The 144,179-nt window shown below is 41.4% G+C and overlaps 11 protein-coding genes and 2 long non-coding RNA genes across 14 annotated transcripts; 10 read left to right on the plus strand and 3 right to left on the minus strand.

Annotated features, from left to right (window-relative positions):
• Positions 1 to 1,593: 1,593 nt before the first annotated feature.
• On the minus strand, positions 1,594 to 2,532 carry LOC310748513 (olfactory receptor 10G6-like; the record flags this gene model as incomplete). The annotated part of the gene is made up of 1 exon (XM_083584342.1): positions 1,594 to 2,532. One exon carries the CDS (start codon positions 2,530 to 2,532, stop codon positions 1,594 to 1,596), a length of 939 nt encoding a protein of 312 aa, XP_083440468.1.
• An 8,686-nt stretch (positions 2,533 to 11,218) lies between these two features.
• LOC310747152 (olfactory receptor 10G4-like) lies at positions 11,219 to 22,563 on the minus strand. Its single transcript, XM_083581504.1, has 2 exons — positions 22,490 to 22,563; positions 11,219 to 12,269 (listed from the first exon to the last, which is right to left on the minus strand). The coding sequence occupies exon 2, from the start codon at positions 12,227 to 12,229 to the stop codon at positions 11,303 to 11,305; it is 927 nt and encodes a 308-aa protein (XP_083437630.1). The 5' UTR covers positions 12,230 to 12,269; positions 22,490 to 22,563; the 3' UTR covers positions 11,219 to 11,302.
• On the minus strand, positions 15,944 to 16,873 carry LOC310747151 (olfactory receptor 10G7-like; the record flags this gene model as incomplete). The annotated part of the gene is made up of 1 exon (XM_083581503.1): positions 15,944 to 16,873. The coding sequence occupies one exon, from the start codon at positions 16,871 to 16,873 to the stop codon at positions 15,944 to 15,946; it is 930 nt and encodes a 309-aa protein (XP_083437629.1).
• On the plus strand, positions 19,929 to 25,269 carry LOC310748515 (vomeronasal type-2 receptor 26-like; the record flags this gene model as incomplete). The annotated part of the gene is made up of 5 exons (XM_083584346.1): positions 19,929 to 20,216; positions 21,315 to 22,196; positions 23,089 to 23,316; positions 23,795 to 23,921; positions 24,368 to 25,269. 5 exons carry the CDS (start codon positions 19,929 to 19,931, stop codon positions 25,267 to 25,269), a joined length of 2,427 nt encoding a protein of 808 aa, XP_083440472.1.
• An 8,618-nt stretch (positions 25,270 to 33,887) lies between these two features.
• LOC310747214 lies at positions 33,888 to 47,275 on the plus strand. Of its 2 annotated transcripts, none has more exons than XR_014540905.1 (3): positions 33,888 to 33,967; positions 46,309 to 46,435; positions 47,223 to 47,275. It is a non-coding gene; the product is annotated as an uncharacterized lncRNA (long non-coding RNA). The 2 variants fall into 2 exon arrangements; XR_014540906.1 differs by lacking the exon at positions 33,888 to 33,967 and adding an exon at positions 45,515 to 45,601.
• Positions 36,429 to 40,798, plus strand: LOC310748516 (vomeronasal type-2 receptor 26-like; the record flags this gene model as incomplete). Its single annotated transcript, XM_083584347.1, has 4 exons — positions 36,429 to 36,516; positions 37,277 to 38,172; positions 39,936 to 39,970; positions 40,489 to 40,798. The coding sequence occupies 4 exons, from the start codon at positions 36,429 to 36,431 to the stop codon at positions 40,796 to 40,798; spliced, it is 1,329 nt and encodes a 442-aa protein (XP_083440473.1).
• A 30-nt stretch (positions 47,276 to 47,305) lies between the features above and the next one.
• LOC310748517 (vomeronasal type-2 receptor 26-like) lies at positions 47,306 to 48,124 on the plus strand (the record flags this gene model as incomplete). The annotated part of the gene is made up of 1 exon (XM_083584348.1): positions 47,306 to 48,124. A coding segment is annotated over one exon (819 nt), but the record flags the coding sequence as incomplete, so codon positions are not given.
• Positions 48,125 to 53,389: 5,265 nt separating this feature from the next.
• LOC310748518 (vomeronasal type-2 receptor 26-like) lies at positions 53,390 to 63,003 on the plus strand (the record flags this gene model as incomplete). The annotated part of the gene is made up of 7 exons (XM_083584349.1): positions 53,390 to 53,598; positions 54,336 to 54,627; positions 56,063 to 56,209; positions 57,313 to 57,747; positions 58,868 to 59,095; positions 60,762 to 60,888; positions 61,468 to 63,003. 7 exons carry the CDS (start codon positions 53,390 to 53,392, stop codon positions 62,367 to 62,369), a joined length of 2,340 nt encoding a protein of 779 aa, XP_083440475.1. The 3' UTR covers positions 62,370 to 63,003.
• Positions 63,004 to 69,565: 6,562 nt separating this feature from the next.
• Positions 69,566 to 74,299, plus strand: LOC310748519 (vomeronasal type-2 receptor 26-like; the record flags this gene model as incomplete). The annotated part of the gene is made up of 4 exons (XM_083584350.1): positions 69,566 to 70,378; positions 71,855 to 72,082; positions 72,287 to 72,413; positions 73,298 to 74,299. The coding sequence occupies 4 exons, from the start codon at positions 69,566 to 69,568 to the stop codon at positions 74,197 to 74,199; spliced, it is 2,070 nt and encodes a 689-aa protein (XP_083440476.1). The 3' UTR covers positions 74,200 to 74,299.
• Positions 74,300 to 85,597: 11,298 nt separating this feature from the next.
• Positions 85,598 to 86,497, plus strand: LOC310747306 (vomeronasal type-2 receptor 26-like; the record flags this gene model as incomplete). The annotated part of the gene is made up of 1 exon (XM_083581672.1): positions 85,598 to 86,497. The coding sequence occupies one exon, from the start codon at positions 85,598 to 85,600 to the stop codon at positions 86,495 to 86,497; it is 900 nt and encodes a 299-aa protein (XP_083437798.1).
• A 6,508-nt stretch (positions 86,498 to 93,005) lies between these two features.
• LOC310747307 (vomeronasal type-2 receptor 26-like) lies at positions 93,006 to 101,867 on the plus strand (the record flags this gene model as incomplete). Its single annotated transcript, XM_083581673.1, has 5 exons — positions 93,006 to 93,085; positions 93,596 to 93,887; positions 99,023 to 99,250; positions 99,455 to 99,581; positions 100,476 to 101,867. 5 exons carry the CDS (start codon positions 93,006 to 93,008, stop codon positions 101,375 to 101,377), a joined length of 1,629 nt encoding a protein of 542 aa, XP_083437799.1. The 3' UTR covers positions 101,378 to 101,867.
• Positions 101,868 to 113,308: 11,441 nt separating this feature from the next.
• LOC310747308 (vomeronasal type-2 receptor 26-like) lies at positions 113,309 to 114,208 on the plus strand (the record flags this gene model as incomplete). Its single annotated transcript, XM_083581674.1, has 1 exon — positions 113,309 to 114,208. The coding sequence occupies one exon, from the start codon at positions 113,309 to 113,311 to the stop codon at positions 114,206 to 114,208; it is 900 nt and encodes a 299-aa protein (XP_083437800.1).
• Positions 114,209 to 116,808: 2,600 nt separating this feature from the next.
• LOC310747212 lies at positions 116,809 to 127,050 on the plus strand. The gene is made up of 3 exons (XR_014540903.1): positions 116,809 to 117,120; positions 126,150 to 126,377; positions 127,017 to 127,050. It is a non-coding gene; the product is annotated as an uncharacterized lncRNA (long non-coding RNA).
• Positions 127,051 to 144,179: the final 17,129 nt, after the last annotated feature.

Consider the following 144,179-nt stretch of genomic DNA (forward strand, 5'->3'; position numbering starts at 1 on the left):
ACTCCTTCGGGTAGTGATAAAGCGGGATATCAAATCCAAACTCTTCTTCTTCTTCTTCTTGTTCCAGAACTGAACTACCTGCAACACGATTGGTCAGTTCACAGAAGCTACACCTATCACTCAGTCAGGTTGCCAGTTGCATTGCTAGAATGCGCTACAATGTTACCCAAGTGACCCCAGTGAGCATCTCAGTTTCAAATATTCTGATTATTTCTACTTTTAGTTAAGTATTTTTATTTATTTACTTGATTTAAGGGGGCGGAGGATTGCATTTGGTCCCGGGACCCGAGGTTCCCACCCTACTATAACATTTACCAGGGAGTAAGTCCTGTACTTCTCTACCACCACCTCCACAAACCCCTTCATTTGTCCTGCTTTGCACATTGAGTTATTTGCCTAGTGGGAATGTCTCATCAGACTCTTATAGTCCCATCTTGCTTCTCTGGATGAATCCATTCATCTTGCTTCTCTGGACGGATAAAGAAGTCTCTCTGTGTGTGTATATACAAAACTTATTGTATAAGACTAAAATGTACATACGTTGCTCTGCTGACTCTGGCCAGTCACCCAAAGGAGTTGCAGCCAGGTTGGGGAAAGGGGCGATGAAGAAGCCAAAGCAAATTGGTTCAGCCTGCTTGAGGATTTTATATCTTCCTCCCACCCCAAGTTAAGAGCATGGATAGCCTTTGTGTTGCTGCAGTTGTACAGCTTGAGCAGGTGAGAACTTGGTGAGAAAAGTTTGCTGAGTTCTGCCATGGGTGGTGCTTATTCCCATCAGAAGCGTGAATCTTGGAAGGCCATCTCCCTGCCATGCAGCCCCTTTCCACTTGGCCTGGGAGCACAGGGCCCTGACTGACTTCAGCTACAGAACCTGAGGCTGCTAAATGGACTCTTGGGCTGGGGTATTGTTTATGGGTTTTGTTTGCTGTTATTGTTATACCAAAAAAAAAATCTTTACTTTAGATCTTATTATGTGGAAATTACAGATAGGTAGCCGTGTTGGTCTGCTATAGTCAAAACAAAACAAAAAAATTTTCTTCCAGTAGCACCTTAAAGACCAACTAAGTTAGTTCTTGGTATGAGCTTTCGTGTGCATGCACACTTCTTCAGATACACTGAAACAGAAGTTGCCAGATCCTTCTATATAGTGAGAAGGTGGGGAGGGGTATTACTCAGAAGGGTGGTGGGAATGGGTGGTTGGCAGATAGCTGTGATGAGCCTGTTGACGACTCTTAACGACTATTGCAGTCCTATTGTATGGGGAAGTTGATTCATCCCACATTCCCTTTGCCGTATGCCCACCTTTAAGAAAACTGATTAGCTAGAAACATTCTTTAGATCACCCAAGATTCTTGTTCCCATATGTATGGGAAGTTGATTCATCCCACATTCCCTTTGCCGTATGCCCACCTTTAAGAAAACTGATTAGCTAGAAACATTCTTTAGATCACCCAAGATTCTTGTTCACCACAGACACCATTGGAAAATGAACACATTTCTATTATGCACCAACATCGTACAAGATAGCATTCCCCATATTGTCTGAGTGAACACAGCTAATGGCCAGTGAAATCCTATTAGCTGCCCAGGTAATCATTCAATTGGTGAGGACATCTTCCTGCTCCACAGCTTTCTTAATGCACACTTCATCTCCTTGTTCCTCAATGTATAAATGACAGGATTCAGAAGTGGGGTTACAGTGGTGTAGAACACAGCCACCACTCCATCCAATGGGTCTTCAGACCCTGGCCTCAGATAGATGAACACCAGGGGAACATAGTAAGTTATGACAACTGTGATGTGAGCAGCGCAAGTGGAGAATGCTCGGCGGCGTCCCTCAGCACTACGGATCCTCAGGATTGCAGAGATGATGTACACGTAGGATGTGAGGATGAGGAAGAAGCAGGTCATGGCCAAGAAGCCAATGTCTACAAAGGTCACCATCTCGTTGAGTGCCGTGTCAGCACAGGCCAGCTTAAGCACAGCTGGGATGTCACAGAAGATATAGCCCACTTGGTCCCCGTGGCCATAGGGCAAGTGGAAGGTGAGAGTGGTCTGTATCATAGAGTGCAAGGAGCCCCCAAACCAGGTCCCAAAGGAGAGGCAGAGGCAAGCTTTATGGTTCATAATAGTGCCATAACGGAGTGGCTTGCAGATGGCCAGGAAGCGGTCATAGGCCATGACAGTATAGAGGAAACATTCAGTGCAGCCCAGGAAGTGGAAGAAGAAGAGTTGAGTCACACAACCACCAAAGGAGATGACCCCACCACCTTCAAGAAACCCAGCGACCACCTTGGGTACCACCACTGAGGAGACAGTCATATCCAAGAAGGACAAGTGGCAAAGGAACCAATACATGGGTTTGTGCAGCCGGGGCTCAAATGCCACTGCCAAGAGGATCATGAGGTTTCCTATGAAGGTGAGCAGGTAGATGAGCAAGAAGAAGAGGAACAAAGGGACTCGTAGTTCACGGGGATAAGGAAACCCGACAATGATGAAATGGTACTGTCCTGTTTGGTTTTCACACTCCATGTAACTTACTGTTCACCTTAGCGTTGTTAATGATTAGACTGCAAAATCCAAACAAGGGAGAGAAGGGGTTCGCATGCCACATCAACTGCTCAATTCTGGATAAAATTACTTGTAACCACTTAGGTTATTTCTAGGAGATAAAATGAAAGTACAGATAAAATTATTATTGCGGGTGGGTGGCAGATTCCAAACCGTAACCTCAATTTTCACATGGAATATCAAACATCTAGACCATTAGTTATATGAATTTCAAACTAGGTGTTCAAGTTTTTAGTTGGACTGCTATGCTCAGAGATTAATTTTGCTGAAAATCATAGTAAAGATAAAGGTAAAGGGACCTCTGACCATTAGGTCCAGTCGCGGACGACTCTGGGGGTACGGCGCTCATCTCGCTTTACTGGCCGAGGGAGCCGGCATACAGCTTCCAGGTCATGTGGCCAGCATGACTAAGACACTTCTGGTGAACCAGAGCAGCACACGGAAATGCTGTTTACCTTCCCACCGGAGCAGTTTCTATTTATCTACTTGCACTTTGACATGCTTTCAAACTGCTAGGTTGGCAGGAGCAGGGACCGAGCAACGGGAGCTCACCCCTCATTGCAGGGATTCGAACTGCTTACCTCCTGATCGGCAAGCCCTAGGCTCTGTGGTTTAGACCACAGCACCACCCGCATCCCCCACAGTGCCACCTGCATTCATAGTACTGATTGCCAAATAGATCATAGTACTGATTGCCAAATAAAGTTGTTTGAGCTGTAAGAGTAGGTTGTTTTGCTTTGTTTTTTTGTAAGGATTTCATTTTTCACTAGCAGGTTTTTGTAATATAGCTTTGTACAGTAGCCAAAACACAAGTTAATTTTTTTGTAACTCCGATTTCAGAAGACCTTGACTACAACTGAAAGCAGAAGTTGTCTCTGAAACTTAATACAGTGGTACCTCGGGTTAAGTACTTAATTTGTTCCGGAGGTTCGTTCTTAACCTGAAACTGTTCTTAACCTGAAGCACCACTTTAGCTAATGGAGCCTCCTGCTGCCGCCGCGCCGCTGGAGCACAATTTCTGTTCTCATCCTGAAGCAAAGTTCTTAACCCAAGGTACTATTTCTGGGTTAGCGGAGTCTGTAACCTGAAGCGTATGTAACCTGAAGCGTATGTAACCCGAGGTACCACTGTATCATCTCTGTTTACTCACTCCAGCTATTCTCCAGGAATTACATAAAACAGGTCTCATTTTCAATCCCAGGCATCTCTGGGTAGCTCTGGGAGAGACCTCCTGCCAAAAACCCCGGAAAGCCACCCAGGTCTGACACAGAATATAACAGCTCTGTATGATCCTAAGAAACAAAAATGACACTGGCTTGTGGTACAAATTGGCTTGGCACACCAATCTTACAAGCAATGCTGAAATTCAGTCTGGGAGGCAATTCTCAAACAAGTATTCTCAGATCCAGAATTTGCAAAACAATTTGAATTTGGAATGTGTCCATTTTGGTTCCATCTCTTTCTTAAAGATGGAAGGTGAATTAATATTCACTCAGAAACAGAATATATCCCTTGGTTCAGACCCTGAAATCTTCACCTGCAGAAATAATCTCAGGAAACAGAGATGGGGGAAATCAATACTGGCCTGAGACTCTGGGGAGCTGACGCTAGTCTTCATCATAGACAGTACTAGGCAAGAAAGGATGATAGTCTATCTCAGCAGAATGGCGTTTCCTAGGTTCTGAAGCTCAATAGTTCTAGATATTGACAGTTTTCAGAGACAACACCAAATTGTGGTATGGTGTTTCAAGAATGTACACACATCTTCCCTTTCTCTCCTCTGGTATAGGCATAAGGAGAAGATAAGATGCTTCAGGTTCTTTTAGGTTCTGATTTAGAGTAACCAATGTTTAGTGTGCCTTACATTCCTGTGCCATCCAAACTCCTTAACTGTGGTTAATGATAGTTAGGAAAAACCTAGTTGGTTATTAATTGATGCTTTTGTTGTTATTTAAATTTAATTAATAAATTATTATTTATTAAATTTGCATCAGCTGTGGTTTGTCATTGGCTTGTTTCTATTGATAGATAAGAGTAACTACAGTTTGCCCAGGTTTTGATGGCACAGCAAACTGCGGTTAATCAAAACTTCTCCTCACAGTGGCAAAAGAAAGAAGAGCATGCAGAACTGGAGAAAACTAGCAGGACTGGCCAAAGACATTCAGGTTAAACAGCAAATGGCACCCTAAGCAGCTGCTTGAGATGACTGTCCACTCCACCTGATAGCAGGGCTGGTCCTGGTGCTAGTTTATGTCTCATAATGCTTAACTATGTTGAACTCATCCCATCACGAAATCTTACCTTTCTGCTTGATGTAATGTCAGATGTTCTGTAGCCTGCTGAAATTGAATCTCTCTTTATTTTATGCCGCAGTCCTTTTCAGTGTTTCCTTAGTCTTCTTTCTCTGCATTTCAAGACAGTCACCACTCTTAAACATAAAGTCAATGCCAAGGTGAGAAAAGAACTCCAATCCTTTCTGAACTTAGGCTTGTTCACATGTTACACTGAACAGAGGTAGACATGTACAAGTTTCTATGTGAAAGAGTATACACTTGTTGATCTGTACAATTCTGCTGTTATGTACACATGTACACACTGTAGACTCATTGAACATTATATGTGAATAGCTGTATGAGCGTATAGTTCAACTATTTGGGTACACAGGTACACAGATTGTACTCTTTTTGACTGCGACATATCAGCAACCTGTGTATCTCTTTAACCTGAAACCATAGAAGACAAAAATATTCTCCTGTTACAGTAAAATAATCTCTAATCCAAAGTCACTCCAGAATGCATGCTGTGAGCATAACAATAACCCTCCCTTTGTCTTGGGTATTTCACCAATGGTTCTGGGATTCACCTAGTCCTAGATGGTAGCAACATGGCAATTTATGTCATCAGGCTTCATCACCACCAGTTCCCATAACATTAATCTCTTTCCCTCAGGAACTCAGCCAACTAGTGGGTGGGGATTTCATTTGTTTTCAAAATACAGTGGTACCTCTGGTTAAGAACTTAATTTGTTCCGGAGGTCCGTTCTTAACCTGAAACTGTTCTTAACCTGAGGTACCACTTTAGCTAATGGGGCCTCCCGCTGCCGCCACCACGCAATTTCTGTTCTCATCCTGAAGCAAAGTTCTTAACCCAACGTATGATTTCTGGGTTAGCGGAGTCTGTAACCCGAAGCGTCTGTAACCTGAAGTGTATGTAACCCGAGGTACCACTGTAAATCTATAATGATATCTCATGTTGGCAAACTATAATGAGAGGTATTGAAAAGGAGGAGGTGGTGGTATATTATTACTGTTACTTTATATATTGCATTTATGAATCACCTTTTCTCCAACCGAATCCAGGGATTGCATCAATGATTAAAACAAATACAAAAAATGAGGTTCATAAATAACGTAAGAAAAACTCATTTAAAACACACGGTCAGTTACATGATTCAGTAGATGTCAGGGACTGGACTCAAGAGGACGAGATGGAGGAGGAATGTTGGAGATCACACACACACACACACACCCATTCTCCTGATGCTGCAGGAGAAGAGGAATGCAGTCTTGATTTACAGCAGGGGTTTGAGGAAGGTCACAGCTCAGAGATAGACGAACAGAAGAGGGGAGAGACTCCACCAGGCAAGGCCTTCTTTCACCTGCCTTGCCCCACCCTCCAGTCTCTGTTTCTCAATTTGTATTGTATTATTTTATGTACTGTGGCTTGCCGTTGTTTTACTGATTGCAGTTTTGAAATTGTTTATTGTAATTGTTAAGTGGGTTTCTGTTTAATTTTTATATGCTGATATTATGCTATTCTAATTATTGTTGAATGTTACTTTATTTGATGTAGATTGCTAATTTTAAAGCTATGTTTTATTATCACTTTTTTGTATTGCATTAGATTGTTATAAGGTGTGCATTCTTTGTTTCTTCAGCTTAAATTAAAAGTGAGGATGAGGATGAGGATGAGGATGAGGATGAGGATGAGGATGAGGATGATGAGAATGATGAGTTGGGAAGTGTTAGGATAAGCCACCATAAAGGGAAATGCTGTTGCTAGGAAGGAGGGAGGAAGGGATGAGTTGGAGCAATGCCGTTGTTAGGGTTTGCTGCACTCTTTTGTCTCTCGCTATTATGAATGAAATAATAATAATAATAATAATAATAATAATAATAATAATAATAATAATTTATTTGTACCCTACCCATCTGGCTGGGTTTCCCCAGCCACTCTGGGTGGCTTCCAACAAAGATTAAAAATACATTAAAATGTCACACATTAAAAACGTCCCTAAACAGGGCTGCCTTCAGATGTCTTCTAAATGTCAGGTAGTTGTTTATCTCTTTGACATCTGGTGGGAGGGCATTCTACAGGGCAGGCGGCACTACCAAGAAGGCCCTCTGCCTGGTTCCGTGTAGCTTTGCTTCTCACAGTGAGGGAACTGCCAAAAGGCCATCGGCGCTGGACCTCAGTGTCTGGGCAGAACAATGGGGGTGGAGACGCTCCTTCAGGTATACTGGGCTAAGGCCGTTTAGGGCTTTAAAGGTCAACACCAACATATAACACTGGTCCTGAAAGACCTACATTGGCTCCCAGTACGTTTCTGAGCACAATTCAATGTAGGTCTTTCAGGACCGGTGTTATATGGTCTCGGTGGCCGCTCCCAATCACCAGTCTAGCTGCCACATTCTGGATTAGTGGACTCTACCTTGTTATCTTTACCTCTTGCTGTCACAAGGGGAGGAATAAACTTCCCAAGCCCTGACAGTAGAGAACTGGCAGCATTCACTCCACAAACTAATGATGTAATGGATTTGAAGTAGGGAAATCCTCAAATAGCTATCAGTTTTACATTCCCCCCAGCATATGACATGAAGTCCAATTCAATAGATTCCTCCTGCATTGGCGCAAGAGGCCTCCAGGGCAAAAAAGGTTCTCTCCATGACTAGACATGTCTCACCTACACAGATGGTTTTTCTCCCTCTGTCATAACACTAGAACTCATGGGCATCTAATGAAACTGAATGTTGGAAGATACAGGACAAAGAAAATGCAGTCATTGTTGAGACTTTGGTTTTCTAGCAGCTTTTGGAGTGAACAGTTAGTGGGTTGGCAACAGGCCAAGTTAAACGGAGTATGTGAGAAAGTCTGCTTGGAGATAAAGAAGCCTAGCAACAGGTGGTGATTGGCTAAGTTCTTCCTTATAAGGAGAATGACAAAGCAGTTTTCTTGTTGGAGTATTGGAGTGTTAAAGTTTGAAAAGAAGTTTGAATCTTCTGTGTATAGTCTGAATAGTTGAATAGTCTGTGTATATAGCAACTTGTACAAAGCTGTGCTTTACTCTGCTGTATATAATAAAACTAACTAAAAATCAAGTTACTAGTCAAGCAAGTTCTGTTCCTGTTCATCGTCCTGGAATTGTACGATTTGGCAGCTGGTAGCAAGAGTTTTGGTTGAGATCCATCAACCTTAGTACCTTAGTTCTCAAATGCCTTGGTACTCATACGTCTTGGCTCCTGAATGCTGCAAACCCAGAAGTAAGTGTTCCAGTTTGAGAATGTTTTTTGGAAGCTGAACATCTGACGCGGCTTCCTCAGCTTCCAATTGAGTGCAGGAAGCCGTGCCTTGGTTTTCGTACATTTTCAGAAGTCGATCGAACTTCCGGAATGGATTATTTTTGAGAACCAAGGTACGACTGTAAAGTGATTCTTCACACACCATGCAATTAAAGTGCTGCCATGATCAGAACAAGGGAAGTCACCCAATTTGTTTAATTTGGAATGTATAATTGGCTTTATAAATTGTATTATGATTTGGCATGATTTGATATTGTAATAATGTGGTCCAAATTGGAGTGTTATCAATGAAAAAATCATAAAAATGTATTTAAAAAAAAAAATAAAGTGCTGCCACCAGAGGCAGTGATGGCCAACAATTTGGAAGGCTTTGAGAGGATTAGACAAATTTACAGCATATAAGACTATCTATGATCTACTAGCCATCATAGCTATGCTCTTCCTCCATAGTCAGAGGCAGTCGTGCTTTTGAATACCAGTTGCCAGACACTGCAGCAGGGGACAGAGTGCTTGTGTGCTTGGATCCCATTTGCCGATTTCCTCTGAATGTCTGGTTAGTAGCAGCGAGAACAGGATGCTGGACTAGATGGGCCATGAACCTGATTCAGCAGGCTTTTATGTTCTTACCCACCAAACTACATGTAGACCTACTGCACTTTTGCCCCTTTATTCGGTTGAAAAGGTCTAGTGGCTTACATAAAGTCAATAATAAACAATATAATTATGGCCCACAGGCTTACAATCCATAAACAGGGGTGAGCAGAAGGCAAAGGAAGATCTTCTGGTAGATTGGCAAGAGTTCCTGACTCCTAATAGTTTTCCCATAGCAACAACCACAAGAAGTTGTTGTTATCTATCTATCTATCATCTATCTATCTATCTATCATCTATCTATCTATCTATCTATCTATCTGTATATATAAAAAAATAACAGCAGTTTACAACATTACCATTGTTATTATTATTTCAGTTTATTAGTTGCTACCCACATAAGGCAGCTCCAAGCAACTTGCAGAATTTGAGAGCATAAAGCATGACACAAAATAAAAAAGAATGGTACATTACAATAAAAGTCATACAATACAGTGGTACCTCAGGTTACATACGCTTCAGGTTACATACGCTTCAGGTTACAGACTCTGCTAACCCAGAAATAGTACCTCGGGTTAAGAATTTTGCTTCGGGATGAGAACAGAAATCGTGCAGTGGTGGCACAGTGGCAGCAGGAGACCCCATTAGCTAAAGTTGTGCTTCAAGTTAAGAACAGTTTCAGGTTAAGAACAGACCTCCAGAACGAATTAAGTTCTTAACCCGAGGTACCACTGTAATCTATAAACAGACCCATAAACAGCAGCAAGATGATAGGTGGTGAGCAGAGCAGAGCAGGATTTTTAGCACATATGATACTGTGCCAGGGGCAGCCAAGATACAATTAGATGTCTTAATGCAGAATTGGATTAATCAGGTTATTTATTTCTTATTTATACCACTTAACTGCAATTGTCTCTAAGCAGTGTACAATAAGCCGAAAAAACACAATAGAGACAAACTCCGTTACAAGCCAGCTATAAAATCAGAAATGTCCTTAAATTCTTATTGAAATAAAAAGTTACCGACTAGCCTCCAGAAGTTCCATCAGGGAGTGGCCCTGTCTCATCTCAGTTCCACAAAATTGAACCCACCATATTGAATGCATGATGCTTCATGAATATGAGCTGTGCCGCCAAATTATGGGAGACAAATGACCCTAACTCCCCTGAAGACCTCAGTGTTCAAGCAGGGATGTGTAGAAAGAGGCAGGTGGAAGATTCAGTTTCAAAAAAACAAAAAACGGTGGATGGGTGGGTGGAGGGGATGAAACATCCCACCACTGTTATTCTCACAGCAACCCATGAAGTAGGTCAGGTCAAGAGATTATGACTGAACCAGACAGAAACAGTTTGCTCCCCCTTTCATAGTACTAGAACCAGGGCCATGGAACAAAGCTGAAAGCAAAAAGATTCAAGATGGAAAAAGGATACAGTGGTGCCTCACAAGACGAAATTAATTCGTTCCGCAAGTTTTTTCTTCTTGCGAGTTTTTCGTCTTGCGAAGCACGGTTTCCTATAGGAATGCATTGAAAATCAATTAATGTGTTCCTATGGAGACTGCTTGCCAGGCTGGTGGTGAGGAGAAGGGCTTTTCTCCCCACTGCAAGCCTTCAGGACAGGTACGGGAACAGAGGGGAAGGCGCGCAGCGCTTCTCCTCTGTTCCCGGGGCTTGCGGTGAGAGGAGGGTTTTTCCTCCCCACCGCCAACATTCAGAACAGCATTCTGAATGTTGGCGGTGGGGAGGAAAGCCCTCCTCCCACCGCAAGCCTTCAGGACAGGTCCGGGAACAGAGGGGAAGGCACGCAGCGCTTCTCCTCTGTTCCCGGGGCTTGCGGTGGGAGGAGGGTTTTTCCTCCCCACCGCCAACATTCAGAAAAGCATTCTGAATGTTGGCGGTGGGAAGGAAAACCCTCCTCCCACCACAAGTCTTCAGGACAGCCATCCGAAGGCTGGCGGTGGGGCGGAGAGACCTTCTCCCGCCGCCAGCCTTCCGAGCAGCCTTCCGAAGGCTGGCGGTGGGGCGGAGAGACCTCCTCCCGCCGCCAGCCTTCCGAGCAGCCTTCCGAAGGCTGGCGGTGGGGCGGAGAGACCTCCTCCCGCCGCCAGCCTTCCGAGCAGCCTTCCGAAGGCTGGTGGCGGGAGGAGGTCTCTCCGCCCCACCGCCAGCCTTCGGAGGAGGTCCGAGGACAGTGGGGAAGACGCGCTGCGCTTCCCCGCTGTCCTGGAGATTTCCCTATGGGCTTTCGTCTTGCGAAGGAAGCCCAGAGGGAAATTCGTTTTGCGAAGCGCCTCCAAAACGGAAAAACCCTTTCGTCTAGCGGGTTTTTCATCTTGCGAGGCGTTCGTCTTGCGGGGCACCACTGTATTCATCATCCCATACACTCCATTAGACTGCGAAATTTGCTACCACAGGACATGGTGGGAGCCACCAACAAAGATGGTTTTAGAATAGGATTGGAGAAGTTGATGGAGGATACAGCAATTGGTGGCTACATTGTGACCAGTTTACTTGAACTCACCACTTGCCAAGCTCTCTCTCTCCTTCATTCCTTCCCTTTCATTCAGGAAGATACTTTCCTAAATACAAGTTTCTTCATTGCCCTTTTGATTTCTTCACTTCTCAAGGAATAGATGATGGGGTTTAGTGCAGGGGTGATAGCTGTGTAGAAAATGGACATCACCTTCTGAACCGAGTTGGTTGTGGCTGGCTGCAAGTATATGAGGACACAAGGGACGTAGAGAGTCAAGACCACGATGAGGTGGGCTGTGCAGGTAGAGAAAGCTTTTCTTTTTCCTTCTTCCGAGCGCATCTTCAGTATGGTGGCAACAATATGTGCATAGGAGCCCGCGATCAAGATGAAGCAACAGAGGGCAACCACGCCAACATTGATCATGATGACAACTTTGTTTATCGATGTGTCAGCACAGGCCACTTTGAGCAAAGGTGGGACATCACAGAAGTAGTGCTCAAGCTCATAAGGGCCACAGTAAGGGAGACGGAAAGTGAGGACGGTCTGAATAGTGGAATGGATGGTTCCAATGAGGCACGTTCCAGCCATGAACTGGGCACAAACCATCTTGCTCATAATGGAAGAGTAGCGAAGGGGGTTGCATATGGCCACATAACGATCAAAGGCCATGACAGTGAGGAGAAAGCCCTCTGTGCCCCCACAGAAGTGGAAGAAGTAAAGCTGAGCCACACAGCTCTGGTAAGAGATGCTTTGAGAGCCATTGATGAAGCCAGCCATCATCTTCGGAACGGTGGTAGTGGAGTAACACACATCTAGGAGGGACAGTTCAGAGAGGAAGTAGTACATAGGGGAGTGGAGCTGAGGACTGAGGCGGATTGTGAAGAGTATGACGGCATTCCCGAGCAACGTCAAGAGGTAAATGGCAAGAAAGAGAGTGAAAAAGATCTGAAGACCCTGGACTTCAGAGAAACCCAGGAGAGTGAATTTAATCACAAGAGTGAAGTTGTCTTTCTCCATCTACCTTCAATTGATTGTTGTGGTTGTTAATGGAACACACCTGAATGTGGGAAGAAAATGAGAATTTTGAGGAGGGAAAGAGGAGGAGGAGGAGGAGAAACTAATCAGTCCATTTTGATTTATCTCCATTTCATTTTTTCCAATCAGTTTGCCACATTTCCACATCAATTTACATTTTTAAAAAAAATCCTAATGGAAATTCACCAGCATTTCTCCCAATATAGTCAGAATTCTACATGCAATTTTGGCTAATAGACACATTTTGGCAAATAATTTTGCCTAACATAATGCATTCTGTATATTGATTTCACTAATATATGTATTTCTATGCACTCTTCCACCTAATATGTGCATTTTTGTACACAGCATTTGGTTAGAGAGCAGCATTGTGAAATACAGAGAATTGCCAATTTTGATGGATAGCTATGTTTTCCTTCACTTTTTATTTCAGGAAGCTGAAACTAGGCAGGTTTGCTTCTCTGTTCTTCCAACACCCACTTCCCACAGCCACTTCCCACAGCATAGTCTCCCTAATCAAATTAGGAGCAATATGCAGATCAGGTGTGTTCTCACCCTGAAATATCTGGGTTGAGGAGATAGCCCTCTTGAAGTCATACTGAGCTATGAGAACATCGATTCTTAACTATGGACCTTTTCAATCAGCAGTATTTGAACTTACCTGAACCACAAATAAGCCGGCAAAAATCAGTTGCATCGGCCTTCAAATGCAGAACATAGTTGTATCTCCCTGTCTTTATAAGAGCTCTAGGATGTCTCCAGACAATGACTCTTGCATCAAAGTCAATACGTGATCTACATGAACATGAGTCCCTAAACTATGGAAATTTCCAGTTGGAAGGATTTGAACTGTTGGTACAACTGAATGTCAGATTAGTTGTATTCAGGTGCACAATATTCCTGCATCTTGCAAATACTCTGACAAATAGATCTCCCTGTATTTTTAGAGAGGGGTGATCCAAGTCAATGACCCATGCAGCTTCCTTAGCTGCCTTGAGAAGGGGCCAGTGTTTGCATCTTCTTCAGAAGTTGCAAGACGCTTGAACGAGAAGCTCTAGAGTGTACAAGGACAAAACAAATGTCTTCCTCAGCCACATTTCAAGGTCGGTTTGAGTACACCAGCTGGGGGAATTATGAACCCTCTTCTCACCATATCTCTGGTTCTTATTCATCATGGGAGACGAGAATTCTCCCCAAGCATATTTTGACATCAGTTGGGTGACTCCAAGGAAAAGTGTCCTAAAGGATCTACACACCAAGTTTAATGAGCAATTACTGGTGTTTGCATCATTCGTGCAGAATAATAACTACTAGTGAGAAATGAGAGTTTTCAATGTAAGGAATGTTGTATTTGTTTCCAGGCAGTATTTTATCTCTCCAAAGGACTTCTAATTTCATCAGACACCTGGTCTTACTACATTTGGCCATAAAATACAACAAATAACATTTTAGAATGAGAACAGGTTTAATAACAGAAAAATAAAGTGGTGGGGTTTTTTTTTTGCATTTTCTATTTTTTGGATAATTTTATTGTTTGTTTAACATAATTGTTACAAAATATAAGCAAAATGTTACAAATACATACATACATATATATTTCAAATAAGCACATATATATGAAAAAAGGAACAAAAGAGAAGAAACGAAGAAAAGAAGAAAGAAGAAAAAATAAAGAGGGGGGGAGAAGAAGAAATGTTGGTTCCTGATGTTTGGGTTATTCCTTCAGAGAAGCTGAGTACGGCTGGCTTAAAATGGTTCTGTTATTTCTTTCTGTCAAGGTCATGCTGACTATAATAATAAGGCCAGAAGGAGCCCGGGTTTCACCTTTCTGTCTCTCTTTCCTTCTGGTATGTTGTTCTGTATATAGTATGCTTACTTAGTGTTAAGGTTTCAGTCTTATTATAAGTTACTGTAAGTTTAAGTTAAGTCTGCTGCAACTGGATTTCTTACGGACAGTGCCAATCCTGAATGTACAGTGGTACCTCGGGTTAAGAACTTAATTCGTTCTGGAGGTCTGTTCTTAACCTGAAACTGTTCTTAACCTGAAGCACCACTTTAGCTAATGGGGTCTCCTGCTGCCACTGTGCCACTGCTGTACGATTTCTGTTCTCATCCCGAAGCAAAGTTCTTAACTAGTGGGGTGCCACAGGGTTCTGTCTTGGGCCCGGTCTTATTCAACATCTTTATCAACGACTTGGATGATGGACTCAAGGGCATCCTGATCAAATTTGCAGATGACACCAAACTGGGAGGGGTGGCTAACACCCCAGAGGACAGGATCACACTTCAAAACGACCTTGACAGATTAGAGAACTGGGCCAAAACAAACAAGATGAATTTTAACAGGCAGAAATGTAAAGTATTGCACTTGGGCAAAAAAAGTGAGAGGCACAAATACAAGATGGGTGACACCTGGCTTGAGAGCAGTACATGTGAAAAGGATCTAGGAGTCTTGGTTGACCACAAACTTGACATGAGCCAACAGTGTGACGCGGCAGCTAAAAAAGTCAATGCAATTCTGGGCTGCATCAATAGGAGTATAGCATCTAGATCAAGGGAAGTAATAGTGCCACTGTATTCTGCTCTGGTCAGACCTCACCTGGAGTACTGTGTCCAGTTCTGGGCACCACAGTTCAAGAAGGACACTGACAAACTGGAACGTGTCCAGAGGAGGGCAACCAAAATGGTCAAAGGCCTGGAAACAATGCCTTATAAGGAATGGCTAAGGGAGCTGGGCATGTTTAGCCTGGAGAAGAGGAGGTTAAGGGGTGATATGATAGCCATGTTCAAATATATAAAAGGATGTCACATAGAGGAGGGAGAAAGGTTGTTTTCTGCTGCTCCAGAGAAGCGGACATGGAGCAATGGATCCAAACTACAAGAAAGAAGATTCCACCTAAACATTAGGAAGAACTTCCTGACAGTAAGAGCTGTTCGACAGTGGAATTTGCTGCCAAGGAATGTGGTGGAGTCTCCTTCTTTGGAGGTCTTTAAGCAGAGGCTTGACAACCATATGTCAGGAGTGCTCTGATGGTGTTTCCTGCTTGGCAGGGGGTTGGACTCGATGACCCTTGTGATCTCTTCCAACTCTATGATTCTATGATTCTACTATTTCTAGGTTAGTGGAGTCTGTAACCTGAAGCGTATGTAACCTGAAGCGTATGTAACCCGAGGTACCACTGTATTGGATTTGTGACCATTTGCCTTCAGTAGCCATAAAGCTCTGCTGAATGAAATATTAATTGCCTCTGGTCTATTTTTGGGGAATCCTGCAGCTAAGTTTTTACTCTGCTAACTATACGTTGGAGTTCTCCTCTGGATCAATATGAGTAGTATTCATTGCACGACTATCCCCCACAAATAGACATAGGAGTGTATCTAACAAAGTTATGCTCAGAATAGACCCATTGAAAATATTGGAGCAAATATAGTCATGTCCATTAAGAACATAACATCAGAAGACCACTACTGGATCATGCCCAAGGCCCAGCTAGCCCAACATCCTGTTCTCACAATGGCAAACCAATAACCCACAGGAAGATCTATGCGCAACAGCAACTCTCCCCACTTGTGATTCCCAGCAACTGGCATTCAGAGGATCTACTCTGAGCAAGATTAGCAGTGGCTACAACTCATAGAGGTACAATTCATCCCAACTCATGGTGCTTCTGTCTACAGAAGCTGCATTGCTGTCTTTCAAGAAAACACCTTCTTGAATGCCAGTTTCTTCACCATCTTCTTGATTTCTTCATTTCTCAAGGTGTAGATGATGGGGTTCAGGGCAGGTGTCACAGATGTGTAAAAGAGGGCCACAATGTTCAGGGCAGAGTGGTTGGTGGATGGTTGCATGTAAATGAATATGCAAGGGCCATAAAGGAGGAGGACTACAGTGAGGTGAGATGCGCAGGTGGAGAAGGCCTTCCTCTTCCCTTCCTCGGAGCGCATCTTGAGAATTGTGGTGGCAATGCGGATATAAGAACCAAGGATCAAAGCAAAGCTGCTCAGTGCCACAACACCAATGTTCACTGTGGCCACGGTCTCATTCAGAGAGGTTTCTGCACAGGCTACCTTCAGTAAGGGTGGGACATCACAGAAATAGTGGTCAAGTTTGTAAGGCCCACAGTAAGGGAGGCGAAACGTGAGCACAGTCTGAAGAGTCGAATGAAGTGCCCCCACCAGGCAGGTTGCAGTCACCAGTCTGATGCAAGACACATTGCTCATGATCCCAGAGTAGCGGAGAGGGTCACAGATGGCCACATAGCGGTCATATGCCATGACAGTGAGCAGGAAACACTCGGTGCCTCCAAAGAAGTGGAAGGCATAGAGCTGAGCCACACAGCCCTCAAAGGAAATGGCTTGGGAACCAGTCAGGAAGCTGGTCAGCATCTTGGGCACGGTGGTGCTGGAATAAAGCACATCCAGGATGGAAAGCTCGCCAAGAAAATAGTACATGGGGGAATGGAGCACAGGGCTGAACCAGATGGTGAGGAATATGAGGATGTTTCCGAGAAGAGTCAACATGTAGATGAAAAGGAAGAGCAGGAAAAAGAGGAGCTGGAGCTCCAGAACATCAGAAAACCCAGAGAGAGTGAACTGAATCCCCACAGTCAGGTTGGGTTTCTTCATCTAATCGTGGCTGTGTTCCAGATCATGGGAGCCTAAGTAAGAAGGTATAGCACCTAAGCAAGAAGATCAAACAAAAGCAGAAATTCTTCTCTTCCCCCACAGCTGCCATTAGAAAAAAATGGAGAAAGAAATGTTAAATACACATCACTATGTAATCCCTTTACTGGGCACTGGACAGAACACAATGAGCAGGATTTAATAAGCAGAAATACTGGATATACATTTGATGGATGAAATGGGGTGGAGGCAAGCATGAGGATGGAAGTGGATCGGGTGTTCGGTGATAGTAGAGGTGCTGGCAAATTGAGCACAGGCTACTTCTAGGAATGGAGGAGAAATTTGGTTCAGTTCACGTCTGAAGACAAACCTACCTAATTTACATTTCCCAGCACAACTCACAAACCAAAATGCAGCCATTCATTCAAAAGCCTCACTTCTCTGAATTTTGCAATGCAGTTAAAAATTCCTGACATGTCCTAGTTTTCGGGTGTAAAAAATGGTGTCAGGGGGGATTTTTGCAGAATTGGGAAAATGTCTGGGAAAGTGTTATGGAAAAAGCAGCGGAAACAGCTCCAAAAGCTAAAAATCACTATGGGGGGGTTCCCCAGCAATTTTGGCTTGTTCCCCCCAAAACATATCTGGCTTGCAGATATGTTTATACTGAGGGAAACTGCGATGGGTTTTTGCTAAAGGTGCTGAGAATTGTTAGGAGACCCTTGTTCCCCTCACAGAGCTACAATTCCCAGAGTTCCCTGGGATTGAGTGTTAAACCCCTCTGTGCAGATGGGGCCTCAGAGTAGATCATTCTGGGCTAGATGGATCAATGTGCATCTGACTCAGTAGAAGGCAGCATCATGTGTTCACATGAGTCCAAGCTATTTTTTTGCAAGTAAATCCAGATTTGAGTGAAGGCTCCAGCAATAGAATTCCCCAGCATTGTCACAGAAGGTAAACGGCGTTTCCGTGCGCTGCTCTGGTTCACCAGAAGCGGCTTAGTCATGCTGGCCACATGACCCGGAAGCTGTACACCGGCTCCCTCGGCCAATAAAGCGAGATGAGCGCCGCAACCCCAGAGTCGGCCACGACTGGACCTAATGGTCAGGGGTCCCTTTACCTTTATCTTATGCTTAAAATCCCTTTCAAACTATCTCTGATCCGCACTTGATGAACAAACATTAGTTTTGCACCCCTATGTTAACACAAAAACAAACTTGAATCTGATTTACAATACTCAGTTTGTCAGAGTAAAACAAAACAAAACAAAACAAATATGTTGAAGAGTCATCCAAGCTACCTTTCCTCCAAAGGGCTACAGAAATTCAACCATGGGTACATCTGATATCTAGGCCTTTGAAAGTCCATTCTACATTTTAATCCATTGCAGCTGATTGCTTTATCGTCATGAAGGAATTTATGGAGACTCTCCTGTTGTGCATCTTGAACATGGGCAGGATGGAAAGATAAAACATTTTATAAACATCCTGTAACCCCAGGGAGACAACCAAATAATTCCCCTAAGAGTGAAGGTGCTGAGACACAGGCAAACGTGTTCATAAAATATATTGATTTATTTCCCTTGCTATTTCCTAAGCAAGGGACAGGATTAATGCTGCAATAAGAGGGGGTTCATAGGGAGTGGACTGTAGGTTCATTCTTTATCTAAGATTCTATAGTGCAACAAATATGATTACATTGGCAGTTCCCCTTTTGCCAGTGCTTTTCTTCTAGAAAAACAGTGCCAGCACTCATCATGAAGTTGTTACACTAAGTGCCACATTTTTAACCAGTGCTTTTCACCCGGGAAAACAGGTGCTGGTGCTACATAACCTTGAGTACCATCAGAAAAAGAAAAAACAACAACCACTGCCTACTGCTTATACATCATAGACTCCAAAAGCACTGCACAATTGATATCCTCCCCTGTAATTATTAAAATTACAATAATCAATTCACCTGGCCAAGGCTCCAGAAGTCAGAGTGGGAAAAGGATCAACAGGCAAGTCTGAAATGATTATAAGCTCCCCAGTGCTTCATAGGCAGCTATGGTAAGGGAGGAGAGAGAGGCCGGGCTTTGTTACCTATCAGTTATGAGTTTCCCCCTTTCATAACAAATCACTGTATCTTGTTTGGCTTCCGAGGATTTCTGTTGTGACAGTCTTTAAGTTGACAATAAGGTGAATACGTGCCCCTTACAGTGCCAAATTGACAGAGTCAGCTGCCACCCAGTTTGTCTTGTTCAGCTCAGGTGGAGGAGAGGAATAATACTGTAGAGAGAAGCAGGGGAGTCCATGCACACAATTAGCCATCAGGATGTTGCTCCTGCTGCTTCTCCTGCTCCCCAATATGGTGTCCCAAGTACAAAGTGTACAAGGTGTTAAATGCACAACAAACCATCCTGTTCATGTTCCACATGAGTGGTATGAGCCAGGTGACCTGGTCATTGGTGCAATGGCATCTCATATCTGTTATATAGTCCCCAATTTATCCTTCGATATACACCCTTCCCAAGCCTTCATTTATAAGCCAATGTAAGTAACCAGTATTTTTTTGTATTTTCTTTTATTCCTTAAATGTTGTATCTGACTTAACTTAGATTGATTTGGAATGAAAGCTTTAGAACTTTGTTTTTTAGAAATCTCCAGGCACACACGCACTTTAGTATATTCTTCTGACACAGCTGTATAATACTACAGTGGTACCTCTGGTTGCGAACGGGATCTGTTCTGGAGGCCCGTTTGCAACATGAAAAGCCTGCAACCTGAAGCGCCGTATCTGTGCAGGTGCATGGCGCAATTTGGCGCTTGTGCGCATGTGCGAGCGGTGAAACCTGGAAGTAACCCTTTCCGGTATACTTCCAGGTCGCCGCAGGGCACAACCTGAAAAAACGCATCACGAAGCAAACGTAACATAAGGTATAACTGTATTGTCTAAAAAAGTATAAACATTTCTGATTGTGTCCTCTCTTTACAGAAAGGCAAATAGATAATCTCGTATCTAGATTATGCACACTCTGTAATTTCCCCACTAAACAGTAACTCAATTCATTTGCAGAGTGATGACAAAGTTTTACCAGCAAATCCTTGCTTTGGTGTTTGCCGTTGATGAGATCAACGAAAATCCCAGGATGTTGCCCAATGTCTCGCTGGGATTCCACATCTATGACATTTATTATGATTCAAAGATGACCTACCGAACCACCCTGGACCTGCTCTTTAAATCACGTCACTTTATTCCCAACTACAGGTGTGGCGTCCAGAAAAATGTAATAGGAGTCATTGGGGGACTTAGCTCTGATACCTCCTGGTGCATGGCAAACGTCTTAGGTCTTTTCAAGATTCCACAGGTAGAATATGGGTTTTGAACAGAAAAGGAAAAAACTATTCATGCCATAGTCACTGAAATAAAAACCCCACGCATACACTAAGTAAAAGAACATAAGGTTGACCACCCCACACCCTCTCTCCTCTCCCCGCCTATTTTCTTCCCAGTCCTATACTGCATATAACACCAATGTCTCACAACAAATGTAACTGATCTATAGAAAACACAACATGAAGAAAGAGACAATGCATGCTCTTTTGTAAATGAGGAATATCTTTAATAAAAAAATATTTTTAAAAAGACAAATGCTTTAATAATTCACAAGACGTTAACTAATAAAGTTCTTCCCGTTAAAAATCAAGATATTCCATTCCTAGGGAACTAGGATGTTATTCAGCATTATTAATTTTCAGAAGCTAATTGAAAACACTGTTTATTGTTATTGTTCCAGCATTTGGCCTTCTGCAGAGTTTTATAGTGGTGTCAGTTTTGGGCTGTTCTCCTGCATTGTTGGATTTCATTCTTTGTTGTTTTAACCTTGGCTGAAAGTGTTTGGTATGGCATTTCTGTATTTTACTGATATTTTATATGATGTGGTTGATTCTGCTCAGAGAAGAATAACATATACAATCGTATGGAAATCTTCAAGATTCCCCAAGATATCTTCCTGAGAGAGTTATAAGTAGATAGAGAATTAACCTTTCTCTACAATCGCTATAAAGGTTAGAGAGCAAAAGAGCATAATCAACAATTTCTATTGCTCCACCTCCACCTTGGAGTTTGTTGATTCATCCACCTAGCAGTATATTAACATGAGCCATGATAAATGCTCCCCTGTTCTTGGAGACAATCAATGTGTACAAGTATGAAGATCTGACAATACAATACAGTACAATACAATAATAATAATAATAATAATAATAATAATAATAATAATAATAATAATATATGCAGAAAACATTGAGCAAGATTGTCTTTGTTATCTATGCAAATTGAGGTTGGTGCTGTCCCCAAACTTTGTACAGTAGGGATTCAGAGGTTTTCTACTGATATTCAAAGAAATTTGATTAACATGAGTATTTTTTTGCACTTGGGTATGGTTGCCTTTTCCCTTCTCTAGATTTCATATGGTTCATTTGAAGAAGGCATAAATGATCAAACCAAGATCCCTTCTTTCTACCGCATGGTCCCCAATGAAGACCTTCAGTATCAGGGAATAATCCAGTTACTTCTGCATTTTGGATGGAAATGGGTTGGGCTCATGACTACAGCTGATGAAGCTGGCGAACATTTCTTACAGACAATTGAACCCATGTTTTTCAAGAATGGAATCTGTTCAGCATTCACAGAAAGAGTTGAACTCAATCTGCATTATAATGGTAACTTACTAAAAATGCTGTATGACTCAAGGATTTTGTTACCAACTTTCAAAACCAGCAAAGCCAGTGCAGTTCTTGTATATGGAGAAAGTAGATTTAATATATGGTTGTCAAGTGCTTTAAACATAATGGAGTTCACTCCACTATTTCCTCAAAAGAAGTCACGTGAAGGAAAAGTATGGATTACAACAGCCCAACTTGATTTCATATTATATAGCCTTCAAAAAAAATTAAATGTTAATATACAAGTGCTCCATGGTGCTATATCCTTTGCAATTCACTCCAAGGAAATTCACAACTTTAAAGACTTTCTTCGGAGTATACGTCCTCATTGGACAGAGGCAGATGGTTTTATCCAAGATTTCTGGGAAGATGCATTCAGTTGTTCACTTCCAAATTCCACTCTCTCAATATTCAACGATCACATGTGTACTGGAGAAGAAATGCTGGAGAGCCTCCCTGCACCATTTTTTGAAATGAGCTTGACCGGGCAAAGCTACAGTATCTATAATGCTGTCTATGCTTTGGCACATGCCTTAAATAGCAAGCAATTGGCTGGAGCGATCCACAAGAGTAGAGATGCTAAGGGGAAACTCTCTCCTCAATATGTAGAACCTTGGCAGGTAACATTCTCTCTTACAAAGCATTCACTTCATTGATCCATTATGTGAGTAAGCATTTAATTATCAGTAAAGAAATAACAGAAAAGTACTTGAGAAATTAGAAAGAGAATTAGAATATTTCCTATAATGATAGTAAACAGATTTTGGATGGCACAGACTTTCATAAGCAACAAACTTACAGACAACTCACATTTTACAGGGGGCAGTTGGACATACAAGCAAAATCATTTAAAGTCAGAATAACCTCTAGAAACCCATTTTTTAAAAAACATCTTAAGAATTGCTGTACTTACTGGCAAGGGACAAATGTGGCTCTTCATCTTCCTTCTCCCCCTCCTATCTCTCACTGAATGATGCTTCAGATGCTACCAGGACCAAAGAGTTTGAGAGATAGCCAGAAGAATGCTTTGCCTGTTGCACAGGGCACAATTGTGGAGCTTTGCATTCAGTGAGGCCACAGTCACACCCTTCTCCTTCTCATACATCTTGACTGCAGAAACTAATGAAAGGTCCAGTCAGATGTTCTCATGTTCCATTCCTATGCTCAGGGAACATGTTTGAGAACATGAACATGAGAGCATGAGCTCTTACTTGACTTCTCAAATTCCTTCCCTTTCTTGGATCTTGACAATGGCAGGTCCCAAGCAAGCAGGTCTATATACTTAACTCTTTCACATTTATTTATGGAATTCTGTCAACTGTTGAATTTACACTGATTCATGTTTTCCTAGTCTTCCCGTATGGGGAATTGAAACAAGGGTGCTCTGCATTGTAAACTGAAGTGTTTAACGCTTAGATGAAAGGGATTTAATACCATCTAGGAAAGCTCTTCAACAATCATAATGAGACTATTAGAATGCTGTATTGACCTTTTGATTCTATTTCCACCAAGCTACACTCATTCCTGCAGAGAATCTCGTTCAACAACAGTGCTGGAGATGAAATTCAATTCAATGAATATGGAGAGTTGGCAGCTGGCTTGGATATTACAAACTTGGTCACATTCCCAAATAGATCGTACATCAGAGTCAAAGTGGGAAGGTGGGACCCTCAGGCCCCTCCCGGCAAAGAGTTCACCATTAATGAGGACAGAATCAAATGGCACAGAGACTTCACTGAGGTACAGAAATAACTGCACAGGCCATGAAATTCCATAATTAAGACTCCAGTGATGAGATAGAATCAAGGAGTATCCCAGACTTAAGAAGCTCTTGCTGCAGAGGTCAAATATAGGAACCACCCATCCAAAGCATTTCTCTGCTATAAGGATTTGGCCCCCATCCCATCCATCACTGTCTTCAGACACCTGTCCAGTACCTTCACCACCTCCTCTCGTTCCAATGGAATGGAAAGGTAGAACTTCACATCATCGGCATCCAGATGATACCATGAGCCAGATTCTAGGATATTATTCCTAACAGTTTCATTGAGATAATAAATAGCACAGGAAACAGAATGGACCATATTGGGACACTACAACCCCAAAGCCGTGGGGTGGTTTCCTAGTACTAGTTTCTCAAATGACCGTACAAGAAGTAACAGAAATAATTCACCCAAACCTTGTCTTCATATTAAATTCTTCCTATATCTTTGAATAGGTGCCACCTCTTTCTATATGTAATGACAACTGCCATCCTGGATACGGGAAGAAAAAGAAGGAAGGAAGGAAGTTTTGCTGTTATGATTGTGATCCATGTCCAGAAGGAATGATCTCAAATGAGAAAGGTGGGAGATGTCATTTTAGGATATACCAATTTATTTTAATAAGCTCTGAACTCTTTGGCAACCTTGTTGTCATTAAACTGATGGAGGAGGGAAGGCTTAACTTAAATAGATGTGTTGTTCTCATTGTTTATAGTTAGTATCAATTTTCTCCTGTTAGACTTAGGTTGTTTGACAAAAGGTTGAAAGTCCCATTAATCTTGCCTTTCTGGGCTCCAAAGATTTCTGCAGTAATGTATTTTTCATTTTGCTATGCACTACAAGTCGTTACAACAAAAAAGGAAGGGGACTAGTAAAAAAGATGTCACCCATGTAGAAAATTCCAGATTTCATACAGAAGTTCTTAAACATTTTGACGTAGAAAACACTGCCCTAAAATTTCAATGAGGAAATCCTTAAGAATAGTATTGGATGCTTGAAATTGTTATGCATTCTTTCTTTGTTTTCAGACATGGAAACATGTGTCAGTTGCCCAGCAGATCAATTTCCAAAGAGCAGCCAGGATCTATGCATTCCTAAGATTCCAAACTTCCTAGCCTTTGATGAAACCTTGGCCATTGTTTCAACATCTTCTGCACTTTTATTCTCTCTGATCACAATTCTGGTGCTCAGCATCTTCATTAAGCATCGCAATACAGCCATAGTCAAAGCCAACAACCGAAGCCTCACCTATGGTCTCCTTATCTCCCTCCTCTTGTGTTTCCTCTCTTCTTTGTTGTTCATTGGAAAACCTAATAATGTGACTTGCTTTCTCCGGCAAAATGCTTTTGGCATTGTCTTCTCTGTGGCCCTCTCCAGCATCTTAGCCAAAACCATATTGGTGGTTTTGGCTTTCATGGCTACCAAACCAGGATCCAATATGAGGAAATGGGTAGGCAAAGAACTGGCTTATTCCATTGTCTTTTCCTGCTCCATTGTTCAGGTAGGAATCTGTGTCCTCTGGCTGGCAACCTCTCCCCCATTCCCAGATGTGGACATGCACTCAATGCCTGAAGAAATCATATTTCTTTGTAATGAAGGGTCAGTCACCATGTTCTATTGTGTTTTGGGCTACATGGGCTTCCTGGCCACTTTCAGCCTCACAGTCGCCTTCCTAGCCAGGAAGTTGCCTGACAGCTTCAATGAAGCCAAGTTCATCACCTTCAGCATGCTGGTCTTCTGCAGTGTTTGGCTCTCCTTCATTCCAACTTACCTGAGCACCAAAGGAAAATACATGGTGGCTGTGGAGATCTTCTCCATCTTTGCTTCTGGTGCTGGGTTACTGGTTTGCATTTTTTCCCCTAAATGTTACATAATTGTGGTGAGGCCTGACCTGAACAACAGAGAGCAGCTAACACAAAGAAAGGTTTAAATGACAGATGAATTTGTGGCTCTGCTGGTTCTTAGGCTAAATTGACTTTCTGGCAGGCATCACTTTCCCTGTCGTTTCCCCACCAAGACTTTACCAGAAAATTTACTTTGCCTTTCTACTCTTTTCCTTCATCCCCATGGGTGCCCACATTTCTGCTCAAGAGGCTCTGTGCCTTTCCTGAACAAATTTGGGGAGACCATTGGAAGCTGCAAAGTGTGTATTCCCAGGATAATGTAGGAGATTGAGTGCCTGATTCTCCTTCCTACCTGATGCCCCACCCCACAGATTCCTTGCCTTCACTCAACAGTTGCCTCGGGGCAGAGATCCTGCAGGGTGCTCAACTACATGCAGTTTCTCCACAAATAAGTTGTTTGCAAAAGAGAACCCTGTGGAATTGGACCCCTTCCCCAATCCTGAGTTTGGAGAAGATTCAACTTCATATCCTCCCACTCTGCTTCCAGCCATATATTTAATTAGAGTTTTTGACACTAATTAGACATTAGGCCAGCTCTTGAACTGCTTCGGAATGGATCTCAGATCATGCCAGAGGTCCCTGGCTTCATCAAGTGTGGCCTGGACTGTTTGGAGGGCCCTGGATTGCTTTTTACCCCTGTTTCCAACTTCACTCCATATCCATGCCAGCTCCCTGACCTTTTGTGAACCCCATCTTGCACAATAGCTACCTGTATGGATATCTGGTTTCACATGTAATGAGAACCAAAGACTGACAAAGAATAGCGATCTAGTAAGTGACTGCCAACTGTGTGAACTGTGTTCATTCAATAAAAAGAATATGTTACTTAACTATGGTCCTTGCCTTGTTTGCTCATGGAAATCTGCTGTATTCACATGTGGATACAATAGCATGGCACCCTCTCTCATTGATTTTGCTTTTGGAATAATGACCACTTTTCCCTTGAAACTCTTTAGCAGCTGCACAGGAAGGACAAAATTTCAAAAAAGAAACTTCAGATTTTGGGTAATGGGAATCTAAACAGAGTGCTACTGTGCTAAGAAGATTGGCTAAGAAGTGGAAAGAAACAATGTATGCAAATAAAGCTGTCAGCAGGGTTTTTCAGAGATCTTTGTGTTTGTCTTGGAAGGCTAATGAAGAACAAAATGAAGTAAGAATAGGAGACTCCAAGAACAGAAGAAGATGAAGTTTGTGAGGGCTGGAAGTTCTTGCTGACCTTAGTCTATTTGGATTTGAAATTGCTTCATTTTAAAGCTTTGTCCTCAGTAGTGAACACATCTAGCTGCTATTTAGCAGGAGGTGTTTTACTATTTTCATTCGGTTTTTGGTTTACTTGTTCAAACTGTTCTTATTTACCATATGCCTTAGTGCACTACCACTCAAACAAGTGCATACACTTGGCTTTGCCAATCTGGAAGTTCTTATATGTATAATTTTTATAACGAGTTTGCCCCTGCGGCGCATTAGAGGTGAAAACCATCTCTTATGCCCTGCTACGATGCTGTTTTTACAGGGATATATGCTCAGTTTTTATCACCCCTGTTATACAGAAAATTCCAAGTGGGCCCCAACCTCAATGTTTAAAATCTCTGATAGAGGACAAGGATCCAGAGATCACGTTAAAGGTGGCCAAATTTTGTGTGGTTGCCATAAAACCTAGGGAACAAGCTGTGTATTATAAAGACTAAGACCTTAGAAGCAAATTATAGATAATATTGTAGAGATTAAGACTTAAACTATATTTTAACTGCTGTCATAACTGTATTGTTTATCGTTATATTGATTGTTAATTTAAACTTAATTTGATTGTGTTTCTGATTTGTTTAATACGGTATGTGACTCTGGTCTGGGACCATAATAAATTCAATTCTATCCTATTGAAAAATTTCAACATGGAATGCAATAAAAATCAACCTAGTCTACAGAACAAGGTGAATAAAAAGAAGAAACCCAAAAATAAGGAGAGAAAGAGAGAAGATGGGCCCTTTATCATATTTATATCATATATATCTACTCATTTATTCACACACAGAGAAGTAGACCTTCCCATCTCCCCCCTGAGACCCTACTTCTTCTCCCAGTCTCTCCCCCTGGGAGACACTTTCTGCCATGCCTTTCATCCAGGGACCCTCTTGCTTCCTTCCCCACCTCCCAAGCATTTTTTTTTTAAAAAGAAAGATATATTTTTATTAAAATTTCTTGGTTTAATAAACTATGTGCAATGTCTCTTTTTTCAAGTTACATTTTCTACAGATCAGTTTCATTCGTTGAGACGTTAGGACTACATTAGGAAGAAAAGGGGGGATGGTGAGTGGGGTGGGGTCGGGTGGCAATGCTTCTATTCTACTTAGTGTATGTGTGGGGTTTTGTGTCAGCATCACTTGTGTGGGTTCTCTTTACTATTCGCTTGTATTCCTTTGGTGGTGAAAGAGATTGGGGGTGGCTAAGGGTGTGGCTGGTTGTCTTTGACTGGATATAGTGAAATTTATTTTCATGCGTGAGTGGTGTGTGTGTGTGTTTGGATCAGGTTAGCCAGACTGATTCATATGCTGTTGGCAGGTTCTTGTTGTTGCCTTGTTGGGCTATATGATCAAGGTTAACCATACAGGAGTGAAGGCATCATCTTCTGTTTGTCCCCTTGTCAGTTTCAGTTTATTGGTTGGTTTTCCCGTAAGGCTGTTCCCCATACTATTTGATACCATTGATCTACGCTTACTCCTGAGAAGTCTTTCCAGTGTCAGGCTATGATGCTTCTGGCTACTGAGAGTAGGTGGGTTATAAGCTCTTTGTGTTGTGAGTGGGCATTATTGTCTTGGAAGATGTTTAGTAGGGCCAGTTCTGGAGTGACTTCTAATATTGCTTAGTTATTTTGCATATTTCTTGTATGATCGAGGTCCAGAAGAGTTGGATTTTAGGACATTGCCATCACATGTGGAGGTATGTGCCTGTGGAGGTGTATCCTCTCCAGCATTTTGGTGAGGTTCCTGGGCGTAGTTTCCGTGGTGTTAGGTACCACCTGTAAGTAAGTTTCAGAGTGAGTTGTTTTCTTACTTCCAAAGCTTCTTATAAATGTTTCCAAATCTGAATGATAACGATACAAAAATAAAACAAGGAGAGAGAAAGAAAGAAACAGAAAGAACAAACAAAACAATGCAAAAAGATAAAAAGGAGGAAAAGCAAAGAAAGTAAAAACAAATGGGTACTTCCATATCACTATCTGCCAATTGTAAGTATTACAATTATTCAAAATTGTTGGCATATATGCTCAAGGATTACTTCTCGCTGTAGTTGGTTATCAGCTTTTCTCCCAAACTGCTAATGGTATCTTCCCTAGTTTCCTTCAATGTACTTCTGACACTCAGAAACTCTAAAAAAATACTTGATAGAGAAATTTTATGAAGAGTGTTGTTTCCTGCTTATCAGTGGATTTTAAAAAATAACAAAGGCTTGTGGGTATTCTGCATTGACAGGGTATGAACTGGATGACCTTCTAGGTACAATCCTAACCTATTATTCTGCAACATCACAAATATAATTACTTTGTTAGTTCCCCTACTGCTGATGCGCCATAGACTCCAAAAGCACTACAAAAGTGATTCTCTCCCCTGTAATTATTAAAATTACTATAATCAATTCCACAAGCTGAAGCTCGAGATGTCAGAGTGGAAAACACGCAACATGCAAGTCTGAAATGATTATTAGTTCCCCAGTTTTTCATAGGCAGCTATGGTAAAGGAGGAGAGAGAGGCTGGACTTTGTTACCTCTCAGTTTTCAGTTTCCCTCTTTCATATCAAATCACTGTATCTTATTCGGCATCCAAGGCATTCTGTTGTGACAGTGTTTAAGTTAACAATAGGTAGATACATGTCCCTTAAAATACCAAATTAACAGACAACGACCACCCAATCCCTCTTGTTCAAATCAAGTGGAGGACAGCAGTAATATTGTAGAGAGAAACAGGAGTCTCTATGCAGAGAAGGACATTTGCCACCAGGATGTTGCTTCTACTTCTGCTTCTCACCAACATGGGGTCCCAAGTACAAAGTGTCAAATGCACCACAAATAATCCTGTTCATGTTCCAAATGAGTGGTATGAACCTGGTGACCTTGTCATTGGTGCAACGGTATCTTATATGTATTACATATTACCCAGAGTTTCTTTCAATGAACACCCTTCCCAGGTCTTCATTAATACCCCACTGTAAGTAACTTGTACTTAATATTATTTTATTTATTCTTTACACGTCATGCTGACTGGAAAAAAACTTTTGATTGGTTTGGAGAAAAACGCTTTAGAATTTTTTTAAGAAAAAGAATGGAAAGATTTTCTACACACACACACACATTTTTATTAGAAATCTCCATGCACATAGACTATGCACAAAAGCTTAATGGCAATGAACATTAAGCTTTTTTATCTAAGTCTATAAAGGTAGAGAGAAAAGAGAGTAAGAGCAAGAGAAAAGGGATGGCATAAAAACATAAGAAGAAAAATGGGCAAGCAGTGAGGTACTTAACTTAGGTGATGATACCAAAATGTCCAGGGTGGAGAAAACAAACATGGGTTGCAAACAGCAACAAAATGATAAACTGAATGCATGGGCAGGAAAATGGGAAATGCAATTGACTGTAAGCAAGTGCAAAGTGATGAGCAAAAAAATTAATTTCACAGTCATGGGGTCTCAACTGGTTGTAAGAAATCATCAATAAGATGTTGTGGTCCTAGTAGATAGTTTGAAGCAGACGTCAATGAAGTTTGCAGCAGCTATGGAAAACACTTTAATGTATTTTTATTGACACAGTATTAAATAAATAAATATTGTCTAAATAAATAAGTAAACTTTGCTGGCTGTGCCTTCTCTTTATAGGCAGGTGGGTGAATCTCTCCTATATCTAGATAATATGCACTCTTTAATTTTCCCATTAAACATTAACTCATTTCATTTGCAGGGTGATGACAAAGTTCTACCAGCACATCCTTGCTTTGGTCTTTGCTGTTGATGAGATCAACAAAAATCCCAAGATGTTGCCCAATGTCTCTCTGGGATTCCACATCTATGATAGCTATTATGATTCAAAGATGGCCTACCGAACAATTCTGGACCTGATCTTTAATGCAAATCACTTTGTTCCCAACTACAGGTGTGGTATCCAGAAAAATGTCATAGGAGCCATTGGGGGACTTGACTCTGATACCTCCTGGTGCATGGCAAACATCTTAGGTCTTTTCAAGATTCCACAGGTAGAATATGGATTTTGAAAAATGGGTATTTCGTTCCATAATTCACTCTTCTTGTTTCCATGCAGCATAACATATATAATCTTATGGAGATCTTCCCAGGAGAGTTCTTAGCAGATGGAGAATCAGCCAATCTCTACAACCACTGTAAAGGTTACAGAGCAAAGGAACAGTTTCTATTGCTCTCTCTCCACCTCAATTATTCATTTATTAGTATATTAAAATAAGCAATGAAATTTTCTTCCCTCTACTTGGAAAGAATCAATGTGCAAAAGTATGAAACTGTGATATAACAATAATAGTAATAATAGTAATAATAATATCCACAGAAAGCAAAGAGCAAGATTGTCTATGTTTTTCTATGTAAATTGAGGTTGGTGCTGTCCCTAAGCTTCATATATTTGGGAAATATAGGATTTATATAGTTTTTTATTACACTTGGAAATGTTTGGCTTTTTCCTTTTCCAGATTTCATTTGGCTCATTTGAACCAGCCATAAATGATGGAACCAAGTTCCCTTCCTTTTACCGCATGGTCCCCAATGAAGATCATCAGTACAAGGGAATAATCCAGTTACTTCTGCATTTTGGATGGAAATGGGTCGGGCTGATCACTCCTGCTAATGAAGCTGGAGAACTTTTCTTACAGACAATAGAACCAATGCTGTTCAATAATGGACTCTGTTCAGCATTCACAGAAAAAGTTAAACCCAATGTGCATTATAACGGTAACATAGTAGGAACGCTGAGTGCATGGTTTTCATTTACACCTTTCACAACCAGCAAAGCCAATGCAGTTCTTGTATATGGAGAAGGTAGATTTATTATATGGTTAGCAAGTGCTATAAAGACAATGGAGATAACTCAGTTGCTACTTCCTTATAAGAAGTCACATGAAGGAAAAGTATGGATTACAACAGCCCAACTTGATTTCATATTATATAGCCTTCAAAAATTTACTGTTAATATACGAATGTTCCATGGTGCTATCTCCTTTGCGATTCACTCCAAAGAGATTCACAAATTTCAAGACTTTCTTCAGAATGTACATCCTTATTGGACAGACACAGATGGTTTTATCCAAGATTTCTGGGAAGATGCATTCAGTTGTTCACTTTCAAATGCCACTCTCTCACCAACCACGTGTACTGGAGAGGAGATGCTGGAGAGCCTCCCTGCACCATTTTTTGAAATGAGCATGACTGGCCACAGCTACAGTATCTATAATGCTGTCTATGCTTTGGCACATGCCTTAAATAGAATGCACTTGGCTGCAGTCATCCGCAAAAGGAGAGATGCTAAGGGAAAACTCTCTCCTCAGTATGTAGAACCTTGGCAGGTAATGTTCTCTCTTACAAAGCATTCACTGCATCGATCCATTATGTGAGTTGGCATTTAATTATCAGTAATGAAATAAAAGAATAGAAGTTAAGAAATTAAAGATAAACCTTAAGTAATTTTACTGTATCAAAGATGGGACTTAGAATATTTCCCATAGTGATACTGAACTGACTTTACATGACTCAAGCTTTCATATCTAACCAGGCAACAACTATGACAGTTAACTCACATTCCTGGCCATCACACATATAAGCAGACTCATGTAAAGCCAGAATAACTCCTAGAAAACCAATTTAAAGCTATTTTTAAAAAACTGCTTCACTTACCGGTGAGGGACAAATGTGGCTTTTCCTCTTCCTCTTCCTCCTCTTCCTCTTCTTCTCCCTCACTGAATGATTCTTCATATGATAAAAGCACCAGGGGGTCTGACTGACAGTCAGATGTTGTGTTCGGCTTGTTGTGCAGGGTTCATTTTGGAAGCCTCTTTTTCTGCATATGCAGCCTCCCCTGTCATTCAGACATTCTTCAGGTTTAAGCAAATCTTAAAGCTGTTAAGCAAACCTGGGCTGGCTTTAAATTCCATTGGCAAGCTGGTCCTCATCTGTGAATGATTGGGAGTGGTCTTAGAGGATCGGAGGATTTTGGTTTACGATGCTGCTATCCACAGAAACCAATGTCCAGTTCATATCTTCCACCCATAAGTTCCGTGCCATCTCTGCTTCACCAAAGCCTTGTCCCCATGGCTGGTCAAATTTGCAGTCAGTGCTGCCACAGTCCCATGTTTCTCCCTCTCATGAACATTGATGACTTGGATACTGGATTCGTTGCAGCCAAATTTGCATGCCTCAGCACTCACAGACGTCCTATCCTTCAAGAAGTCCAGCACCTCCAACTTCTTTTCCAGTGTGGAAACTGCCTTACACTTTTTGGTTTCTCAGCAGCTGATGATGGCAATGATAATGCCTTGTGTTTCGAGCTATTCTGCAGTCTGAGGCTCTGCCAACCACCTCTTCCTCCACACTCTGAAAATCTCTGTTACCTCTCCAAATCCTTCCGCAAATCTCTCTGTCTCTATGACCTTCTCCAATTACCCAGTGGTGTAGAATGGGGGAGGAGGGCAGAAGAGCAGCCCATTGGGAGAGGTCACCACCCAGGGACATCCTGGCAGTCCTCCTCCCCAAGTACCCAGTCCTTCCTTGCATGCATGCCTGCCACCAGTTTTCTATGGGGCCTGGAGCCTGGCCTGGCAACCATCTGTTCTCTGCCCCTTTGCCCCCTTCTCTCCAGCCTCCTCTTCTGCCTCGGAGACTGGATTGCTGTCTGTCACAACCTCTTTCTGCTCACATAACCCTGTTGTCTCTTCTGTTTCCAAAAACCCCTCCTCCCAGTCTGCTCCCTCTTCTGTCACTGACCACTCCTTGTCATCCCACCATCAATCCCTGGTTCTGAGCCTCCTTTCCTTGGGGTGTCCCTTGGGGGTTCCCCAGCTGCTGCTTCCTGCCACTCCTCTACATCCAGCAAGCCCATGACACTATGCTCAGCTCTGCTCTATAAAGTAAGGAAAGGTTCAGTCAGATGTTCTCATCTTGCATTCCTATCTTTGAGAACATGAGTTCCCATTGCTTCTCTTACATGACTTCTCAAATTCTGTCCCTGTCACGGATCATGACAAAGTCAGGTCCCAAGCAAGCAGGTCTAGGGGCTCAACTCTCCTTCATAATATCTTTATGGAAGTCTGTCAAATGCTGAATTGACACAGATTCATGATTTCCACCTCCTCCTGAATGTGCAACTGAAATATGGATGCTCTACATTGTGAACTGAAGTGTTTACCTCCTAGAGGAAAAGGAATTAATTCCATCTTGGAATTAGACTATTGGAATGCTTTATAGACCTTTTAATTCTCTTCCTCTTAGCTCCACTCATTCCTGCAGAGACTCTCATTCAACAACAGTGCTGGGGATGAAATCACATTAAATGAATATGGAGAGTTAGCGGCTGGCTTTGATATTACCAACTTGGTCACTTTCCCAAATAGATCATACATCAGAGTCAAAGTGGGAAGGTTGGATCCTCAGGCCCCTCCGGGCAAAGAGCTCACCATTAATGAGGACAGAATGAAATGGCACAGAGACTTCACTCAGGTATGCGAATAACGTCGCAATCTGTGAAATGCCAAAATTTGTGGTTATCCACAAAATGCATTGTAACAAAAGCAAATCATACGTTATTGATTTTGAAATTCACTATTAAATATGGCTTAAAATAAGTGCTTCATAGTGCTTTAATTGAGAGATACTCTATTTGAAAGAGTGACTTTTCTGTATGTTTCCACCTTCAGCCTCTGAGGCCATGCATGTTGGCCTTCAGTTTTGCTAATGGCACTTTTATTTGTACATAATATTACATTACATGGGATACTGACATTCCCTTTTTATTTATTCCATGCTAATAAGCCAGGGACGTGGGTGGCACAGTGGGTTAAATCACAGAGCCTAGGACTTGCTGATCAGAAGGTTGGCGGTTCGAATCCCCACAACGGGGTAAGCTCCTGTTGCTAGGTCCCAGCTCCTGCCAACCTAGAAGTTCGAAAGCACGTCAAAGTGCAAGTAGATAAATAGGTACCGCTCCGGCGGGAAGGTAAACAGCGTTTCTGTGCACTGCTCTGGTTCGCCAGAAGTGGCTTAGTCATGCTGGCCACATGACCTGGAAGCTGTACACCGGCTCCCTCGGCCAATAAAATGAGATGAGTGCCGCAACCCCGGAGTCGGCCACGACTGCACCTAATGGTCAGGGGTCCCTTTACCTTTACCTAATAACCCATCCAGGAGAAATATTGTCCTTTAAGAAATGCTGTAAGGTCTATCAGTACATAAACAAATGAGCCACAATACCAAATTGAGGAACCTGTGCAGAAGACATCTCCCACTAAGAAGGAACAATGGCTATCAGAGAGTTTCCAGGTGGAAAAATCTAAATTGGAAACAGAACTGTTAGAACCCAAAACTAAGACTTTGTCAAAAATGTATAACTTGCTGCTGAAATGGAATACTCAGGATGAGACGGTTAAATCTGTAATGATTAAGTGGGCACAAGACGTTGGACACAATATTATGTTTGCTGACTGGGAACAGTTGTGGACCACCGGGATTAAATTTACGGCATGTAATGCCTTAAGAGAGAATATTATGAAAATGATATATAGGTGGTACATGACCCCAGTCAAGCTTGCAAAAATCTATCATTTGCCCGATGATAAATGTTGGAAATGTAAGGGAACTGAAGGTACATTCTTTCACCTTTGGTGGGCGTGTCCTAGGATTAAGGCTTTCTGGGAAATGATATATAATGAATTGAAAAAGGTATTTAAATATACCTTCTTGAAGAAACCAGAGGCCTTTCTCTTGGGCATGGCCGGCCAAGTGGTGCCAAAGAAGGACAGAACTTTTTTTATGTATGCTACAACAGCAGCAAGAATACTCATCGCAAAGTATTGGAAGACGCAAGATATACCCGCTCTGGAAGAATGGCAGATGAAACTGATTGACTTGTATGGGATTGGCAGAAATGACTAGCAGAATCCATGACCAGGGAGAAGAGTCGGCAGAAGAAGATTGGAAAAAATTTAAGGACTACTTACAGAAATACTGTAAAATTAAGGAATGTTGAATGATGTTGGATTGAAATTGAGTGGTTTCTAGCTGCAATGATATAAAGGAACATGGGGGGGGAAAAGGTTTGGATAGAAAATAAGGCGATATTATAAGCTGTAATGCTTTAAGTTAAGGATTTGCTGAACAAATAATTTGAAATGGAATACAAGAAGGGGAGGTATGAGGAGGTCAGAGAAATATGTCAGTGAAAAGTTTGTATTATGAACTATATGTCTTTTTTAATCTTTTTGTTTGTTTTTTGTTTGTATAAAAAATTGAAAACCTTAATAAATATCTTATTAAAAAAATGGCTATCAGAGAGTCCAGCATCATCCACCATTCCTGTTTATGAAATCCATGAAACTATTCTCCAGTTAGTGGCACTAGATTGAAGACTACGCTAGCTGTATCACTACTTGGGTTGAGAATGAACATCATGAAATTTTAGTTTGTATGAAGCTAAGTTCAGAGTGCATGCATCTAGGACCAGTTGTAGCAGGTGAGTAGGTCTAAGGTGGGAGTGTTCCCAGACCTCTTGCTTCAAAGGGAATGCAACCCCCCCCCCCAGAACATGTGTGGCATAGGAACCACCCATCCAAAGCATTTCTCTCTCCCCATCCCTTCCATCACTGCCTCCAGACACCAAACCAGCACCTTCACCACCCCCTCTCATTCAAATGGAATGGAAAGGTAGAACTTCACATCATCAGCATACAGATGACACCATGTGCTAGATCCTAGGATGTTATTCCAAAGGATTTCCTATAGATGATAAATACTACAGGAGACAGAATGGGGTCTAACAGGGCACCACAATCCAAAGGTCATTCAATGATTTCATAGTGCTAGTTTCTTGTTGTGACCCTGCAGATAGGAGCAGAACCACTATAATGGGTTACCTTTAATTCCTTGAGCCACCACAAAAGAACACCATGTGAACTCCTTGAAGCAAATGCCATTAGGTGATGACTCCATCAAAAGGCAAAGCCAGGGTGAAATCACACCAAATTTTAACACAGCTGTAAGGTTGGATGGTCCAGGTATGAATACTGAAATAATTCCCCTAAACAATATTAACTGGATAATTCCCCTAAACAATATTAAACTCTTCCTGTCTCTTTGGATAGGTGCCACCCCTCTCTATATGCAATGCCCACTGTCTTCCTGGTTATGGGAAGAAAAAGAAGGAGGGAAAGAAGTTTTGCTGCTATGATTGTGATCCATGTCCAGACGGAATGATCTCAGATGAGAAAGGTTAGAGATGACATCTTCAGATATTACGAAAGCTCTGGGCTCTTGGCAATTTTGTTGAGGATAGGAGGCTTAAATTAATGGAGGTCCTGTTCTAATAGTTTATAGATAACATCAATATATTTTTATCTTTAAAACATCTTGAATATTTTTTATTATATATTAAACCTCCAACCTCTACAAACTTAGGGTGGAATACAAGTGGTGTTTTCCCCTCTAAGAATTAGGTTGTTTGACAAGAGGGTGAAAGTCTCATTAAACTTGCCTTTCTAGGCTCCTAAGATTTCAGCTGTAATTTCTTAATTTGCTGTACAGTTTATGTGGTTCTAAGACAAAGGAGGGGGGCTGTAAGAAAATATGTCCTCCAAGTAGAAAATTCCAGATTGGATTCATGAGGTTTACTTTTGATGCCACTAGGTTAAAAGAATTTGGGTTTGAAGTTCTTAAACCTTTTAAGGTAGAAATCACTATGCTAGATGGATTACTGATTAGGAAATTCTTAAGAATAGGTTTGATTGCTTCAAATTGTCATGCACCGTTTGTTTTCAGATATAGAAACATGTGTCAGTTGCCCAGCAGATCAGTATCCAAACAGCGGCCAGGATCTATGCATTCCTAAGATTCCAAACTTCCTAGCCTTTGATGAAACCTTGGCCATTGTTTCAACTTCCTCTGTGCTTCTATTCTCTCTGATCACAATTTTGGTGCTTGGCATCTTCATTAAGCATCGCAATACAGCCATAGTCAAAGCCAACAACCGAAGCCTCACCTATGGTCTCCTTATCTCCCTCCTCTTGTGTTTCCTCTCTTCTTTGTTGTTTATCGGAAAACCTAATATGGCGACTTGCCTTCTCCGACAAACTGCTTTTGGCATTGTCTTCTCTGTGGCCCTCTCCAGCATCTTAGCCAAAACCATACTGGTGGTTTTGGCATTCATGGCTACCAAACCAGGATCCAATATGAGGAAATGGGTAGGCAAAGAACTGGCTTATTCCATTGTCTTTTCCTGCTCCATTGTTCAAGTAGGAATCTGTGTCCTCTGGCTGGCAATCTCTCCCCCATTCCCAGATGTGGACATGCACTCAATGCCCGAAGAAATCATATTTCTTTGTAATGAAGGGTCAGTCTCCATGTTCTATTGTGTTTTGGGCTACATGGGCTTCCTGGCCGCTATGAGCTTCACGGTGGCCTTCCTAGCCAGGAAGTTGCCTGACACTTTCAACGAAGCCAAGTTCATCACCTTCAGCATGCTGGTCTTCTGCAGTGTTTGGCTCTCCTTCATTCCAACCTACCTGAGCACCAGAGGAAAATACATGGTGGCTGTGGAGGTCTTCTCCATCTTTGCTTCCGGTGCTGGGTTACTGGTTTGCATCTTCACCCCTAAATGCTACATAATTGTGGTGAGGCCTGACCTGAACAACAAAGAGCAGCTAACACAGAGAAAGGTATAAATGACAGTGGAATTTGTGGCTCTGTTGGGTCCTAAAATACATGGACTTGCTAGCTGGTATCGCTTTCTGGGTCCCTGCTCTGGATAAGTGTAGAGTTTGCTTCTTAACTTTTTTGTCTGCCAAAGATTTTCCTAAGGCAATGGGTACAGATTTTTCCTCAGGTTCTACACCCAAAGCCTTTTTCACAAATGAGTAATGCTCTAAAGCAATGGAGGTTTAGGTTCAAAGTTTTCTTCTCCTAGGTGGGCTCCCTTCTTAGGTTTACGAGACCCATCTGCCCCTCATTTCCCTCTACAGCACCTGCAGTAGCCACCTTTTTGAGCACTGTGCCCACTTTTGCTCTCATCTCCTATATCCTGTCTTTGCATGCAGATAAATTCCCTAACTCACTGAGGATTTGAGGCCCATTGGCTGCCCTCACCTAATTTAGGCAGTCAGTTGAATCTGTTTTGTGGAATGTGGCTGCTGTTGCATGCTGACAACGTCTAGGAGCCACAGGTGAGAACTGAGTGCAGGGTGGGGATCTGAGGTAGACAAACTACCTCAGGGGATCTGAGGTAGACAAACTACCCCAGAAGACTTGTTCCCCGCTAGAGTTACTACCCCTCCCAGTGAACACTGCTTTTTTACTGGAAGCCGAATCACAGGACAAAGTGATGCAGTGACTTTTGGAAACTGTGGGATAACTGCTTCTCCCAGGGCATGATGGGAAATATCAACAGTTGCAGGAATGAAGGATCCAGCACCATATATGGACGGAAAAACATCATGAGGGGAAATTGTCACACGCAGGAAAGAATAAGGACTACACTTAAAGTTCCTCACTTGAAAGTTTATAAATTACCTAATACAAATAGAAATCACAAGACTGTAGCCGTTATATAAGAGATTATTATATGTGCATGGAATGCAATGGAAATTATTAACATAGTGAAACACAGAAATAATGAAGAAGAATAAAGCCATCAAATCTAGCACCAAGGGGAAAAGTTTAATTAAATCATATAATTGACATTTGAATAATTGGCATTCATAATTGCATTACTTAGATAAAATTGGTATTATTATATTGAGGTCGCTATTGGAACAATATTGGTAAATCAATAAAAATATATATTTAAAAATTAATAATAGTTATATTTTGGCAGTTCCCCTACTGCTGATGCGCCATAGAATCCAAAAACACTGCACAAGTGATTCTCTCCCCTATCATTACTCAAATTACAATAATCAAACTACCTGACTGAACCGCCAAATGCCACAGTGGGGAAAAAAATCAACAAGCAAGCCTGAAATGATTATAAGCTCCTCTGTGCTCCATAGACAACTAGGCAGGGCTCTGTTACTTATCAGTTATCAGTTTCCCTCTTTCATATCAAACCACTGCATCTTGTTTGGTATCCAAGGCATTCTGTTGTGACAATGTTCAAGCTAACAATAAGGTGGATACCTGTCCTTTAAAGTGCCAAATTGACAGAGTCAGCTGCCACCCAATATGTCTTGTTCAGATCAGGTGGAGGAGAGGAATAATACTGTCGGGAGAAGCAGGGGAGTCCATGCAGATAAGTGTATTTGCCATCAGGATGTTGCTCCTGCTGCTTCTGCTGCTCCCCAATATAGTGTCCCAAGGACAAAGTGCTCAATGCACAACAAATAATCCTGTTCATGTTCCACACGAGTGGTATGAGCCAGGTAACCTGGTCATTGGTGCAATGGCATCTCATATCTATTACATAGTCCCCAAATTATCCTTCAAGAAACACCCTTCCCAGGACTTCATTGATGCCCCACTGTAAGTAACCGTTTATTAATATTATTTTAATTATTCTTATATGCTATACCTGACTAAAAAGAACTTTGATTGATTGGGGGGATAGCTTTAGAACTTTATTTTTTAAATGTGTTGAAAGATTTTATTAAACATCTCTGTGCAGATAGGCTGTGTTCATACTCTCAATGAACAATAAGCTTTTTTGAGTCTAATTGTTTAAAGAGAAATAGAAAAGAGAGTAGGAGAAAGAGAAAAGTGATGGCATAAAAAATAGGAAAGCACATAGCCAAGTAGTATGGTACTGAACTTTTTTGATGATACCCAAATTTTCAAGGTGGTGAAAACAAACACAGATTGCTAAAGATATGAAAAAATATGCAACAGCTTTTTTAATTACACAGTATTCTTAGATTGCCAAATAAGTAAATAAACTTTGCTTGTTTCATCCTCTCTTTATAGGCAGGCAGGTGAATCTCTCCTATCTAGATTCTGTGCACTGTTTAATTTTCCCATCAAACAAAACCTCCCTTCATTTGCAGGGTGTTGACAAAGTTCTACCAGCAAATCCTGGCCTTGGTGTTTGCTGTTGATGAGATCAACAAGAATCCCAGGATGTTGCCCAATGTCTCTCTCGGCTTCCACATCTATGATAGCTATTATGATTCAAAGATGACCTACAGAAACACTCTGGACCTGCTCTTTAAATCACATCACTTTGTTCCCAACTACAGGTGTGGCATCCAGAAAAATGTCATAGGAGTCATTGGGGGACTCAGCTCTGATACCTCCTGGTGCATGGCAAACGTCTTAGGTCTTTTCAAGATTCCACAGGTAGAATATGAGTTTTGAAAAACATACATTTCATGCTTTCCTTTCATTAGGAATCTACTGATTCATAAATATGGAGTGGGGAAATAGACAAAGTAAAAGGGCCGTAATATGTAAATCAACAATGTGTGTAAGAAGATCACTTTGTGTTTAATAGATGTAATAGAAGATTTCTGTAAAGCTGCCAGGTTTGTAAAGGAGGCACCTAGACTGGTTCATATATATCAATCCTGAATGCACTGCACTGGCTTCCTTTGAGCTACTGAATATATGACATTGACACTGGCTTCATAGGCAAAAATAACTGAGAACACATTAACTGAAAATATTCCTCCCCTCAAGATAGTCCTTTCCCAAAGTATGATGTTAATCAACATTGTTCACTTTCAGAGGCTAATTGAAAAAGTGTTTTCCTGGTTTGTTCTGGCATTTGTCACTTCAGAGCCTTATATAGTGGTGTCAGAATTGTGCTATTCTGCTGCATTGTTGCATTTCATTTTAGTTGTTTTAAATAGTGCAGGTACAGTATTTTACTGATATTTTATATGATTTGGTTTATTGTGCTCAGAGATGAATAGTATACACAATCTAATAGAGATCTTCAGGATTTCCCAGGAAATCTTCCTGAGAGAGTTCTTAGTAGATAGAGAATCAATGGCTTCCTACAAACATTGCAAAGGTTACAGATCAAAAGTACATGATCAACAATTTCTATCACTCCACTTACACCTTGGAGTTTTGCTTAATAATCCACTTAGTATATTAACATGAGCCATGATAAATGCTCCCCTATTCTTCTTTTTTTAAAAAAACAATATTTATTAAATTTTCTACTTTAACTATCCAATCAAATAATATTAAATATTCCAAATTATACATATTATTCAACAATCAAACAGTCCAAATATTATGCCAAATTGTAAAAAAAAATTGGAGGTATCTTCGCATGTTCTGAGGTCGGGGTGGTTCTGATCATCTCATACTTCTGCTGCTTTCATAATTTTCATGATAGTTCCCATAAATTATTCTGATGTTAATCCTCATTACATTTCACAACCTCTGAACAAGCGAGATAAAACAAAACAATATATTCTGTGTGGAATTTACATCCCGAGTTCCCTCTGTATGTTCATGATGTCTCTTCACAAAATGATGTTTCCGCCAAGCCAGTCCAAAAATCTTCTCATCTCGGGCAGCAGCCAAGTCAGTCCAGATAAAATCAAAGCAAGGAGAAGAGGAGGTTAAGGGGTGATATGATAGCCATGTTCAAATATATAAAAGGATGTCACATAGAGGAGGGAGAAAGGTTGTTTTCTGCTGCTCCAGAGAAGCGGACACGGAGCAATGGATCCAAACTACAAGAAAGAAGATTCCACCTAAACATTAGGAAGAACTTCCTGACAGTAAGAGCTGTTCGACAGTGGAATTTGCTGCCAAGGAGTGTGGTGGAGTCTCCTTCTTTGGAGGTCTTTAAGCAGAGGCTTGACAACCATATGTCAGGAGTGCTCTGATGGTGTTTCCTGCTTGGCAGGGGGTTGGACTCGATGACCCTTGTGGTCTCTTCCAACTCTATGATTCTATGATTCTAAGGCATCTGCCCAATGCTTTTAAGACCAGCTGTCCTTCAAATGGTTAACCTGTCCAGGGAAGGTTTTGCCGTATAAAACTGGGGATGCAAATATTAAGTAAGATATTAAAAGGCACCTATCCCCCTAAGGCTCCGCATTTAATTTGACAAGCTGATCTACTTTTGGTCATGGCCGCTCGTTTAATTGGAGCTGCATCATTCCGATTCCAATTCTATGCAAATTTCCTAAGTTTTTTTTTTTTTTTTGCGTCTCTCCAGTCATTCTCCAAATCAAAGTTGGGAAACTCTTTATCCTCTTCCAAATATATCTGCAGCCAATCCTTTTTAGCACCTCAGTGGATGAATTAATTAGCAGAGTAGTTTCTCCCCCTTCGCTAAAATCATGTCCAAAACTTAAATTTAACTTAAATTTAGCTTGCTGCTAAATGGAGGTGACTTTGGAGAGTTGCCAAGGAACGTTCCAGGCTTTCCATCCAGCGCCCCCAGCCCCTCCTTCTGAATTTGGGGCCAGGTGTTGGGCAATCTGTGGATGAGCTGCCACTCCCCAGCCTGAGGAGTGTAGGGTGGCTGATTACTCCCATCTCAGCCTCTGATTCCAGAACGTACGGAAGTCGTGGAATTCAGCAATCCTCCATCGCAGCTCGCTGGAAGCTCCTCTCCCAAATGCTCCCCTATTATTGGATACAATCAATATGTACAAGAATGAAGCTGTGATGATGCCATAATAATAATAAATAACAACAGAAAACATGGAGCAAGGTTATCTGTGTTTACCTATATAAGCTGGGGTTGGTGCTGTCTCTAAACTTGGTAAACTTGGGATATAGATTCAATATATATTCAATATTTTAGTTTGTGTGCATGTACGTGTTTATATCTGAATAAATTGGAATATCATGAGTTCTTGTTTCCACTTGGAAATGTTTGGCTTTTGCTTTTTCCAGATTTCATATGGTTCATTTGAACCAGCCATAAATTATGGAACCAAGTTCCCTTCCTTTTACCGCATGGTCCCCAATGAAGACCTTCAGTATCAGGGAATTATCCAGTTACTTCTGCATTTCAGATGGACATGGGTTGGGCTCATCACTCCAGCTAATGAAGCTGGGGAACGTTTCTTACAGACAATTGAGCCAATGCTTTTCAAGAATGGAATCTGTTCAGCATTTACAGAAAGAGTTAAATTCAATATGAATTATAACAGTAACAAACTAAAAATGGCAGAGGACTCAAGGATTTTATTACCAACTTTCACAACCAGCAGAGCCAATGCAGTTCTTGTATACGGAGAAAGTAGATTTATTATATGGTTGTCAGCTGCTTTAAGGATAATGGAGTTTACTCAGCTACTATTTCCTCAAAAGAAGTCACGTGAAGGAGCAGTATGGATCACAGCTAGCCAAATCAATTTCATATTATATAGCCTTCAAAAAAAAATTAATATTAATATACAAATGTTCCATGGTGCTATCTCATTTGCAATTCACTTCAAGGAGATTCACAACTTTAAAGATTTTCTTCTCAGTGTATATCCTCATTGGACAGAGGCAGATGGTTTTATCCAAGATTTCTGGGAAGATGCATTCAGTTGTTCACTTTCAAATTTCACTCTCTCAACATTCAGCGATAACATGTGTACTGGAGAGGAGATGCTGGAGAGCCTCCCTGCACCATATTTTGAAATGAGTATGACTGGCCACAGCTACAGTATTTATAATGCTGTCTATGCTTTGGCACATGCCTTAAATAGCATGCACTTGGCTGGAGCCATCCACAACAGAAGAGGTGCTAAGGGAAAACTGTCTCCTCAGTATGCAGATCCTTGGCAGGTATTGTTCCCTGTTACAAAGCATTCACTGCATTGGTACATTTTTTGAGTAGGCATTTACTTATCAATAAAGAAATAAAAGAATAAAACTTAAGAAATTAAAAAATAAACCTTTAGTAATTTTATCAAAGATGTGAATTAGAATATTTCCTATAATGATACTAAACAGACTTTAGGTGACACAGGCTTTCAGAAGCAACAAACTACAAAAAACTACATGTAACTGAAGCTGTGCCAACCACCTTCTCCACACTGCAAAACCCCTCAATTTTCTATCCACATCCCTCCGCCATTCTCTCTGTCTCTCTTACCTGTCCAGTTACCCAGTGGTGTAAGGTTTGGGGCCCCGGGCACATAAATCTAAGGGAGCACAACCAGGACCCCAAACCCAGGCACTGGCTTTTGCAGGGATCCACATATCCAAGAGAAAACAGAAGAGGAGCCCATCAGGGATCTGCCATTACCTGGACACGTCCTGGAAGGCCCCATCTCCAACTCCTCATCTTTCCCTGTATGCCCACCACCAGGGGTTTCCGGGCCCTGAAGCCTCAATCTTAGGTCCCCAGAAGACACTGGCAACTGTGTGATCACTGTCTGTAGACACTGCTTTTCTCTCTTCTCCTCTTCTGCCTCTGAGTTTGAATTTCAGTCTTCCACAGCCTCTTCCTGCTCCCTTAACCCTGCTACCTCTTCTGTATCTGAAAGCTCTTCCTCCCAGTCGGCTCCCTCTTCTCCCACTGACCACTCCTTGTCATCCCGCCACCAATCCCCTGGCTCTGAGCCTCCATTCCTTGGGGTGTCCCTTTGGGGTTCTCCAGCTGCTGCTTCCTACCACTCCACTGCATCCAAACTCCAACCATGCTCAAATCCACTCTATAAACTATGGAAAGCTCCAGTCCGATGTTCTCATGTTGCATGGCTCTCCGTTGAGAACATAAGCTTCCATCTCTTCTCTTACATGACTTCTCAAATTCCATTCCTTTCTTGGATTTTGACAAAGGCTGGTCTCAAGCAAGCAGGTCTATGGTCTCATCTCTCCATAATATCTTTATGCAAATCTGTTGAATGTTGAATTGGCACTGATTCATGATTTCCTACTCCTCCTGTTTGTGCAACTAAAATATGGATGCTCACCATTGTGAACACTGAAGTGTTTAACTTTGATTCTCTTTCTACTTAGCTCCACTCATTCCTGCAGAGAATCTCATTCAACAACAGTGCTGGGGATGAAATTACATTAAATGAATATGGAGAGTTAGAAGCTGGCTTTGATATTACCAACTTGGTCACTTTCCCAAATAATTCCTATATCAGGGTCAAGGTGGGAAGTTTGGATCCTCAGGCCCCTCCGGGCAAAGAGCTCACCATTAAGGAAGACAGAATCAAATGGCACAGACGCTTCACTAAGGTATGGAAATAATGGCACAGTCCCTGAAAACCCAGAATTTGCAATTATCCACAAAATGGGATGTAACAAAAGCACTTCATACATTATTCATTTTGAAATTCACTAGTACCTGAAACCACTTCAGACTAGTGATGAGTTAGAATAGAGGAGTGTTCCCAGACCTCTTGCTTCAAATAGAATGCAACTCCTCCCAGAACAGGTCAGGCATAGGAACCCAAAGCATTTTTCTCTGAGAACCCAAAGCATTTCTCTCTGAGACAGGATGTGGCCGAACAGGAAACCACAACCCAAAAGTCATGGAATGATTTCCTAGTCTTAGTTGCTTGTAATGAACCAGCAGGTAGGAGCAGAACCACTAGAATGGCTTACCTTTAATTCCTTGTGCCACCACAAAGGAACAGCATGTGAACTCCTTGAAGCAAATGCCATTAAGTGGTGACTCCATCAAAAGGCCAAGCCAGGGGTGAAATCACACCGAATTCTAACACAGCTATAAGGTTGGATGGTCCAGGCATGAATACTGACATCTTCTTAAGTTTGTATGATGCTTAGAACAGCAGCTTTTTACCACAATGTATGTGCCACTTGTGTACCTACGGATCATTTCATGCTGTTAGTCCTCCTATTTACTATTAAATCACCTGATATTGGAAATTTGATAAATTTCTCAAAACAAAATATTAAACTCTTCCTATCTCTTTGCATAGGTGCCACCGCTTTCTCTATGTAATGCCAACTGCCATCCTGGTTACGGGAAGAAAAAGAAGGAGGGGGAGAAGTTTTGCTGCTATGATTGTGATCCATGTCCAGAAGGAATGATTTCAAATGAGAAAGGTTAGAGATGACATCTTAAGATAATGCAGAACCTCTGGGCTCCTGGCAATTTTGTTGACATTGAACTGCTGCAGGAGAGAAGGCTTAAATTAACAGATGTGTTCTTCTCATTGTTTATAGATAACATCAATATATTTTAATCTTTAAAACGTCTTGAAGATTTCTTTTTTAAGTGGAAGCTAATATATTTTACTTCCAACTTCTTCAAAATTAGGGTGGAATAGAAGTGGTGTTTTCTTCTCTAAAAATTAGGTTGTTTGACAATAGGGTGAAACTCTAATCAAACTCACTTTTCTGAGATCCAAAGATTTCAGCTGTAATGCATTTCTCATTTTGTTGTACTGTTTATGTGGCTCTAAGAAAAAGCAGGGAGACAATAAAGAAAAAAAGGACGTTACCCATGTAGAATATTCCAGAATTGATACACAAGTTTTATTTTTGATACACCTAGTACAAAAGCATTTGGTCTTGAAGCTCATACATTCTGACGTAGAAAACACTATGCTAAATGTAATTTATGTAATTTATTTCTCATTTTGTTGTACTGTTTATGTGGCTCTAAGAAAAAGCAGGGAGACAATAAATTAAAAAAAGACGTTACCCATGTAGAAAATTCCAGAATTGATACACAAGTTTTATTTTTGATACATCTAGTACAAAAGCATTTGGTCTTGAAGCTCATACATTCTGACATAGAAAACACTATGCTAAATGGACTAGTGATGTGAAATTGTTAAGAATACTTTTGTTTACTTCAAAATGTCTTGCTTTGTTTGTGTATTTTCAGACATGGAAACATGTGTCAGTTGCCCAGCAGATCAGTATCCAAACAGCGGCCAGCATCTATGCATTCCTAAGATTCCAAACTTCCTAGCCTTTGATGAAACCTTGGCCATTGTTTCAACTTCCTCTGCACTTCTATTCTCTCTGATCACAGTTTTGGTGCTCGGCGTCTTCATTAAGCATCGCAACACAACCATAGTCAAAGCCAACAACCGAAGCCTTACCTATGGTCTCCTTATCTCTCTCCTCTTGTGTTTCCTCTCTTCTTTGTTGTTTCTCGGAAAACCTAATATGGTGACTTGCCTTCTCCGACAAACTGCTTTTGGCATTGTCTTCTCTGTGGCCCTCTCCAGCATCTTAGCCAAAACCATATTGGTGGTTCTGGCATTCATGGCTACCAAACCAGGATCCAATATGAGGAAATGGGTAGGCAAAGAACTGGCTTATTCCATTGTCTTTTCCTGCTCCATTGTTCAAGTAGGAATCTGTGTCCTCTGGCTGGCAACCTCGCCCCCATTCCCAGATGTGGACATGCACTCAATGCCTGAAGAAATCATATTTCTTTGTAATGAAGGGTCAGTCTCCATGTTCTATTGTGTTTTGGGCTACCTGGGCTTCCTGGCCGCTATCAGCTTCACGGTGGCCTTCCTAGCCAGGAAGTTGCCTGACACTTTCAACGAAGCCAAGTTCATCACCTTCAGCATGCTGGTCTTCTGCAGTGTTTGGCTCTCCTTCATTCCAACCTACCTGAGCACCAGAGGAAAATACATGGTGGCTGTGGAGATCTTCTCCATCTTTGCTTCTGGTGCTGGGTTACTGGCTTGCATCTTCACCCCTAAATGCTACATAATTGTGCTGAGGCCTGACCTGAACAACAAAGAGCAGCTAACACAGAGAAAGGTATAAATGACAGTGGGATTTGTGGTTCTGTTGGGTCTGAGAATACATGGGCTTGCTGGCTGGTATCACTTTCTGGGTCCCTGCTCTGGATAAGTGTAGAGTTTGCTTCTTAACTTTTTTGTCTGCCAAAGGTTTTCCTAAGGCAATGGGTACAGATTTTTCCTCAGGTTCTACACCCAAAGCCTTTTTCACAAATGAGTAATGCTCTAAAGCAATGGAGGTTTAGGTTCAAAGTTTTCTTCTCCTAGGTGGGCTCCCTTCTTAGGTTTACGAGACCCATCTGCCCCTCATTTCCCTCTACAGCACCTGCAGTAGCCACCTCTTTAAGCATTGAGCCCACTTTTGCTCTCATCTGCTATATCCTGTCTTTGCATGTAGAGAAATTCCCCAACTCACTGAGGATTTGAGGCCCATTGGCTGCCCTCACCTGGTTTAGGCAGTCAGTTGAATCTGTTTCGTGGAATGTGGCTGCTGTTGCATGCTGACAACGTCTAGGAGCCACAGGCGAGAACTGAGTGCAGGGTGGGGATCTGAGGTAGACAAACTACCATAGAAGGAGCACGACTTGTTCCCCGCTAGAGTTACTACCCCTCCCTAACACTCCATACACCCCTGTCATGTACTACTGTGTATTTAAAGCAAATGGAATCTTAATAGCAAAACTCTCAGCCTTTTTATTTAGAAATGGTTAATTTCAGTGGTTCAATGTTGTACATGTACTGTATGAATGATTGTTAATAAAAAGTCTCTTTTCAATTACTTCGTGTAATCTGCAAATTCATCTTGAAGACAGGGTACAAGAAACAAAAAACATTGTGAAATAGTTAAGGGCTCTACATTCTTTATCTCTCACCTACAAGGCAGCTGAGGAACAGAAGAAGGAGAAGTTTAAAACAGCCATTCCCCCCTTTTTTTTAAAAAAAATAGTTTTAACAAAGAAAAGTAGCAGAGATATGCAACCATATCTGGAGGAAAACACACTGGATATTACTAACACTAATAGGACAAGCCTTTTTTTCTGAATTATACTTCTAACCAGTTTGAAAGAGTGGTGGCAGAGAATATCTCAAATAAGCCAAATGGCTTCAGAAAATACAGATGTGTTGTTTCTAAAGTTGATTCTAAAGTCTAGTTATGCTATTTCTGTTATAATAATTTTTATTAATTTTAAATTACCATTCAATCATAGCCTCATTAAAACAATACCAAATTGTAATACTAATACTAATCACTTAAATACCAAAACAGATAATTTAGCTGCCCCCCATTGCTAGATGATTTCCTTTATTTCTGCATTCCAAAATCTTATTAATTTCTATTATATTCCAGTCAAAATAATAATCCCTTATACAACAACTGCAATGTTAATAACTTCTATTTGTGTTGACACATTAAATTATTTATAGAACTACAAATGAGGCACTCAAACTATATCCTTGTTCTTCCAGTGTGTGGCAGTTATTCTGTCTGTGGTGTCTCTTCCAATCATTGTAAAATGTTGTGCCTATTGTGACGGAAAAGTTGGTTCCACAAGTATTTCTTTTTACTTTTTTCTCCTGCCAGCAAATGCTTAAAGAACAGCAGCCTCTGATTGGCTGTGGTTCCAGGAGGGAGAGTTTGAAAGGAACACACTTCGAGGGAGATGGAGTTAGAGTGTGGTTAAGAAGGGGGTTGAGTTGAGGTGGTTGAGGAGGGAGGCTGGAGAGGCTAGAAGTTAGGGAGAGAGGATAGGAGTGTGGAGGAGGGAGAGTTGGTTCTGGAATAAAACATCCACCTTGAGTGTACTGTGAAGGACTGAGTGTATTGTCCTGCAGGAATAAAAGGACCAAATTTTGCTGGGAGACTGAGGGTGAGGCAGGAGAAGGAGGAGCTGAAATAGATGAGTCTGCTTATGTCTCAAACTAATCTGGAGGGGTGAGACTCTTCTGAGGAAAGAAGAGACTTCCAAATCCCAGTGAAGGAAGGGGGGGTGAGCCCTTAAGACTATTACTGAAAGTACCTCAGGAGCTGCATTTGTTAAAGGGGTGGGTAAATGAAGGAAAGTACTGTTACGAAAAAGGAGCAATGCAGAAGCGAGCTCCAGGTGGCTGGAATGGTAAACAGGAAGCTGATGTTATGAGACCGTACCGTGGGAACCAGGGACGGTCTGTTCAGTGCACTGAGCGCCGGATGTTAGCTCAGAGTGGCACATGACCCTGTACTGGAAGTACATGGGTGGAGTTATTCTCTCTCTGCAGTGGGGATGTGAGGGTACAGACATGTTTTCTCTGTACTGCTGGAACGACAGAAATAAAAGTATGTAAATATATTTCTGTCTGTCTCTTTCCCACCCCCCTGGTGATGGGAGGGGGAGGAATGGTGTGTTCTTCTTCACGTTGGGAAGAATCGCCGATTGGAGACCTCCCTTGATCTTGCCGGGAGGAAGACAGGAGGTCAACAAGAATTCAAGCCGGGCACCTGGAGGGTGGCCAAATTCCTCAGAGCTTCGCTGGCTCTGCTGGCTTGAATTCGACAAGTACCACCTTAGAAAGGAAACAAACTATAAAGTGAATTGAAGTGAACTAGTGTATTCTTATTGAAGTAACCTAAGTTTCTCCACTTGTATTATACTTCCTTGTTCTAAAAATAAATCTTTATTGTTTATTTAAAGAACACCTGCTCGAGACTCCAACTTCTTTTTCTTTTTTTAATATAATTTTTATTAACAAACCAATCAAATCACATTAATTCCAAATTACAGAGCCAAATTTTTAATTTTTTGTTGGGGGTACCCATGCTTCGAGCTCAGAAAGGGATCCAAACATCTCTACTGCTGCTGCTTTAATATTCACAGTTCTGTCCAAATAGTATTCACAGTTCTGTCCAATCTTCTCTTTATTGTTTTCCTCATCTTCTTGTTATCATATAATCCTTTCTTTGTGACCTCTGATAGTCTCCACAAGCGGGTTAAAAACAAACGTTGTTATAGTCCTGTGTAGATTTTCCATTCCTCCAAGAGCCATATTCAAATAGACAGACGCCATTTCATCACTGCGTACAAATCATTCTTAAAGTCTACCCGTTAATCCTTGCAGGCCTCTCACTCTCTCCTCAATCTTCTTAGGGAGTTCTGCCAGGTCAAACTCACAGTCCAATATGATAACAAAGCCATGATCTCCTCCCCCTCGATCGTAAATCCTGCAACCAGGCCTGCTTCCTAGCGAGTCTCTTTTTATAACTGCGTCATTCCAAAGGCCTTTCATTCCTTTCCAGATATTCCACAAACCATGTCTTTGATTAGTAATACATTTCCACACAGTTCTTAATCATCCCACTTATAATCAGTATTTGCAATGATTCTTCTTGGGGGGGGATTGTTATGTAATCATGTAAGATAAAAAAAGAAAAGTTTCCTCCCCCCATTCCGTCCCGTTCCGACATACTGACCCTTTGTTGTGTCTTCTTCTTGATATATTTTCCTGTTGAATCCAGCCCGTCGCTCGACTTCACAGAGGTCCCTTCACATAGCAGTCTCAACTCCCATTCTTCACTCGAAACATGTGCATTTGCTGCTCTCTAATTGTTTATTTTGAGCTGCTGCAACCAGGCGCACTATCGGAGACAGCGTCCGGGAGAGCCGAGAACCCACACAAGGGCTATGCGCCTAGTGCCCTCACCCCCTGCATCTTTCGAACTCAGGGGTGATTTATCGGCACCGCAGGCGAAGGCAGTGTCCCCCCATTCCCTGGGGTAACAAGGGAGGCTGCATACTCCCATATCAGCCTCTTAATTTCCTCGTGTGAGCCGGAGAGATGGTATTGCCGGCCATCTTCCAATGCGCCCCTAGCCGCCGCCCCCCCGAGACTCCAACTTCTTGGTTATCCCCCTCACAAAGATCCCCCTGGTATAGTGAGGTTTTGTTTTTAAGCCTTCGGGTCAAAGGTTGTTCGGTGAGGTGGGGGCAATATATTTAAGAGAGAGCGGACACATGGGCTTGAGTGGTAACTGAGGTGCCAAGTTTGTCGCATCCATCTTTTCCAAGTTGTTGTTGTTCTCCATCATGCTTTGTGTGGATCCGATATCCCATTGGTCTATTGATGCTATAATCCATTGTCCCCACTTCTTGATAAGACAAGGATGCTATTCAGAATTGCTGCCACCATTCAGTTAATATGATGGCAAACTATGTCTGATCAGTGTTATATAGGTGGGAGAGTGATGGATACCACAGTACTAACAAATTAGGAAGCGGGGAAAGGATGGGGCCAGCTCAATTCTAGACATCCTGCTGACCTTGTAGGTTCATTCCTTGCTTACGATTTTGTGATGTTACAAATATAATTACATTGGCAGATCCGGCTTCCTGTCTACCAGCTGCAGTAATAAATCCTTTTGGATTCAGTATCTGCAGTCTGGATTCAGACCGTTCCTCCTAGGCTGGAAAAAATGGTGAACACTGCTTTTTTACTGGAAGCCGAATCACAGGACAAAGCGATGCAGTGACTTTTGGAAAATGTGGGATAACCACTTCTCCCAGGGCATCTTGGGAACCATCAACAGTTGCAGGAATGAAGGATACAGCATCATATATGGACAGGAAAACATCATGAGGGGAAATTGTCACACTCAGGAAAGAATAAGGACTACACTTAAAGTTCCTCACTTGAAAGTTTATAAATTACCTAATACAAATAGAAATCACAAGACTGTAGCCGTTATATAAGAGATTATTATATGTGCATGGAATGCAATGGAAATTATTAACATAGTGGAACACAGAAATAATGAAGAAGAATGAAGCCATCAAATATAGCACCAAGGGGAAAAGTTTAATTAAATCATATAATTGATATTTGAATAATTGGCATTCATAATTGCATTAATTAGATAAAATTGGTATTGTTATAATGAGGTCGCTATCATTACTAAAATTACAATAATCAATCCACCTGACTGAACCTCCAGATGTCACAGTGCAAAAAAAGAATCAACAAGCAAGCCTGAAATGATTATAAGCTCCTCTCTGCTCCATAGACAACTAGGCTGGGCTCTGTTACTTATCAGTTATGTTTCCCTCATTCATATCAAACCACTGCATCTTATTTGGTATCCAAGGCATTCTGTTGTGACAATGTTCAAGCTAACAATAAGGTGGATACATGTCCTTTAAAGTGCCAAATTGACAGAGTCAGCTGCCACCCAATTTGTCTTGTTCAGATCAGGTGGAGGAGAGGAATAATACTGTCGGGAGAAGCAGGGGAGTCCATGCACACAAGTGTATTTGCCATCAGGATGTTGCTCCTGCTGCTTCTGCTGCTCCCCAATATAGTGTCCCAAGGACAAAGTACTAAATGCACCACAAATAATCCTGTTCATGTTCCACACGAGTGGTATGAGCCAGGTGACCTGGTCATTGGTGCAATGGCATCTCATATTTATTACATAGTCCCCAAATTATCCTTCAAGAAACACCCTTCCCAGGACTTCATTGATGCCCCACTGTAAGTAACCGTTAATTAATATTATTTTAATTATTCCTGATATGATTGATTGGGGGGGATAGCTTTTGAACTTTATTTTTTTAATGTGTCGAGAGATTTTATTAGAAATCTCTGTGCAGATAGGCTGTGTTCATACTCTCAATGAACTATAAGCGTTTTGGATTCTAATTGTGTAAAGAGAGATAGAAAAGAGAGTAGCAGAAAGAGAAAAGAGATGGAATAAAAAAATAGGAACGGTACTGAATTTTTTTGATGATACCCAAATTTTCAAGGTACTGAAAACAAACACAGTATTCTTAGATTGCCCAAATAAGTAAATAAACTTTGCTGGCTTCATCCTCTCTTTATAGGCAGGCAGGTGAATCTCTCCTATCTAGATTCTGAGCACTTTGTCACAAACAAAATCTCACTTCATTTGCAGGGTGTTGACAATGTTGACAGACGGAAAAGAGAGTAGGAGAAAGAGAAAAGGCATGAAAACCTAGGAGAAACATATAGCCAAAAGTGTTGTACTCAACTTTGTTGATGATACCCAAATTTTCAAGCTGGTGAAAACAAACACTGGTTGCTGAAGATATCGAAGAAATGTGCGACGGCTTTTTTAATGACACAGTATTATGAGACTGCCCAATAAGTAAATAAACTTTGCGGGCTTTGTCCTTTCTTTCGATAGGCAGGCAGGTGAGTCTCTCATACCTAGATTATGATTAATTTTCCCACTCTTATTTCATCTGCAGGGTGGTGACAAAGTTTTACCAGCAAATCCTAGCCTTGGTGTTTGCTGTTGATGAGATCAACGAGAATCCCAGGATGTTGCCCAATGTCTCTCTCGGCTTCCACATCTATGATAGCTATTATGATTCAAAGATGACCTACCGAAACACTCTGGACCTGCTCTTTAAATCACGTCACTTTGTTCCCAACTACAGGTGTGGCATCCAGAAAAATGTCATAGGAGTCATTGGGGGACTCAGCTCTGATACCTCCTGGTGCATGGCAAACGTCTTAGGTCTTTTCAAGATTCCACAGGTAGAATATGGATTTTGAAAAACAGAGATTTCATGCTGTCCTTGCTTTAGGAATCTACTGATTCATAAATATGGAGTGGGAGAATGAACAAAGTAAAAGGGGTATAATATGCATATCCAACAATGTGTGTAACATGGACCATTTGTGTGTAATAGATGTAATAGAATATTGCTGTAAAGCTGCCAGGTTTGTAAAGGAGGCATGGGACGCGGGGTGGTGCTGTGGGTTAAGCCACAGAGCCTAGGACTTGCCGATCAGAAGGTCGGCGCTTTGAATCCCCATGACGGGGTAAGTTCCCGTTGCTCGGTCCCTGCTCCTGCCAACCTAGCAGTTCAAAAGGTTGTCAAAGTGCAAGAAGATAAATAGGAACTGCTCCGACAGGAAGGTAAACAGTGTTTCAGTTCGCTGCTCTGGTTCACCAGAAGATGCTTAATCATGCTGGCCACATGACCCGGAAGCTGTACGTCGGCTCCCTTGGCCAATAAAGCGAGATGAGCACCGCAACCCCAGAGTCAGTCATGACTGGACCTGATGGTCAGGGATTCCTTTACCTTTTATGTAAAGCAGGCACCTAGACTGGTTCATATTCATCAATCCTGAAAGCACTGCACTGGCTTCCTGTGAGGTACTCAGTATTTGACATTGGCATTGGATTCATAGGCAAAAATAGCTGAGCACACATTAATTAAAAATGTTCCTGCCCGTAAAAATCAAGATAGTCCTTTCCCAAAGTATAATTTTAATCAACATTGTTCACTTTCAGAGGCTAATTGAAAAAGTGTTTTCTTGCTTTGTTCTGGCATTTGTCATCTGTCACTTCAGAGCATTATATAGTGGTGTCAGCATTGTGCTATTCTGCTACATTGTTGTGTTTCATTTTAGTTGTTTTAAATAGTGCTGGTACCGTATTTTGTATTTTACTGATATTTTATATGATTTGGTTTTGTGCTCAGAGATGAATAGTATACACAATCTAATGGAGATCTTCAGGATTTCCCAGGAAATCTTCCTGAGAGAGTTCTTAGTAGATAGAGAATCAACCGCTCCCTACAATCATTACAAAGGTTACAGATCAAAAGTACATGATCAACAATTTCTATCACTCCACTTACACCTTGGAGTTTTGCTTCATCATCCACTTAGTATATTAACATGAGCCATGATAAATGGTCCCCTATTCTTCTTTTTTAAAAAAAATACTATTTATTAAATTTTCCATTTTAACAATCCAACCAAATCATATTAAATATTCCAAATTTTACATATTATTCAAATATTATACATATTATGCCAAATTATATAAAAAAATTGAAGATATCTTCCCATGTTCTGAGGTCGGGGGTGGTTCTGATCATCTCATACTTCTGCTGCTTTCATAATTTTCATGATAGTTCCCATAAATCATTCCAATCTTAATACTCATTACATTTCACAGCCTCTGAACAAGCAATATAAAACAAAACAATATATTCTCTGTGTTATTTACATCCAGAGTTCCCTCTGTATGTTCACGGTGTCTCTTCACAAAATGATGTTTCCGCCAAGCCAGTCCAAAAAGCTTCTCACCTCTGGCAGCAGCCAAGTCAGTCCAGATAAAATCAAAGCAAGGCATCTGCCCAATGCTTTAAGACCAGCTGTCCTTCAAATGGTTAACCTGTCCAGGGAAGGTTTTGCCATATAAAACTGGGGATGCAAATATTAAGTAAGATATTAAAAGGCACCTATCCCCCTAAGGCTCCGCATTTAATTTGACAAGCTGATCTACCTCCGATCATGGCTGCTCGTTTAATTGGAGCTGCATCATTCCAATTCTAATTCTAGGCAAACTTCCTACTCTGAAAGAACCAACTCCCTGATTAAGAACTGTTGTAAAATTAATGAGTGCTAAAATGTCATGGGTAGTGTAAAACAGAATTGCAGCGACAAATGATTGGGTAAGAGAAAAAGGATCAATGAAATTGAATTATAAGTAATTGAAATTAGGGGTTGCTGAAAAAGTTTAAAACAGGGATGCAGAAAAGGGAGGTATGGGGAAGTCGTTGAAATAAGGTCTAAGAAAAAAAGGTTAAGAAATTATACGTGTTTATATGTTTGTCTGTTAATGTGTTATGTTGTGAATTGTTAGTTTTTGTGTGTTAATATATGTTGTAAAACCAATAAAAATTTATTAAAAAAACAACAACAAGAAACGTTCCAGGCTTTCCATCAAGCGTCCCCCAGCCTCCCCTTTTCCTTCTGAATTTGGGACCAGGTGTTGGGAGATCTGTGGATGAGCTGCCACTCCCCAGCCTGAGGAGTGTAGGGTGGCTGATTACTCCCTTCTCAGCCTCTGATTCCGGAACGTACGGCAGTGATGGAATTCAGCAATCCTCCATCGCAGCTAGCCGAAAGCTCCTCTCCCAAATGCTCCCCTATTCTTGGATACAATCAATATGTACAAGAATGAAGCTGTGATGATGCCATAATAATAATAAATATCAACAGAAAACATTGAGCAAGGTTATCTGTGTTTTCCTATATAAGCTGGGGTTGGTGCTCTCCCTAAACTTGGTAAACTTGGGATATAGATTCAATATATATTCAATATTTTAGTGTGTGTGTGCGCACGTGTTTATATACAAATGTTTTTGGGATATCATGATTTCTTGTTTCCACTTGGAAACATTTGGCTTTTGCTTTTTCCAGATTTCATACGGTTCATTTGAACCAGCCATAAATTATGGAAACAAGTTCTCTTCCTTTTACCGCATGGTCCCCAATGAATTTCTTCAGTTTCAGGGAATTATCCAGTTACTTCTGCATTTCAGATGGAAATGGGTTGGGGTCATGACTCCAGCTAATGAAGTTGGAGAACGTTTCTTGCAGAACATTGAGCCAATGCTTTTCAAGAATGGAATCTGTTCAGCATTCACAGAAAGATTTAAACACAATATACGTGATAATGCTAACTTACAAGAAATGGTGGACATAAAGATTTTGTTACCAACTTTCACAACCAGCAGAGCCAATGCAGTTCTTGTATACGGAGAAAGTAGATTTATTATATGGTTGTCAGTTGCTTTAAGCACAATGGAGTTATATCAGCTACTATTTCCTCAAAAGAAGTCACGTGAAGGAAAAGTATGGATCACAACTACCCAAATTGATTTCATATTATATAGCCTGCAAAAAAAATTTAATGTTAATATACAAATGCTCCATGGTGCTATCTCCTTTGCAATTCACGTCAAGGAGATTCACAACTTTAAAGACTTTCTTCAGAGTGTATATCCTCATTGGACAGAGACAGATGGTTTTATTCAAGATTTCTGGGAAGATGCATTCAGTTGTTCACTTTCAAATTCCACTCTCTCAAAAACTGTGTGTACTGGAGAGGAGATGCTGGAGAGCCTCCCTGCACCATTTTTTGAAATGAGCATGACTGGCCACAGCTACAGTATTTATAATGCTGTCTATGCTTTGGCACATGCCTTAAATAGCATGCACTTGGCTGGAACCATCCGCAACAGGAGAGATGCTAAGGGAAAACTATCTCCTCAGTATGCAGATCCTTGGCAGGTAATGTTCTCTCTTACAAAGCATTCGCTGCATTGATCCATTACGTGAGTTGGCATTTAATTATCAGTAAAGAAATAAAAGAATAAAACTTAAGAAATTAAAAAATAAACCTTTAGAAATTTTTATCAGAGATGGGAATTAGAATATTTCCTATAATGATACTGCACAGACTTTAGATGACACAGGCTTTCACAAGCAACACACTACCAAAAACTACATGTAACTGAAGCTGTGCCAACCACATCCCTCCGCGATTCTCTCTGTCTCTCTTACCTGTCCAGTTACCCAGTGGTGTAAGGATGGAGGCCAGGGGCCCGTGCCCCAGTTTACACAATTCTAAAGGAGCACAAACAGAACCCCCACACCAGGCACTGGCTTCCCCCACACCAGGCACTGGATCCTCATTTGGGCATGTCCTGGAAGACCCCATCTTTCCCTGTCTACCCAGGGGTTTCTGGCACCCTGAAGCCAAACCTATACTCACTGGTAGGTCCCCAGAAGAGGCTAGCAACAGTGTGATCACTGTCTCTAGACCCTGCTTTTCTCCCTCCTCCTCTCCATTGTGGACTGAAGTGTTCAACTTCTAGAGGAAAAGGAATTCATTCCGTCTAGGAAAGCTATTCAACAATCTTAATCAGACTATTCAAATGTTTTATAGACCTTTTTATGCTCTTCCTCTTAGCTCCACTCATTCCTGCAGAGAATCTCATTCAACAACAGTGCTGGGGATGAAATTACATTAAATGAATATGGAGAGTTAGCAGCTGGCCTTGATATTACAAACTTGGTCACTTTCCCAAATAGATCATACATCAGAGTCAAAGTGGGAAGGCTGGATCCTCAGGCCCCTCCTGGCAAAGAGCTCACCATTAAGGAGGACCAAATCAAATGGCACAGAGCCTTCACTCAGGTATGGAAAAAAATGGCACAGTCCCTGGTTTTCCACAGAATGGGATGTAACAAAAGCATTTCATGCATTAATAATTTTGAAATTTATTATTTAATATAGCTTATTTTTCATATATAGTTTTCATATCTAGATGGATAGTGCTTTAATGGAGAGATTCTCTTTTTGAAAGAGTGACTTGTCCTGTATGTTTGCACCTTCAGCCTCTGAGGCTGTGCTTGTTGGCCTTCAATTTTGCTATTGGCACTTTTCTTTGTACATAGTATTACATGACTGTCAGGGAACTGACATCGGAGCCCAGAGTGGAGATAGGGCTCTCCGATGATGCAGGAGAAGGGACCAGCAGGGAGAGGGAGAACACTTCCATCGGGGAAGGAAATCGGCGTGACACCAGGAAAGAAGGGGAGGAGGGAAGGTCTTCGGAGAGAGGGCTCCAAGACCCTTCCACAGGGTCCAGCGGGGAGAGCCCAGGTCCTCCGCTGGCCACGCCCACTCTGCGCAGGAGACTTCCGCGCAGGGAGGCTAGGAGGAGACTTGGCGTCAAACAGCTTTTATGTTGGAAGAGGTTTAGGGAACGCCCACTGACGGATTCTGCCAGTGACTGAGACAGTCGCCTTGTAAGGGCTGTCAAATCAGGGAAAGGTTTAGCTACCCCAACAGCTGGGAGCAGTTTGGAATTTACGCACAAGCAACCCCAATTCCCATTACACTGACATTCCCTTTTTGTTTATTGCATGTCAATAAGCCATCCAGGAGAAAATATTGTCCTTTAATAAACGCTGTAAGGTCTATCAGTACAAAAACAAATGAGCCACAATATCAAAATGAGCAACATGTGTAGAAGACATCTCCCACTAAGAAGGAGCAATGGCTATCAGGGAGTCCAGCATCATCCAGCATTCTTGTTTATGAAATCCATGAAGCAGTTCTCCAGTTAGTGGAATTAGATTAAACACTAAGCTGGCTGTATCAGTATTTGGGTTGAGAATGAACTTCATAATTTTCTTGATTTTGTATGAAGCAAGTTCAGGATATATATACCTAGGAGTGGTTGTAGCTGGTGAATAGGTCTAAGGTGGGTGGAGGACTCCTAGCTAGCACCAAAAAATACTTCAGACTCTAGTGATGAGTTAGAATCAAGGAGTGCTCCCAGATCTCTTGCTTCAAAGGGAATGCAACCCCTCACAGAACAAGGCAGGTGTAGGAACCACCCACCCAAAACACTTCTCTGTGATAAGGATTCAGCCCCCATCAGATCCATGACTCACTCCAGACACCTGTCAAATAACTTCAGTCCCTCCTTTCATTCTAATTAAATGGAAAGGTAGAACTGCATATCATCAGCATACAGATGATGCCATGTGCCAGATCTTATTATTCCAATAATAATAATAATAATAATATTCCTAAGAGTTTCATATAGATGATAAATACCATAGGAGGCAGAATGGGGCCTAACAGGACACCACAACCCAAAAGTCATGGGATAATTTGCTTGTAGTGACCCTGCAGGTGGGAGCAGAACTACTATAATGGGTTACCTTAAATTCCTTGAGCCACCACAAAAGGAACACCATGTGAACCCCTGTTCAATCACCTGATAATGGATATTTGAAAAATTCCCCAAAACAATATCTTAATATTAAACTTTCCCTATCTCTTTGCATAGGTGCCACCGCTTTCTGTATGTAATGCCAACTGCCATCCTGGTTACGGGAAGAAAAAGAAGGAGGGGAAGAAGTTTTGCTGCTATGATTGTGATCCATGTCCAGAAGGAATGATTTCAAATGAGAAAGGTTAGAGATGACATCTTAAGATAATGCAGAACCTCTGGGCTCCTGGAAATTTTGTTGACATTAAACTGCTGCAGGAGAAAAGGCTTAAATTAACAGATGTGTTCTTCTCATTGTTTATAGATAACATCAATATATTTTAATCTTTAAAACATCTTGAAGATTTCTTTTTTAAGTGGAAGCTAATATATTTTACTTCCAACTTCTTCAAAATTAGGGTGGAATAGAAGTGGTGTTTTCTCCTCTAAGAATGAGGTTGTTTGACAATAGGGTGAAAGTCTTATCAAACTCGCTTTTCTGAGATCCAAAGATTTCAGATGTAATTTATTTCTCATTTTGTTGTACTGTTTATGTGGCTCTAAGAAAAAGCAGGGGGACAGTGAAAACAGATGTCACACATGTAGAAAATTCCAGAATTGATACACAAGTTTTATTTTTGATACACCTAGTACAAAAGCATTTGGTCTTGAAGCTCATACATTCTGACGTAGAAAACACTATGCTAAATGGACTAGTGATGTGAAATTCTTAAGAATACTTTTGGTTACTTCAAATTGTCATGCTTTGTTTGTGTATTTTCAGACATGGAAACATGTGTCAGTTGCCCAGCAGATCAGTATCCAAACAGCGGCCAGGATCTATGCATTCCTAAGATTCCAAACTTCCTAGCCTTTGATGAAAACTTGGCCATTGTTTCAACTTCCTCTGCACTTCTATTCTCTCTGATCACAGTTTTGGTGCTCGGCGTCTTCATTAAGCATCGCAACACAACCATAGTCAAAGCCAACAACCGAAGCCTCACCTATGGTCTCCTTATCTCTCTCCTCTTGTGTTTCCTCTCTTCTTTGTTGTTTCTTGGAAAACCTAATATGGTGACTTGCCTTCTCCGACAAACTGCTTTTGGCATTGTCTTCTCTGTGGCCCTCTCCAGCATCTTAGCCAAAACCATACTGGTGGTTTTGGCATTCATGGCTACCAAACCAGGATCCAATATGAGGAAATGGGTAGGCAAAGAACTGGCTTATTCCATTGTCTTTTCCTGCTCCATTGTTCAAGTAGGAATCTGTGTCCTCTGGCTGGCAACCTCTCCCCCATTCCCAGATGTGGACATGCACGCAATGACTGAAGAAATCATATTTCTTTGTAATGAAGGGTCAGTTTCCATGTTCTATTGTGTTTTGGGCTACATGGGCTTCCTGGCCACTATCAGCTTCACGGTGGCCTTCCTAGCCAGGAAGTTGCCTGACACTTTCAACGAAGCCAAGTTCATCACCTTCAGCATGCTGGTCTTCTGCAGTGTTTGGCTCTCCTTCATTCCAACCTACCTGAGCACCAGAGGAAAATACATGGTGGCTGTGGAGATCTTCTCCATCTTTGCTTCTGGTGCTGGGTTGCTGGGTTGCATTTTCTCCCCTAAATGCTACATAATTGTGCTGAGGCCAGACCTGAACAACAAAGAGCAGCTAACCCAAAGAAAGGTATAAATGACAGTGGGATTTGTGGTTCTGTTGGGTCTGAGAATACATGGGCTTGCTGGCTGGTATCACTTTCTGGGTCCCTGCTCTGGATAAGTGTAGAGTTTGCTTCTTAACTTTTTTGTCTGCCAAAGATTTTCCTAAGGCAATGGGTACAGATTTTTCCTCAGGTTCCACACCCAAAGCCTTTTTCACAAATGAGTAATGCTGTAAAGCAATGGAGGTTTAGGTTCAAAGTTTTCTTCTCCTAGGTGAGCTCCCTTCTTAGGTTTACGAAACCCATCTGCCCCTCATTTCCCTCTACAGCACCTGCAGTAGCCACCTTTTTAAGCATTGGGCCCACTTTTCCTCTCATCTGCTATATCCTGTCTTTGCATGCAGAGAAATTCCCCAACTCACTGAAGATTTGAGGCCCATTGGCTGCCCTCACCTAATTTAGGCAGTGAGTTGAATCTGTTTTGTGGAATGTGACTGCTGTTGCAGGCTGACAACGTCTAGGAGCCACAGGTGAGAACTGAGTGCAGGGTGGGGATCTGAGGTAGACAAACTACCCCAGAAGGAGCACGACTTGTTCCCTTGCTAGAGTTACTACCCCTCCCTAACACTCCATACACCCCTGTCATGTATTAATGTATATTTAAAGCAAATGGAATCTTAATAGCAAAACTCTCAGCCTTTTTATTTAGAAATGGTTAATTTCAGTGGTTCAATGTTGTACATGTACTGTATGAATGATTGTTAATAAAATGTCTCTTATCAATTACTTCGTGTAATCTGCAAATTCATCTTGAAACAACACAGGGTACCAGAAACAAAAAACATTGTGAAATAGTTAAGGGCTCTACATTCTTTATCTCTCACCTACAAGACAGCTGAGGAACAGAAGAAGGACAAGTTTAAAACAGCCATTCCCCCCTTTTTTAAAATAAATAGTTTTAACAAAGAAAAGTAGCAGAGATATGCAACCATATCTGTAGGAAAACACTCTGGATATTACTAACACTAATAGGACAAGCCTTATTTTCTGAATTATACTTCTAACCTGTTTGAAAGAGTGGTGGCAGAGAATATCTCAAATAAGCCAAATGGCTTCAGAGAATACAGATGTGTTGTTTCTAAAGTTGATTCTAAAGTCTAGTTATGCTATTTCTGTTATAATAATTTTTATTAATTTTAAATTACCATTCAATAATAGCCTCATTAAAACAATACCAAATTGTAATACAAATACTAATCACTTAAATACCAAATCAGATAATTTAGGTGCCCCTCCCCATTGCTAGATGATTTCCTTTATTTCTGAATTCCAAAATCTTATTAATTTCTATTATATTCCAGTGAAAAGAATAATCCCTTATACAACTGCAATATTAATAACTTCTATTTGTGTTGACACATTAAATGATTTATAGAACTACAAATGAGGCACTCAAATTATATCTTTGTTCTTCCAGTGTGTGGCAGTTATTCTGTCTGTGGTGTCTCTTCCAATCCTTGTAAAATGTTGTGCCTATTGTGACGGAAAAGTTGGTTCCACAAGTATTTCTTTTTACTTTTTTCTCCTGCCAGCAAATGCTTAAAGAACAGCAGCCTCTGATTGGCTGTGGTTCCAGGAGGGAGAGTTTGAAAGGAACACACTTCGAGGGAGATGGAGTTAGAGTGTGGTTAAGAGGGGGGTTGAGTTGAGGTGGTTGAGGAGGGAGGCTGGAGAGATTGTGAGTTAGGGAGATAGGATAGGAGTGTGGAGGAGGGAGAGTTGGTTCTGGAATAAAACATCCACTCTGAGTGTACCGTGAAGGACTGAGTGTATTGTCCTGCAGGAGTAAAAGGACCAAATCTTTCTGGGAGACTGAGGGTGAGGCAGGAGAAGGAGGAGCTGAAAGAGATGAGTCTACTTAGGTCAGCTCAAACTAATCTGGAGGGGAGAGACTCTTCTGAGGAAAGAAGAGACTCCCAAATCCCAGTGAAGGAAGGGGGGGTGTGGTGAGCCCTTAAGACTATTACTGAAAGTACCTCAGGAGCTGCATTTGTTAAAGGGGTGGGTAAATGAAGGAAAGTACCACCTTAGAAAGGAACCCAACTATAAAGCCCAAACCTCAGAAACTAATTGAAGTGAACTAGCATATTATTATTGCTGAAGTAACCTTAGTTTCTCGACTTATATTATACTACCTTGCTTTAAAAAATAAATCGTTATTGTTTATTTAAAGAACACCTGCTTGAGACTCCAACTTCTTGGTTATCCCTCTCACAAAGATCCCTCACAGGATATGCTGGGATTTCTAGGGGGTTTTTTTTAAGCCTTCGGGTAAAAAGTTGTTTGGTGAGGTGGGAGCAATATATTAAAGAGAGAGCAGACACATGGACGTGAGCAGTAACTGAGGCGCCAAGCTTGGCGCATCCATCTTTTCCAAGTTTTTGTTGTTCTCCATCATGCCTTGTGTGCATCTGATATCCCATTGATGCTATAATCCAGTGCCCCCACTTCTTGATAAGGCAAGGATGCTATCCAGAATTGCTGCCACCATTCAGTTAATGTGATGGCAAACCATGTCTGATCAGTGTTACATAGGTGGGAGAGTGCAGGATGCCCCAGTACTAACAAATTTGGAAGTAGGGAAAGGATGGGGCCATTTCAACTCAATCCTGCTGACCTTGTAGGTTCATTCCTTGCCAATGATTTTGTGATATTACACATATAATTACATTGGCAGATCCAGCTTCCTGTCTACCAGCTGCAGTAATAGATGCTTTTGGATTCACTATCTGCGGTCTGGATTCAGACCTTTCCTGGTAGGCTGGAAAAAAAACGATGAACACAACTTTTTTACTGGAAGCTGAATCACAGGCCAAAGCGATGCAGTGACTTTTGGAAACTGTGGGATAACTGCTTCTCCCAGGGCATGATGGGAAATATGTACAGTTGCAGGAATGAAGGATCCAGCACCATATATGGACAGGAAAACATCATGGGGGGAAATTGTCACACGCAGGAAGAAATAAGGATTACACTTAGAGTTCCTCAATTGAAACTTTATAAATTACCAAATATACCAACACAAATAGAAATCAGAAGACTAGCTGTCACCTAGCATGCAAGGGGAAACGTTTAATTAAATCATATAATTGACATTTGAATAATTGGCATTCATAATTGCATTAGTTAGATAAAATTGGTATTGTTATATTGAGGTCGCTATTGGAACAATATTGGTAAATCAATAAAAATATATATTTAAAAATTAATAATAGTTATATTTTGGCAGTTCCCCTACTGCTGATGCGCCATAGAATCCAAAAACACTGCACAAGTGATTCTCTCCCCTATCATTACTCAAATTATAATAATCAAACTACCTGACTGAACCGCCAAATGCCACAGTAGGAAAAAAGAATCAACAAGCAAGCCTGAAATAATTATAAGCTCCTCTGTGCTCCATAGACAACAAGGCAGGGCTCTGTTACTTATCAGTTATCAGTTTCCCTCTTTCATATCAAACCACTGCATCTTATTTGGTATCCAAGGCATTCTGTTGTGACAATCTTCAAGCTAACAATAAGGTGGATACATGTCCCTGACAGTGCCAAATTGACAGAGTCAGCTGCCACCCAATTTGTCTTGTTGATATCAGGTGGAGGAGAGGACTAATACTGTCGAGAGCAGCAGGGGAGTCCATGCACACAAGGGTATTTGCCATCAGGATGTTGCTTCTGCTGCTTCTGCTGCTCCCCAATATAGTGTCCCAAGGACAAAGTGCTCAATGCACAACAAATAATCCTGTTCATGTTCCACACGAGTGGTATGAGCCAGGTGACCTGGTCATTGGTGCAATGGCATCTCATATCTGTTACATACACCCCAAATTATCCTTCAAGAAGCACCCTTCCCAGGACTTCATTGATGCCCCAATGTAAGTAACTGTTAATTAATATTATTATAATTATTCATTATATGCTATATCTGACAGAAAATAACTTTGATTGATTGCTATAGAACTTTATTTTTTAAATGTGTGGAGAGATTTTATTAGAAATCTGTACATAAAGGCTATGTACATATTGTCGATGAACAATAAGCTTTTTTGAGTCTAATTGTGTAAAGAGAGATAGAAAAGAGAGTAGGAGAAAGAGAAAAGAGATGGCATAAAAAAATAGGAAAAGTATATAGCAAAGTAGTATGGTACTGAAGTTTTTGGTGATACCTAAATTTTCAAGGTGGCAAAAACAAACACGGGTTGCTGAAGAAATGAAGAAATATGCAACAGCTTTTAAAATTACACAATATTCTTAGATTGCCCAAATAAGTAAATAAAGTTTGCTGGCTTCATCCTCTCCTTATAGGGAGGCAGGTGAATCTCTCCTATCTAGATTCTGTGCACTGTTTAATTTTCCCATTAAACAAAATCTCACTTCATTTGCAGGATGTTGACAAAGTTCTACCAGCAAATCCTGGCCTTGGTATTTGCTGTTGATGAGATCAATGAGAATCCCAGGATGTTGCCCAATGTCTCTCTCGGCTTCCACATCTATGACAGCTATTATGATTCAAAGATGACCTACCGAAACACCCTGGACCTGCTCTTTAAATCACGTCACTTTGTTCCCAACTACAGGTGTGGCATCCAGAAAAATATCATAGGAGTCATTGGGGGACTCAGCTCTGATACCTCTTGGTGCATGGCAAACGTCTTAGGTCTTTTCAAGATTCCACAGGTAGAATATGGATTTTGAAAAGCAGAGATTTCATGCTTTCCTTGCATTAGGAATCTACTGATTCATAAATATGGAGTGGGGAAATAGACAAAGTAAAAGGTCCATAATATGCATAACCAACAATGTGTGTAAGAAGGGCAATTTGTGTTTAATAGATGTAATAGGAGATTTCTGTAAAGCTACCAGGTTTGTAAAGGAGGCACCTAGACTGGTTCATATACATCAATCCTGAATGCACTGCACTGACTTCCTGTGAGCTACTGAATATAGGACATTGACATTGGCTTCATAGGCAAAAATAACTGAGAACACATTAACTAAAAATGTTCCTCCCCTTAAAAATCAAGACAGTCCTTTCCCAAAGTATGATGTTAATCAACATTGTTCATTTTCAGAGGCTAATTGAAAAAGTGTTTTCTTGCTTTGTTCTGGCATTTGTCATCTGTCACTTCAGAGCCTTATATAGTGGTGTCAGCATTGTGCTCTTCTTCTGCATTGTTGTATTTCATTTTAGTTGTTTTAAATAGTGCTGGTACAGTATTTTGTATTTTACTGATATTTTATATGATTTGGTTTTGTGCTCAGAGATGAATACTATATACAATCTAATGGAGATCTTCAGGATTTCCCAGGAAATCTTCCTGAGAGAGTTCTTAGTAAACAGAGAATAAACCGCTCCCTACAGTCATTACAAAGGTTACAGATCAAAAGTACATGATCAACAATTTCTATCACTCCACTTAAACCTTGGAGTTTTGGTTCATCATCCACTTAGTATATTAACATGAGCCATGATAAATGCTCCCCTATTCTTCTTTTTTTAAAAAATAATATTTATTAAATTTTCCACTTTAACAATCCAATCAAATCATATTAAATATTCCATATTATACATATTATTCAACCATGAAACAGTCCAAATATTAGGCCAAATTATAAAAAAAATTGGAGGTATCTTCCCATGTTCTCAGGCCGGGGTGGTTCTGATCATCTCATACTTCTGCTGCTTTCATAATTTTCACGATAGTTCCCATAAATCATTCCGATGTTAATACTTATTACATTTCACAGACTCTGAAGAAGCAAGATAAAACAAAACAATATATTCTGTGTGGAATTTACATCCAGAGTTCCCTCTGTATGTTCACGGTGTCTCTTCACAAAATGATGTTTCCACCAAGCCAGTCCAAAAATCTTCTCAACTTGGGCAGCAGCCAAGTCAGTCCAGATAAAATCAAAGCAAGGCATCTGCCCAATGCTTTAAGACCAGCTGTCCTTCAAATGGTTAACCTGTCCAGGGAAGGTTTTGCCATATAAAACTGGGAATGCAAATATTAAGTAAGATATTAAAAGGCTCTGCATTTAATTTGACAAGCTGATCTACTTTCGGTCATGGCCGCTCATTGGAGCTGCGTCATTCCGATTCTAATTCCAGGCAAACTTCCGAAGGTTATTTTTTGCATCTCTCCAGTCATTCTGCAAATCAAAGTTGGGAAACTCTTTATCCTCTTCCAAATATATCTGCAGCCGAATACTTTGAACTTGGTTTTCCACCTTTGAATAATTGTTCTTTCCACACAGTTAATGACTATTAGAATCATATTATATCACCAAATAAACCACCTCTCCAGTCTCGCTTGCTATAAATAATCAGGCAGTTGGTTCTTTCAGAGGAGGATTTTGCCATATAGCATAGCAAAACAAAATATTATAACAAAGGAGGCTCAACCCCCCCTTTCAGTTCCAACATACCAAGTCAACATAGATGTTTATCCTTTTTTGGTTCGAATCCTTTTTAGCACCTCAGTGGATGAATTAATTAGAAGAGTAGTTTCTTCCCTTTCGCTCAGATCATGTCCAAAACTTAAATCCAGTTTTTCATCTTAAGAACTGGAAGCTTGCTGCTAAATGGAGGTGACTTTGGAGAGTTGCCAAGAAAGGTTCCAGGCTTTCCACTCAGCTGCCCCCAGCCCCTCCTTCTGAATTTGGGGCCAGGTGTTGGGCGATCTGCGGCTGAGCTGCCACTCCCCAGCCTGAGGAGTGTACGGTGGATGATTATTCCCTTCTCAGCCTCTGATTCCGGAACGTACAGCAGTGATGGAATTCAGGAATCCTCCATCGCAGCTCGCCGGAAGCTCCTCCTCCAAATGCTCCCCTATTCTTCAATACAATCAATATGTACAAGAATGAAGCTGCGATGATGCCATAATCATAATAAATATCAACAGAAAACATGGAGCAAGGTTATCTGTGTTTTCCTATATAAGCTGGAGTTGGTGCTGTCCCTAAACTTGGTAAACTTGGCATACAGATTCAATATATATTCAATATTTTTAGTGTGCGTGCATGCACGTGTTTATATTTGAATAAATTGGAGTATCAGGAGTTCTTGTTTCCACTTGAAAACATTTGGCTTTTGCTTTTTCCAGATTTCATATGGTTCATTTGAACCAGCCATAAATTATGGAACCAAGTTCCCTTCCTTTTATCGCATGGTCCCCAATGAAGACCTTCAGTATCAGGGAATTATCCAGTTACTTCTGCATTTCAGATGGAAATGGATTGGGCTCATCACTCCAGCTAATGAAGCTGGGGAACGTTTCTTACAAACAATTGAGCCAATGCTTTTCAAGAATGGAATCTGTTCGGCATTCACAGAAAGCGTTAAACCCAATATACATTATAACAGTAACTTACTAGAAATGCTGGAGGACTCAAGGATTTTGTTACCAACTTTCACAACCAGCAAAGCCAATGCAATTCTTCTATATGGAGAAAGTAGATCTAGTATATGGTTGTCAACTGCTTTAATCACAATGGAGTTTACTCAGCTACTATTTTCTCAAAAGAAGTCACGTGAAGGAAAAGTATGGATTACAACTACCCAAATTGATTTCATATTATATAGCCTTCAAAAAAAAATTAATGTTAAAATACGAATGCTCCATGGTGCAATATCCTTTGCAATTCACTCCAAGGAGATTCACAACTTTCAATACTTTCTTCAGAGTGTATACCCTCATTGGACAGAGACAGATGGTTTTATCCAAGATTTCTGGGAAGATGCATTCAGTTGTTCACTACCAAATTCCACTCTCTCAGAAACCATGTGTACTGGAGAGGAGATGCTGGAGAGCCTTCCTGCACCATTTTTTGAAATGAGCATGACTGGCCACAGCTACAGTGTTTATAATGCTGTCTATGCTTTGGCACATGCCTTAAATAGCATGCACTTGGCGGCAGTCATCTGCAAATGGAGAGGTGCTAGGGGAAGACTCTCTCCTCAATATGTAGAACCTTGGCAGGTATTGTTCTCTGTTACAAAGCATTCACTGCATTGGTACATTATGATAGTTGGCATTTAATCATCAGTAAAGAAATAAAAGAATAAAACTTAAGAAATTAAAAATGAACCTTAAGTAAATTTATTGTATGAAAGATGGGAATTAGAATATTTCCTATAATGACACTAAACAGACTTTAGATGACACAGACTGTCAGAAGCAACAGACTACAAACAACTACCTCCTTCACGCTGCAAACCCCTCCGTTTTCTCCAAATATCCCTCCCCACTTCTCTCTGTCTCTCTTACCTCTCCAGTTACCCAGTGGTGTAAGATTGGGGGCCCCGGGCGCATAATTCTGAGCAAGTACAACCAGGACCCCAACCCCAGGCACTGGCTTTTGCAGGGATCTTCATATCCAAAAGAAAACAGAAGAGCAGCCCATCAGGGAGCTCCGACTCCTCATCTTTCGTCATCTCCCCATCAGGGAGCTCCCCAACTCCTCATCTTTCCCTGTCTGTCAACCACCAGGGGTTTCTGGGCCCTGAAGCCTTACTGGCTGATCCCCAGAAGAGGCTAGCAATTGTGTGATCACCATCTCAAGACCCTCCCCAATTCTCTCTGTCTCTCTTACCTGTCCAGTTACCCAGTGGTGTAAGGTTGGGGGCCTGGGGCCCATTGGCCCTGGGCACATAATTCTAAGGGAGAACAACCAGGACCCCAACACCAGCCACTGGCTATTGCAGGGATCCTCATATCCAAGAGAAAACAGAAGAGCAGCCCACCAGGGAGCTGCCACTACCTGGGCACATCTTGGAAGGCCCTGTCCCCAGCCCCTCATCTTTCCCTGTCTGCCAATCACCAGGGGTTTCAGGCCTCACTGGTAGGTCCCCAGAAGAGGCTAGCAACTGTTTGATCACTGTCTCTAGACCCTGCGTTTCTCCCTTCTCCTCTTCTGCCTTTGAGTCTGGATTTCAGTCTGCCACAGCCTCTTCCTGTTCCCTTAACCCTGTTGCCTTTTCTGCTTCTGACACCTCTTCCTCCCAGTCCGCTCCCTCTTCTGCCACTGACCACTCCTTGTTATCCCACCACCAATCCCCTGGCTCTGAGCCCCCTTTCCTTGGGGCGTCCCTTTCGGGTTCTCCAGCTGCTGCTTCCTACCACTCCTCTGCATCCAACATCCAATCATGCTCAAATCCACTCTATAAACTATGGAAAGGTCCAGTCCGATGTTCTCATGTTGCATTCCTATCTTTTGAGAACATAAGCTCCCATCTCTTCTCTTACATGACTTCTCAAATTCCATCCCTTTCTTGGATACAGACAAAGGCTGGTCTCAGGCAAGCAGGACTAAGGTCTCTCCATCTTGATGCAAGTCTGTTGAATGTTGAATTGGCACTGATTCATTATTTCCTACTCCTCCTGTATGTGCAACTAAAATATGGATGCTCTTCGTTGTGAACTGAAGTGTTCAACTTTGATTCTCTTTCCACTTAGCTCCACTCATTCCTGCAGAGAATCTCCTTCAACAACAGTGCTGGGGATGAAATTACATTAAATGAGTATGGAGAGTTAGCAGCTGGCTTTGATATTACCAACTTGGTCACTTTCCCAAATAATTCCTATGTCAGAATCAAAGTGGGCAGCTTGGATCCTCAGGCCCCTCCAGGGAAAGAGCTCACCATTAATGAAGACAGAATCAAATGGAACAGACGCTTCACTAAGGTATGGGAATACTGACATCTTCTTAAGTTTGTATGATGCTTAGAACAGCAGCTTTTTACCCCACTGTATGTGCCACTTGTGTACCTACGGATCATTTCACGCTATTAGTCCTCCTATTTACTATCAAATCACCTGATAGTGGATATTTGATAAATTCCTCAAAACAATATCATAGTATTAAACTATTCCTATCTCTTTGCATAGGTGCCACCGCTTTCTCTATGTAATGCCAACTGCCTTCCTGGTTACGGGAAGAAAAAGAAGGAGGGAGAGAAGTTTTGCTGCTATGATTGTCATCCATGTCCAGAAGGAATGATTTCAAATGAGAAAGGTTAGAGATGACATCTTAAGATAATGCAGAACGTCTGGGCTCCTGGCAATTTTGTTGACATTAAACTGCTGCAGGAGAGAAGGCTTAAATTAACAGAAGTGTTCTTCTCACTGTTTATAGATAACATCAATATATTTTAATCTTTAAAGCATCTTGAAGATTTCTTTTTTAAGTGGAAGCTAATATATTTTACCTCCAACTTCTACAAAATTTGGGTGGAATAGAAGTGGTGTTTTCTCCTCTAAGAATTAGGTTGTTTGACAATAGGGTGAAACTCTTATCAAACTCACTTTTCTGAGATGCAAAGATTTCAGCTGTAATGCATTTCTCATTTTGTTGTACTGTTTATGTGGCTCTAAGAAAAAGCAGGGAGACAATAAAGAAAAAAAAGACGTTACCCATGAAGAAAATTCCAGAATTGATACACAACTTTTATTTTTGATACACCTGGTACAAAAGCATTTTGACTTGAGGCCCGTATACATTCTGACGTAGAAAACACTATACAGTGGTGCCGCGCAAGACGAAATTAATCCGTTCCGCGAATCTCTTCGTCTTGCGGTTTTTTCGTCTTGCGAAGCACGGCTATTAGCGGCTTAGCGGCTTAGCGGCTATTAACGGCTTAGCAGCTTAGAGGCTTTAAGAAAAAGGAAACAAACTCGCAAGAACTCGCAAGACGTTTCTTCTTGCGAAGCAAGCCCATAGGGAAAATCGTCTAGCGAAGCGATGCAAAAACCGAAAAACCCTTTCGTCTTGCGCATTTTTCGTTTTGCGAGGCATTCGTCTTGCGGGGCACCACTGTACTAAATGGACTAGTGATGAGGGAATTCTTAAGAATACTTTTGGTTGCTTCAAATTGTCACACACTGTTTGTGTATTTTCAGACATGGATACATGTGTCAGTTGCCCAGCAGATCAGTATCCAAACAGCGGCCAGGATCTATGCATTCCTAAGATTCCAAACTTCCTAGCCTTTGATGAAACCTTGGCCATTCTTTCAACTTCCTCTGCACTTTTATTCTCTCTGATCACAATTCTAGTGCTAGGCATCTTCATTAAGCATCGCAATACAGCCATAGTCAAAGCCAACAACCGAAGCCTCACCTATGGTCTCCTTATCTCCCTCCTCTTGTGTTTCCTCTCTTCTTTGTTGTTTATCGGAAAACCTAACATGGTGACTTGCCTTCTCCGGCAAACTGCTTTTGGCATTGTCTTCTCTGTGGCCCTCTCCAGCATCTTAGCCAAAACCATATTGGTGGTTTTGGCATTCATGGCTACCAAACCAGGATCCAATATGAGGAAATGGGTAGGCAAAGAACTGGCTTATTCCATTGTCTTTTCCTGCTCCATTGTTCAAGTAGGAATCTGTGTCCTCTGGCTGGCAACCTCTCCCCCATTCCCAGATGTGGACATGCACTCAATGACGGAAGAAATCATATTTCTATGTAATGAAGGGTCAGTCTCCATGTTCTATTGTGTTTTGGGCTACATGGGCTTCCTGGCCACTTTCAGCTTCACGGTGGCCTTCTTAGCCAGGAAGTTGCCTGACAGCTTCAATGAAGCCAAGTTCATCACCTTCAGCATGCTGGTCTTCTGCAGTGTTTGGCTCTCCTTCATTCCAACTTATCTGAGCACCAGAGGAAAATACATGGTGGCTGTGGAGATCTTCTCCATCTTGGCTTCTGGTGCTGGGTTACTGGCTTGCATTTTTTCCCCTAAATGCTACATTATTGTGGTGAGGCCTGACCTGAACAACAAAGAGCAGCTAACACAAAGAAAGGTATAAATGACAGTGGAATTTGTGGTTCTGTTGAGTCTTATGGACTTGGTGGCGGGTATCACTTTCCGAGTTCCTGCTCTGGATCTTTGTAGAGTTTGCTCCTTAAATGTTTTGTCTGCCAAAGATGTCCCAAAGGCAATGGGTTCAAATTTTTCCTCAGGTTCTAGTCCCAAAGCCGTCTTCACAAATGAGTAATGCTGTAAAGCAGTGGAGGTTTAGGTTCAAAATTTCCATCTCCTAGGTGGGCTCCCTTCCTAGGTTTACGAGACCCATCTGCCCCTCATTTCCCTCTACAGCACCTGCAGTAGCCACCTTTTTAAGCATTGGGCCCACTTTTGCTCTTATCTGCTATGTCCTGTCTTTGCATGCAGAGAAATTCCCTAACAGACTAAGGATTTGAGGCCCATTGGCTGCCCTCACCTAGTTTAGGGAGCCAGCCAGTTGTATCTGATTCATGGGATGTGGCTGCTGTTGCAAGCTGACAATTTCTAGGAGCCACAGGTGAGAACTGAGTGAAGGGGGGGATCAGAGGTAGACAAACTACCCCAGAAGGAGCACGACTTGGTCCCCGCTAGAGTTACTACCCCTCCCTAACACTCCATACACCCCTGTCATGTATTAAAGGTAAAGGGACCCCTGACCATTAGATCCAGTCATGACTGACTCTGGGGTTGCGGCGCTCATCTTGCTTTACTGGCCGAGGGAGCCGGCATACAGCTTCCGGGTCATGTGACCAGCATGACTAACCGCTTCTGGCAAACCAGAGCAGTGCACGGAAACGGCATGAACCTTTCTGCCGGAGCAGTACCTATTTATCTACTGGCACTTTGACGTGCTTTCGAACTGCTAGGGTGGCAGGAGCTGGGACCGAGCAATGGGAACTCACCCCGTCGCAGGGATTCGAACCGCCGACCTTCTGATCAGCAAGCCCTAGACTCTGTGGTTTAACCCACAGCACCACCCGCGTCCCTTAAACATTGCTGCCTCTCCCCATCGGGGAATCGAACCCCGGTCTCCCGCGTGACAAGCGGGGATACTTACCACTATACTAACCTGTCATGTCTTACTGTATATTTAAAGCAAATGGAATCTTAAAAGCAAAACTCTCAGCCTTTTCATTTGGAAATGGTTAAGTTCAGTTGATCAATGTTCTACATGTACTGTATAAATGATTGTGAATAAAAAGTCTCTTATCAATTACTTCATGGTATCTACAAATTCATCTTGAAGACAAAAAAGTGTACCAGAAACAAAAAACATTGTGAAATAGTTAAGGGCTCTACATTCTTTATCTCTCACCCACAAAGCAGCTGAGGAATAGAAGAAGGAGAAGTTTAAAACAGCCATTTCCCTTGTTTTTTTAAATAGTTTTAAGAAAGAAAAGGAGCAGAGATATGCAACAATATCTGGAGGAAAACACATTGGATATTACTAACACTAATAGGACAAACCTTTTATTTCTGAATTATACTTCTAACCAGTTTGAAAGAGAGGTCTCAGAGAATATCTCAAGTCAGCCCATTTTTAATAATACAGATGTGTTGTTTCTAAAGTTGATTCTAAATTCTATTTCTGTTATAATAATTTTTATTAATTTTCAATTACCATCCAATAATAGCATCATTAAAACAATAACAAATTGTAATACTAATACTAAGCACTCAAATACTGAATCATATAATTTAGGTGCCCCTCCCCACATGCTAGATGATTTCCTTTATATCTGCATTCCAAAATCTTATTAACTTCTATTATATTCCAGTCAAAATAATAATCCCTTATACAACAACTGCAATATTAATATTTTCTATTTGTATTGACACATTGATTCATAGAACTGCAAATGAGGCACTCAAACTACATCCTTGTTCTTCCAATGTGTAGCAGATATGCTGTCCATAGTGTTTCTTCCAGTCCTTCTAAAATGTTGTGTCTATTGTGACAGAAATGTTAGTTCCACAAGTATTTCTTTTTACTTTTTTCTCCTGCCAGCAAATGGATAAATAACAGCTGCCTCTGACTGGCTGTGGTTCCAGGAGAGAGAGTTTAAAAGGAGCCAATTTCAAGGGAGATGGGGTTAGACTGTGGTTAAGAGTGGGGTTGAGTTGAGGTGGTTGAGGAGTGAGGTTGGGAGTTAGGTAGGGACATAGGATAGGAGTGTGGAGGAGGGAGAGTTGGTTCTGGAATAAAACATCCACTCTGAGTGTACAGTGAAGGACTGAGTGTATTGTCCTGCAGGAGTAATAGAACCAAATTTTGCTGGGAGACTGAGGGTGAGACAGGAGAAGGAGGAGCTGAAAGAGATGAGTCTACTTAGGTCTCAAACTAATCTGGAGGGGAGAGACTCTTCTGAGGAAAGAAGAGACTTCCAAATCCCAGTGAAGGAAGGGGGGGGTGAGCCCTTAAGACTATTACTGAAAGTACCTCAGGAGCTGCATTTGTTAAAGGGGTGGGTAAATGAAGGAAAGTACCGCCTTAGAAAGGAACCGAACTATAAAGCCCAAACCTCAGAAACTAATTGAAGTGAACTAGCATATTATTATTGCTGAAGTAACCTAAGTTTCTCGACTTATATTATACTACCTTGCTTTTAAAAAATAAATCGTTATTGTTTATTTAAAGAACACCTGCTTGAGACTCCAACTTTTTGGTTATCCCCCTCACAAAGAACCCTCACAGGATATGCTGGGATTGTTAGGGTGTTTTTTCTAAGCCTTCGGGTAAAAAGTTGTTCGGTGAGGTGGGAGCAATATATTAAAGAGAGAGCAGGCACATGGACATGAGCAGTAACTGAGGCGCCAAGCTTGGCGCATCCATCTTTTCCAAGTTCTTGCTGTTCTCCATCATGCCTTGTGTGCATCTGATATCCCATTGATGGTATAATCCAGTGCCGCCACTTCTTGATAAGGCAAGGATGCTATCCAGAATTGCTGCCACCATTCAGTTAATGTGATGGCAAACCATGTCTGATCAGTGTTACATAGGTGGGAGAGTGCAGGATGCCCCAGTACTAACAAATTTGGAAGTAGGGAAAGGATGGGGCCATTTCAACTCAATCCTGCTGACCTTGTAGGTTCATTCCTTGCCTATGATTTTGTGATATTACACATATAATTACATTGGAAGATCCAGCTTCCTGTCTACCAGCTGCAGTAATAGATGCTTTTGGATTCTCTATCTGCGGTCTGGATTCAGACCGTTCCTGCTAGGCTGGAAAAAAAACAGTGAACACAGCTTTTTTACTGGAAGCCGAATCACAGGCCAAAGCGATGCAGTGACTTTTGGAAACTGTGGGATAACTGGTTCTCCCAGGGCATGATGGGAAATATCAACAGTTGCAGGAATGAAGGATCCAGCACCATATATGGAAGAGGAAAACATCATGGGGGGAAATTGTCACACGCAGGAAGAAATAAGTATTACACTTAGAGTTCCTCAATTGAAACTTTATAAATTACCAAATATACCAACACAAATAGAAATCAGAAGATTAGCTGTTACCTAACAGATTGCTATATGTACATGGAATGCAATGGAAGTTATTAACATAGTGGAACACAGAAGTAATGAAGAAGAATGAAGCCATCAAATTTAGCATGCAAGGGGAAACGTTTAATTAAATCATATAATTGACATTTGAATAATTGGCATTCATAATTGCATTAATTAGATAAAATTGGTATTGTTATATTGAGGTCGCTATTGGAACAATATTGGTAAATCAATAAAACTATATATTTAAAAATTAATAATAGTAATATTTTGGCAGTTCCCCTACTGCTGATGCGCCATAGAATCCAAAAACACTGCACAACTGATTCTCTCCCCTATCATTACTCAAATTACAATAATCAAACAACCTGACAGAACAGCCAAATGCCAGAGTGTAAAAAAAGAATCAACAAGCAAGCCTGAAATGATTATAAGCTCCTCTGTGCTCCATAGACAACTAGGCAGGGCTCTGTTACTTATCAGTTATCAGTTTCCCTCTTTCATATCAAACCACTGCATCTTATTTGGTATCCAAGGCATTCTGTTGTGACAACAAGCTAACAGTAAGGTGGATACATGTCCTTTAAAGTGCCAAATTGACAGAATCAGCTGCCACCCAATTTGTCTTGTTCAGGTCAGGTGGAGGAGAGGAATAATACTGTCGAGAGAAGCAGGGGAGTCCATGCAGACAAGGGTATTTGCCATCAGGATGTTGCTTCTGCTGCTTCTGCTGCTCCCCAATATAGTGTCCCAAGGACAAAGTGCTCAATGCACAACAAATAATCCTGTTCATGTTCCACACGAGTGGTATGAGCCAGGTGACCTGGTCATTGGTGCAATGGCATCTCATATCTTTTACATAGTCCCCAAATTATCCTTCAAGAAGCACCCTTCCCAGGACTTCATTGATGCCCCAATGTAAGTAACTGTTAATTAATATTATAATTATTCCTTATATGCTATATCTGACAGAAAATAACTTTGATTGATTGCTATAGAACTTTATTTTTTAAATGTGTGGAGAGATTTTATTAGAAATCTGTACATAAAGGCTATGTGCATATTGTCGATGAACAATAAGCTTTTTTGAGTCTAATTGTGTAAAGAGAGATAGAAAAGAGAGTAGGAGAAAGAGAAAAGAGATGGCATAAAAAAAATAGGAAAAGTATATAGCAAAGTAGTATGGTACTGAAGTTTTTGATGATACCTAAATTTTCAAGGTGGCAAAAACAAACACGGGTTGCTGAAGAGATGAAGAAATATGCAACAGCTTTTAAAATTACACAGTATTCTTAGATTGCCCAAATAAGTAAATAAACTTTGCTGGCTTCATCCTCTCCTTATAGGGAGACAGGTGAATCTCTCCTATCTAGATTCTGTGCACTGTTTAATTTTCCCATTAAACAAAATCTCACTTCATTTGCAGGATGTTGACAAAGTTCTACCAGCAAATCCTGGCCTTGGTATTTGCTGTTGATGAGATCAATGAGAATCCAAGTATGTTGCCCAATGTCTCTCTCGGCTTCCACATCTATGATAGCTATTATGATTCAAAGATGACCTACCGAAACACCCTGGACCTGCTCTTTAAATCACGTCACTTTGTTCCCAACTACAGGTGTGGCATCCAGAAAAATGTCATAGGAGTCATTGGGGGACTCAGCTCTGATACCTCTTGGTGCATGGCAAACGTCTTAGGTCTTTTCAAGATTCCACAGGTAGAATATGGATTTTGAAAAACAGAGATTTCACGCTTTCCTTGCATTAGGAATCTACTGATTCATAAATATGGAGTGGGGAAATAGACAAAGTAAAAGGGCCATAATATGCATATCCAACAATGTGTGTAAGAAGGGCAGTTTGTGTTTAATAGATGTAATAGAAGATTTCTGTAAAGATGCTAGGTTTGTAAAGGAGGCACCTAGACTGGTTCATATACAACAATCCTGAACGCACTGCACTGGCTTCCTGTGAGCTACTGAATACAGGACATTGACATTGGCTTCATAGGCAAAAATAACTGAGAACACATTAACTAAAAATGTTCCTCCCCTTAAAAATCAAGACAGTCCTTTCCCAAAGTATGATGTTAATCAACATTGTTCATTTTCAGAGGCTAATTGAAAAAGTGTTTTCTTGCTTTGTTCTGGCATTTGTCATCTGTCACTTCGGAGCCTTATATAGTGGTGTCATCATTGTGTTATTCTTCTGCATTGTTGTATTTCATTTTAGTTGTTTTAAATAGTGCTGGTACAGTATTTTATATTTTACTGATATTTTATATGATTTGGTTTATAGTGTTCAGAGAAGAATAGAATGTACAATCTAATGGAGATCTTCAGGATTTCCCAGGAAATCTTCCTGAGAAAGTTCTTAATAGGTAGAGAATCAACCGCTCCCTACAATCATTACAAAGCTTACAGATCAAAAGTACATGGTCAACAATTTCTATCACTCCCACCTTGGAGTTTTGCTTAATCATCCACTTAGTATATTAACATGAGCCATTATAAATGCTCCCCTATTCTTCTTTTTTTTAAAAAATAATATTTATTAAATTTTCCACTTTAACAATCCAATAAAATCAAATTATACATATTATTCAACCATCAAACAGTCCAAATATTAGGCCAAATAATAAAAAGATATTGGAGGTATCTTCCCATGTTCTGAGGTCGGGGGTGGTTCTGATCATCTCATACTTCTGCTGCTTTCATAATTTTCATGATAGTTCCCATAAATCATTCCGATGTTAATACTTATTACATTTCACAGCCTCTGAACAAGCAAGATAAAACAAAACAATATATTCTGTGTGGAATTTACATCCCGAGTTCCCTCTGTATGTTCACGATGTCTCTTCACAAAATGATGTTTCCACCAAGCCAGTCCAAAAATCTTCTCAACTTGGGCAGCAGCCAAGTCAGTCCAGATAAAATCAAAGCAAGGCATCTGCCCAATGCTTTAAGACCAGCTGTCCTTCAAATGGTTAACCTGTCCAGGGAAGGTTTTGCCATATAAAACTGGGAATGCAAATATTAAGTAAGATATTAAAAGGCTCTGCATTTAATTTGACAAGCTGATCTACTTTCGGTCATGGCCGCTCGTTGGAGCTGCGTCATTCCGATTCTAATTCCAGGCAAACTTCCCAAGGTTATTTTTTGCATCTCTCCAGTCTTTCTGCAAATCAAAGTTGGGAAACTCTTTATCCTCTTCCAAATATATCTGCAGCTGAATACTTTGAACTTGGTTTTCCACCTTTGAATAATTGTTCTTTCCACACAGTTAATGCCTATTAGAATCATATTATATCACCAAATACACCACCTCTCCAGTCTCGCTTGCTATAAATAATCAGGCAGTTGGTTCTTTCAGAGGAGGATTTTGCCATATAACATAGCAAAACTAAATATAATAACAAAGGAGGCTCAACCCCCCCTTTCAGTTCCAACATACCAAGTCAACATAGATGTTTATCCTTTTTTGGTTCGAATCCTTTTTAGCACCTCAGTGGATGAATTAATTAGAAGAGTAGTTTCTTCCCCTTCGCTCAGATCATGTCCAAAACTTAAATCCAGTTTTTCATCTTAAGAACTGGAAGCTTGCTGCTAAATGGAGGCGACTTTGGAGAGTTGCCAAGAAAGGTTCCAGGCTTTCCACCCAGCTGCCCCCAGCCCCTCCTTCTGAATTTGGGGCCAGGTGTTGGGCGATCTGCGGATGAGCTGCCACTCCCCAGCCTGAGGTGTGTAGGGTGGCTGATTATTCCCTTCTCAGCCTCTGATTCCGGAACGTACGGCAGTGATGGAATTCAGCAATCCTCCATCGCAGCTCGCCGGAAGCTCCTCCTCCAAATGCTCCCCTATTCTTCAATACAATCAATATGTACAAGAATGAAGCTGCGATGATGCCATAATCATAATAAATATCAACAGAAAACATGGAGCAAGGTTATCTGTGTTTTCCTATATAAGCTGGAGTTGGTGCTGTCCCTAAACCTGGTAAACTTGGCATACAGATTCAATATATATTCAATATTTTTAGTGTGCATGCGTGCACGTGTTTATATTTGAATAAATTGGAGTATCAGGAGTTCTTGTTTCCACTTGGAAATGTTTGGCTTTTGCTTTTTCCAGATTTCATATGGTTCATTTGAACCAGCCATAAATGATGGAACCAAGTTCCCTTCCTTTTACCGCATGGTCCCCAATGAAGACCTTCAGTATCAGGGAATTATCCGGTTACTTGTGCATTTCAGATGGAAATGGGTTGGGCTCATCACTCCAGCTAATGAAGCTGGGGAACGTTTCTTACAGACAATTGAGCCAATGCTTTTCAAGAATGGAATCTGTTCGGCATTCACAGAAAGATTTAAACACAATATACATTATAACAGTAACTTACTAGAAATGCTGGAGGACTCAAGGATTTTGTTTCCAACTTTCACAACCAGCAGAGCCAAAGCAATTCTTCTATATGGAGAAAGTAGAACTAGTATATGGTTGTCAAGTGCTTTAAGCATGATGGAGTTTACTCAGCTACTATTTCCTCAAAAGAAGTCACGTGAAGGAAAAGTATGGATTACAACTACCCAAATTGATTTCATATTATATAGCCTTCAAAAAAAAATTAATGTTAAAATACGAATGCTCCATGGTGCAATATCCTTTGCAATTCACTCCAAGGAGATTCACAACTTTCAATACTTTCTTCAGAGTGTATACCCTCATTGGACAGAGACAGATGGTTTTATCCAAGATTTCTGGGAAGATGCATTCAGTTGTTCACTTCCAAATTCCACTCTCTCAGAAACCATGTGTACTGGAGAGGAGATGCTGGAGAGCCTTCCTGCACCATTTTTTGAAATGAGCATGACTGGCCACAGCTACAGTGTTTATAATGCTGTCTATGCTTTGGCACATGTCTTAAATAGCATGCACTTGGCAGCAGTCATCTGCAAATGGAGAGGTGCTAGGGGAAGACTCTCTCCTCAATATGTAGAACCTTGGCAGGTATTGTTCTCTGTTACAAAGCATTCACTGCATTGGTACATTATGATAGTTGGCATTTAATCATCAGTAAAGAAATAAAAGAATAAAACTTTTATTAAAAATGAACCTTAAGTAAATTTATTGTATGAAAGATGGGAATTAGAATATTTCCTATAATGATACTAAACAGACTTTAGATGACACAGACTTTCAGAAGCAACAGACTACAAACAAGTACCTCCTTCACACTGCAAACCCCTCCGTTTTCTCCAAATATCCCTCCTCACTTCTCTCTGTCTCTCTTACCTCTCCAGTTACCCAGTGGTGTAAGATTGGGGGCCCCGGGCGCATAATTCTGAGCAAGTAGAACCAGGACCCCAACCCCAGGCACTGGCTTTTTCAGGGATCTTCATATCCAAAAGAAAACAGAAGAGCAGCCCATCAGGGAGCTGCCACTGCCTGGGCACGTCCTGGAAGGCCCCATCCCCAACTCCTCATCTTTCCCTGTCTGTCAACCACCAGGGGTTTCTGGCCTCACTGGTAGGTCCCCAGAAGAGGCTAGCAATTGTGTGATCACCATCTCAAGACCCTCCCCAATTCTCTCTGTCTCTCTTACCTGTCCAGTTACCCAGTGGTGTAAGGTTGGGGGCCTGGGGCCCATTGGCTCTGGGCACATAATTCTAAGGGAGAACAACCAGGACCCCAACACCAGGCACTGGCTATTGCAGGGATCCTCATATCCAAGAGAAAACAGAAGAGCAGCCCACCAGGGAGCTGCCACTACCTGGGCACATCTTGGAAGGCCCTGTCCCCAGCTCATCATCTTTCCCTGTCTGCCAATCACCAGGGGTTTCTGGCCTCACTGGTAGGTCCCCAGAAGAGGCTAGCAACTGTTTGATCACTGTCTCTAGACCCTGAGTTTCTCCCTTCTCCTCTTCTGCCTTTGAGTCTGGATTTCAGTCTGCCACAGCCTCTTCCTGCTCCCTTAACCCTGTTGCCTTTTCTGCTTCTGACACCTCTTCCTCCCAGTCTGCTCCCTCTTCTGCCACTGACCACTCCTTTTTATCCCACCACCAATCCCCTGGCTCTGAGCCCCCTTTCCTTGGGGCGTCCCTTTCGGGTTCTCCAGCTGCTGCTTCCTACCACTCTTCTGCATCCAACATCCAATCATGCTCAAATCCACTCTATAAACTATGGAAAGGTCCAGTCCGATGTTCTCATGTTGCATTCCTATCTTTTGAGAACATAAGTTCCCATCTCTTCTCTTACATGACTTCTCAAATTCCATCCCTTTCTTGGATACAGACAAAGGCTGGTCTCAGGCAAGCAGGACTAAGGTCTCTCCATCTTGATGCAAGTCTGTTGAATGTTGAATTGGCACTGATTCATTATTTCCTACTCCTCCTGTATGCGCAACTAAAATATGGATGCTCTTCGTTGTGAACTGAAGTGTTCAACTTTGATTCTCTTTCCACTTAGCTCCACTCATTCCTGCAGAGAATCACATTCAACAACAGTGCTGGGGATGAAATTACATTAAATGAATATGGAGAGTTAGCAGCTGGCTTTGATATTACCAACTTGGTCACTTTCCCAAATAATTCCTATGTCAGAATCAAAGTGGGCAGGTTGGATCCTCAAGCCCCTCCAGGTGAAGAGCTCACCATTAATGAAGACAGAATCAAATGGAACAGACGCTTCACTAAGGTATGGGAATACTGACATCTTCTTAAGTTTGTATGATGCTTAGAACAGCAGCTTTTTACCCCACTGTATGTGCCACTTGTGTACCTACGGATCATTTCACGCTATTAGTCCTCCTATTTACTATTAAATCACCTGATATTGGATATTGGATAAATTCCTCAAAACAATATCATAGTATTAAACTATTCCTATCTCTTTGCATAGGTGCCACCGCTTTCTGTATGTAATGCCAAGTGCCATCCTGGTTACGGGAAGAAAAAGAAGGAGGGAGAGAAGTTTTGCTGCTATGATTGTGATCCATGTCCAGAAGGAATGATTTCAAATGAAAAAGGTTAGAGATGACATCTTAAGATAATGAAGAACCTCTGGGCTCCTGGCAATTTTCTTGACATTAAACTGCAGCAGGAGAGAAGGCTTAAATTAACAGATGTGTTCTTCTCATTGTTTATAGATAACATCAATATATTTTAATCTTTAAAACATCTTGAAGATTTCTTTTTTAAGCGGAAGCTAATATATTTTACCTCCAACTTCTACAAAATTTGGGTGGAATAGAAGTGGTGTTTTCTCCTCTAAGAATTAGGTTGTTTGACAATAGGGTGAAACTCTTATCAAACTCACTTTTCTGAGATCCAAAAATTTCAGCTGTAATGCATTTCTCATTTTGTTGTACTGTTTATGTGGCTCTAAGAAAAAGCAGGGAGACAATAAAGAAAAAAAAGACGTTACCCATGTAGAAAATTCCAGAATTGATACACAACTTTTATTTTTGATACACCTAGTACAAAAGCATTTTGACTTGAAGCTCGTATACATTCTGACGTAGAAAACACTATACAGTGGTGCCGCGCAAGACGAAATTAATCCGTTCCGCGAGTCTCTTCGTCTTGCGGTTTTTTCGTCTTGCGAAGCACGGCTATTAGCGGCTTAGCGGCTTAGCGGCTATTAGCGGCTTAGCGGCTTACAGGCTTTAAGAAAAAGGAAACAAACTCGCAAGAACTCACAAGACGTTTCGTCTTGCGAAGCAAGCCCATAGGGAAAACCGTTTAGCGAAGCGATGCAAAAACCGAAAAACCCTTTCGTCTTGCGTATTTTTCGTTTTGCGAGGCATTCGTCTTGCGGGGCACCACTGTACTAAATGGACTAGTGATGAGGGAATTCTTAAGAATACTTTTGGTTGCTTCAAATTGTCACACACTGTTTGTGTATTTTCAGACATGGATACATGTGTCAGTTGCCCAGCAGATCAGTATCCAAACAGCGGCCAGGATCTATGCATTCCTAAGATTCCAAACTTCCTAGCCTTTGATGAAATCTTGGCCATTCTTTCAACTTCCTCTGCACTTTTATTCTCTCTGATCACAATTCTAGTGCTAGGCATCTTCATTAAGCATCGCAATACAGCCATAGTCAAAGCCAACAACCGAAGTCTCACCTATGGTCTCCTTATCTCCCTCCTCTTGTGTTTCCTCTCTTCTTTGTTGTTCATTGGAAAACCTAATATGGTGACTTGCCTTCTCCGACAAACTGCTTTTGGCATTGTCTTCTCTGTGGCCCTCTCCAGCATCTTAGCCAAAACCATATTGGTGGTTTTGGCATTCATGGCTACCAAACCAGGATCCAATATGAGGAAATGGGTAGGCAAAGAACTGGCTTATTCCATTGTCTTTTCCTGCTCCATTGTTCAAGTAGGAATCTGTGTCCTCTGGCTGGCAACCTCTCCCCCATTTCCAGATGTGGACATGCACTCAATGCCTGAAGAAATCATATTTCTATGTAATGAAGGGTCAGTCTCCATGTTCTATTGTGTTTTGGGCTACATGGGCTTCCTGGCCACTTTCAGCTTCACGGTGGCCTTCTTAGCCAGGAAGTTGCCTGACAGCTTCAATGAAGCCAAATTCATCACCTTCAGCATGCTGGTCTTCTGCAGTGTTTGGCTCTCCTTCATTCCAACCTACCTGAGCACCAGAGGAAAATACATGGTGGCTGTGGAGATCTTCTCCATCTTGGCTTCTGGTGCTGGGTTACTGGCTTGCATTTTTCCCCCTAAATGCTACATTATTGTGTTGAGGCCTGACCTGAACAACAAAGAGCAGCTAACACAAAGAAAGGTATAAATGACAGTGGAATTTGTGGTTCTGTTGAGTCTTATGGACTTGGTGGCGGGTATCACTTTCCGAGTTCCTGCTCTGGATCTTTGTAGAGTTTGCTCCTTAACTGTTTTGACTGCCAAAGATGTCCCAAAGGCAATGGGTTCAGATTTTTCCTCAGGTTCTAGTCCCAAAGCATTTTTCACAAATGAGTAATGCTGTAAAGCAGTGGAGGTTTAGGTTCAAAATTTCCATCTGCTAGGTGGGCTCCCTTCCTAGGTTTACGAGACCCATCTGCCCCTCATTTCCCTCTACAGCACCTGCAGTAGCCACCTTTTTAAGCACTGGGCCCACTTTTGCTCTTATCTGCTATGTCCTGTCTTTGCATGCAGAGAAATTCCCTAACAGACTGAGGATTTGAGGCCCATTGGCTGCCCTCACCTAGTTTAGGGAGCCAGCCAGTTGTATCTGATTCATGGGATGTGGCTGATGTTGCAAGCTGACAATTTCTAGGAGCCACAGGTGAGAACTGAGTGAAGGTGGGGATCAGAGATAGACAAACTACCCCAGAAGGAGCACAACTTGGTCCCCGCTAGAGTTACTACCCCTCCCTAACACTCCATACACCCCTGTCATGTATTAAAGGTAAAGGGACCCCTGACCATGAGGTCCAGTCATGACTGACTCTGGGGTTGCGGCGCTCATCTTGCTTTACTGGCCGAGGGAGCCGGCGTACAGCTTCCGGGTCATGTGGCCAGCATGACTAACCGCTTCTGGCAAACCAGAGCAGTGCACGGAAACGGCATTTACCTTTCTGCCGGAGCAGTACCTATTTATCTACTGGCACTTTGACGTGCTTAGGAACTGCTAGGGTGGCAGGAGCTGGGACCGAGCAATGGGAGCTCACCCCGTCGCCGGAATTCGAACCGCCGACCTTCCAATCAGCAAGCCCTAGACTCTGTGGTTTAACCCACAGCACCACCCGCGTCCCTTAAACATTGCTGCCTCTCCGCGTCGGGGAATGGAACCCCGGTCTCCCGCGTGACAGGCGGGGATACTTACCACTATACTAACCTGTCATGTCTTACTGTATATTTAAAGCAAATGGAATCTTAATAGCAAAACTTTCAGCCTTTTCATTTGGAAATGGTTAAGTTCAGTTGATCAATGTTCTACATGTACTGTATAAATAATTGTGAATAAAAAGTCTCTTATCAATTACTTCATGGTATCTACAAATTCATTTGAAGACAAAAAAAGTGTACCAGAAACAAAAAACATTGTGAAATAGTTAAGGGCTCTACATTCTTTATCTCTCACCCAAAAAGCAGCAGAGTAATAGAAGAAGGAGAAGTTTAAAACAGCCATTTCCCTTGTTTTTTTAAATCGTTTTAAGAAAGAAAATGAGCAGAGATATGCAACAATATCTGGAGGAAAACACATTGGATATTACTAACACTAATAGGACAAACCTTTTATTTCTGAATTATACTTCTAACCAGTTTGAAAGAGAGGTCTCAGAGAATATCTCAAGTCAGCCCATTTTTAAGAATACAGATGTGTTGTTTCTAAAGTTGATTCTAAATTTCTGTTATAATAATTTTTATTAATTTTCAATTACCATCCAATAATAGCATCATTAAAACAATATCAAATTGTAATACTAATACCAAGCACTCAAATACTGAATCATATAATTTAGGTGCCCCTCCCCACATGCTAGATGATTTCCTTTATTTCTGAATTCCAAAATCTTATTAATTTCTATTATATTCCAGTCAAAAAAATAATCCCTTATACAACAACTGCAATATTAATATTTTCTATTTGTATTGACACATTGATTCATAGAACTGCAAATGAGGCACTCAAACTACATCCTTGTTCTTCCAATGTGTAGCAGATATGCTGTCCATAGTGTTTCTTCCAGTCCTTCTAAAATGTTGTGTCTATTGTGACAGAAATGTTAGTTCCACAAGTATTTCTTTTTACTTTTTTCTCCTGCCAGCAAATGGATAAATAACAGCTGCCTCTGACTGGCTGTGGTTCCAGGAGGGAGAGTTTAAAAGGAGCCGATTTCAAGGGAGATGGGGTTAGACTGTGGTTAAGAGTGGGGTTGAGTTGAGGTGGTTGAGGAGTGAGGTTGGGAGTTAGGTAGGGACATAGGATAGGAGTGTGGAGGAGGGAGAGTTGGTTCTGGAATAAAACATCCACTCCGAGTGTACAGTGAAGGACTGAGTGTATTGTCCTGCAGGAGTAATAGAACCAAATTTTGCTGGGAGACTGAGGGTGAGACAGGAGAAGGAGGAGCTGAAAGAGATGAGTCTACTTAGGTCTCAAACTAATCTGGAGGGGAGAGACTCTTCTGAGGAAAGAAGAGACTTCCAAATCCCAGTGAAGGAAGGGGGGATGAGCCCTTAAGACTATTACTGAAAGTACCTCAGGAGCTGCATTTGTTAAAGGGGTGGGTAAATGAAGGAGAGTACCGCCTTAGAAAGGAACCGAGCTATAAAGCCCAACCTCAGAAACTAATTGAAGTGAACTAGCATATTATTATTGCTGAAGTAACCTAAGTTTCTCGACTTATATTATACTACCTTGCTTTAAAAAATAAATCGTTATTGTTTATTTGAAGAACACCTGCTTGAGACTCCAACTTTTTGGTTATCCCCCTCACAAAGATCCCTCACAGGATATGCTGGGATTGTTAGGGGTTTTTTTTAAAGCCTTCGGGTAAAAAGTTGTTCGGTGAGGTGGGAGCAATATATTAAAGAGAGAGCAGGCACATGGACGTGAGCAGTAACTGAGGCGCCAAGCTTGGCGCATCCATCTTTTCCAAGTTCTTGCTGTTCCCCATCATGCCTTGTGTGCATCTGATATCCCATTGATGCTATAATCCAGTGCCCCCACTTCTTGATAAGGCAAGGATGCTATCCAGAATTGCTGCCACCCTTCAGTTAATGTGATGGCAAACCATGTCTGATCAGTGTTACATAGGTGGGAGAGTGCAGGATGCTCCAGTACTAACAAATTTGGAAGTAGGGAAAGGATGGGGCCATTTCAACTCAATCCTGCTGAGCTTGTAGGTTCATTCCTTGCCTATGATTTTGTGATATTACACATATAATTACATTGGCAGATCCAGCTTCCTGTCTACCAGCTGCAGTAATAGATGCTTTTGGATTCTCTATCTGTGGTCTGGATTCAGACCGTTCCTGCTAGGCTGGAAAAAAAACAGTGAACACAGCTTTTTTACTGGAAGCCGAATCACAGGCCAAAGCGATGCAGTGACTTTTGGAAACTGTGGGATAACTGCTTCTCCCAGGGCATGATGGGAAATATCAACAGTTGCAGGAATGAAGGATCCAGCACCATATATGGACAGGAAAACATCATGGGGGGAAATTGTCACATGCAGGAAGAAATAAGGATTACACTTAGAGTTCCTCAATTGAAACTTTATAAATTACCTAATATACTAACACAAATAGAAATCAGAAGACTAGCTGTTATCTAACAGATTGCTATATGTAGATGGAATGCAATGGAAGTTATTAACATAGTGGAACACAGAAGTAATGAAGAAGAATGAAGCCATCAAATTTAGCATGCAAGGGGAAACGTTTAATTAAATCATATAATTGACATTTGAATAATTGGCATTCATAATTGCATTAATTAGATAAAATTGGTATTGTTATATTGAGGTCGCTATTGGAACAATATTGGTAAATCAATAAAAATATATATTTAAAAATTAATAATAGTTATATTTTGGCAGTTCCCCTACTGCTGATGCGCCATAGAATCCAAAAACACTGGGGGACTTCCGGGTTGGCGCCTCCGGCAATGGCGGAGCTCCTCCGATCAGGAGAAACTTGCTCCGTGAAAAGCAGGGTCTGACTGCCATGGCGAAGGCGGAGACCCATAGAAATCACAAGCGGGAGAAGCTTGTGAACCTGGGATTCAGCTGGCACCTTTTGCGCCTCCCCTACTCGCGGGGAAACCCTGTTTTGGGGATCCGGAGCGATGTGGGGTGAGTGGCGAGGTGCTTTGAATCGACTGCTTTTTTCACGGAATGAAGCCGCTTTGCTGTTGCCGGAGAGTGCTGACTTTTTCCTGTGGACAATTGGATTTTAAACAACTACCCGTGAGTAAAACAGAAAATTGGATCTTTAAATACCTTAATACCTTAATTTGACACTGAAGCGGGAAGGTCATAAACAGGAAGTCCGCCTTCCGCTTTTTTAAATAGACTGAAGCAAAGACGCCACAAGCTAAAGTCTTTGAAAGTTTTTGGTAAAGGATTAAACTTCCATCTGTTTAAAATACAAAAACCCCCTTGGAAGCAAGCAGGAGAAGAGGGGGGAAATTTTGCACCTAGTGAGCCTGCAGGAGAAAGTGAGAAATCAAATTACCACTGCTCTGAACCTGGCAACGGGCTGCCAGAGGACGTTTGGGGAGAGTTCATTGACAGAACGGATTTGACAGCTAGCTTAATAAGAGCAAGATACTGTTTCCATTGTCCTTTTCTGCGTTTAAAAAGGAGGAAAAGTAACTCAAAACTGAAACTATCTTTAATGCTTGAGTTGTGCTTGAAAGAACTGATACAAGTGGAGACTGTTTCCCCCTAGAGGGGGCTTTTGAAACTGTTACAGGAGATCTCCAGCTGCAAGATAAGGATTCTGAGAACCAGAGATTGACCTTGGACCATTTAAAAATGTTGACAGGAGAAGCCATTGTGACTGTTTTATGTAAGATAAGCCGCTCGCTGGAACAGCTTCATAAATAGACGGATGACATGACTTTTAAAGTTGACAATTTGGAACAGAAAGTGACTAAAGTCAAAAAGCGAGCAACAACATAGAAATAATTCAGGATTTGGTACAGGAATCTACTTCGGCAGGACAAATGGTGGAGGAGAAGGAGGAGAAGGGGAAAGCTGCTGTTGTTGAACATAAAGTAATACAAGCGGGATCCTTAGCTTTACAGAAGCAAAGTGAGGACTATAAGTTGAGGCCTTTTATGAATGAATCTAGAAAAAGTCAGATTTTGAGGTTAGGACCCCGGCTTGGACTGAAGAAGGAAAGTTGGAAAGAACCCTCTATGCAGGGATTAACTGACTTTTGGGACTTGGACTTGGGTTGGGAGGAGATTGAAGTTTTGGGGGCCTTTGGATTTGGAAGGATTTTGAAATATGTCCTGAAATACTTTAGGGATCTTAGTTTCAACTATGGAAATTTGGCTGACCTGTCCAGAAGGAATAAAAGTATCGTTAGGTTGGAGTCTCCCCGAGATTTGATCTTTAGCATCAAAGAATATGAAGAAGACCTGCAGAAGGGACTTGGAAAAGAGTTAAGAGCCTCGGACATAAGATCTCCAGGTTGATGGACTATATGGAGTGGACGGAAAGGACTGGCAGAATCCGAAACCAGGGAGAGGAGATGGTGGAAGAAGATTGGAAAATTTAAAGTATATATATATAGAAATATGGTAAAACTAATGAGTGATAGAAAAACGGTGGAATGATATTCTATGGACTTAGCAGAAATGTTATAAGGAGTTAAGCATATATAAGTATTCTAGTTTTAACGGAAAATAAGGTTTTAAAAAAATATGTTATTTACAATATGATAGAAAATGGAGAAAGATGGAAAGGATTTGCTGAAAAAATTATTAGAAATGGAATACAAAAAGGGAGGTGAGAGGAGGTCGAGGAAACAAGGGAATGAAAGATAGAGAATGGAAAAGGGATGATGTATGTATGTTTTTAAATTGTTTTTGTTTTTGTTTTATTTAGGGTTAGGGTTAGGGAGTGGGTTTTGGTTAGTTTAATTTGATGTGTTTAGTTTAATGGGTTTGGGTTGTGTTTTGTGCTGTTTGTATATTGTTTTGTATTGTGTTTTTTCTCTTTTGTTTTTTTCTCTTGTCTTCTTTTCTTTTCTTTTCCTTTTTTGTAATCTTTAAAAGCAATAAATATTATTTTAAAAAAATAGAATCCAAAAACACTGCACAAGTGATTCTCTCCCATATCATTACTCAAATTATAATAATCAAACACCTCACTGAACCGCCAAATGCCACAGTGTAAAAAAAGAATCAACAAGCAAGCCTGAAATGATTATAAGCTCCTCTGTGCTCCATAGACAACTAGGCAGGGCTCTGTTACTTATCAGTTATCAGTTTCCCTCTTTCATATCAAACTACTGCATCTTATTTGGTATCCAAGGCATTCTGTTGTGACAATCTTCAAGCTAACAATAAGGTGGATACATGTCCTTTAAAGTGCCAAATTGACAGGGTCAGCTGCCACCCAATTTGTCTTGTTCAGATCAGGTGGAGGAGAGGACTAATACTGTCGAGAGCAGCAGGGGAGTCCATGCAGACAAGGGTGTTTGCCATCAGGATGTTCCTCCTGCTGCTTCTGCTGCTCCCCAATATAGTGTCCCAAGGACAAAGCGCTCAATGCGCAACAAATAAGCCTGTTCATGTTCCACACGAGTGGTATGAGCCAGGTGACCTGGTCATTGGTGCAATGGCATCTCATATCTGCTACATACACCCCAAATTATCCTTCAAGAAGCACCCTTCCCAGGACTTCATTGATGCCCCAATGTAAGTAACTGTTAATTAATATTATTATAATTATTCCTTATATGCTATATCTGACAGAAAATAACTTTGATTGACTGCTATAGAACTTTATTTTTTAAATGTGTGGAGAGATTTTATTAGAAATCTGTACATAAAGGCTATGTGCATATTGTCGATGAACAATAAGCTTTTTTGAGTCTAATTGTGTAAAGAGAGATAGAAAAGAGAGTAGGAGAAAGAGAAAAGAGATGGCATAAAAAAATAGGGAAAGTATATAGCAAAGTAGTATGGTACTGAAGTTTTTGATGATAACTAAATTTTCAAGGTGGCAAAAACAAACAAGGGTTGCTGAAGAGATGAAGAAATATGCAACAGCTTTTAAAATTACACAGTATTCTTAGATTGCCCAAATAAGTAAATAAACTTTGCTGGCTTCATCCTCTCCTTATAGGGAGGCAGGTGAATCTCTCCTATCTAGATTCTGTGCACTGTTTAATTTTCCCATTAAACAAAATCTCACTTCATTTGCAGGATGTTGACAAAGTTCTACCAGCAAATCCTGGCCTTGGTATTCGCTATTGATGAGATCAATGAGAATCCAAGTATGTTGCCCAATGTCTCTCTCGGCTTCCACATCTATGATAGCTATTATGATTCAAAGATGACCTACCGAAACACCCTGGACCTGCTCTTTAAATCACGTCACTTTGTTCCCAACTACAGGTGTGGCATCCAGAAAAATGTCATAGGAGTCATTGGGGGACTCAGCTCTGATACCTCTTGGTGCATGGCAAACATCTTAGGTCTTTTCAAGATTCCACAGGTAGAATATGGATTTTGAAAAACAGAGATTTCACGCTTTCCTTGCATTAGGAATCTACTGATTCATAAATATGGAGTGGGGAAATAGACAAAGTAAAAGGGCCATAATATGCATATCCAACAATGTGTGTAAGAAGGGCAGTTTGTGTTTAATAGATGTAATAGAAGATTTCTGTAAAGATGCTAGGTTTGTAAAGGAGGCACCTAGACTGGTTCATATACAACAATCCTGAACGCACTGCACTGGCTTCCTGTGAGCTACTGAATACAGGACATTGACATTGGCTTCATAGGCAAAAATAACTGAGAACACATTAACTAAAAATGTTCCTCCCCTTAAAAATCAAGACAGTTCTTTCCCAAAGTATGATGTTAATCAACATTGTTCATTTTCAGAGGCTAATTGAAAAAGTGTTTTCTTGCTTTGTTCTGGCATTTGTCATCTGTCACTTCGGAGCCTTATATAGTGGTGTCAGCATTGTGTTATTCTTCTGCATTGTTGTATTTCATTTTAGTTGTTTTAAATAGTGCTGGTACAGTATTTTGTATTTTACTGATATTTTATATGATTTGGTTTTGTGCTCAGAGATGAATACTATATACAATCTATTGGAGATATTCAGGATTTCCCAGGAAATCTTCCTGAGAGAGTTCTTAGTAAACAGAGAATCAACCGCTCCCTACAGTCATTACAAAGGTTACAGATCAAAAGTACATGATCAACAATTTCTATCACTCCACTTACACCTTGGAGTTTTGGTTCATCATCCATTTAGTATATTAACATGAGCCATGATAAATGCTCCCCTATTCTTCTTTTTTTAAAAAATAATATTTATTAAATTTTCCACTTTAACAATCCAATCAAATCATATTAAATATTCCAAATTATACATATTATTCAACCATCAAACAGTCCAAATATAGGCCAAATTATAAAAAAAATTGGAGGTATCTTCCCATGTTCTCAGGCCGGGGTGGTTCTGATCATCTCATACTTCTCCTGCTTTCATAATTTTCACGATAGTTCCCATAAATCATTCCGATGTTAATACTTATTACATTTCACAGCCTCTGAACAAGCAAGATAAAACAAAACAATATATTCTGTGTGGAATTTACATCCCGAGTTCCCTCTGTATGTTCACGATGTCTCTTCACAAAATGATGTTTCCACCAAGCCAGTCCAAAAATCTTCTCAACTTGGGCAGCAGCCAAGTCAGTCCAGATAAAATCAAAGCAAGGAGAAGAGGAGGTTAAGGGGTGATATGATAGCCATGTTCAAATATATAAAAGGATGTCACATAGAGGAGGGAGAAAGGTTGTTTTCTGCTGCTCCAGAGAAGCGGACACGGAGCAATGGATCCAAACTACAAGAAAGAAGATTCCACCTAAACATTAGGAAGAACTTCCTGACAGTAAGAGCTGTTCGACAGTGGAATTTGCTGCCAAGGAGTGTGGTGGAGTCTCCTTCTTTGGAGGTCTTTAAGCAGAGGCTTGACAACCATATGTCAGGAGTGCTCTGATGGTGTTTCCTGCTTGGCAGGGGGTTGGACTCGATGACCCTTGTGGTCTCTTCCAACTCTATGATTCTATGATTCTAAGGCATCTGCCCAATGCTTTTAAGACCAGCTGTCCTTCAAATGGTTAACCTGTCCAGGGAAGGTTTTGCCATATAAAACTGGGGATGCAAATATTAAGTAAGATATTAAAAGGCTCTGCATTTAATTTGACAAGCTGATCTACTTTCGGTCATGGCCGCTCGTTGGAGCTGCGTCATTCCGATTCTAATTCCAGGCAAACTTCCCAAGGTTATTTTTTGCATCTCTCCAGTCATTCTGCAAATCAAAGTTGGGAAACTCTTTATCCTCTTCCAAATATATCTGCAGCTGAATACTTTGAACTTGGTTTTCCACCTTTGAATAATTGTTCTTTCCACACAGTTAATGCCTATTAGACTCATATTATATCACCAAATACACCACCTCTCCAGTCTCGCTTGCTATAAATAATCAGGCAGTTGGTTCTTTCAGAGGAGGATTTTGCCATATAACATAGCAAAACTAAATATAATAACAAAGGAGGCTCAACCCCCCCTTTCAGTTCCAACATACCAAGTCAACATAGATGTTTATCCTTTTTTGGTTCGAATCCTTTTTAGCACCTCAGTGGATGAATTAATTAGAAGAGTAGTTTCTTCCCCTTCGCTCAGATCATGTCCAAAACTTAAATCCAGTTTTTCATCTTAAGAACTGGAAGCTTGCTGCTAAATGGAGGCGACTTTGGAGAGTTGCCAAGAAAGGTTCCAGGCTTTCCACCCAGCTGCCCCCAGCCCCTCCTTCTGAATTTGGGGCCAGGTGTTGGGCGATCTGCGGATGAGCTGCCACTCCCCAGCCTGAGGTGTGTAGGGTGGCTGATTATTCCCTTCTCAGCCTCTGATTCCGGAACGTACGGCAGTGATGGAATTCAGCAATCCTCCATCGCAGCTCGCCGGAAGCTCCTCCTCCAAATGCTCCCCTATTCTTCAATACAATCAATATGTACAAGAATGAAGCTGCGATGATGCCATAATCATAATAAATATCAACAGAAAACATGGAGCAAGGTTATCTGTGTTTTCCTATATAAGCTGGAGTTGGTGCTGTCCCTAAACCTGGTAAATTTGGCATACAGATTCAATATATATTCAATATTTTTAGTGTGCGTGCATGCACGTGTTTATATTTGAATAAATTGGAGTATCAGGAGTTCTTGTTTCCACTTGAAAACATTTGGCTTTTGCTTTTTCCAGATTTCATATGGTTCATTTGAACCAGCCATAAATTATGGAACCAAGTTCCCTTCCTTTTACCGCATGGTCCCCAATGAAGACCTTCAGTATCAGGGAATTATCCAGTTACTTCTGCATTTCAGATGGAAATGGGTTGGGCTCATCACTCCAGCTAATGAAGCTGGGGAACGTTTCTTACAGACAATTGAGCCAATGCTTTTCAAGAATGGAATCTGTTCGGCATTCACAGAAAGCGTTAAACCTAATATACATTATAACAGTAACTTACTAGAAATGCTGGAGGACTCTAGGATTTTGTTACCAACTTTCACAACCAGCAAAGCCAATGCAATTCTTCTATATGGAGAAAGTAGATCTAGTATATGGTTGTCAACTGCTTTAATCACAATGGAGTTTACTCAGCTACTATTTCCTCAAAAGAAGTCACGTGAAGGAAAAGTATGGATTACAACTACCCAAATTGATTTCATATTATATAGCCTTCAAAAAAAAATTAATGTTAAAATACGAATGCTCCATGGTGCAATATCCTTTGCAATTCACTCCAAGGAGATTCACAACTTTCAATACTTTCTTCAGAGTGTATACCCTCATTGGACAGAGACAGATGGTTTTATCCAAGATTTCTGGGAAGATGCATTCAGTTGTTCACTACCAAATTCCACTCTCTCAGAAACCATGTGTACTGGAGAGGAGATGCTGGAGAGCCTTCCTGCACCATTTTTTGAAATGAGCATGACTGGCCACAGCTACAGTGTTTATAATGCTGTCTATGCTTTGGCACATGCCTTAAATAGCATGCACTTGGCTGCAGTCATCCGCGAAAGGAGAGATGCTGGGGGAAGACTCTCTCCTCAATATGTAGAACCTTGGCAGGTATGTTCTCTGTTACAAAGCATTCACTGCATTGGTACATTATGATAGTTGGCATTTAATCATCAGTAAAGAAATAAAAGAATAAAACTTAAGAAATTAAAAATGAACCTTAAGTAAATTTATTGTATGAAAGATGGGAATTAGAATATTTCCTATAATGATAGTAAACAGACTTTAGATGACACAGACTGTCAGAAGCAACAGACTACAAACAACTACCTCCTTCACGCTGCAAACCCCTCCGTTTTCTCCAAATATCCCTCCCCACTTCTCTCTGTCTCTCTTACCTCTCCAGTTACACAGTGGTGTAAGATTGGGGGCCCCGGGCGCATAATTCTGAGCAAGTAGAACCAGGACCCCAACCCCAGGCACTGGCTTTTGCAGGGATCTTCATATCCAAAAGAAAACAGAAGAGCAGCCCATCAGGGAGCTGCCACTGCCTGGACACGTCCTGGAAGGCCCCATCCCCAACTCCTCATCTTTCCCTGTCTGTCAACCACCAGGGGTTTCTGGGCCCTGAAGCCTTGCTGGCTGATCCCCAGAAGAGGCTAGCAATTGTGTGATCACCATCTCAAGACCCTCCCCAATTCTCTCTGTCTCTCTTACCTGTCCTGTTACCCAGTGGTGTAAGGTTGGGGGCCTGGGGCCCATTGGCTCTGGGCACATAATTCTAAGGGAGAACAACCAGGACCCCAACACCAGCCACTGGCTATTGCAGGGATCCTCATATCCAAGAGAAAACAGAAGAGCAGCCCACCAGGGAGCTGCCACGACCTGGGCACATCTTGGAAGGCCCTGTCCCCAGCCCCTCATCTTTCCCTGTCTGCCAATCACCAGGGGTTTCTGGCCTCACTGGTAGGTCCCCAGAAGAGGCTAGCAACTGTTTGATCACTGTCTCTAGACCCTGCGTTTCTCCCTTCTCCTCTTCTGCCTTTGAGTCTGGATTTCAGTCTGCCACAGCCTCTTCCTGTTCCCTTAACCCTGTTGCCTTTTCTGCTTCTGACACCTCTTCCTCCCAGTCCGCTCCCTCTTCTGCCACTGACCACTCCTTGTTATCCCACCACCAATCCCCTGGCTCTGAGCCCCCTTTCCTTGGGGCGTCCCTTTCGGGTTCTCCAGCTGCTGCTTCCTACCACTCCTCTGCATCCAACATCCAATCATTCTCAAATCCACTCTATAAACTATGGAAAGGTCCAGTCCGATGTTCTCATGTTGCATTCCTATCTTTTGAGAACATAAGCTCCCATCTCTTCTCTTACATGACTTCTCAAATTCCATCCCTTTCTTGGATACAGACAAAGGCTGGTCTCAGGCAAGCAGGACTATGGTCTCTCCATCTTGATGCAAGTCTGTTGAATGTTGAATTGGCACTGATTCATGATTTCCTACTCCTCCTGTATGTGCAACTAAAATATGGATGCTCTTCGTTGTGAACTGAAGTGTTCAACTTTGATTCTCTTTCCACTTAGCTCCACTCATTCCTGCAGAGAATCTCCTTCAACAACAGTGCTGGAGATGAAATTACATTAAATGAATATGGAGAGTTAGCAGCTGGCTTTGATATTACCAACTTGGTCACTTTCCCAAATAATTCCTATGTCAGAATCAAAGTGGGCAGGTTGGATCCTCAAGCCCCTCCAGGTGAAGAGCTCACCATTAATGAAGACAGAATCAAATGGAACAGACGCTTCACTAAGGTATGGGAATACTGACATCTTCTTAAGTTTGTATGATGCTTAGAACAGCAGCTTTTTACCCCACTGTATGTGCCACTTGTGTACCTACGGATCATTTCACGCTATTAGTCCTCCTATTTACTATCAAATCACCTGATAGTGGATATTTGATAAATTCCTCAAAACAATATCATAGTATTAAACTATTCCTATCTCTTTGCATAGGTGCCACCGCTTTCTGTATGTAATGCCAAGTGCCATCCTGGTTACGGGAAGAAAAAGAAGGAGGGAGAGAAGTTTTGCTGCTATGATTGTGATCCATGTCCAGAAGGAATGATTTCAAATGAAAAAGGTTAGAGATGACATCTTAAGATAATGCAGAACGTCTGGGCTCCTGGCAATTTTGTTGACATTAAAGTGCTGCAGGAGAGAAGGCTTAAATTAACAGAAGTGTTCTTCTCACTGTTTATAGATAACATCAATATATTTTAATCTTTAAAGCATCTTGAAGATTTCTTTTTTAAGTGGAAGCTAATATATTTTACCTCCAACTTCTACAAAATTTGGGTGGAATAGAAGTGGTGTTTTCTCCTCTAAGAATTAGGTTGTTTGACAATAGGGTGAAACTCTTATCAAACTCACTTTTCTGAGATGCAAAGATTTCAGCTGTAATGCATTTCTCATTTTGTTGTACTGTTTATGTGGCTCTAAGAAAAAGCAGGGAGACAATAAAGAAAAAAAAGACGTTACCCATGAAGAAAATTCCAGAATTGATACACAACTTTTATTTTTGATACACCTGGTACAAAAGCATTTTGACTTGAGGCTCGTATACATTCTGACGTAGAAAACACTATACAGTGGTGCCGCGCAAGACGAAATTAATCCATTCCGCGAATCTCTTCGTCTTGCGGTTTTTTCGTCTTGCGAAGCACGGCTATTAGCGGCTTAGCGGCTATTAGCGGCTTAGCGGCTATTAACGGCTTAGCAGCTTAGAGGCTTTAAGAAAAAGGAAACAAACTCGCAAGAACTCGCAAGACGTTTCTTCTTGCGAAGCAAGCCCATAGGGAAAATCGTCTAGCGAAGCGATGCAAAAACCGAAAAACCCTTTCGTCTTGCGCATTTTTCGTTTTGCGAGGCATTCGTCTTGCGGGGCACCACTGTACTAAATGGACTAGTGATGAGGGAATTCTTAAGAATACTTTTGGTTGCTTCAAATTGTCACACACTGTTTGTGTATTTTCAGACATGGATACATGTGTCAGTTGCCCAGCAGATCAGTATCCAAACAGCGGCCAGGATCTATGCATTCCTAAGATTCCAAACTTCCTAGCCTTTGATGAAACCTTGGCCATTCTTTCAATTTCCTCTGCACTTTTATTCTCTCTGATCACAATTCTAGTGCTAGGCATCTTCATTAAGCATCGCAATACAGCCATAGTCAAAGCCAACAACCGAAGCCTCACCTATGGTCTCCTTATCTCCCTCCTCTTGTGTTTCCTCTCTTCTTTGTTGTTTATCGGAAAACCTAACATGGTGACTTGCCTTCTCCGGCAAACTGCTTTTGGCATTGTCTTCTCTGTGGCCCTCTCCAGCATCTTAGCCAAAACCATATTGGTGGTTTTGGCATTCATGGCTACCAAACCAGGATCCAATATGAGGAAATGGGTAGGCAAAGAACTGGCTTATTCCATTGTCTTTTCCTGCTCCATTGTTCAAGTAGGAATCTGTGTCCTCTGGCTGGCAACCTCTCCCCCATTCCCAGATGTGGACATGCACTCAATGACGGAAGAAATCATATTTCTATGTAATGAAGGGTCAGTCTCCATGTTCTATTGTGTTTTGGGCTACATGGGCTTCCTGGCCACTTTCAGCTTCACGGTGGCCTTCTTAGCCAGGAAGTTGCCTGACAGCTTCAATGAAGCCAAGTTCATCACCTTCAGCATGCTGGTCTTCTGCAGTGTTTGGCTCTCCTTCATTCCAACTTATCTGAGCACCAGAGGTAAATACATGGTGGCTGTGGAGATCTTCTCCATCTTTGCTTCTGGTGCTGGGTTACTGGCTTGCATTTTTTCCCCTAAATGCTACATTATTGTGGTGAGGCCTGACTTGAACAACAAAGAGCAGCTAACACAAAGAAAGGTATAAATGACAGTGGAATTTGTGGTTCTGTTGAGTCTTATGGACTTGGTGGCGGGTATCACTTTCCGAGTTCCTGCTCTGGATCTTTGTAGAGTTTGCTCCTTAACTGTTTTGTCTGCCAAAGATGTCCCAAAGGCAATGGGTTCAAATTTTTCCTCAGGTTCTAGTCCCAAAGCCTTTTTCACAAATGAGTAATGCTGTAAAGCAGTGGAGGTTTAGGTTCAAAATTTCCATCTCCTAGGTGGGCTCCCTTCCTAGGTTTACGAGACCCATCTGCCCCTCATTTCCCTCTACAGCACCTGCAGTAGCCACCTTTTTAAGCATTGGGCCCACTTTTGCTCTTATCTGCTATGTCCTGTCTTTGCATGCAGAGAAATTCCCTAACAGACTGAGGATTTGAGGCCCATTGGCTGCCCTCACCTAGTTTAGGGAGCCAGCCAGTTGTATCTGATTCATGGGATGTGGCTGCTGTTGCAAGCTGACAATTTCTAGGAGCCACAGGTGAGAACTGAGTGAAGGGGGGGATCAGAGGTAGACAAACTACCCCAGAAGGAGCACGACTTGGTCCCCGCTAGAGTTACTACCCCTCCCTAACACTCCATACACCCCTGTCATGTATTAAAGGTAAAGGGACCCCTGACCATTAGGTCCAGTCATGACTGACTCTGGGGTTGCGGCGCTCATCTTGCTTTACTGGCCGAGGGAGCCGGCATACAGCTTCCGGGTCATGTGACCAGCATGACTAACCGCTTCTGGCAAACCAGAGCAGTGCACGGAAACGGCATGAACCTTTCTGCCGGAGCAGTACCTATTTATCTACTGGCACTTTGACGTGCTTTCGAACTGCTAGGGTGGCAGGAGCTGGGACCGAGCAATGGGAGCTCACCCCGTCGCAGGGATTCGAACCGCCGACCTTCTGATCAGCAAGCCCTAGACTCTGTGGTTTAACCCACAGCACCACCCGCGTCCCTTAAACATTGCTGCCTCTCCCCATCGGGGAATGGAACCCCGGTCTCCCGCGTGACAAGCGGGGATACTTACCACTATACTAACCTGTCATGTCTTACTGTATATTTAAAGCAAATGGAATCTTAAAAGCAAAACTCTCAGCCTTTTCATTTAGAAATGGTTAAGTTCAGTTGATCAATGTTCTACATCTACAGTATAAATGATTGTTAATAAAAAGTCTCTTATCAATTACTTCATGGTATCTACAAATTCATCTGAAGACAAAAAAGTGTACCAGAAACAAAAAACATTGTGAAATAGTTAAGGGCTCTACATTCTTTATCTCTCACCCACAAAGCAGCTGAGGAATAGAAGAAGGAGAAGTTTAAAACAGCCATTTCCCTTGTTTTTTTAAATAGTTTTAAGAAAGAAAAGGAGCAGAGATATGCAACAATATCTGGAGGAAAACACATTGGATATTACTAACACTAATAGGACAAACCTTTTATTTCTGAATTATACTTCTAACCAGTTTGAAAGAGAGGTCTCAGAGAATATCTCAAGTCAGCCCATTTTTAATAATACAGATGTGTTGTTTCTAAAGTTGATTCTAAATTCTATTTCTGTTATAATAATTTTTATTAATTTTCAATTACCATCCAATAATAGCATCATTAAAACAATATCAAATTGTAATACTAATACTAAGCACTCAAATACTGAATCATATAATTTAGGTGCCCCTCCCCACATGCTAGATGATTTCCTTTATATCTGCATTCCAAAATCTTATTAACTTCTATTATATTCCAGTCAAAATAATAATCCCTTATACAACAACTGCAATATTAATATTTTCTATTTGTATTGACACATTGATTCATAGAACTGCAAATGAGGCACTCAAACTACATCCTTGTTCTTCCAATGTGTAGCAGATATGCTGTCCATAGTGTTTCTTCCAGTCCTTCTAAAATGTTGTGTCTATTGTGACAGAAATGTTAGTTCCACAAGTATTTCTTTTTACTTTTTTCTCCTGCCAGCAAATGGATAAATAACAGCTGCCTCTGACTGGCTGTGGTTCCAGGAGGGAGAGTTTAAAAGGAGCCAATTTCAAGGGAGATGGGGTTAGACTGTGGTTAAGAGTGGGGTTGAGTTGAGGTGGTTGAGGAGTGAGGTTGGGAGTTAGGTAGGGACATAGGATAGGAGTGTGGAGGAGGGAGAGTTGGTTCTGGAATAAAACATCCACTCCGAGTGTACAGTGAAGGACTGAGTGTATTGTCCTGCAGGAGTAATAGAACCAAATTTTGCTGGAAGACTGAGGGTGAGACAGGAGAAGGAGGAGCTGAAAGAGATGAGTCTGCTTAGGTCTCAAACTAATCTGGAGGGCCAGTTACAGATAGGTAGCCGTGTTGGTCTGCCATAGTCAAAACAAAAAAATTTTTTTTCTTCCAGTAGCACCTTAAAGACCAACTAAGTTAGTTCTTGGTATGAGCTTTCGTGTGCATGCACACTTCTTCATGCACACGAAAGCTCATACCAAGAACTAACTTAGTTGGTCTTTAAGGTGCTACTGGAAGAAAAAAATTTTTTTTGTTTAATCTGGAGGGGAGAGACTCTTCTGAGGAAAGAAGAGACTTCCAAATCCCAGTGAAGGAAGGGGGGGTGAGCCCTTAAGACTATTACTGAAAGTACCTCAGGAGCTGCATTTGTTAAAGGGGTGGGTAAATGAAGGAAAGTACCGCCTTAGAAAGGAACCGAACTATAAAGCCCAAACCTCAGAAACTAATTGAAGTGAACTAGCATATTATTATTGCTGAAGTAACCTAAGTTTCTCGACTTATATTATACTACCTTGCTTTAAAAAATAAATCATTATTGTTTATTTAAAGAACACCTGCTTGAGACTCCAACTTTTTGGTTATCCCCCTCACAAAGATCCCTCACAGGATATGCTGGGATTGTTAGGGGGTTTTTTTTAAGCCTTCAGGTAAAAAGTTGTTCGGTGAGGTGGGAGCAATATATTAAAGTGAGAGCAGGCACATGGACGTGAGCAGTAACTGAGGCGCCAAGCTTGGCGCGTCCATCTTTTCCAAGTTCTTGCTGTTCTCCATCATGCCTTGTGTGCATCTGATATCCCATTGATGCTATAATCCAGTGCCCCCACTTCTTCATAAGGCAAGGATGCTATCCAGAACTGCTGCCACCCTTCAGTTAATGTGATGGCAAACCATGTCTGATCAGTGTTACATAGGTGGGAGAGTGCAGGATGCCCCAGTACTAACAAATTTGGAAGTAGGGAAAGGATGGGGCCATTTCAACTCAATCCTGCTGACCTTGTAGGTTCATTCCTTGCCTATGATTTTGTGATATTACACATATAATTACATTGGCAGATCCAGCTTCCTGTCTACCAGCTGCAGTAATAGATGCTTTTGGATTCTCTATCTGTGGTCTGGATTCAGACCGTTCCTGCTAGGCTGAAAAAAAACCGGTGAACACAGCTTTTTTACTGGAAGCCGAATCACAGGCCAAAGCGATGCAGTGACTTTTGGAAACTGTGGGATAACTGCTTCTCCCAGGGCATGATGGGAAATATCAACAGTTGCAGGAATGAAGGATCCAGCACCATATATGGACATGAAAACATCATGGGGGGAAATTGTCACACGCAGGAAGAAATAAGGATTACACTTAGAGTTCCTCAATTGAAACTTTATAAATTACCAAATATACCAACACAAATAGAAATCAGAAGACTAGCTGTTATCTAACAGATTGCTATATGTACATGGAATGCAATGGAAGTTATTAACAAAGTGGAACACAGAAATAATGAAGAAGAATGAATCCATCAAATTTAGCATCCAAGGGGAAACGTTTAATTACATCACATAATTGACATTTGAATAATTGGCATTCATAATTACATAAATTAGATAAAATTGCTATTGTTCTATTGAGGTCGCTATTGGAACAATATTGGTAAATCAATAAAACTATATATTTAAAAATTAATAATAGTAATATTTTGGCAGTTCCCCTACTGCTGATGCGCCATAGAATCCAAAAACACTGCACAAGTGATTCTCTCCCCTATCATTACTCAAATTACAATAATCAAACTACCTGACTGAACCGCCAAATGTCACAGTGGGGAAAAAGAATCAACAAGCAAGCCTGAAATGATTATAAGCTCCTCTCTGCTCCATAGACAACTAGGCAGGGCTCTGTTACTTATCAGTTATCAGTTTCCCTCTTTCATATCAAACCACTCCATCTTATTTGGTATCCAAGGCATTCTGTTGTGACAATCTTCAAGCTAACAATAAGGTGGATACATGTCCCTTACAGTGCCAAATTGACAGAGTCAGCTGCCACCCAATTTGTCTTGTTGATATCAGGTGGAGGAGAGGACTAATACTGTCGAGAGCAGCAGGGGAGTCCATGCACACAAGGGTATTTGCCATCAGGATGTTGCTTCTACTGCTTCTGCTGCTCCCCAATATAGTGTCCCAAGGACAAAGTGCTCAATGCACAACAAATAATCCTGTTCATGTTCCACACGAGTGGTATGAGCCAGGTGACCTGGTCATTGGTGCAATGGCATCTCATATCTGCTACATACACCCCAAATTATCCTTCAAGAAGCACCCTTCCCAGGACTTCATTGATGCCCCAATGTAAGTAACTGTTAATTAATATTATTATAATTATTCCTTATATGCTGTATCTGACAGAAAATAACTTTGATTGATTGCTATAGAACTTTATTTTTTAAATGTGTGGAGAGATTTTATTAGAAATCTGTACATAAAGGCTATGTGCATATTGTCGATGAACAATAAGCTTTTTTGAGTCTAATTGTGTAAAGAGAGATAGAAAAGAGAGTAGGAGAAAGAGAAAAGAGATGGCATAAAAAAATAGGAAAAGTATATAGCAAAGTAGTATGGTACTGAAGTTTTTGATGATACCTAAATTTTCAAGGTAGCAAAAACAAACACGGGTTGCTGAAGAGATGAAGAAATATGCAACAGCTTTTAAAATTACACAGTATTCTTAGATGGCCCAAATAAGTAAATAAACTTTGCTGGCTTCATCCTCTCCTTATAGGGAGGCAGGTGAATCTCTCCTATCCAGATTCTGTGCACTGTTTAATTTTCCCATTAAACAAAATCTCACTTCATTTGCAGGATGTTGACAAAGTTCTACCAGCAAATCCTGGCCTTGGTATTTGCTGTTGATGAGATCAATGAGAATCCCAGGATGTTGCCCAATGTCTCTCTCGGCTTCCACATCTATGATAGCTATTATGATTCAAAGATGACCTACCGAAACACCCTGGACCTGCTCTTTAAATCACATCACTTTGTTCCCAACTACAGGTGTGGCATCCAGAAAAATGTCATAGGAGTCATTGGGGGACTCAGCTCTGATACCTCCTTGTGCATGGCAAACGTCTTAGGTCTTTTCAAGATTCCACAGGTAGAATATGGATTTTGAAAAACAGAGATTTCACGCTTTCCTTGCATTAGGAAACTACTGATTCATAAATATGGAGTGGGGAAATAGACAAAGTAAAAGGGCCATAATATGCATAACCAACAATGTGTGTAAGAAGGGCAATTTGTGTTTAATAGATGTAATAGGAGATTTCTGTAAAGCTACCAGGTTTGTAAAGGAGGCACCTAGACTGGTTCATATACATCAATCCTGAATGCACTGCACTGGCTTCCTGTGAGCTACTGAATATATGATATTGACATTGGCTTCATAGGCAAAAATAACTGAGAACACATTAACTAAAAATGTTCCCCCCCTTAAAAATCAAGACAGTCCTTTCCCAAAGTATGATTTTAATCAACATTGTTCATTTTTAGAGGCTAATTGAAAAAGTGTTTTCTTGCTTTCTTCTGGCATTTGTCATCTGTCACTTCAGAGCCTTATATAGTGGTGTCAGCATTGTGCTATTCTCCTGCATTGTTGTATTTCATTTTAGTTGTTTTAAATAGTGCTGGTACAGTATTTTGTATTTTACTGATATTTTATATGATTTGGTTTTGTGCTCAGAGATGAATAGTATACACAATTTAATGGAGATCTTCAGGGTTTCCCAGGAAATCTTCCTGAGAGAGTTCTTAGTAGATAGAGAATCAACTGCTCCCTACAATCATTACAAAGGTTACAGATCAAAAGTACATGATCAACAATTTCTATCACTCCACTTCCACCTTGGAGTTTTGGTTCATCATCCACTTAGTATATTAACATGAGCCATGATAAATGCTCCCCTCTTCTTCTTTTTTTAAAAAAATACTATTTATTAAATTTTCCATTTTAGCAATCCAACCAAATCATATTAAATATTCCAAATTTTACATATTATTCAAATATTATACATATTATGCCAAATATTATGCCAAATTATAAAAAAAATTGACGATATCTTCCCATGTTCTGAGGTCGGGGGTGGTTCTGATCATCTCATACTTCTGCTGCTTTCATAATTTTCATGATAGTTCCCATAAATCATTCCAATCTTAATCCTCATTACATTTCACAGCCTCTGAACAAGCAATATAAAACAAAACAATATATTCTCTGTGTTATTTACATCCAGAGTTCCCTCTGTATGTTCACGGTGTCTCTTCACAAAATGATGTTTCCACCAAGCCAGTCCAAAAATCTTCTCAACTTGGGCAGCAGCCAAGTCAGTCAAAATAAAATCAAAGCAAGGCATCTGCCCAATGCTTTAAGACCAGCTGTCCTTCAAATGGTTAACCTGTCCAGGGAAGGTTTTGCCATATAAAACTGGGAATGCAAATATTAAGTAAGATATTAAAAGGCACCTATCCCCCTAAGGCACCGCACTTAATTTGACAAGCTGATCTACCTGCGGTCATGGCCGCTCATTTAATTGGAGCTGCATCATTCCGATTCCAATTCTATGCAAATTTTCCTAAGTTTTTTTGGTGTCCCTCCAGTCATTATCCAAATCAAAGTTGGGAAAGTCTTTATCCTCTTCAAAATATATCTGCAGCCGAGTACTTTGAACTTGGTTTTCCACTTTTGAATAATTGTTATTTCCACAAAATTAATGACTATTAAGGTAAAGGTAAAGGTAAAGGGACCCCTGACCGTTAGGTCCAGTCACGACCGACTCTGGGGTTGCAGTGCTCATCTCGCTTTATTGTCTGAGGGAGCCGGCGTACAGCTTCCAGGTCATGTGGCCAGCATGACTAAGCCGCTTCTGGCGAACCAGAGCAGAGCACAGAAACACCGTTTACCTTCCCACCGGAGCGGTACCTATTTATCTACTTGCACTTTTGATGTGCTTTCAAACTGCTAGGTTGGCAGGAACTGGGACTGAGCAATGGGAGCTCACCCCGTCATGGGGATTCAAACTGCCGACTTTCTGATCGGCAAGTCCTAGGCTCTGTGGTTTAACCCACAGTGCCACCCAGGTCCCTTAATGACTATTAGACTCATATTATATCACCAAATACACCACCTCCCCAGTCTCGCTTGCTATAAATAATCAGGCAGTTGATTCTTTCAGAGGAGGATTTTGCCATATAGCATAGCAAAACAAAATATTATAACAAAGGAGGCTCACCTCCACACACACACTTTCAGTTCCAACATACCAAGTCTACATAGATGTTTATCCTTTTTCCGTTCAAATCCTTTTTAACACCTCAGTGGATGAATTAATTAGAAGAGTAGTTTCTTCCCCTTCACTCAGATCATGTCCAAAACTTAAATCCAGTTTTTCATCTTAAGAACTGGAAGCTTGCTGCTAAATGGAGGTGACTTTGGAGAGTTGCCAAGAAAGGTTCCAGGCTTTCCACTCAGCTGCCCCCAGCCCCTCCTTCTGAATTTGGGGCCAGGTGTTGGGCAATCTGCGGATGAGCTGCCACTCCCCAGCCTGAGGAGTGTAGGGTGGCTGATTACTCCCTTCTCAGCCTCTGATTCCGGAACGTACGGCAGTGATGGAATTCAGCAATCCTCCATCGCAGCTAGCCGAAAACTCCTCTCCCAAATGCTCCCCTATTATTGGATACAATCAATATGTACAAGAATGAAGCTGTGATGGTGCCATAATAATAATAAATATCAACAGAAAACATGGAGCAAGGTTATCTGTGTTTTCCTATATAAGCTGGAGTTGGTGCTGTCCCTAAACCTGGTAAACTTGGCATACAGATTCAATATATATTCAATATTTTTAGTGTGCGTGCATGCACGTGTTTATATTTGAATAATTGGAGTATCAGGAGTTCTTGTTTCCACTTGGAAACGTTTGGCTTTTGCTTTTTCCAGATTTCATATGGTTCATTTGAACCAGCCATAAATGATGGAACCAAGTTCCCTTCCTTTTACCGCATGGTCCCCAATGAAGACCTTCAGTATCAGGGAATTATCCAGTTACTGCTGCATTTCAGATGGAAATGGATTGGGCTCATCACTCCAGCTAATGAAGCTGGAGAACGTTTCTTACAGACAATTGAGCCAATGCTTTTCAAGAATGGAATCTGTTCAGCATTCACAGAAAGAGTTAAACCCAATATACATTATAACAGTAACTTACTAGAAATGGTGGACATGAAGAGTTTGTCACCAAGTTTCACAACAAGCAAAGCTAATGCAATTCTTCTACATGGAGGAAGTAGATTTAGTATATGGTTGTCAAGTGCTTTAATCATAATGGAGTTAACTCAGCTACTATTTCCTCAAAAGAAGTCACATGAAGGAAAAGTATGGATTACAACTACCCAAATTGATTTCATATTATATAGCCTTCAAAAAAAAATTAATGTTAATATACGAATGCTCCATGGTGCAATATCCTTTGCAATTCACTCCAAGGAGATTCACAACTTTCAAGACTTTCTTCGGAGTGTATACCCTCATTGGACAGAGACAGATGGTTTTATCCAAGATTTCTGGGAAGATGCATTCAGTTGTTCACTTCCAAATGCAACTCTCTCAACATCCAACGATCACATGTGTACTGGAGAGGAGATGCTGGAAAGCCTTCCCGCACCATTTTTTGAAATGAGCATGACTGGCCACAGCTACAGTATCTATAATGCTGTCTATGCTTTGGCACATGCCTTAAATAGAATGCACTTGGCTGCAGTCATCCGCGAAAGGAGAGATGCTGGGGGAAGACTCTCTCCTCAATATGTAGAACCTTGGCAGGTAATGTTCTCTGTTACAAAGCATTCACTTCATTGATACATTATGTGAGATAGCAATTAATCATCAGTAAAGAAATAAAAAATAAAACTTAAGAAATTAAAAATAAACCTTAAGTAAATTTATTGTTTGAAAGATGGGAATTAGAATACTTCCTATAATGATACTAAACAGACTTTAAATGACACAGACTTTCAGAAGCAACAGACTACCAACAACTACCTCCTTCACGCTGCAAACCCCTCCGTTTTCTCCAAATATCCCTCCCCAGTTCTCTCTGTCTCTCTTACCTGTCCAGTTACCCAGTGGTTTAAGGTTTGGGGCCCGGGGCCCATAGCCCCGGGTGCATAATTCTGACGGAGAATAACCAGGACCCCAACCCCAGGCACTGGCTTTTGCAGGGATCTTCATATCCAAGAGAAAACAGAAGAGCAGCCGATCAGGAAGCTGCCACTACCTGGGCACGTCTTGGAAGGCCTCGTCCCCAACTCCTCATCTTTCCCTGTCTGTCAAGCACCAGGGTTCTCTGGGGCCTGAAGCCTCACTGGTAGATCCCCAGAAGAGGCTAGCAATTGTGTGATCACTGTCTCTAGACCCTGCTTTTCTCCCTTCTCCTCTTCTGGATTTCAGTCTGGCACATCCTCTTCCTGCTCCCTTAACCCTGTTGCCCCTTCTGCTTCTGACACCTCTTCCTCCCAGTCGGCTCCCTCTTCTCCCACTGACCACTCCTTGTCATCCCACCACCAATCCCCTGGCTCTGAGCCTCCTTTCCTTGGGGTGTCCCTTTGGGATTCTCCAGATGCAGCTCCCTATCACTTCTCTGCATCCAACATCCAACCATGGTCAAATCCACTCTATAAACTATGGTAAGGTCCAGTCCAATATTCTCATGTTGCATTCCTATCCTTTGAGAACATGAGCTCCCATCTCTTCTCATACATGACTTCTTAAATTCCTCCCCTTTCTTGGATACAGACAAAGGCTGGTCTCAAGCAAGCAGGTGTATGGTCTCATCTCTCCATAATATCTTGATGCAAGTCTGTTGAATGTTGAATTGGCACTGATTCATGATTCCCTACTCCTTCTGTATGTGCAACTAAAATATGGATGTTCTCTATGGATGTCTGAAGTGTTTAACTTTGATTCTCTTTCCACTTAGCTCCACTCATTCCTGCAGAGAATCTCATTCAACAATAGTGCTGGGGATGAAATTACATTAAATGAGTATGGAGAGTTAGCAGCTGGCTTTGATATTACCAACTTGGTCACTTTCCCAAATAATTCCTATGTCAGAGTCAAAGTGGGAAGTTTGGATCCTCAGGCCCCTCCGGGCAAAGAGCTCACCATTAATGAAGACAGAATCAAATGGAACAGATACTTCACTAAGGTATGGAAATAATGGCACAGTCCCTGAAAACCCAGAATTAGTGGCTATCCACAAAATGGGATGTAACAAAAGCACTTCATACATTATTCATTTTGAAATTCACTAGCACCTGAAACCACTTCAGACTAGTGATGAGTTAGAATCGAGGAGTTCTCCCAGACCTCTTGCTTCAAACGGAATGCAACTCCTCCCAGAACAGGTCAGGCATAGGAACCCAAAGCATTTCTCTCTGAGACAGGATGTGGCCTAACAGGAAACCACTACCCAAAAGTCATGGAATGATTTCCTAGTCTTAGTTGCTTGTAATGAACCAGCAGGTAGGAGCAGAACCACTAGAATGGCTTACCTTTAATTCCTTGTGCCACCACAAAGGAACACTATGTGAACTCCTTGAAGCAAATGCCATTAAGTGGTGACTCCATCAAAAGGCCAAGCCAGGGGTGAAATCACACCGAATTCTAACACAGCTATAAGGTTGGATGGTCCAGGCATGAATACTGACAGCTTCTTAAGTTTGTATGATGCTTAGAACAGCAGCTTTTTACCCCACTATATGTGCCACTTGTGTACCTACGGATCATTTCACGCTGTTAGTCTTCCTATTTACTATTAAATCACCTGATATTGGATATTCGATAAATTTCTCAAAACAGTATCATAATATTAAACTCTTCCTATCTCTTTGCATAGGTGCCACCGCTTTCTCTATGTAATGCCAACTGCCATCCTGGTTATGGGAAGAAAAAGAAGGAGGGGGAGAAGTTTTGCTGCTATGATTGTGATCCATGTCCAGAAGGAATGATTTCAAATGAGAAAGGTTAGAGATGACATCTTAAGATAAGGCAGAACGTCTGGGCTCCTGGCAATTTAGTTGACATTAAACTGCTGCAGGAGAGAAGGCTTAAATTAACAGATGTGTTCTTCTTATTGTTTATAGATAACATCAATATATTTAAATCTTTAAAACATCTTAAAGATTTATTTTTTAAGTGGAAGCTAATATGTTTTTCCTCTAACTTCTACAAAATTAGGGTGGAATAGAAGTGGTGTTTTCTTCTCTAAGAATTAGGTTGTTTGCCAAGGGGGTGAAAGTCTCATTAAACTCAATTTTCTGAGATCCAAAGATTTCAGCAGTAATGCATTTCTCATTTTGTTGTACTGTTTATGTGGCTCTAAGAAAAAGCAGGGGGACAGTGAAAACAGATGTCACACATGTGGAAAATTCCAGAATTGATACACAAGTTTTATTTTTGATACACCTAGTACAAAAGCATTGGGGCTTGAAGCTCTTATACATTCTGACGTAGAAAACACTATGCTAAATGGACTAGTGATGTGAAATTCTTAAGAATACTTTTGGTTACTTCAAATTGCCACACATTACTTCTGTATTTTCAGACATGGAAACATGTGTCAGTTGCCCAGCAGATCAGTATCCAAACAGCGGCCAGGATCTATGCATTCCTAAGATTCCAAACTTCCTAGCCTTTGATGAAACCTTGGCCATTCTTTCAACTTCCTCTGCACTTCTATTCTCTCTGATTACGATTCTAGTGCTAGGCATCTTCATTAAGCATCGCGATACAGCCATAGTCAAAGCCAACAACCGAAGCCTCACCTATGGTCTCCTTATCTCCCTCCTCTTGTGTTTCCTCTCTTCATTGTTGTTCATTGGAAGACCTAATAATGTGACGTGCCTTTTCCGACAAACTGCTTTTGGCATTGTCTTCTCTGTGGCCCTCTCCAGCATCTTAGCCAAAACCATATTGGTGGTTTTGGCATTCATGGCTACCAAACCAGGATCCAATATAAGGAAATGGGTAGGCAAAGAACTGGCATATTCCATTGTCTTTTCCTGCTCCATTGTTCAAGTAGGAATCTGTGTCCTCTGGCTGGCAACCTCTCCCCCATTCCCAGATGTGGACATGCACTCAGTGATGGAAGAAATCATATTTCTATGTAATGAAGGGTCAGTCTCCATGTTCTATTGTGTTTTGGGCTACATGGGCTTCCTGGCCACTATCAGCTTCACGGTGGCCTTCCTAGCCAGGAAGTTGCCTGACACTTTCAACGAAGCCAAGTTCATCACTTTCAGCATGCTGGTCTTCTGCAGTGTTTGGCTCTCCTTCATTCCAACCTACCTGAGCACCAGAGGAAAATACATGGTGGCTGTGGAGATCTTCTCCATCTTTGCTTCTGGTGCTTGGTTACTGGTTTGCATTTTCTCCCCTAAATGCTACATAATTGTGCTGAGGCCAGACCTGAACAACAAAGAGCAGCTAACACAAAGAAAGGTATAAATGATAGTGGAATTTGTGGCTCTGTTGGGTCTTAGAATACATGGACTTGGTGGCGGGTATCACTTTCCAGGTCCCTGCTCTGGATCTGTGTAGAGTTAGCTCCTTAAGTGTTTTGTCTGCCAAAGATTTCCCAAAGGCAATGGGTACAGATTTTTCCTCAGGTTCTACTCCCTAAGCCTTTTTCACCAAAGAGTAATGCTGTAAAGCAGTGGAGGTTTATGTTCAAAGATTCCTTCTCCTAGGTGGGCTCCCTTCCTAGGTTTATGAGACCCATCTGCCCCTCATTTCCCTCTACAGCACCTTCAGTAGCCACCTTTTTGAGCACTGGGCCCACTTTTGTTCTCATCTGCTATATCCTGTCTTTGCATGCAGAGAAATTCCCTAACTCACTGAGGATTTGAGGCCCATTGGCTGCCCTCACCTGGTTTAGGGAGCCAGTTGAATCTGATTTGTGGGATGTGGCTGCTGTTGCAAGCTGACAACTTCTAGGAGCCACAGGTGAGAACTGAGTGCAGGGTGGGGATCAGAGGAAGGCAAACTACCATAGAAGGAGCACGACTTGTTCCCCGCTAGAGTTACTACCCCTCCCTAACACTCCATTCCCCCTGTCATGTATTACTGTATATTTAAAGCAAATGGAATCTTAACAGCAAAACTCTCAGCCTTTTCATTTAGAAATGGTTAAGTTCAGTTGATCAACGTTGTACATGTACTGTATGAATGATTGTTAATAAAAAGTCTCTTATCAATTTCTTCATGGAATCTGCAAACTCATCTTGAAGACAAAAAAAGAATACCAGAAACAAAAAACAATGTGAAATGGTTCAGGGCTCTACATTCTTTATCTCTAACCCACAAGGCAGCTGAGGAATAGAAGGAGAAGTTTAAAACAGTCATTTCCCTTTTTAAAAAAAAAAATAGTTTTAAGAAAGAAAAGTAGCAGAGATATGCAACAATATTTGGAGGAAAACACACTGGATATTACTAATAGGACAAACCTTTTATTTCTGAATTATACTTCTAACCAGTTTGAAAGAGAGGCGGCAGCGAATATCTCAAGTAAGCCAAATGGCTTCAGAGAATACAGATGTGTTGCTTGTAAAGTTGATTCTAAAGTCTATTTCTGTTATAATTTTCAATTACTATCCAAGAATGGCATCATTAAAACAATATCAAATTGTAATACTAATACTAAGCACTCAAATACTGAATCATATAATTTAGGTGCCCCCCCACATGCTAGATGATTTCCTTTATTTCTGCATTCCAAAATCTTATTAATTTCTATTATATTCCAGTCAAAATAATAATCCCTTATACAACAACTGCAATATTAATAACTTCTATTCATGTTGACACATTAAATGATTCATAGAACTACAAATGTGGCACTCAAACTACATTCTTGTTCTTCCTGTCTGTGGCAGTTATTCTGTCCGTGGTGTTTCTTCCAATCCTTGTAAAATGTTGTGTCTGTTGTGACGGAAAAGTTGGTTCCCCAAGTATTTCTTTTTACTTTTTTTCTCCTGCCAGCAAATGGTTAAAGAGCGGCAGCCTCTGATTGGCCTTGTTTCCAGGAGGGAGAGTTTAAAAGGAGCGGATTTCGAGGGAGATAGAGTTAGACTGTGGTTAAGAGGGGAGCTGAGTTGAGGTAGTTGAGGTGGGAGGTTGGGAGGTAGGTAGGGAGATAGGATAGGAGTCAGGCTGAAATATAAAGATTGCGGAGGAGGGAGAGTTGGTTCTGGAATAAAACATCCACTCTGAGTGTACAGTGAAGGACTGAGGGTATTGTCCTACAGGAGTAATAGGACTAATTCTTCCTGGGAGAGTGAGGGTGAGACAGGAGAAGTAGGATCTGAAAGAGATGAGTCTACTTAGGTCTCAAACTAATCTGGAGGGGAGAGACTCTTCTGAGGAAAGAAGAGACTCCCAAATCCCAGTGAAGGAAGTGGGGAGGTGGTGAGCCCTTAAGACTTTTACTGAAAGCACCTCAGGAGCTGCATTTTTGAAAGGGGCGCGTAACTGAAGGAAAGTACCACCTTAGAAAGGAACCGAACTATAAAGCCGAAACCTCTGAAAGCGAATTGAAGTGAACTAGCGTATTCTTATTGAAGTAACCTATGTTTCTCCACTTTTATTATACTACGTTGTTTTTAAAAATAAATCTTTATTGTTTATTTAAAGAACAGCTGCTTGAGACTCCAGCTTCTTGGTTATCCCCTCACAAAGATCGTCCACAGGATAAGCTGGGATAGTTAGGTTTTGTTTTTAAGCCTTCCGGTCAAAGGTTGTTCAGTGTGTTGGGGGCAAAATATTAAAGTGAAGCAGGCACATTGTCAGGGAACTGGGGGCTGAGAAAGGGGAAACGCTGGGGAAATATAGAGAGCAGCCTCCGATAATGAGCAGCTGCACCTCATCAGAGAGGGAAGATGAGGAGGGGCTATCAGGAAGCAATGAATCAGGGAGGGAGAAACAACTTCTGGGGCTTCGCTCTTTACGTAAGGGAGGAAGGAAAGGGGGAGGCTTCAGGAAGTTGTTATGCTGAAGGGAGGGGGCAGTTTCGGCAACTGACACCAACTGAGAAGGGCATGCTTTTAAGAGCTCCGGATTGTAAATAGTATAATGGACTTAATAAATCTTGTAAAGCTGGCTGGAGTCCCGGGCTCTTATCTCTTCTAGCACCCACTAATCATCTTGACAGCTTGCCGAAACTCATATGCCGGGTGCTAGCAAGAAAGGACAGATAACAGCGATGGAAGAGGCAGCAAGGAAAGAATTTGCTGAGTTGAAGCAATGTCATTTGCAATTGGAAGAGCACGCGCAGGAGCTGCGAATTAGTCTGGAGGAGAGTCGTTCGCAAAATAAGGAACCAAGGGGTGACCTGCTGGGAAGGAAAATGCGTTCATTGGTTGGTAGGTTCGATGGGGACCCTCAGGAATATTTGAGCTTTAAGACTGAAATAAAATATGCATTGGAGCTCCAGGGGAGTGAATTTTCTAACAATCAGTAGAGAGTGGCATTTGTAATCAGTCATCTATCTGGGATGGCTAGGGAATGGGTGAGGCCCCTAATTGCCACCGGTAACAATGCACTCCGGTACTTGGGGAAGTTTTATGAGGCGATGGATGCCATGTTTACAAATGAGAGCCAAGTTGATATGACTCAGCAGCAACTACTTTTTTTGAGGCAAGGGAAACTGACTGTCCGCAGTTACTGGTCTCAATTTGCCATGCTGGTCCACAAACTGGGCTGGGATTTGAGTTCTTAACCAGTGCAGGCCCTTTTTAAGGCAGGGCTAAATTCAGACGTGAAAGATGAGCTTTCAAGAGGCCCCTGGCCCAAAGATATGGACTCGTTAACCAAGGCTGCCTTAGCTGTTAGACAGGAAGCCCGTTTGCTGGAGAGGCGGGAGAACAGAGGGGAGGGTTTCCATGGCAATCGCATTCCTGAGATGCTGGCAGGGGCTACTCAAGGTCGGAGTCAGCCAGAGCCCATGGAAATCGACTCAGCCCACGCATGGGAGCATTCAAAAGTCCAGCCACAGGGCAAAAAGGAGGGAAAGGACTGGCAGGCTGCCAAGAAGTGTTTTCTGTGCCAGAAACCAGGCAACTTTGCCAGAGTGTGTCCTGAACGTAGTAACTGGCAGGGAATGGTGGGGGCCACTCCACAGGGAGAAGAAGTGCCCCAGATGCAGGGAAACGGGAAAGCCTGGCTGGTGGGAAACTGGGGCAGCAACCAGGCAGGAGCAGCAGCGAAGAGCCCCGACCAGGCCACCCCAAAGCAGGCATAGTGGTTAGGGTGCTGCAGGAGCTCCCAAATGGCCACACAATGGAGGTCCACGCCTTAGTGGATTCGGGGACCAGTGCTAACTTCTTCAGCAGGGACTTTGCTGCACAGCACCAGCTGCATCTCCTGCCCCTTGATTTTCCTCTGCAAGTTACCACGATTGATGGAAGGGAACTTTTGGGAGGGGAAGTCATGCATCAGACTCCTCCCATGTGAATGCGGATTTCCACGCACTCCGAGACCATCGCTTTTCACGTAGCCACCTTGGCTGGGCCACCCATTATTCTGGGAATGAGTTGGTTGGCCTTGCATGACCCGGTGGTTTCTTGGCACCAGCGATCCCTGTCTTTCGGGTCGACTCACTGTTTGGAGAACTGCCTGGGAGGAGGAGAACCTTGGGAAAAGAAGGCACAGGTGGCGACAATGTGCCTGGGGAAGAAAGGCGAAATCCCTCCACAATACAGGGACTTGGAGGAGGTGTTCAGTGAGAGAGAGGCCGACACGTTACCACCTCACCGGCCATATGATTGCCAGATTAACTTGGTCCTGGGGGCCAAGCTACCGGTGGGTAAGCTGTACTCGATGTCCGACCAAGAGATACAGGAGTTGAAGGAGTTTATTGACAAAAACTTAAAAAGGGGGTTCATCAGGGAGTCCAAGGCAGTGGGTGGCAGCCCTGTATTTTTTGTGGACAAGAAGGCAACGAAAGAAAAGAGACTTGTAGTTTACTTTAGAATTTTGAACTCCTTGATGGAACCCCTGGCCTTCCCCATGCCAAGAATCGACAACGTTTTGGCAAGAGTGCGGAAAGGGAAAAATTTTACTAAGCTAGACCTCGGGGGGCGCACAATCTCATTAGGGTGCGAGAGGGAGATGAATGGAAAACCACCATGTTTACCCCCCTTGGGGCATTTGAATATCTCGTTATGCCCTTCAGCTTACAAAGCGGAAGCCCATGCTTTCAGGCGTTCATGCACCACGTGCTGGGACCGCTACTGCACTGTAACTGCGTTTGTTTTTTGGATGACATTCTGGTATACTCCGAGAATGAAAAGCAGCATGTGGAGGACTGCGTGAGGTTCTGGGGAAGCTAAAGGAGCATCGCCTGTGGGTAAAGCTGGAAAAGTGCCAGTTCCACACAAGGGAGGTTGAGTTCCTGGGCTACCGGCTGTCGGATAAGGGTCTAGCAATGGATCCTGAGAAGGTGAAAGCCGTGGTGGAATGGAAAAGCCCCAAGACCAGGAAGGATGTTCTGTGGTTCCTGGGGTTCAGCAACTTCTACAGGAAGTTCATCAAGAACTTTGCACGTTTGACGGCGCCCATAACTGACTGCCTTAGTGGGAAGAAGAAGTGGACTGAGGCGGCGCAAGAGGGATTTGAGAAACTGAAGAAAGTTTTTGCCTCGGAGGAGCAGTTATTGCACGTCAACCCTGACCTGCCGCTGCGAGTGGAAACTGATGCGTCAGACCGGGCCATCAGAGCAGTCCTGATGCAGCAAGATGGTAGGGGGGATTGGAGACAGTGCGCCTTTTTCTCCAGGAAACTGAAAAAGTCGGAGCTAAACTACAGTATTTACGACAAAGAATTGCTTGCTATTTTTGCAGCTTTTAAACAGTGGAGACACTTCCTGATTGGTGCGAAACTTCAGATACAGGTGTGCACGGTTCAGAAGAACCTGGAGTACTGGCGGACGGCGCATTTGTTGTGCCAAAGGCAAATATGCTGGGCGGAGTTTTTTGCCAACTTCAACTTTAGGATTCAGTACGTTCCAGGAGTGCAGAACGTGAGGGCGGATGCGCTATCACGCAAACCAGAGTACTGGGTGGAAGAGGGACCTCCTGTAGCCAGGCTCATGTTCCCGGAGAACAGGTGGAGTTGTGGGGGGTCACTGGTGGAGGACAATGAACTGGTGCAACTGATCAGAAACGATGCTTTTGCTCAGCGGAAGCTGAACAAACTTAAGGAAAACGGGGGAGGTGAGGGAGGTTTTGAGGAGAAGGGGGGCTTTTGTTCTATCGGGGGGCACTGTATGTCCCAGGTGAATCCCTAAGGGCCAAGATCCTCAAGCAGCTCTACGACAACCCCACTGCGGGACATTTTGGGCAATATAAGACCATGTTGTTGGTTACAAGGGACTTTTGGTGGCCCAAGGTGAGGGAGGACGTGCAGGAATATGTGAGAGGTTGTGACACCTGTCAGAGGGTCAAAGGGGAGAGGGCTGCTCCGGCAGGGTTACTAGAACCTTTGCCCACACCAGGGAAGCCATGGGAAGTGGTGTCTGTAGAATTTATGACTGACCTACCTGTGTCCAGAGGTAAAACATCAGTCATGGTAGTGGTGGATCTACTAACCAAGATGTGTCACTTTGTGGCGTGTTCCCATGCAGTGATGGCGGAGGAGACAGCCAAGCTGTTCGTAGAGCATGTGTTTCGGTTGCATGGGAATCCTTCTAAGGTAATTTCTGACTGGGGGACGCAGTTCACCTCACGATTTTGGCGCAAGCTCAGGGGTTTGCTGCAAGTAGAAGTGAGCTTCACAACAGCAAGGCACCCCGAAACCAACAGGCAAGCGGAGAGAGCAAATGCCATTTTGCAACAGTATTTGCGGTGTTATGTCAGTCAGAGACAGAATGACTGGGTGGACAAATTAGCACTAGCAGAATTTGCGTACAACAACGCCGAGAATGTGTCCACAGGGATGACTCCATTCTTTGCCAATCACGGGTGTCACCCCAGGGCCTTTCCGGGGAGGGGAGAAGAGTCATCGAGTGTGCCGGCCGCTGAACAGTTTGCGGAAGAGATGGAGGCCATTCAGCAACAGCTTCAGTTGAACTTGGAGAGGGCCAAAGAGGTGTACAAGAGGGAAGCAGACAGGCATCGAAGACCAGGGGAGGTCATCCGGGTGGGGAATAGGGTGTGGTTGTCCAGACAGGGGTTGCCCTGGAGGGGTGGGTGCAAAAAGCTAAAGCCCAGGAGAGTGGGTCCCTTTGAGGTCATCCAACAGGTCAATCCCGTGGCGTTTAAGTTAATGCTGCCGGACAGTATGAGGATTCATCCTGTCTTCCACAGGTCACTGCTGTCGCCCTATCGGGAAGGCAGCAACCATCAGGGTAGGGGGAAGGAAAGAATAAGGATTACACTTAGAGTTCCTCACTTGAAACTTTATAAATTACCTAATATACCAACACAAATAGAAATCATAAGACTGTAGCCGTTATATAAGAGATTATTATATGTGCATGGAATGCAATGGAAATTATTAATATAGTGGAACACAGAATTAATGAAGAAGAATGAAGCCATCAAATCTAGCATGCATGGGGGCCAGTTTAATTAAATCATATCGTTTGACATTTGAATAATTGACATTCATAAATGCATTAATTAGATAAAATTGCTATTGTTATAATGAGGTCGCAATGGGAACAATATTGAAAAATCAATAAAAATATGTATTTAAAAAATAATAATAGTAATATTTTGGGATTTCCCCTACTGCTGATGCGCCACAGAATCCAAAAACACTGCACAACTGATTCTCTCCCCTATCATTACTCAAATTACAATAATCAATCCACCTGACTGAACCTCCAAAGGCTGGAGTGGAAAAAAAGAATCAACTAGCAAGCCTGAAATGATTATAAGCTCCTCAGTGCTCCATAAACAACTAGACAGGGCTCTATTACTTATCACTTATCAGTTTCCCTTTTTCATATCAAACCACTGCATCTTGTTTGGTATCCAAGGCATTCTGTTGTGACAGTGTTCAAGCTAACAATAAGGCGGATACATGTCCCTTAAAGCACCAAATTGACAGAGTCAGCTGCCACCCAATTTGTCTTGTTCAGGTCAGGTGGAGGAGAGCAATAATACTGTCGAGAGAAGCAGGGGAGTCCATGCAGACAAGGGAATTAGCCATCAGGATGTTCCTCCTGCTGCTTCTGCTGCTCCCCAATATAGTGTCCCAAGGACAAAGTGCTCAATGCACAACAAATAATCCTGTTCATGTTCCACACGAGTGGTATGAGCCAGGTGACCTGGTCATTGGTGCAATGGCATCTCATATCTGTTACATACACCCCAAATTATCCTTCAAGAAGCACCCTTCCCAGGACTTCATTGATGCCCCAATGTAAGTAACTGTTAATTAATATTATTATAATTATTCCTTATATGCTATATCTGACAGAAAATAACTTTGATTGATTGCTATAGAACTTTATTTTTTAAATGTGTGGAGAGATTTTATTAGAAATCTGTACATAAAGGCTATGTGCATATTGTCGATGAACAATAAGCTTTTTTGAGTCTAATTGTGTAAAGAGAGATAGAAAAGAGAGTAGGAGAAAGAGAAAAGAGATGGCATAAAAAAAAATAGGAAAAGTATATAGCAAAGTAGTATGGTACTGAAGTTTTTGATGATACCTAAATTTTCAAGGTGGCAAATACAAACACGGGATGCTTAAGAGATGAAGAAATATGCAACAGCTTTTAAAATTACACAGTATTCTTTGATTGCCCAAATAAATAAATAAACTTTGCTGGCTTTATCCTCTCTTTATATGCAGGCAGGTGAATCTCGCCTATCTAGATTCTGTGCACTGTTTAATTTTCCCATCAAACAAAATCTCACTTCATTTGCAGGGTGTTGACAAAGTTCTACCAGCAAATCCTGGCCTTGGTGTTTGCTGTTGATGAGATCAATGAGAATTCCAGGATGTTGCGCAATGTCTCTCTCGGCTTCCACATCTATGATAGCTATTATGATTCTAAGATGACCTACAGAAACACTCTGGACCTGCTCTTTAAATCACGTCACTTTGTTCCCAACTACAGGTGTGGCATCCAGAAAAATGTCATAGGAGTCATTGGGGGATTCAGCTCTGATACCTCCTGGTGCATGGCAAACGTCTTAGGTCTTTTCAAGATTCCACAGGTAGAATATGGATTTGAAAAACAGAGATGTCATGCTTTCCTTGCATTAGGAATCTACTGATTCATATATCTGGAGTGGAAAAATGGACAAAGTAAAAGGGCCATAATATGCATATCCAAAAATGTGTGTAAGAAGGACAATTTCTGTCGAATAGATGTAATAGAAGATTTCTGTAAAGCTGCCAGATTTGTAAAGGAGACACCTAGACTGGTTCATATACATCAATCCTGAATGCACTGCCCTGGCTGCCTGTGAGCTACTGAATATATGATATTGACATTGGCTTCATAGGCAAAAATAGCTGAGAACACATTAACTAAAAATGTTCCTCCCCTTAAAAATCATGATAGTGCTTTCCCAATGTATGATGTCAATCAACATTGTTCACTTTCAGAGGCTAATTGAAAACACTGTTTTCTTCTTATTGTTCTGGCATTTCTCACTTCAGAGCGTTATAGAGTGGTGTCAGCATTGTGCTATTCTGCCTCCAGAACAAATTAAGTACTTAACCCGAGGTACAACTGTACAATCTAATGGAGCTCTTCAGGATTTCCCAGGAAAACTTCCTGAGAGAGTACTTAGTATACAGAGAATCAACGGCTCCCTATAAATATCACAAAGGTTACAGAGCAAAAGTACATAATCAACAATTTCTATCACTCCACTTCCACCTTGGAGTTTTGCTTAATCATCCACTTAATAAATAAACATGAGCCATGATAAATGCTCCCCTACTCTTGGTTACAGTCAAAATGTACAAGACTGAAGCTGTGATGATGCCATAATATTAATAATAAATATCAATAGATAGAGAATCAACCTCTCTCTTAAACCGCTATAAAGGTTACAGAGCAAAAGTACATGATCCACCTCCACTTTGGACTTTTGTTGAGTCTTCCATTTAGTATATTAACAGGAGCTATGATGAATGCTCCTCTCTACTTGGAGACAATCAGTGTGTAACGGTATAAAGCTGGGATGATGCCATAATAATAACAATAAATATCTGTAGAAACCATGAGCAAGATTATATCTGTTTTTCTATGTAATTTGGTACATTTGGGATATATATTCAGTTTGTGTGTGTGTGTGTGTGTGTGTGTGTGTGTGTTTATATACAAATATTTTGGGACATCATGATTTCTTGTTTCCACTTGGAAACGTTTGGCTTTTGCTTTTTCCAGATTTCATATGGTTCATTTGAACCAGCCATAAATTATGGAACAAAGTTCCCTTCCTTTTACCGCATGGTCCCCAATGAAGACCTTCAGTATCAGGGAATTATCCGGTTACTTCTGCATTTCAGGTGGAAATGGGTTGGGCTCATCACTCCAGCTAATGAAGCTGGAGAACGTTTCTTACAGACAATTGAGCCAATGCTTTTCAAGAATGGAATCTGTTCAGCATTCACAGAAAGCGTTAAAACCAGTATACATTATAATGGTAACTTACTAGAATGGGTGGACATAAAGATTTTATCACCAGCATTCACAACCAGCAAAGCTAATGCAATTCTTCTATATGGAGAAAGTAGATCTAGCATATGGTTGTCAACTGCTTTAAGCACAATGGAGTTTACTCAGTTACTATTTCCTCAAAAGAAGTCACGTGAAGGAAAAGTATGGATTACAGCTACCCAAATTGATTTCATATTATATAGCCTTCAAAAATTTACTGTTAATATACGAATGCTCCATGGTGCTATCTCCTTTGCAATTCACTCCAAGGAGATTCACAACTTTAAAGACTTTCTTCGGAGTATACGTCCTCATTGGACAGAGGCAGATGGTTTTATCCAAGATTTCTGGGAAGATGCATTCAGTTGTTCACTTTCAAATTCCACTCTCTCAAAAACTGTGTGTACTGGAGAAGAGATGCTGGAGAGCCTTCCTGCACCATATTTTGAAATGAGCATGACTGGCCCCAGCTACAGTATTTATAATGCTGTCTGTGCTTTGGCACATGCCTTAAATAGCATGCACTTGGCTGGAACCATCCGCAACAGAAGAGATGCTAAGGGAAAACTCTCTCCTCAGTATGCAGATCCTTGGCAGGTATTGTTCTCTCTTATAAAGCATTCACTGCATTGGTACATTATGTGAGTAGGTATTTACTTATCAGTAAAGAAATAAAAGAATAAAACTTAAGAAATTAAAAAATAAACCTTTAGTATTTATATCAAAGATGGGAATTAGAATATTTCCTATAATGATACTAAAAAGACTTTAGATGACACAGGCTTTCACAAGCAACAGACTACCAAAAACTACATGTAACTGAAGCTGTGCCATCCACCTTCTCCATATTATAAAACCCTCCATTTTCCATCCACATTCCTCCCCAGTTCTCTCTGTCTCTCTTACCTGTCCAGTTCCCCAGTGGTGTAAGGTTGGGGGCCTGGGGCCCATGGCCCCGGGAACATTATTCTGAGGGAGCACAACCAGGATCCCAACCCCAGGCACTGGCTTTTGCAGGGATCCTCATATCCAAGAGAAAAAAGAAGAGCAGCCCATCAGGGAGCTGCCTTTACCTGGGCACATCCTGGAAGGCCTTCTCCCCAACTCCTCATCTTTCCCTGTATGCCCACCACCAGGGAGGTTCTGCAGCCTCACTGGTACGTCCCCAGAAGAGGCTAGCAACTGTGTGATCACTGTCTCTAGACACTTTTCTGCCTTTAAGTCTGGATTTCAGTCTGGCGCATCCTCTTCCTGCTCCGTTAACCCTGTTGCCTCTTCTGTTTCTGACACCTCTTCCTCCCAGTCTGCTCCCTCTTCTCCCACTGACCACTCCTTGTCATGCCACCACCAATCCCCTGGCTCTGAGCTTCCTTTCCTTGGGGTGTCCCTTTGGGGTTCCCCAGCAGCTGCTTCCTTCCACTCCTCTGCATCCAACATCCAACCATGGTCAAATCCACTCTATAAACTATGCAAAGGTCCAGTCCGAGGTTCTCAGGTTGCTTTCCTATCCTTTGAGGACATAAACTCCCATCTCTTCTCTTACATGACTTCTCAATTTCCTTCCCTTTCTTGGATACAGACAAAGGCTGGGGTCAAGCAAGCAGGTCTATGGTCTCTTCTCTCCATAATATCTTTATGCAAGTATGTTGAATGTTGAATTGGCACTGATTCAAGATTTCCTACTCCTCCTGTATGGGCAACTAAAATATGGATGCTCTTTGTTGTGAACTGAGGTGTTTAACTTCAATGCTCTTTCCACTTAGCTCCACTCATTCCTGCAGAGAATCTCATTCAACAACAGTGCTGGAGATGAAATTACATTAAATGAATATGGAGAGTTAGCAGCTGGCTTTGATATTACCAACTTGGTCACTTTCCCAAATAATTCCTATGTCAGAATCAAAGTGGGCAGCTTGGATCCTCAGGCCCCTCCAGGGAAAGAGCTCACCATTAATGAAGGCAGAATCAAATGGCACAGACGCTTCACTAAGGTATGGAAATAATGGCACAGTCCCTGAAAACCCAGAATTTGCGGTTATCCACAAAATGGGATGTAACAAAAGCACTTCAAACATTATTAATTTTGAAATTCACTAGCACCTCAAACCACTTCAGACTAGTGATGAGTTAGAATCGAGGAGTTCTCCCAGACCTCTTGCTTCAAACGGAATGCAACTCCTCCCAGAACAGGTCAGGCGGAGGAACCCAAAGCATTTCTCTCTGAGACAGGATGTGGCCGAACAGGAAAGCGCAACCCAAAAGTCATGGAATGATTTCCTAGTCCTAGTTGCTTGTAATGAACCTGCAGGTAGGAGCAGAACCACTATAATGGCTTACCTTTAATTCCTTGTGCCACCACAAAGGAACAGCATGTGAACTCCTTGAAGCAAATGCCATTAAGTGGTGACTCCATCAAAAGGCCAAGCCAGGGGTGAAATCACACCGAATTCTTACACAGCTGTAAGGTTGGATGGTCCAGGCATCTTCTTAAGTTTGTGCCACTTGTGTAGCTACGGATCATTTCACACTATTAGTACTCCTATTTACTATTAAATCACCTGATAGTGGATATTTGATAAATTCCTCAAAACAATATCATAATATTAAACTCTTCCTATCTCTTTGCATAGGTGCCACCGCTTTCTCTATGTAATGCCAACTGCCATCCAGGTTATGGGAAGAAAAAGAAGGAGGGGGAGAAGTTTTGCTGCTATGATTGTGATCCATGTCCAGAAGGAATGGTTTCAAAAGAGAAAGGTTAGAGATGACATCTTAAGATAATGCAGAACCTCTGGGCTTCTGGCAATTTTGTTGACATTAAACTGCTGCAGGAGAAAAGGCTTAAATTAACAGATGTGTTTTTCTCATTGTTTATAGATAACATCAATATATTTTAATCTTTAAACATCTTGAAGATTTCTTTTTTAGTGGAAGCTAATATATTTTACCTCCAACTTCTACAAAATTGGGGTGGAATAGAAGTGGTGTTTTCTCCTCTAAGAATCAGGTTGTTTGACAATAGGGTGAAACTATTATCAAACTCGCTTTTCTGAGATCCAAAGATTTCAGCTGTAATGCATTTCTCATTTTGTTGTACTGTTTATGTGGCTCTAAGAAAAAGCAGGGAGACAATAAAGAAAAAAAGATGTTACCCATGTAGAAAATTCCAGTATTGATACACAAGTTTTATTTTTGATACACCTATTATAAAAGCATTTGGACTTGAAGCTCGTATACATTCTGACGTAGAAAACACTATGCTAAATGGACTAGTGATGAGGGAATTCTTAAGAATACTTTTGGTTACTTCAAATTGTCACACATTGTTTTTGTATTTTCAGACATGGAAACATGTGTCAGTTGCCCAGCAGATCAGTATCCAAACAACGGCCAGGATCTTTGCATTCCTAAGATTCCAAACTTCCTAGCCTTTGATGAAACCTTGGCCATTGTTTCAACTTCCTCTGTGCTTCTATTCTCTCTGATCACAATTTTGGTGCTTGGCATCTTCATTAAGCATCGCGATACAGCCATAGTCAAAGCCAACAACCGAAGCCTCACCTATGGTCTTCTTATCTCCCTCCTCTTGTGTTTCCTCTCTTCTTTGTTGTTTATCGGAAAACCTAATATGGCGACTTGCCTTCTCCGACAAACTGCTTTTGGCATTGTCTTTTCTGTGGCTCTCTCCAGCATCTTAGCCAAAACCATATTGGTGGTTTTGGCATTCATGGCTACCAAACCAGGATCCAATATGAGGAAATGGGTTGGCAAAGAACTGGCTTATTCCATTGTCTTTTCTTGCTCCATTGTTCAAGTAGGAATTTGTGTCCTCTGGCTGGCAACCTCTCCCCCATTCCCAGATGTGGACATGCACTCAATGCCTGAAGAAATCATATTTCTATGTAATGAAGGGTCAGTCTCCATGTTCTATTGTGTTTTGGGCTACATGGGCTTCCTGGCCACTATCAGCTTCACGGTGGCCTTCCTAGCCAGGAAGTTGCCTGACACTTTTAATGAAGCCAAATTCATCACCTTCAGCATGCTGGTCTTCTGCAGTGTTTGGCTCTCCTTCATTCCAACCTACCTAAGCACCAGAGGAAAATACATGGTGGCTGTGGAGATCTTCTCCATCTTTGCTTCTGGTGCTGGGTTACTGGCTTGCATTTTTTCCCCTAAATGCTACATTATTGTGGTGAGGCCTGACCTGAACAACAAAGAGCAGCTAACACAAAGAAAGGTATAAATGACAGTGGAATTTGTGGTTCTGTTGGGTCTTAGAATACATGGACTTGCTAGCTGGTATCACTTTGCAGGTCCCTACTCTGGATATGTATAGAGTTTGCTTCTTAACTTGCCAAAGATGTTCCAAAGGCAACGGGTACAGATTTTTCCTCAGGTTCTACTCCCTAAACCTTTTTCACAAATGACTAATGCTGTATAGCAGTGGAGGTTTAAGTTCAAAGTTTCCTTATCCTAGATGGACTCCCTTCCTTGGTTTATGAGACCCATCTGCCCCTCATTTCCCTCTACAGCTCCTGCAGTAGCCACCTTTTTGAGCACTGGGCCCACTTTTGCTCTCATCTGCTATATCCTGTCTTTGCATGCAGAGAAATTCCCCAATTCACTGAAGATTTGAGGCCCATTGGCTGCCCTCACCTGGTATGTCCCACAGAGGAACTTACGATCTTCAAACAAAAAACATCTTGGAGGTCCCAGGCCACAGAGAGGTTAGGCTGGCCTCAACCAGAGCCAGGACTTTTTTGGCTGTGGCTCCAGTCTGCCACAAGAGATTAGGGCCCTGCGGGACATGACATCTTTCCGCATGGCCTGCAAGACAGAGCTGTTCCACCAAGCCTTTGGCCAGGGCACAGCCTCACTCCCTCCTTTGGCAATCTTCACAGAACTCTAGCCCAATGGTTGCCATCCATCTGATTTTTTAATGAAATGATTTTAGAATGTTAGCCGCCCTGATCCCGGCCTTGGCTGGGGAGGGCGGGATATAAATAAAAGTTTATTATTATTTGTGGAGTTTGGAGTTTACAGGGTTAAAACTCCTTGGTGTCCTGTATCTGGGGAGTGGCCTGACGCAGGGCCGTACCTCACAGGCTTTGTCCGTCTTTGTCTGTGAGAGTTGCTTTCACTTTAGACTGAAAGACGCAGCAGAGAGGCTGTGTGTGTTTTTAGCATGGGAAAGATGCCAGAAAGCTCCTATGGAATGAGACTGATTTATGGCTTGTAAATAAACCTTTTTAGAGATAGCAACGAACTGTCTCTGGACTTGATTTATCCCTCTATCTCACACGGACGGCAGGACCGCTGCAACTCTGCTTTCCTGCCCAGGTCAGCCCCAAGCAGAGCTGCGCAGGGGAAGCGCTGACTGGACGACAGGATTTATTGTCATTATTATTATTATTATTATTATTATTATTATTATTATTATTAAAGGGAGCCAGTTGAATCTGTTTTGTGGAATGTGGCTGCTGTTGCATGCTGACAACTTCTAGGAGCCACAGGTGTAACTGAGTGCAGGGTGGGGATCAGAGGTAGACAAACTACCCCAGAAGGAGCACGACTTGTTCCCCGCTAGAGTTACTACCCCTCCCTAACACTCCATACACCCCTGTCATGTATTACTGTATATTTAAAGCAAATGGAATCTTAATAGAAAAACTCTCAGCCTTTTTATTTAGAAATGGTTAATTTCAGCGGTTCAATGTTGTACATGTACTGTATGAATGATTGTTAATAAAAAGTCTCTTATCAATTACTTCATGGAATCTGCAAATTCATCTTGAAGACAACACAGGGTACCAGAAACAAAAAACACTGTGAAATAGTTGAGGGCTCTACATTCTTTATCTCTCACCTACAAGGCAGCTGAGGAACAGAAGAAGGAGAAGTTTAAAACAGCCATTTCCCTTGATTTTTAAATAGTTTTAACAAACTAACAAATTAGCAGAGATATGCAACATTATCTGGAGGAAAATACATTGGATATTACTAACACTAATAGGACAAGCCTTATTTTCTGAATTATACTTCTAACCAGTTTGAGTGGTGGCAGAGAATATCTCAAATAAGCCAAATGGCTTGAGAGAATACAGATGTGTTGTTTCTAAAGTTGATTTAAAGCCTATTTATGCTATTTCTTTTATAATAATTTTTATTTATTTTCAATTACCATCCAATAATAGCGTCAATAAAACAATACCAAATTGTAATACTAATACTAATCACTCAAATACCGAATCATATAATTTAGGTGCCCCCCCACATGCTAGATTTCTTTTATTTCCGCATTCCAAAATCGTATTAATATCTATTATATTCCAGTCAAAATAATAATCCCTTATACACCAACTGCAATATGAATAACTTCTATTCGTGCTGACACATGAAATGATTCATAGAACTACAAATGTGGCACTCAAACTACATCCTTGTTCTTCCTGTGTGTGGCAATTATTCCTTCCGTCGTGTTTCTTCTAGTCCTTGTAAAATGTTGTGTCTATTGTGACGGAAAAGTTGGTTCCACAAGTATTTCTTTTTACTTTTTTCTCCTTCCAGCAAATGCTTAAAGAACAGCAGCCTCTGATTGGCTATGGTTCCAGGAGGGAGAGTTTGAAAGGAACACACTTCGAGGGAGATGGAGTTAGAGTGTGGTTAAGAGGGGGGTTGAGGAGGGAGGCTGAGAGTTAGGTAGGGAGATAGGATAGGAGTCAGGTTGAAATATAAAGAGCGTTGAGGAGGGAGAGTTGGTTCTGGAATAAAATATCCACTCCGAGTGTACAGTGAAGGACTGAGTGTATTGTCCTGCAGGAGTAAAAGGACCACATCCTGCGGGGAGACTGAGGGTGAGGCAAGAGAATGAGAAGCTGAAAGAGATGAGTCTACTTAGGTCACAAACTAATCTGGAGGGGAGAGACTCTTCTGAGGAAAGAAGAGACTCCCAAATCCCAGTGAAGGAAGGGGTGTGTGGTGAGCCCTTAAGACTATTACTGAAAGTACCTCAGGAGTTAGATTTGTTAAAGGGGTGGGTAACTGAAGAAAGTACCGCCTTAGAAAGGAACTGAACTATAAAGCCGAAACTTCTGAAAGCGAATTGAAGTGAACTAGCGTATTATTATTAAAGAAGTACGCTAAGTTTCTCCACTTGTATTATACTACCTTGTTCTAAAAATAAATCTTTATTGTTTATTTAAAGAACACCTGCGCCAACTTCGTGGTTATCCCCCTCATAAAGATCCCCTACAGGTATTCAGGGATAGTTAGGTTTTGTTCCTAAGCCTTCGGGTCAAAGGTTGTTTGGTGAGGCGGGGACAATATATTTAAGTGAGAGCGGACACATGGGCTTGAGCGGTAACTGAGGTGCCATCCAAGTTGTTGCTGTTCTCCATCATGCTTTGTGTGGATCTGATATCCCATGGTCTATTGATGCTATAATCCAGTGTCCCCACTTCTTCGTAAGGCAAGGATGCTATCCAGAATAGCTGCCACCATTCAGTTAATATGATGGCAAACTATGTCTCATCAGTGTTACATAAGTGGGAGGGTGATGGATACCACAGTACTAACAAATTAAGAAGCGGGGAAAGGATGGGACCAGCTCAACTCTAGCCATCCTGCTGACCTTGTAGGTTCATTCCTTGCCTATGATTTTGTGATGTTACAAATATAATTACATTGGCAGATCCGGCTTCCTGTCTACCAGTTGCAGTAATAGATGCTTTTGGGTTCAACATCTGTGGTCTGGATTCAGACCATTCCTCCTAGGCTGGAAAAAAATGGCGAACACTGCTTTTTTACTGGAAGCCAAACACAGGACAAAGTGATGAAGTGACTTTTGGAAACTGTAGGATAACCGCTTCTCCCAGGGCATGATGGGAAATATCAACAGTTGCAGGAATGAAGGATACAGCAGCATATATGAAAAGGAAAACATCATGGGGGAACTTATCACACGCAGGAAAGAATAAGGACTACACTTAGAGTTCCTCACTTCAAACTTTATAAATTACTTAATATATACCAACACAAATAGAAATCACAAGACTGTAGCTGTCATCTAAGAGATTACTATATGTGGATAGAATGCAATGGAAATTATTAACATAGTGGAACACAGAAATAATGAAGAAGAATGAAGCCATCAAATCTAGCACGCAAGGGGAAACTTTTAATTAAATCATATAATTTGACATTTGAAAACTTGGCATTCATAATGGCATTATTTGGATAAAATTGGTATTGTTATATTGAGGTCGCTATTGAAACAATATTGGTAAATCAATAAGAATATATATTTAAAAATTAATAATAGTAATATTTTGGCAGTTCCTCTACTGCTGATGCGCCATAGAATCCAAAAACACCGCACAAGTGATTCTCTCCCCTATCATTACTCAAATTACAATAATCAAACTACCTGACTGAACCGCCAAATGCCAGAGTGGAAAAAAAGAATCAAGAAGCAAGCCTGGAATGATTATAAGCTCCTCTGTGCTCTATAGACAACTAGGCTAGACTCTGTTACTTATCAGTTATCAGTTTCCCTCTTTCATATCAAATCACTGCATCTTGTTTGGCATCCAAGCATTCTGTTGTGACAATGTTCAAGTTAACAATAAGGTGGATACATGTCCCTTACAGTGCCAAATTGACAGAATCAGCTGCCACCCAATTTGTCTTGTTCAGATCAGGTGGAGGAGAGGAATAATACTGTAGAGAGAAGCAGGGGAGTCCATGCACACAAGGGTATTTGCCATCAGGATGTTGCTCCTGCTGCTTCTGCTGCTCCCCAATATAGTGTCCCAAGTACAAAGCGCTCAATGCGCAACAAATAATCCTGTTCATGTTCCACACGAGTGGTATGAGCCAGATGACCTGGTCATTGGTGGAATGGCATCTCATATTTATTACATAGTCCGCAAGGTATCCTTCAAGAAACACCCTTCCCAGGACTTCATTCATGCCCCAATGTAAGTAACCGTTAACTAATATTATTTAATTATTCCTTATATGCTATATCTGACTAAAAATAACTTTGACTGATTGGGGAGGAAGATAGCTTTAGAACTTTATTTTTTAAATGTGTGGAGAAATTTTATTAGAAATCTCTGTGCATATAAGCTATGTGCATACTGTCAATGAACAATAAGCTTTTTTGAGTCAAATTGTGTAAAGAGACATAGGAAAGAGAGTAGGAGAAAGAGAAAAGAGATGGCATAAAAAATAGGGAAAGCATATAGCAAAGTAGTATGGTACTCAACTTTTTTGATGATACCCAAATTTTCAAGGTGGTGAAAACAAACACGGGTTGCTGAAGATATGAAGAAACAACTTTTTTAATTACACAGTATTCTTAGATTGCCCAAATAAGTAAATAAACTTCGCTGGCTTCATCCTCTCTTTATATGCAGGCAGGTGAATCTCTCCTATCTAGATTCTGCGCACTGTTTAATTTCCCTATCAAACAAAATCTCACTTCATTTGCAGGGTGTTGACAAAGTTCTACCAGCAAATCCTGGCTTTGGTCTTTGCTGTTGATGAGATCAACGAGAATCCCAGGATGTTGTCTAATGTCTCTCTCGGCTTCCACATCTATGATAGCTATTATGATTCAAAGATGACCTACCGAAACACTCTGGACCTGCTCTTTAAATCACGTCACTTTGTTCCCAACTACAGGTGTGGCATCCAGAAAAATGTCATAGGAGTCATTGGGGGACTCAGCTCTGATACCTCCTGGTGCATGGCAAACGTCTTAGGTCTTTTCAAGATGCCACAGGTAGAATATGGATTTGAAAAACAGAGATATCATGCTTTCCTTGCATTAGGAATCTACTGATTCATACATATGGAGTGGGGAAATAGACAAAGTAAAAGGGCCATAATATGCATATCCAACAGTGTGTGTAAGAAGGGACCGTATCTGTTTAATAGATGCAATAGAAGGTTTCTCTAAAGCTGCCAGGTTTGTAAAGGAGGCACCTAGACTGGTACATATACATCAATCCTGAATGCACTGCATTAGCTTCCTGTGAGCTACTCAATATATGACATTGGCATTGGATTCATAAGCAAAAATTGCTGAGAACACATTAACTAAAAATGTTCCTCCCCTTAAAAATGTTTTCCAGATTTCATATGGTTCATTTGAACCACTCATAAATTATGGAACCAAATTCCCTTCCTTTTACCGCATGGTCCCCAATGAAGACCTTCAGTATCAGGGAATTATCCAGTTACTTCTGCATTTCAGGTGGAAATGGGTTGGGCTCATGACTCCAGCTAATGAAGCTGGAGAACGTTTCTTACAGACAATTGAGCCAATGCTTTTCAAGAATGGAATCTGTTCAGCATTCACAGAAAGAGTGGAACTCAATCTAATTTATAACAGTAACCAACTGCATGACTCAAGGATCTGGTTACCAATTTTCACAACCAGCAGAACCAATGTAGTTCTTGTATATGGAGAAAGTAGATTTAGTATATGGCTGTTAGCTGCTTTAAGCACAATGGAGTTATCTCAGCTACTATTTCCTCAAAAGAATTCACGTGAAGGAACAGTATGGATTACAACTACCCAAATTGATTTCATATTATATAGCCTTCAAAAATTTACTGTTAATATACGAATGTTCCATGGTGCTATCTCCTTTGCAATTCACTTCAAGGAGATTCACAACTTTAAAGACTTTCTTCGGAGTATACGTCCTCATTGGACAGAGACAGATGGTTTTATCCAAGATTTCTGGGAAGATGCATTCAGTTGTTCACTTTCAAACTCCACTCACTCAACATTCAGTGATAACATTTGTACTGGAGAGGAGATGCTGGAGAGTCTCCCTGCACCATTTTTTGAAATGAGCATGACTGGCCACAGCTACAGTATCTATAATGCTGTCTATGCTTTGGCACATGCCTTAAATAGCATGCACTTGGCTGGAGCCATCTGCAACAGAAGAGATGCTAAGGGAAAACTCTCTCCTCAGTATGCAGATCCTTGGCAGGTATTGTTTCCTCTCAAAAAGCATTCACTGCATTGGTACATTATGTGAATAGGTATTTACTTATCAGTAAAGAAATAAAAGAATAAAACTTAAGAAATTAAAAAATAAACCTTTAGTATTTTTATCAAAGATGGGAATTAGAATATTTTCTATAATGCTACTAAACAGACTTTAGATGACATAAGGAAAAAACTACACATAACTGAACCTGTGCCAACCACCTTCTCCATACTGAAAACCCCTACATTTTCTATCCGCATCCTTCCGCAATTCTCTCTGTCTCTCTTACCTGTCCAGTTACCCAGTGGTGTAAGGTTGGGGGACCCGGGCGCATAATTATAAGGGAGCACAACCAGGACCCCAACCCCCAGGCACTGGCTTTTGCAGGGATCCTCATATCAAAGAGAAAAGAGAAGAACAGCCCATCAGGGGGCAGCCACTACCTGGGCACGTCCTGAAAAGCCCCATCCCCAACTCCTCATCTTTCCCTGTATGCACACCACCAGGGGTTTCTGGGGCCTGAAGCCTCACTCCTAGAGTCTCTCACCCCAGAAGATCCTATCAATTGTTTGATCACTGTCTCTAGACCCTGTTTTTCTCCCTTTCCCTCTTCTGCCTCTGAGTCTGGATTTCAGTCTGCCACAGCCTCTTCCTGCTCCCTTAACCCTGTTGCCTCCCAGTCTGCTCCCTTTTCGCCCACTGACAACTCCTTGTCAGGACAGGAAAACATCATGGGGGGAAATTGTCACACGCAGAAAAGAATAAAGATCACACTTAGAGTTCCTCACTTGAAACTTTATAAATTTTCTAATATACCAACACAAATAGAAATCACAAGACTGTAGCTGTTATATAAGAGATTATTATATGTGCATGGAATGCAATGGAAATTATTAACATAGTGGAACACAGAAATCATGAAGAATGAAGCCATCAAATCTAGCATGCAAGGGGAAACGTTTAATTAAATCATATAATTTGACATTTTAATAACTGGCATTCATAGCTGCATTAATTAGATAAAATTGGTATTGTTATAATGAGGTCGCTTTTGGAACAATTTAGGAAAATCAATAAAAATATATATTTAGAAAATAATAGTAGTAATATTTTGGCAGTTCCCATACTGCTGATGCGCCATAGAATCCAAAGACACTGCACAAGTGATTCTCTCCCCTATCATTACTAAAATTACAATAATCAATCCACCTGACTGAACCTTCAGTTGTCACAGTGGAAAAAAAGAATCAACAAGCAAGCCTGAAATGATTATAAGCTCCTCTGTACTCCATAGACAACTAGGCAGGGCTCTGTTACTTATCAGTTATCAGTTTCCCTTTTTCATATCAAACCACTGCATCTTGTTTGGCAGCCAAGGCATTCTGTTGTGACAGTGTTCAAGTTAACAGTAAGGTGGATACGTTTCCCTTAAAGTATCAAATTGACAGAGTCAGCTGCCACCCAATTTCTCTTGTTCAGTTCAGGCGGAGGAGAGGAATAATACTGTCGAGAGAAGCAGGGGAGTCCATGCAGATAAGTGTATTTGCCATCAGGATGTTGCTCCTGCTGCTTCTGCTGCTCCCCAATATAGTGTCCCAAGTACAAAGCGCTCAATGCGCAACAAATAATCCTGTTCATGTTCCACACGAGTGGTATGAGCCAGGTGACCTGGTCATTGGTGGAATGGCATCTCATATTTATTACATAGTCCGCAAGGTTTCCTTCAAGAATCACCCTTCCCAGGACTTCATTGATGCCCCACTGTAAGTAACCGTTAATTAATATTATTTTAATTATTCCATATATGCTATAACTGACTGAAAATAACTTTGATTGATATGAAGGGTGGATTGCTTTAGAACTTTATTTTTTAAATGCGTGGAGAGGGTTTAATAGAAATCTCTGTGCATATAGGCTATCTGCCTATTGTAAATGAACAATAAGCTTTTTTTAGTCTAATTGTTTAAAGAGAAAGAGAAAAGAGATGGCATAAAAAATAGGAAAAGCATATAGCCAAGTAGTATGGTACTGAACTTTTTTGATGATACCCAAATTTTCAAGGTGGTGAAAACAAACACGGATTGCTAAAGATATGAAGAAATATGCAACAGCTTTTTTAATTACACAGTATTCTTAGATTGCCAAATAAGTAAATAAACTTTGCTGGCTTTATCCTCTCTTTATATGCAGGCAGGTGAATCTCGCCTATCTAGATACTGTGCACTGCTTAATTTTCCCGTCAAACAAAATCTCACTTCATTTGCAGGGTGTTGACAAAGTTCTACCAGCAAATCCTGGCCTTGGTCTTTGCTGTTGATGAGATCAATGAGAATCCCAGGATGTTGCCCAATGTCTCTCTCGGCTTCCACATCTATGATAGCTATTATGATTCAAAGATGACCTACAGAAACACTCTGGACCTGCTCTTTAAATCACATCACTTTGTTCCCAACTACAGGTGTGGCATCCAGAAAAATGTCATAGGAGTCATTGGGGGACTCAGCTCTGATACCTCCTGGTGCATGGCAAACGTCTTAGGTCCTTTCAAGATTCCACAGGTAGAATATGGATTTTGAAAAACAGAGAATTCATGCTTTCCTTGCATTAGGAATCTACTGATTCATAAATATGGAGTGGGGAAATAGACAAAGTAAAAGGGCCATAATATGCATATCCAACAATGTGTGTAAGAAGGGCAATTTGTGTTTAATAGATGTAATAGAAGATTTCTGTAGAGCTGCCAGGTTTGTAAAGGAGGCACCTAGACTGGTTCATATACATCAATCCTGAATGCACTGCACTGGCTTCCTGTGAGCTACTGAATATATGACATTAACATTGGCTTCATAGGCAAAAATAACTGAGAACACATTAACTAAAAATATTCTTCCCCTTAAAAAATCAAGATAGTCCTTTCCCAAAGTGTGATGTCAATCAACATTGTTCACTTTCAGAGGCTAATTGGAAACACTGTTTTCTTGCTTTGTTCTGGCATTTGTCATCTGTCATTTCAGAGCGTTATATAGTGGTGTCAGCATTGTGCTATTCTGCTACATTGCAGTATTTCATTTTAGTTGTTTTAAATAGACCTGGTACAGTATTTTATATTTTACTGATATTTTATATGATTTGGTTTATAGTGTTCAGAGAAGAATAGAATGTACAATCTAATGGAGATCTTCAGGATTTCCCAGGAAATCTTCCTGAGAAAGTTCTTAATAGGTAGAGAATCAACCGCTCCCTACAATCATTACAAAGCTTACAGATCAAAAGTACATGGTCAACAATTTCTATCACTCCCACCTTGGAGTTTTGCTTAATCATCCACTTAGTATATTAACATGAGCCATTATAAATGCTCCCCTATTCTTCTTTTTTTAAAAAAATAATATTTATTAAATTTTCCACTTTAACAATCCAATAAAATCATATTAAATATTCCAAATTATACATATTATTCAACCATCAAGCAGTCCAAACATTATGCCAAATTATAAAAAGAAATTGGAGGTATCTTCCCATGTTCTCAGGCCGCGGGGCAGGTTGTACTGATCATCTCATACTTCTACTGCTTTCATAATTTTCACGATACTGCCCATAAATGATTCTGATGTTAATCCTCATTACTTTTCACAGCCTCTGAGTTTATCAAACAAGCGAGATAAAACAAAACAATATATTCTGTGTGGAATTTACGTTCTCTCTGTATGTTCACGATGTCTCTTCAAAAAATGATGTTTCTGCCTTTTATGGGCTAATAGCCGTAAATAAATTGTAAATTGTAAAACATAAGATGTTTCTGCCAAGCCAGTCCAAAAATCTTCTCAACTTGGGCAGCAGCCAAGTCAGTCCAGATAAAATCAAAGCAAGGCATCTGCCCAATGCTTTTAAGACCAGCTGTCCTTCAAATGGTTAACCTGTCCAGGGAAGGTTTTGCCATATAAAAGTGGGAATGCAAATATTAAGTAAGATATTAAAAGGCACCTATCCCCCTAAGGCACCGCATTTAATCTGAGAAGCTGATGTACTTTCGGTCTTGGCCACTCGTTTAATTGGAGCTGCGTCATTCCGATTCTAATTCTAGGCAAACTTCCTAAGTGTTTTTGGCATCTCTCCAGTCATTCTCCAAATCAAAGTTGGGAAACTCTTTATCTTCTTCCAAATAAATCTGCAGCCGAATACTTTGAACTTGGTTTTCCACTTTTGAATAATTGTTATTTCCACACAGTTAATGACTATTAGAATCATATTATATGAACAAATACACCACCTCTCCAGTCTCGCTTGCTATAAATAATCAGGCAGCTGGTTCTTTCAGAGGAGGATTTTGCCATATAAGAAAGCAAAATGAAATATAATAATAAAGAAGGCTGAACCCCCCCCCTTTCAGTTCCAACATACCAAGTCAACATAGATGTTAATACTTCTTCCATTCAAATCCTTTTTAGCACCTCAGTGGCTGAATTAATTAGCAGAGTAGTTTCTCCCCCTTTGCTCAGATCATGTCCAAAACCTAAATCCAATTTTTCATCTTAATAATTGGAAGCTTGCTGCTAAATGGAGGCGACTTTGGAGAGTTGCCAAGAAACATTCCAGGCTTTCCATCAAGCGTCCCCCAGCCTCCCCTTTTCCTTCTGAATTTGGGACCAGGAGTTGGGAGATCTGCGGATGAGCTGCCACTCCCCAGCCTGAGGTGTGTAGGGAGGCTGATTACTCCCTTCTCAGCCTCTGATTCCGGAACGTACGGCAGTGATGGAATTCAGGAATCCTCCATCGCAGTTCACTGGAAGCTCCTCCCCCAAATGCTCCCCTATTCTTGGATACAATCAATATGTACAAGAATGAAGCTGTAATGATGCCATAATAATAATAAATATCAACAGAAAACATTGAGCAAGCATATCTGTGTTTTCCAATATAATCTGGGGTTGGTGCTGTCTCTAAACTTGGTAAACGTGGGATATAGATTCAGTATATATTCAATATTTAAGTGTGTGTGCGTGCACGTGTTTTTACTAGGTAATTTGGTTCATTTGGGATATATATTCAGAGTATGTGTGTGTTTATATACAAATATTTTGGGATATCATGAGTTCTCGTTTCCACCTGGAAACGTTTGGCTTTTGCTTTTTCCAGATTTCATATGGTTCATTTGAACCAGCCATAAATTATGGAATCAAGTTCCCTTCCTTTTACCGCATGGTCCCCAATGAAGACCTTCAGTATCAGGGAATTATCCAGTTACTTCTGCATTTCAGATGGAAATGGGTTGGGCTCATCACTTCAGCTAATGAAGCTGGGGAACGTTTCTTACAGACAACTGAGCCAATGCTTTTCAAGAATGGAATCTGTTCGGCATTTACAGAAAGACTTAAATTCAATATGAATTATAACAGTAACAAACTAGAAATGGCAGAGGACTCAAGGATTTTGCTTACAACTTTCACAACCAGCAAAGCTAATGCAATTCTTCTATATGGAGAAAGTAGATTTAGTATATGGTTGTCAGCTTTTTTATTCACAATGGAGTTAACTCAGCAACTATTTCCTCAAAAGAAGTCACGTGAAGGAAAAGTATGGATTACAACTATCCAAATTGACTTCATATTATATAGCCTTCAAAAATTGACTGTTAATATACGAATGTTCCATGGTGCTATCTCCTTTGCAATTCACTTCAAGGAGATTCACAACTTTAAAGACTTTCTTCGGAGTATACGTCCTCATTGGACAGAGACAGATGGTTTTATCCAAGATTTCTGGGAAGATGCATTCAGTTGTTCACTTTCAAACTCCACTCACTCAACATTCAGTGATAACATTTGTACTGGAGAGGAGATGCTGGAGAGCCTCCCTGCACCATTTTTTGAAATGAGCATGACTGGCCACAGTTACACTATTTATAATGCTGTCTATGCTTTGGCACATGCCTTAAATAGCATGCATTTGGCTGGAGCCATCCGTAACAGAAGAGATGCTAAGGGAAAACTCTCTCCTCAATATGTAGATCCTTGGCAGGTATTGTTCCCTGTTACAAAGCATTCACTGCATTGGTACATTTTGTGAGTAGGCATTTACTTTTCCATAAAGAAATAAAAGAATAAAACTTAAGAAATTAAAAAATAAACCTTTAGTAATTTTATCAAAGATGGGAATTAGAATATTTCCTATAATTATACTAAAACAGACTTTAGGTGACACAGGCTTTCAGAATCAACAGACTACCAACAACTAAACGTGACTGAAGCTGTGCCAACCACCTTCTCCATACTACAAAACCCCTCCATTTTCTATACACATCCCTCCACAATTCTCTCTGTCTCTCTTACCTGTCCCGTTACCCAGTGGTGTAAGGTTGGGGGCCTGGGACCCATGGCCCTGGGAGCATAATTCAGAAGGAGCACAACCAGGACCCCAACCCCAGGCACTGGCTTTTGAAGGGATCCTCGTATCCAAGAGAAAAGAGAAGAGCAGCCCATCAGGTGGCTGCCACTACCTGGGCATGTTCTGGAAAGCCCCGTCCCCAACTCCTCATCTTTCCCTGTCTGTCAACCACCAGGGGTTTCTGGGGCCTGAAGCCTCACTGGTAGATCCCCAGAAGAGGCTAGCAACTGTGTGATCACTGTCTCTAGACCCTGCTTTTCTCCCTTCTCCTCTTCTGCCTCTGAGTCTGGATTTCAGTCTGCCACAGCCTCTTCCTGCTCCCTTAACCCTGTTGCCTCTTCTGTTTCTGACACCTCTTCCTCTCAATTTGCTCCCTCTTCTCCCACTGACCACTCCTTGTCATTCCACCACCAATCCCCTGGCTCAGAGCCTCCTTTCCTTGGGGTGTCCCTTGGGGGTTCCCCAGCAGCTGCTCCCTACCACTCCACTGCATCCAACATCCAACCGTGCTCAAATCCACCCTATTAACTATGGAAAGGTCCAGTCTGATGTTCTCATGTTGCATTCCTATCCTTTGAGAACATAAGCTCCCATTTCTTCTCATACATGACTTCTCAAATCCCTTCCCTTTCTTGGATCTTGACAAAGGCTGGTCTCAAGCAAGCAGGTTTATGGTCTCATCTCTCCATAATATCTTGATGCAAGTCTGTTGAATGTTGAATTGGCACTGATTCATGATTTCCTACTCCATCTGTGTGCGCAACTAGAATATGGATGCTCTCCGTTGTGAACTGAAGCGTTTAACTTCAATTCTCTTTCCACTTAGCTCCACTCATTCCTGCAGAGAATTTCATTCAACAACAGTGCTTGGGATGAAATTACATTAAATGAATATGGAGAGTTAGCAGCTGGCTTTGATATTACCAACTTGGTCACTTTCCCAAATAATTCCTATGTCAGAGTCAAAGTGGGCAGGTTGGACCCTCAGGCCCCTCCAGGTAAAGAGCTCACCATTAATGAAGACAGAATCAAATGGAACAGACGCTTCACTAAGGTATGGAAATAATGGCACAGTCCCTGAAAACCCAGAATTAGTGGCTATCCACAAAATGGAATGTAACAAAAGCACTTCACACATTATTCATTTTGAAATCACTAGCACCTCAAACCACTTCAGACTAGTAATGAGTTAGAATCTAGGAGTGCTCCCAGACCTCTTGCTTCAAACAGAATGCAATTCCTCCCAGAACAGGTAAGGCATAGGAACCCAAAGCATTTCTCTCTGAGACAGGATGTGGCCTAACAGGAAACCACAACCGAAAAGTCATGGAATGATTTCCTATTGCTAGTTTCTTGTACTGACCCTGCAGGTAGGAGCAGAACCACTATAATGGCTTACCTTTTAATTCCTTGTGCCACCACAAAGTAACAGCATGTGAACTCCTTGAAGCAAATGCCGTTAGGTTGTGACTTCATCAAAAGGCGAAGCCAGGGATGAAATACCACTGAATGACATTGAATCCTAACTCAGCTGTAAGGCTGGATGGTCCAGGAATCTTCTTAAGTTTGTATGATTCTTAGAACAGCAGCTTTTTACCCCACTGTATGTGCCACTTGTGTACCTACGGATCATTTCATGCTATTAGTCCTCCCATTTACTATTAAATCACCTGATATTGGATATTTGATAAATTCCTTAAAACAGTATCATAATATTAAACTCTTCCTATCTCTTTGCATAGGTGCCACCGCTTTCTGTATGTAATGCCAACTGCCATCCTGGTTACGGGAAGAAAAAGAAGGAGGGGGAGAAGTTTTGTTGCTATGATTGTGATCCATGTCCAGAAGGAATGATTTCAAATGAGAAAGGTTAGAGATGACATCTTAAGATAATGCAGAACCTCTGGGCTCCTGGCAATTTTCTTGACATTGAACTGCTGCAGGAGAGAAGGCTTAAATTAACAGATGTGTTCTTCTAAATGTTTATAGATAATGTCAGTATATTTTAATCTTTAAAACATCTTGAAGATTCCTTTTTTAAGTGGAAGCTAATATGTTTTTCCTCTAACTTCTACAAAATTTGGGTGGAATAGAAGTGGTGTTTTCTCCTCTAAGAATTACCATATTTTTCGCCCTATAGGACGCACTTTTTCCCCTCCAAAAATGAAGGGGAAATGTGGGTGCGTCCTATGGGGCGAATACAGGCTCCACGCAGCTCTGCGTGACCCTCCGGAGCCTGGCACCAAGCTGCGCCGGCCTCAGGAGGGTTGCGCAGAGCTGCCTGCATTTTGAAGCCTTTTCAGCGCGCCTGGGCTTCGCACAGCTGTCTGCAAGCCTGGGGAGACCGGCACGGCTCCCTAGGCTTGCGGATAGCAGGCTGTTCTGGGGGCTGGGGAC

The sequence above is a fragment of the Podarcis filfolensis genome (genome assembly GCF_964270895.1).
Source record: "Podarcis filfolensis genome assembly, chromosome: 13".
In the NCBI taxonomy this organism is placed as follows: Eukaryota; Metazoa; Chordata; class Lepidosauria; order Squamata; family Lacertidae; genus Podarcis; species Podarcis filfolensis.

Bases quoted from the DNA above. Each gene is read 5' to 3' on its own strand.
- LOC310747152 (XM_083581504.1), bottom strand. From the start codon at position 12,229: ATGGAGAAAGACAACTTCACTCTTGTGATTAAATTCACTCTCCTGGGT.